The 144,179-nt window shown below is 42.6% G+C and overlaps 5 protein-coding genes, 3 long non-coding RNA genes, 2 other non-coding genes and 3 pseudogenes across 17 annotated transcripts in view; 4 read left to right on the forward strand and 9 right to left on the reverse strand.

Annotated features, from left to right (window-relative positions):
- LOC115181661 (coiled-coil domain-containing protein R3HCC1L-like) overlaps nucleotides 1-4,139 on the reverse strand; it is an 11,726-nt gene extending 7,587 nt beyond the window's left edge. For 2 of the 3 annotated variants that reach the window (XM_029743490.1, XM_029743488.1), the window contains exons 1-5: nucleotides 4,059-4,139; nucleotides 3,088-3,612; nucleotides 2,340-2,530; nucleotides 2,084-2,154; nucleotides 1,609-1,704 (exon numbers count right to left, since the gene is read on the reverse strand). In XM_029743490.1, the coding sequence (XP_029599350.1) occupies nucleotides 1,609-1,704; nucleotides 2,084-2,154; nucleotides 2,340-2,530; nucleotides 3,088-3,603 (874 nt within the window). In that variant the 5' untranslated portion in view covers nucleotides 3,604-3,612; nucleotides 4,059-4,139. The remainder of the gene's footprint in view (nucleotides 1-1,608; nucleotides 1,705-2,083; nucleotides 2,155-2,339; nucleotides 2,531-3,087; nucleotides 3,613-4,058) is intronic. The other variant, XM_029743489.1, reaches the window with a different exon arrangement.
- A 131-nt stretch (nucleotides 4,140-4,270) lies between these two features.
- Nucleotides 4,271-11,613, forward strand: LOC115181679 (cartilage acidic protein 1-like). Its single transcript, XM_029743510.1, has 14 exons — nucleotides 4,271-4,381; nucleotides 4,982-5,238; nucleotides 5,604-5,800; nucleotides 5,892-6,028; nucleotides 6,143-6,299; nucleotides 6,398-6,532; nucleotides 6,695-6,831; nucleotides 7,308-7,444; nucleotides 7,533-7,615; nucleotides 8,013-8,113; nucleotides 9,485-9,653; nucleotides 10,107-10,252; nucleotides 11,132-11,171; nucleotides 11,318-11,613. The coding sequence occupies exons 2-14, from the start codon at nucleotides 5,027-5,029 to the stop codon at nucleotides 11,323-11,325; spliced, it is 1,659 nt and encodes a 552-aa protein (XP_029599370.1). The 5' UTR covers nucleotides 4,271-4,381; nucleotides 4,982-5,026; the 3' UTR covers nucleotides 11,326-11,613.
- Nucleotides 11,614-11,999: 386 nt separating this feature from the next.
- On the reverse strand, nucleotides 12,000-19,421 carry LOC115181680 (golgin subfamily A member 7B-like). The gene is made up of 5 exons (XM_029743511.1): nucleotides 19,295-19,421; nucleotides 17,206-17,331; nucleotides 16,829-16,981; nucleotides 13,708-13,809; nucleotides 12,000-13,283 (listed from the first exon to the last, which is right to left on the reverse strand). The coding sequence occupies exons 1-5, from the start codon at nucleotides 19,304-19,306 to the stop codon at nucleotides 13,200-13,202; spliced, it is 477 nt and encodes a 158-aa protein (XP_029599371.1). The 5' UTR covers nucleotides 19,307-19,421; the 3' UTR covers nucleotides 12,000-13,199.
- Nucleotides 19,422-23,608: 4,187 nt separating this feature from the next.
- Nucleotides 23,609-38,546, reverse strand: LOC115181667 (protrudin-like). Of its 6 annotated transcripts, none has more exons than XM_029743496.1 (14): nucleotides 38,275-38,546; nucleotides 37,235-37,499; nucleotides 35,467-35,537; nucleotides 35,145-35,331; nucleotides 34,925-35,020; nucleotides 34,365-34,477; nucleotides 33,779-33,900; nucleotides 33,537-33,608; nucleotides 33,108-33,137; nucleotides 32,348-32,365; nucleotides 25,001-25,142; nucleotides 24,834-24,880; nucleotides 24,431-24,512; nucleotides 23,609-24,234 (listed from the first exon to the last, which is right to left on the reverse strand). In XM_029743496.1, exons 2-14 carry the CDS (start codon nucleotides 37,492-37,494, stop codon nucleotides 24,170-24,172), a joined length of 1,305 nt encoding a protein of 434 aa, XP_029599356.1. In that variant the 5' UTR covers nucleotides 37,495-37,499; nucleotides 38,275-38,546; the 3' UTR covers nucleotides 23,609-24,169. The 6 variants fall into 6 exon arrangements, with proteins under 6 accessions (XP_029599356.1, XP_029599354.1, XP_029599358.1 ...); XM_029743494.1 differs by having other exon boundaries at nucleotides 32,348-32,368; XM_029743498.1 differs by lacking the exon at nucleotides 33,108-33,137 and having other exon boundaries at nucleotides 32,348-32,368.
- On the forward strand, nucleotides 37,576-37,650 carry trnaa-ugc (transfer RNA alanine (anticodon UGC)). The gene has a single exon. It is a non-coding gene; the product is annotated as a tRNA-Ala (tRNA).
- Nucleotides 38,547-52,371: 13,825 nt separating the features above from the next.
- On the forward strand, nucleotides 52,372-52,478 carry LOC115181693 (U6 spliceosomal RNA). The gene has a single exon (XR_003873491.1). It is a non-coding gene; the product is annotated as a U6 spliceosomal RNA (small nuclear RNA).
- A 7,302-nt stretch (nucleotides 52,479-59,780) lies between these two features.
- Nucleotides 59,781-60,167, reverse strand: LOC115181685 (uncharacterized). The gene is made up of 2 exons (XR_003873489.1): nucleotides 60,127-60,167; nucleotides 59,781-59,992 (listed from the first exon to the last, which is right to left on the reverse strand). It is a non-coding gene; the product is annotated as an uncharacterized LOC115181685 (long non-coding RNA).
- A 9,555-nt stretch (nucleotides 60,168-69,722) lies between these two features.
- LOC115181677 (gastrula zinc finger protein XlCGF7.1-like) lies at nucleotides 69,723-74,259 on the reverse strand (annotated as a pseudogene).
- A 6,569-nt stretch (nucleotides 74,260-80,828) lies between these two features.
- On the reverse strand, nucleotides 80,829-84,235 carry LOC115181659 (uncharacterized). The gene is made up of 3 exons (XR_003873483.1): nucleotides 83,528-84,235; nucleotides 83,176-83,227; nucleotides 80,829-82,822 (listed from the first exon to the last, which is right to left on the reverse strand). It is a non-coding gene; the product is annotated as an uncharacterized LOC115181659 (long non-coding RNA).
- Nucleotides 84,236-92,145: 7,910 nt separating this feature from the next.
- LOC115181658 (gastrula zinc finger protein XlCGF57.1-like) lies at nucleotides 92,146-99,615 on the reverse strand (annotated as a pseudogene).
- Nucleotides 99,616-103,991: 4,376 nt separating this feature from the next.
- LOC115181660 (uncharacterized) lies at nucleotides 103,992-110,744 on the forward strand. Its single transcript, XR_003873484.1, has 3 exons — nucleotides 103,992-104,064; nucleotides 108,766-108,767; nucleotides 110,714-110,744. It is a non-coding gene; the product is annotated as an uncharacterized LOC115181660 (long non-coding RNA).
- A 16,435-nt stretch (nucleotides 110,745-127,179) lies between these two features.
- Nucleotides 127,180-131,471, reverse strand: LOC115181678 (zinc finger protein 239-like; annotated as a pseudogene).
- Nucleotides 131,472-136,322: 4,851 nt separating this feature from the next.
- Nucleotides 136,323-142,699, reverse strand: LOC115181668 (oocyte zinc finger protein XlCOF6.1-like). The gene is made up of 2 exons (XM_029743501.1): nucleotides 142,393-142,699; nucleotides 136,323-137,447 (listed from the first exon to the last, which is right to left on the reverse strand). Exons 1-2 carry the CDS (start codon nucleotides 142,679-142,681, stop codon nucleotides 136,501-136,503), a joined length of 1,236 nt encoding a protein of 411 aa, XP_029599361.1. The 5' UTR covers nucleotides 142,682-142,699; the 3' UTR covers nucleotides 136,323-136,500.
- Between the last annotated feature and the right edge of the window lie 1,480 nt (nucleotides 142,700-144,179).

Here is a 144,179-nt window from a genome sequence, read left to right on the forward strand (position 1 = left end):
TCTTGAAGTTGGCCACCAGGTTTGCACACATCTCAGGATGGATTTTGTCCCACTCCTCTTTGCAGATCTTCTCCCAAGTCATTAAGGTTTCGAGGCTGACGTTTGGCAACTCAAACCTTCAGCTCCCTCCACAGATTTTCTATGGGATTAAGGTCTGGAGACTGGCTAGGCCACTCCAGGACCTTAATGTGCTTCTTCTTGAGCCACTCCTTTGTTGCCTTGGCCGTGTGTTTTGGGTCATTGTCATGCTGGAATACCCATCCACGACCCATTTTCAATGCCCTGGCTGAGGGAAGGAGGTTCTCACCCAAGATTTGACGGTGCATGGCCCCGTCCATCGGCCCTTTGATGCGGTGAAGTTGTCCTGTCCCCTTAGCAGAAAAACACCCCCAAAGCATAATGTTTCCACCTGCATGTTTGACGGTGGGGATGGTGTTCTTGGGGTCATAGGCAGGATTCCTCCTCCTCCAAACACGGCGAGTTGAGTTGATGCCAAAGAGCTCCATTTTGGTCTCATCTGACCACAACACTTTCACCCAGTTGTCCTCTGAATCATTCAGATGTTCATTGGCAAACTTCAGACGGGCATGTATATGTGCTTTCTTGAGCAGGGGGACCTTGCGGGCGCTGCAGGATTTCAGTCCTTCACGGCGTAGTGTGTTACCAATTGTTTTCTTGGTGACTATGGTCCCAGCTGCCTTGAGATCATTGACAAGATCCTCCCGTGTAGTTCTGGTCTGATTCCTCACCTTTCTCATGATCATTGCAACTCCACGAGGTGAGATCTTGCATGAAGCCCCAGGCCGAGGGAGATTGACAGTTCTTTTGTGTTTCTTCCATTTGCGAATAATCGCCCCAACTGTTGTCACCTTCTCCCCAAGCTGCTTGGCGATGGTCTTGTAGCCCATTCCAGCCTTGTGTAGGTCTACAATCTTGTCCCTGACATCCTTGGAGAGCTCTTTGGTCTTGGCCATGGTGGAGAGTTTGGAATCTGATTGATTGATTGATTGCTTCTGTGGACAGGTGTATTTTATACAGGTAACAAACTGAGATTAGGAGCACTCCCTTTAAGAGTGTGCTCCTAATCTCAGCTCATTACCTGTATAAAAGACACCTGGGAGCCAGAAATCTTTCTGATTGAGAGGGGGTCAAATACTTATTTCCCTCATTAAAAAGCAAATCAATTTATAACATTTTTGACATGCGTTTTTCTGGATTTTTTTGTTTTTATTCTGTCTCTCACTGTTCAAACAAACCTACCATTAAAATTATAGACTGATCATTTTTTGTCAGTGGGCAAACGTACAAAATCAGCAGGGGATCAAATACTTTTTTCCTTCACTGAGAGAATACAGGAGATATGAGAGAGAGAATACAGGAGATATGAGACAGAGAGAACACAGGAGATATGAGACAGAGAGAACACAGGAGATATGAGAGAGAACACAGGAGATATGAGAGAGAATACAGGAGATATGAGACAGAGAGACAGACAGACAGAGGAAGAGAAAACGGGTCAAATATGAAGGAGTTCCAGAAATACTCAGTTAGATAATGGAGGATACAGGAAAGGATGGACAGATGAATGAAAGAGAGGATAGTCAGTACCTGAGCAGCTGCGAGCCTTGGCCCTGGTGGTGACGGAGGCTTTAGCCAGAGACCTGACCTTCAACAGCGGGTGTTTGGTCCTCAGAGCCTCTCGAGCTGACACACACACACACACACATACACACACGCACGCACGCAGGCAGACACACGTGAGCAATAACCCACGTGCACAGACAGAAAGAGAGAGAGAGTTCAGTTGCTAAATGTTTACCTCAAATGCTGACTTGAGTGTTGACTGAGAAGACAGCTAAGTCAGCTCTACTATTAAAACACGTTGACCACTGCTTCATTTGACCATCCAAACATCTTCAGTAGAGTTTAACAGAAGAGAGACACGCAGTGCTTTAGATAAGGTATGAAACATGTTCAGCTGTATCCCTCACCTGTGATGAGGTGTGTGAATAAATGATTGTGTCGGACAGAGCTACCAGAGTCTATGGCCTTTCCTTTCCTTTCTAAAAGCTGTGTGACTCACCTGCTATGGGGCTGTTGAAGAGAGCCAGGGCGTGAGTATCGTCCACAAACTGGATGTCAAAGCCTCTCTGCCTACACACACACACACACAAAAACACCTTCAGCATCTCATCACTAGCACACACTGTAGGCGGAGCATCGGCTGCCCCTCGACGAGACGGAGCACCTGCTTCACTGTGTATTGATAGGGACTAGGGTGGAATGAGATTTGACGGAACCTCAGGACTCCTAAAAGGACAGTAAAGGCTGCTACGTACTGGTAGGCCTGGAAGGATTTGACCAGGTCTTCAGTCTTAAACTCTGTGGGGAAGTCGTAGATTTCTATGATGTTAGACAGCTCATCCTCCCTGAGCTCAGCGTCACCGTCCCCCTCTCTGTCCTGATCCAAGCTGTAGTCAAACCTGGCCTCCTGCACCGGCCGCTTCTTCCTGCCCTGCTGTATGGCCAGCTGAGAGGTGAGAGAGAGGCAGAGAGAGAGAGAGGCAGAGAGAGAGAGAGAGAGGCAGAGAGAGAGAGAGAGGCAGAGAGAGAGAGAGAGAGAGGAGAGAGAGAGGCAGAGAGAGAGAGAGAGGCAGAGAGAGAGAGAGGCAGAGAGAGAGAGAGAGAGAGGCAGAGAGAGAGAGAGAGGCAGAGAGAGAGAGAGAGAGGCAGAGAGAGAGAGAGGCAGAGAGAGAGAGGGGGGGTGAGCGAGAGAGAGAGGGTGAGCGAGAGGGTGAGAGAGAGTGAGAAAGTGTGAAAGTGTGAGAGAGAGGGTGAGAGATAATAATTTGGTTTACTAGTCTCCTAACGATTTCCAACTATAGACAGAACAGTAGATGTGTAAATAACAGCATTGCAGAAATAGTACCACTAATAAGTAGCAAACGTGTAGCAGACATACACTGAGTGTTATAGCAGTATTCTGGGGATGCAGACAGAGAGACAGACTCACCTCCTGACAGACAGGGACAGACACAGGTAGACAGACTCACCTCCTCAAACAGACATACAGACAGGCAGCCTCACCTCCTCTAGCACATGGGGGTCCAAACACTCTCCTTCGTCATCAAAGAGAGCGTCCCAGCTCTCCTCCTCCTCTTCCTGAGGGCCTGCCTCTATCCCCTCCCGGGATCCCCCTTCTCTCTCAGACGGAGAACTCTTGCTCCCCGTCTCCAGTCGCGAACCCACATCTCCATCTCCTCCCTGGTTGGCTGTAGCAGCCTGTCCGTCATTCTGTGGCCCCGCGTCGCCTCCTCCTCCTTCTACCGTCTCCTTCAGTTTGGCCTCACCGTTTAGGACTCCATTCCCCTCTCCTCCCGTCTTCCCTCCTTTGTCCTTCTTGTTCTTGGCATTCTTTCGGGCTTTGTCCGTGTAGCGAGGCCTGGGCTTTGGTTTGCCGTCTCCCTGGGTTTGGGCCTTATCTTTGGGGCCGTCCTGCTTCTTCTTGGGCTGGTAGAGGGGCTTGTCTGGCATCTTGGAGCAGGACGCGGAGGGCTGGGGTTGGGCGCAGTCCTCTTGAGGTTGTTCCCCCTCCATCACCATACAACTGTCCTACATGGAAGAGAAAGGAAGAGGAACAAATCATTAAGGATGAATCCCAAATGGCACCCGTTATACCTATGATAGGTTAATTGAGTAACTAGGCCCCTCTCTCCAATTCTCTTTAGTTAATTCGCATAAGCCCCCTCAGTCATTTAATAGCTATCACGCATGCGCCATGGTACTTCGAACCATTCAAACTGCATGTACAAATCTTACACAACTATACTGTACTAAATTAAAAACAAGTCCAAACTGGTTAACTACATTCTCTGCTAATTCGTTGTCAGTAACGGGTGTTTGAGTGATAAATTAGACTTGGCTGCGTTATGCAGCAGTATGCATCCAGTTTAACTAGCAATAACCCGAATACACCTAACACATAATGCACTGTAGAGCAAGGCATTCTATACAATTATTTCCTTAAAATCATAAACGTATAAGCATTAGCAAAATACCTTAATCTGTAGCTTATCACTTGGCTAGATATCAACCGAACAACAAACCGCCGGATGTTTAGAATTAGAAGGGGGGAAAACATACTGTCGCATGTATATGACGTAATACTAAAATCGCTGCTGGTAGTTGTAGTTCTGTTGAAAAAAGACAAGTCATTGGTCGAACCGCCGAATATTAAAAGTATTCGTTTCACCCTGATTGGATAACTACTTACACAAGGGCTTGCATAAAGCAACAACATTGAAATTGTATAAGGCAATTTACACAACGCATTAGAATACAGTAACCTTTTCACTGGAGTCCTGCTGAAAACTGATATAAGGTAAGATTTATGTGCAGAGTTTGAATGTAATTATCTGTTCTTCTCCCAAACGAATAAACAGCAGCACACCCTCACACAGTAGGTCCATGTTCTGAAATAAGTGTTCATCTCAGTATTACAGTTGTGATTACAGTATTGCATAACTAACGACATAATAATAGTATAGAATAAAAAAATTTGCAGGTGCATGCAAAACTCATGACGTAATCTTATGCAAGAGATATTCACTGCACGTATGGTTTTTCTCTATGATTGTTCATTGCATATTTATGGTAAGTCTTCACTTTTGTACACTGGTACGCACAATTTTCTAGAGTTAATTGTCATATTAGGCTCTTTTGGAATTTAGCAGTTTGAGGCTATTGCTGTTGAGTCTATGATGTAATGATATAAATTATGTACTGTAGACTCGTTTTCTTTATTGTTCAGTGTGCTGCCTGCTATACCTGCTCTCACCAACCGATATTCTGCAGTAGCCTATACTATGCTATGCATGCCCTATGATTCTAATGTTGATATCAAAATATGGTGTTTAAAACCATGTATTAACATGTAACTTTTTGATTATTTAACTAAAAGCCCGTTTGGTGTCTGTTGCAGAGTTGGGGAATTTGGATCAATTCCATTTCTATTCAGATTGTTGTGATGATGCTGCGTTGGTGGGCGGGTCTTCCCCTGCTCCTCCCCCTCCTGGTGCTGTGTGGGCGTGGTTTGGCCCAGAGTTCCGAGCCCATGTTTCGGTCGGTGACTGAGACAGTCCTACCGCCTGACAACCAGCACAACCCCACCCAGCTGAACTATGGGATGGCTGTTACTGATGTGGACGGAGATGGAGACCTGGAGGTGGTGGTGGCGGGGTGAGAGGGGAGGGGGGGGTTAGATAAAGAAAGAGAGAGCCAGAGAGTTGGAAGAGGGCATTCAAATGCCATCATTGAGTACAGTTTACTGGACCATAGGACTTTACAGGCTATGCATAAATTACCCAATATTCTCAACCTACACCCATTCTTGGGTACAACAGCCCTAACCTGGTCCTGAAGTTGGGGCTCTGGTCAAAGTAGTGCACTATCCAGGGAACAGGGCTCTGGTCAAAGTAGTGCACTATCCAGGGAATAGGGCTCTGGTCAAAGTAGTGCACTATCCAGGGATAGGGTGCCATTTAGGACTACACCTACTAATGTTCTCCACTACACCTACTAATGTTCTCCACTTCCATTCTCAGGTACAACGGTCCTAACCTGGTCCTGAAGTATGACCGTGGTCAGCAGAGGCTGGTGAACATAGCGGTGGATGACCGCAGCTCTCCATTCTACGCCCTGAGAGACCCCCTGGGGAACGCCATCGGGGTGACTGCCTGCGATGTAGACGGGGACGGGCGGGAGGAGATCTACTTCCTCAATACAAACAACGCTTACTCTGGTAAATAATAACAGCACGTAAACACAAACACCATCAACACTAACAACAACAACAGTTACTCTGGTAGTCAGTAGTAATCTTCTTTTGGAAGGTCGGGCCACATACTCTGACAAGCTCTTTAAGTTCCGTAACGGACACTTCGAGGACCTGCTGGGTGATGACATCAACGTGCGCCGAGGAGTAGCCAATCGGATGGCAGGACGCTCCGTGGCGTGTGTGGACAGAAAAGTATGTAAACAGTCTATCCATCCTTTCACTATTTTCTCTGTCCGTCTGTCTGTCGTCTATATGTCTACGCCCCCACAACCCTCTCTCTAACCCCCCTCTTTCTCTCTCCTGTAGGGTACAGGGCGTTATGCTGTGTATGTAGCTAACTATGCCAGTGGAAATGTTGGTCCCCATGCCCTGATAGAGATGGACGAGGCAGCCAGTGACCTGGCCAAGGGCATCATCGCCCTGTCTGACGTAGCAGCACAGGCCGGGGTCAACAAGTACACAGGTACTGGACAAGAGTGAATGGAAGAAATGTGTGCGTGCGCTTACCCATCTCAAACTAATACCTTCTATATTATGTATCTGTTTGTCTCCTCCCACCAGGTGGGCGTGGTGTAGTGGTTGGACCAATCCTGAGCCAGAGCAGCTCTGACGTGTTCTGTGACAACGAGAACGGACCTAACTTCCTGTTCCGGAACAATGGAGACGGAACCTTCACTGACATGGCTGAACAGGCAGGTGTGTCTAGGGTGGGTGTGTCTAGGGTGGGTGTGTCTAGGGTGGGTGTGTCTAGGGTGGGTGTGTCTAGGGTGGGTGTGTGGGAGGAAGGAGAGATAATTGGACCATAGCCATGATCTCTCCATAGTAGTTGTGATAACAGTGATGTGGCTCCCCCTGTAGGTGTGGAGGACCGCTACCAGCACGGCCGAGGTGTGGCGCTGGCAGACTTTAACGCTGACGGGAAGACTGACATCGTCTACGGAAACTGGAATGGCCAGCACAGACTGTACCTACAGGACAACAACCAGAGATTCAGGGTGAGAGAGGGGATGGAGGGAGAGAGAGGGAGGTTGGAGAGGAGTGGGGGTTGAAGCAGGATGGGAGAGGGAGGTTGGAGAGGAGTGGGGGTTGAAGCAGGATGGGAGAGGGAGGTTGGAGAGGAGTGGGGGTTGAAGCAGGATGGGAGAGGGAGGTTGGAGAGGAGTGGGGGTTGAAGCAGGATGGGAGAGGGAGGTTGGAGAGGAGTGGGGGTTGAAGCAGGATGGGAGAGGGAGGTTGGAGAGGAGTGGGGGTTGAAGCAGGATGGGAGAGGGAGGTTGGAGAGGAGTGGGGGTTGAAGCAGGATGGGAGAGGGAGGTTGGAGAGGAGTGGGGGTTGGAGAGGAGTGGGGGTTGAAGCAGGATGGGAGAGGGAGGTTAGTGTAACAGATGAAAGGGAAGTGAATGGAATGGGAGGGCGACTGGGGAGGGATGGAAACAAAGACATTAAACCTCTCTGTTCGCTCCCTCCTCAGGACATAGCCAGTGGGTCGTTCTCCTCTCCCTCTCCCGTGCGGACGGTCATTGCTGCTGACTTTGACAATGACCAGGAGCTGGACATCTTCTTCAACAACATCGCCTACAGAGGACACGCCCCCAACAGGCTCTTTAGGTACCTCTGACACCAACTTTGACTTGAACTGTGTGTGTGAGAGAGATAGAAAGAGTTTCTGATGTGTGTTGTCTGCCTGCTCCTCCAGGGTGGCCAGGAGGGCTGGTGCTGACCCCCAGATAGAGGAGCTAAACGTGGGGGAGGCAGCAGAGCCACAGGGCCGGGGTACAGGTAACCACACCATGCAGACTCATTCTTTTGGTCCCTATACAACAGCGGAGTCAAACTCAATTCCCGGAGGACCGTGTAGCAGCTGGTTTTGTTTCCGTGTCTAATTAAGACCTTGACAACCAGGTGAGAGGAGATCCTAACTCGTCAATGACCTTCCTTTATCAAGAAAACTAGGAGCGAAAGTCTGCAGACACTCTGCACTCAAGAAATGGAGTTTGACTCCCCTTTTATACAAGATATTAATAAAGTCTTCTTAAACTAATGTATTCTGTTTTTGCTAAGTATTAGTTAACATAAATTACAACACACCTGGTTCAGGTGGTTCACCTGGTTTACTAGGGCTAAAGAGACCCTGTTTTTGATTGGCCGTTTGATGTGTTCACTCTGTGATTGACAGGTGCCACGGTAACAGACTTTGACGGGGACGGTCAGTTGGACCTGCTGGTGGCTCATGGGGAGAGTGCCTCTCAGCCCATCTCTGTTTTCAAGGTCACTCAGGTCAGTCACTACCATAGAGGTAGATAGAGGGCATATCTTTGTATCTTTGCCATGTTTTTTTATTTAATCTTTATGTAACTAGGGCAAGTCAGTTAAGAACAAATTCTTATTTACAATGATGGCCTACCAAAAGGCAGAAGACCTCCTGCGGGGAGGGGGGCTGGGATTAAAAAATAAATAAATAACATAAAAATATAGGACAAAACACACATCACGACAAGAGAGACAACACTACATAAAGAGAGACCTAAGACAACAACATAGCAAGGCAGCAACCCATGACAACACAGCATGGTAGCAACTCAACATGACAACAACATGGTAGCAGCACAAAACATGGTACCAACATTATTGGACACAGGCAAGAAGGTAGAGACAGCAATACATCACGCAAAGGAGCAACAAATGTCAGTAAGAGTGTCCATGATTGAGTATTTGAATGAAGAGATTGAGATAAAACTGTCCAGTTTGAGTGTTTGTTGCAGCTCATTCCAGTCGCTAGCTGCAGCGAACTGAAAAGACGAGCGGCCTAGGGATGTGTGTGCTTTGGGGACCTTTAACAGAATGCGACTGACAGAACGGATGTTGTATGGGGAGGATGAGGGCTGCAGTAGATATCTCAGGAGGGTGGGGGGGACCTAAGAGGGTTTTATAAACAACCATCAACCAGTGGATCTTGCGACGGGTATACAGAGATGACGAGTATAGAGTGCAGTGATGTGTCCTATAAGGAGCGTTGGAGGCAAATCTGATGGCCGAATGGTAAAGAACATCTAGCCGCTCGAGAGCGGCATGGGTAGGATGGTCATCTGATTCAGGGTTAGTTTGGCAGCTGGGGTGAAAGAGGAGCGTCTACGATAGAGGAAACCAAGTCTAGATTTAACTTTAGCCTGTAGCTTTGATATGTGCTGAAAGAAGGACAGTGTACTGTCTAGCCATACTGTATAGCCATAATGGCTCCTGTGACAGCAGTGATGGCTTTCTCCATTTTAAAGTAGTCAATTTTCTTCTTATTTTGGATTTAAAAAAAATAACAACCTCTAAGCTAATATTGGTGATTGAACAGCAGTGCTGGAGTACTGATCCTGCTACAGCGGGTTCTATCCATCCAGACCCCTTTTTCTCTCTATGGTCACGACCTCATTACTGTCCCCTGGTGGAGGGTTACTGTAAGCGCATGAGATTTCATTTAGATATTTTGATGCAAGACGATGATTACAAATCAATGTGTTATCTCCTTGTTTATTATCATATTTATATGTAAGGAAGGAAGGAGGAGAGGATGACCTCAAGTGTTTGAACAGGGCCCATGATATCACCCGACATATTCCTGACCCATCAGCTTTACCCTCTGACCTTTGACCCTGACAGGGCTCGTCCAATCACTGGCTGCGTGTAATCCCTCGCACGCGGTTCGGCTCCTTCGCCCGCGGGGCCCGGGTCACGGCCTACACCAATCAGAGCGGGGCTCTCATGCGCATCATCGACGGCGGCTCGGGGTACCTCTGTGAGATGGAGCCTGTCGCCCACTTTGGACTGGGTAACTTCCTGTTTAATTCCCATTTACGGTCTAATCCCAAATGGACCCCTAGACCCTATGCACTTGTAGAGATCTGAGCGGATTTAATAGGTGCAGTCAATATGATAATTGCTCCAATTTCCTCTCTGGCTTGGAGGTGAAAGTTTTTCCATACTGCTTCTACCAATCAAATCCTCTCAGATCTCCACAAGTGCATAGGGCACAGTGGAGGCTGCTGAGGGGAGGATGGCTCATAATAATGTCTGGAACGGAGCAAATGGAATGGCAGCAAACACCTTGAAATAATTAGTTTGATGTATTTGATACCATTCCGCTCCAGTCATTACCACACGCCCATTCTCCCCAATTTAAGGTGCCACCAACCTCCTGTGCAGTAGACATCTTGTAGACATATTAGCTAGTAGTTCTGGATAGCTTGTGTATTTATCTTCCTTTCTTCACATTGGCTCACAGGCAAGGACGAGGTCACCGTGGTGGAGGTCTATTGGCCGGATGGCCGTTCCGTGGCCCGCCCACTGCAGCCTGGTGACATGAACTCTGTGATGGAGATTGGCTACCCTAAAGAGGGGGAGGAGTCTATGCTGACCCCTGATACCCAGGTACCCACCGTGGATTTACACCATGACATATGAACTATGACCCTGGGTAAAAGTTTCAGCCAATCCATCACCAGCTACTACATTCTTACCCTATGACAACAGTAGTTTTTCTGTTTAATTACATTGTGTGGCGTTTTCTAACCGTTACATGATGACCTCACCGCTCTCGTTACGTGCGCTCACGTTCCAAAATAAATGAACACGTACATGTTATTCAATCATTGCATCCACAGTGCTCGCGCGTGTCAATGAGTGTCTGCGTAAAAAGGCACTAAAATAGAACTTGATTCTATTTGCTGCAAGTCCCGCCTCTCCCATCTCCTCATTGGTTTTTAGTAGCATATACCCAGGTGGGTGATTGAAAGATGAACTGAGTTCCACACTCCAGTCCAGTTGGTGGTGGTAATGCATCTTAAAGTTGGTTGCAAACCGCCATATAAAGTCCAAAGAAGAAGCCTGAAGGAGGAGAGATTACTAGAAACTAACTCGGTTTAGCCTTTTATCTGTGGATTAATTGTCAGAGTAGATGACCTTGTGTATTTAAGGTAAAATAACAACCCAATGTTTATATCCCAGGACAAATTATCTAGCAACAGCAAGCTAGCTAAATTACCGTAAATGTTTAATGCTTTTCCACCGGTCTCCAAATGAATATAGTTGGTTCAGAGTTCGTTTTGATATTTCAACTTGCGTGTTCTGATCGCGTCTGGTGTGGGTGGACAAAATCAACATGCGGACGCCCGGTGTAGTCAGCATGTTGGACTTTCTCCCAAGAGCATCAGATTAAATACAAGTGTAGTTGATGATTCAGTCATTCTGTTAGCATTCAAAATGGTGGAGCTGGAAATGTCTTTGAACTGACGTTCTGGTCTTTTTCAGTGTGGGGAAGGATTCTTTGTCAAGAATGGCCGCTGTGCAGGTATGTAGATCTGTCTTGTCTGGCAGAGAATAGATGGAATATAACAACATTTACAATATAGTAAAACATACAGATTAATTAATTAAGTTCTGCTCATTCTCTCTCCTCTCTGGCCCTCTCTCATTCTCTCTCCTCTCTCTCTGCAGGTATATGAGGGCAGTGAATGAGATACCGTGAAGCAACATAAATATGCCTTGTCATCAAGATAATGTATACTGTCGAAGACCAATGACACTCCATATTGTTTTAGTCATTTGAACCAGTAGATTATCTCTGTTTTGCGTTGATCTTTCATGTGTCATCTTCTCTGTGTTACCTTTTTGTTGTTCTACTTTTCTTTGTTATTCTTGACAAGTCAAACTGTTCCCCTTTGCTATTTTATTTGTTTTAGAATAATTAACCATCCCTAATAAATCAATAAAACAACATTGATGGAATCCAACAATCTTTTCAAAGCACAAGATCTTATCCGTAATCAATTATTCCCATACCTTTTCCATCCCTCCATGCTCAGTTGGACCAAATAAGACGTTTGACAATCATTATCTGTGATGTTCTGGAGAATCAGAAAATGAATGGGAATGGAACGTTCAGGCATGTTGTCTGTAACAGTTTGAAAACTGTGTGATACTGAATGTAATCTCGGAAACCCAGAACTAAAATCTCACATAATTGCATCAGATGCTTGATTAGGTTCTGGGGAGAGATACGATACTAGAGAAGTCAATTCAAGGTCTATTCCACTGAAATGACATGGAACTCAAAGCCAGTGTTGCCCAGTGCGTATTTTCCTTGACAGTGAAAAAGAATGACATTCATGTTAAAATGGAGCGATGGAAGAGCAGTAGTTATTTATTAAAGTTCTTCTGATCGTGAGTATCAAACAACAAGCATTATGAAGGTTCCAGTTCTCTACTTTTGCATAAACATGTCCCAGATTAAAATAAAAAGGTAGACACTTCACATCAGGAAATAATTACATTTTGGCAGTTTATGGTTCTTTGGAGGAGGGTTTGTGTAGCAAAAAAGGAAGGAGTGTTTGTGCGCGTGCAGGAAGAATTGTTCATTACTTTATTTTACAGGGTCCTGGTGCAAGCTTTTGTTCCAGACCAGCACTAAAAGACCAGGATTGAAGAACACTATGTTAAAGGATGCTACATAGTCTATACAGGTAGCTGTGTATTTGCATAATCATGATGTAGGAGAGCTGGTGGTTCAGCACTGAAGACAAGAGGTTAGCTGGGTTGTGGAGTGTTTGATGCCAAGCTGCATTATGACACTGACCAGTGGAAGGTACCAGAGCCATTTATAGAGGCTAAAATATATGTCTCTGGATGGAACTAGCTACATTCATCTGTTTGCTAGCAGGCCTATTCACAAGACACCAAACGGCAGAAAACAAACAAACAGTAGAGGGACTACCTGAAGCTTGTCCAATAAGAACTGTTTTCCCTGGTTAAAACGTTTTACTATGATGTGCACTAATGAATACAGGCAGGCAGGTAGGTGTGTAGTAGTCCATCACGGTTCCATGTCAACTGACACCCTATTCCCTATCTTGTACACTACTATCCTCCATACAGTGCACTACTTTTAACCAGCGGCCAAACTAGTGCACTATAGGAGGACTTGTGTCCCAAATGGCTCCCTATTCCCAATATAGTGTCTTTTTTTTTACTAGGGCCCAAAAAAGCTGCCATTTGGGATGTAATCAAAATGCTATTTTAAATCATCAGTATTTCCAACGTTGATAGATTCGGCTTGATCTGCTCCGGTCCATGTGGTTCAGTTGCGATCGAATGTTCGGTCGGTTAGCTCAAGTTTGTTACGGTCAGGGCCATTGTGGTTGCGGTAGGTGAGGCATACCCAATCCACCAAGCACTGCTGTTGGAGTGGTTCTCTAAGGGACCAGGGTTGTAGAGCTCCAGGGATCAGGGGGGTAGATGTGCCGTGGAGCCAGTCACCGAACACCGCGGTTGGGTGTAGTGTTCCAGGGACCGGGGGGGTGAGGAGGTGACATGTACCCGGTCACCGAGCACTGCTGCCGGACGTAGAGCTGGAGCCTGAGCAGGAGCCACTGGAGCCTCGGTCCTCATAGATAGAGATCTCTATCTGGACAGGATGGGGTTAAAGGAAGGAACACACTCCGATAGGGAGGGTCTATAGCCAGGGGCTGGGTCTATAGCCAGGGGCTGGGTCTATAGCCATGGGCTGGGTCTATAGCCAGGGGCTGGGTCTATAGCCAGGGGCTGGGTCTATAGCCAGGGGCTGGGTCTATAGCCAGGGGCTGGGTCTATAGCCAGGGGCTGGGTCTATCCAATACACACACTGTACAAGATCCTTATTCTTGGGAGCCCACATGTGTACTGTTGACTCATCTCTCTCGCTCCATCTCTTTCTCCCTCTCTTTAAATCTCCATACATGTGTACTGTTCACTCTCTCTCTGTCTATATTGTTTTTCTTCATCTCTGTCTTTATGTTTTTCTTGATCTCTCTCTCTCACACACAGAGCATCAGTAGTATCTGTAAGGATACGACCCTCATGCCCCTCTCGATGGGGTCAGTGATGAGTAGACCTCGGGGGGCGTAGATCTTCTCATTCTGCTCCTGGATGTACCTGCCTATCTTCTTCAACACCTGGGGGGATTGAGAAAGAGGGGGGAGGAAAGGGGGAGAGAACAGAAAGAGGCAGGGAGAGAAATAAATAACAAAAGAGGGGGATAGTATGACAGAAAGTAAGGAACATACACTACCATTCAAAAGTTTGGGGTCACTTAGAAATGTCCTTGTTTTTGAAAGAAAAACATTTTTTTTTTGTCCATTAAAATAACATCAAATTGATCAGAAATACAGTGTAGATATTGTTAATGTTGTAAATGACTATTGTAGCTGGAAACGGCTGATTTTTAATGGAATATCTACAGAGGCGTACAGAGGCCCATTATCAGCAACCATCACTCCTGTGTTCCAATGGCACGTTGTGTTAGCTAATCGAAGTTTATCATTTTAAAAGGCTAATTGATCATTAGAAAACCTTTTTGCAATTATGTTAGCACAGCTGAAAACGGTTCTGATTAAAGAAGCAATAAAACTGGCCTTTAGACAAGTTGAGTATCTGGAGCATCAGCATTTGTGGGTTCAATTACAGGCTCAAAATGGGCAGAAACAAAGAACTTCCTTCTGAAACTTGTCAGTCTATTCTTGTTCTGAGAAATGACGGCTATTCCATGCAAGAAATTGCCAAGAAACTGAAGATCTCGTACAGCGCCGTGTACTACTCCCTTCACAGAACAGTGCAAACTGGCTCTAACCAGAATAGAAAGAGGAGTGGGAGGCCCCGGTGCACAGCTGAGCAAGAGGAGGGTACAGTCGTGGCCAAAAGTTTTGAGAATGGCACAAATATACATTTTCACAAAGTCTGCCGCCTCAGTTTGTATGATGGCAATTTGCATATACTCCAGAATATTATGAAGAGTGATCAGATGAATTGCAATTAATTGCAAAGTCACTCTTTGCCATGCAAATGAACTGAATGCCCCCCCCCAAAACATTTCCACTGCATTTCAGCCCTGCCACAAAAGGACCAGCTGACATTATGTCAGCGATTCTCTCGTTAACACAGGTGTGAGTGTTGACGAGGACAAGGCTGGAGACCACTCTGTCATGCTGATTGAGTTCGAATAACAGACTGGGAGCTTCAAAAGGAGGGTGGTTCTTGGAATCATTGTTTTTCCTCTGTCAACCATGGTTACCTGCAAGGAAACACGTGCCATCATCATTGCTTTGCACAAAAAGGGCTTCACAGGCAAGGATATTGCTGCCAGTAAGATTGCATCTAAATCAACCATTTATCGGATCATCAAGAACTTCAAGGAGAGCGGTTCAATTGTTGTGAAGAAGGCTTCAGGGCGCCCAAGAAAGTCCAGCAAGCGCCAGGACCATCTCCTAAAGCTGATTCAGCTGCGGGATCGGGGCACCACCAGTACAGAGCTTGCTCAGGAAGGGCAGCAGGCAGGTGTGAGTGCATCTGCACGCACAGTGAGGCAAAGACTTTTGGAGGATGGCCTGGTGTCAAGAAGGGTAGCAAAGAAGCCACTTCTCTCCAGGAAAAACATCAGGGACAGACTGATATTCTGCAAAAGGTATAGGGATTGGACTGCTGAGGACTGGGGTAAAGTCATTTTCTCTGATGAATCCCCTTTCCGATTGTTTGGGGCATCCGGAAAAAAGCTTGTCCGGAGAAGACAAGGTGAGCGCTACCGTGTCATGCCAACAGTAAAGCATCCTGAGACCATTCATGTGTGGGGTTGCTTCTCAGCCAAGGGAGTGGGCTCACTCACAATTTTGCCTAAGAACACAGCTATGAATAAAGAATGGTACCAACACATCCTCCGAGAGCAACTTCTCCCAACCATTCAGGAACAGTTTGGTGACGAACAATGCCTTTTCCAGCATGATGGAGCACCTTGCCATAAGGCAAAAGTGATAACTAAGTGGCTCAGGGAACAAAACATCGATATTTTGGGTCCAGGGCCAGGAAACTCCCCAGACCTTAATCCCATTGAGAACTTGTGGTCAATCCTCAAGAGACGGGTGGACAAACAAAAACCCACAAATTCTGACAAACTCCAAGCATTGATTATGCAAGAATGGGCTGCCATCAGTCAGGATGTGGCCCAGAAGTTAATTAACAGCATGCCAGGGCGGATTGCAGAGGTCTTGAAAAAGAAGGGTCAACACTGCAAATATTGACTCTTTACATCAACTTCATGTAATTGTCAATAAAAGCCTTTGACACGTATGAAATGCTTGTAATTATACTTCAGTATTCCATAGTAACATTCCAAAAATATCTAAAGACACTGAGGCAGCAGACTTTGTGAAAATTTATATTTGTGTCATTCTCAAAACTTTTGGCCACGACTGTACATTAGAGTGTCTAGTTTGAGAAACAGACACCTCACAAGTCCTCTTCTGGCAGCTTCATTAAATATTACCCGCAAAACACCAGTCTCAACGTCAACAGTGAAGAGGCGACTCCGGGATGCTGGCCTTCTAGGCAGAGTTCCTCTGTCCAGTGTCTGTGTTCTTTTGCCCATCTTAATCTTTTCTTTTTATTGGCCAATCTGAGATATGGCTTTTTCTTTGCAACTCTGCCTAGAAGGCCAGACCCCTGGAGTCGCCCCTTCACTGTTGACGTTGAGACTGGGGTTTTGGGCCTCAGGTTCTACTATGTGGTTCTACTGTGGTCGTAATGTTTCTACTGTGTGGTTCTTCTGTGTTCATAATGTGTTTCTATTGTGTGGTTTTACTGTGGTGTTCTACTGTAGTGTCCTAGTGTGGTTTTCTACTATGTGGTTCTAGTGTGGTGGTTCTACTGTGTGGTTCTGGTGTGTGGTTCTAGTGTGTGGTTCTACTGTGTTCGTAATGTGTTTCTATTGTGTGGTTCTACTGTGGTGTTCTACTGTAGTGTTCTAGTGTGGTTTTCTACTATGTGGTTCTAGTGTGGTGTTCTACTATGTGGTTCTAGTGTGTGGTTCTAGTGTGTGGTTCTACTGTGTTTATATTGTGGTCTTACTGAAGTTCTACTGTGTTTATATTGTGGTCTTACTGAAGTTCTACTGTGTTTATATTGTGGTGGTTTAGCCCGTCTCACCTTCTCATAGCGTGTCTCCATACAGAGGAAGATGAGGTAGGCTGTAGCGCAGGCCAGACATCCCTCCAGGTAGGACTGGCCTCCCATCTTCTCTGCCTCCGCATAGTAGATATTCAACCTCTTCACTGTGTCCTCAAACAACGGCCGCTCAATCTGACAGAGACACACTCAATTAGCTGTCTTTTCAGCCATTAGTGTGTGTGTGTGTGTGTGTGTGTGTGTGTGTGTGTGTGTGTGTGGTGTGTGTGTGTGTGGTGTGTGTGTGTGTGTGGTGTGTGTGTGTGTGTGTGTGTGTGTGTGTGTGTGTGTGTGTGTGTGTGTGTGTGTGTGTGTGTGTGTGTGTGTGTGTGTGTGTGTGTGTGTGTTAGACTACCCACCCTGCTCTCCAGCTCAGAAGGGAACTTGGTCTGGAAGCGGCAGGTGGTCCCTTCACTGTAATCTCTCTGCAGGAACACCTTGTTGGCCAGAGATGCACTGTGCCTCAACTCTTGGAGGTTGTGGAACTACAGGACACAAACACACATGCGAGCGAGCGTGCGCACACACACCCACCCACCCATATTTGGGGAGAGAGAGAGGAGAGAGAAAGGGGTGTGAGGAAGAGAGGGGGGGCGAGAGAGAGATTGTGGATAGAATTCTAATATGGATGAACTTTCTGGTTCTGAGGAAGCAGTGTGTATGACTCACCATGAGAATAAAACTAAACTGCTCATTCGCTCTCTCTCTCACACACACATCCTCTCTGTTCAAGAGGTAATGTATACAAACAGTGGCTGATGTAGTCTTGAGAGGTATACGATGATAGAGGAGAGGTGTTCAATCAAAGTCTGTCTGGCGGTCCGTTGGATCACGGCCCAGACACAGACACACTATCTCTCCTCTCTCACTAACTGGTCTTCTCTCTCTGTAGCTCTCTCCTTTCTTCTCTCCCTTCCCCCTCTCTCTTCTCTCTCTGTAGCTCTCTCCTTTCTTTTCTCCCTTCCCCCTCTCTTCTCTCTCTCTCCTTTCTTTTCTCCCTTCCCCCTCTCTCTTCTCTCTCTGTAGCTCTCTCCTTTCTTCTCTCCCTTCCCCTCTCTCTTCTCTCTCTGTAGCTCTCTCCTTTCTTCTCTCCCTTCCCCCTCTCTCTTCTCTCTCTGTAGCTCTCTCCTTTCTTCTCTCCCTTCCCCCTCTCTCTTCTCTCTCTGTAGCTCTCCCCTGCTCTCCCTTCCCCTCTTCTCTCTCTCTCCTTTCTTCTCTCCCTTCCCCTCTCTCTTCTCTCTCTCCTTTCTTCTCTCTCCCTCCTCTCACTCCTCTCTCTGTAGCTTTTTGTCTACCTCTCTCTCTCTCTCTCTCTCTCTCTCTCTCTCCGGACCATGCACACTCTTACAGCAGCCGGATCATGGAATTGAGCCAAGAGAAGAAGGCCCAACATCACAGAACAGCTCACAACAAATCAATCTCTGTTAGAACAGGGTTAGAAGGCTCAATAGGCCAACGATGGCACCAAATGGTCGTTTCCCCCCCATAAAGAAGCTCGATGTCCATAGTTGTGGACTTAGGCGTGGGGGAGGTGTGTAGACCAGTCTAGTTTCTTGCTTTGGGAAACTAGTTTAGGCTGTTATGGTTCGTCAAGCTTGTTTCCCCAATGTGTCGCTGAATGAAAGGCAATAAAAAAGGCAGTTGGACCGAATAACGGAAATGAAAAGATCCGTCTAAATGCGGAGATTTTCTCTCCTTGACCTCAATGGGTTGCTGTCCACGGTGCTGATATCTCTTTAAAAGGTTTCAGCACTAGCACGGGCCAGCCTGCCTATACCGGATTAACGGCGGAACACTAGAGACAAAAAAATAAGAGCTCTGCTTTCACCAAAACAGCTTAACGGAGCGAGGATTGCTTGTTTATCCCGGTTCTCGTGCACAAGTTGTAGCATAGCCTGCCCTGGAAATGCTGTTTGTGCTACAAAGATAATTCCTCTAACTAACCTCTATTCAGGCACGTAGCCTTCCTACACCTTTAATATGGCAATATAATGATATAGGGATTATATGATATTCACATACCATGTCGGTCAGGGTGACCGAAGAACTGTTAAAATGACAAGGCTTCCATTTCTAATCAAAGCAGACGATTTATTTGCCCAAATGAACCTGCCTGCCTGACCCGTTTGAGCAAATGTTATATTCGAAATTAACTTTTTATACGTAAATAAACAACTGTTGTGTTGATTTCTATCGTTGCTGGGTAACAGAGATTGAAATGATTGTATGCTACACAATCCTTAAATGATTGTATGCTACACAATCCGTTCTACCATAGGGCTAACCTTGCTGTTACTGACAAAGCCATTCAAACGGTTCAGAATATAGGTTACAACTCTCTCCACAAGGCTACCTGCTCATATGAAAGACAATATAACCATATGCCCATAGAGGTAAAGGGAAAGACATAGGCTAAATAAGAGGATAGATTATTCTATTCATTCTCACCTCTGTCGCCATGTTTCCATCTGACGGCGTAAGGCTACTAGGACGAGTCCCGGAGCTCCAAGCGCTTTACTGGGACACGGGGACGGGTTGGAGGGCGGGAGGAAGAGACTGAGGGGGAGGAGAGGAGGATGAGAGGACTGGTAGGGTGGGGCAGACAGCGGCGGGGGTTGGGATGACCTCACACGAGGGGGTAGGGCGCGGGGCGTGGTCTATATATCATTGCGTAGCACTAGTGTACAGTCGTGGCCAAAGGTTTTGAGAATGACACAAATATTAATTTCCACAACGTTTGCTGCTTCAGTGTCTTTAGATATTTTTGTCAGATGTTACTATGGAATACTGAAGTATAATTACAAGCATTTCATAAGTGTTAAAGGCTTTTATTGACAATTACATGAAGTTGATGCAAAGAGTCAATATTTGCAGTGTTGACCCTTCTTTTTCAAGACCTCTGCAATCCGCCCTGGCATGCTGCCAATTAACTTCTGGGCCACATCCTGACTGATGGCAGCCCATTCTTGCATAATCAATGCTTGGAGATTGTCAGAATTTGTGGGGTTTTGTTTGTCCACCCGTCTCTTGAGGATTGACCACAAGTTCTCAATGGGATTAAGGTCTGGGGAGTTTCCTGGCCATGGACCCAAAATATCGATGTTTTGTTCCCCGAGCCACTTAGTTATCACTTTTGCCTTATGGCAAGGTGCTCCATCATGCTGGAAAAGGCATTGTTCGTCACCAAACTGTTCCTGGATGGTTGGGAGAAGTTGCTCTCGGAGGATGTGTTGGTACCATTCTTTATTCATGGCTGTGTTCTTAGGCAAAATTGTGAGTGAGCCCACTCCCTTGGCTGAGAAGCAACCCCACACATGAATAGTCTCAGGATGCTTTACTGTTGGCATGACACAGGACTGATGGTAGCGCTCACTTTGTCTTCTCCGGACAAGCTTTTTTCCGGATGCCCCAAACAATCGGAAAGGGGATTCATCAGAGAAAATGACTTTACCCCAGTCCTCAGCAGTCCAATCCCTATACCTTTTGCAGAATATCAGTCTGTCCCTGATGTTTTTCCTGGAGAGAAGTGGCTTCTTTGCTGCCCTTCTTGACACCAGGCCATCCTCCAAAAGTCTTTGCCTCACTGTGCGTGCAGATGCACTCACACCTGCCTGCTGCCATTCCTGAGCAAGCTCTGTACTGGTGGTGCCCCGATCCCGCAGCTGAATCAACTTTAGGAGATGGTCCTGGCACTTGCTGGACTTTCTTGGGCGCCTTGAAGCCTTCTTCACAACAATTGAACCGCTCTCCTTGAAGTTCTTGATGATCCAATAAATGGTTGATTTAGGTGCAATCTTACTGGCAGCAATATCCTTGCCTGTGAAGCCCTTTTTGTGCAAAGCAATGATGACGGCACGTGTTTCCTTGCAGGTACCCATGGTTGACAGAGGAAGAATAATGATTCCAAGAACCACCCTCCTTTTGAAGCTTCCAGTCTGTCATTCGAACTCAATCAGCATGACAGAGTGATCTCCAGCCTTGTCCTCGTCAACACTCACACCTGTGTTAACGAGAGAATCACTGACATGTCAGCTGGTCCTTTTGTGGCAGGGCTGAAATGCAGTGGAAATGTTTTGGGGGGATTCAGTTCATTTGCATGGCAAAGAGGGACTTTGCAATTAATTGCAATTCATCTGATCACTCTTCATAACATTCTGGAGTATATGCCAATTGCCATCATACAAACTGAGGCAGCAGACTTTGTGAAAATTAATATTTGTGTCATTCAAAACTTTTGGCTACAACTGTACATTCCTCTCCTTGTTTCTTTTCCTTCTGGTGATACAAACTGACTTCAGGAGATAGGAAAGGTGGAAAAAATATGGAGGAAGACAGGTTAAAGTAAGGAAGACAAAGTAAGGAAAGGAGACAAGGAATGTAAGGAAGCTACTTCAGACTATTGAGATTCACCCTGGGTTGTGAGGAGAGGATTGGAGAGGAACCTGGAGCCTTCTGGCATGTGGTGGATCTGGGTTGTGAGGAGAGGATTGGAGAGGAACCTGGAGCCTTCTGGCATGTGGTGGATTTGGGTTGTGAGGAGAGGATTGGAGAGGAACCTGGAGCCTTCTGGCATGTGGTGGATTTGGGTTGTGAGGAGAGGAACCTGGAGCCTTCTGGCATGTGGTGGATTTGGGTTGTGAGGAGAGGAGAGGAACCTGGAGCCTTCTAGCATGTGGTGGATTTGGGTTGAGTAGTGACCATAGAGTTAGATAGAGGACTCTAGTGCCCAAAAGCCTGCTTTACCATGGGCAGCGCCATTGAGGACCATTCTGAAGTAGTCAACTGGGTGTGACTTCCTATGGGTTAAGGAAGGATCACGAGTCCATCCAGGTCACCACAAGGGATCAGCCAATGAATTATACTCCTGAGCAAGCACTCCATAACGGCAGGTGGCAGTAAATCACCAACCTTGGCTTTATATCTGTTCAAACAACACAATGCAAGTGGCAGTGTGCACCCTTTCAGTTTGTTTACCAACTCATAGAAGTAGTAGATGAAGAATGGACTACTTCAAAATGGAGATGACCTCGATGGCGCTGCTTAGCTCTCACAGACGCCATAATGGGACAGATACAATGTCTACCTAAGTCTACGGTGCCCTGCACCAAACCTGCAGGGCACACTCTCTTTTTAAATGTTTTATTTTTTTTAACAGAGCTCTCTACAACTAGGCTGAAAAAAGGCAGGAAAAATACGCCATAAGTTAATTTCAAACATTCAAAATCACAGTTTATTGAAGCAATGAAGAGTAAACAAACTCCTCCATTCTGTCAAGATAATCAATCAAATGAATGAATTAATAAATTGGATAAATATAAACTTTCAGTGGATTGAATATAGGTGATTACAATGTTAAAAGTGTAACATGTACATTCTTATGTGTCAATCTAAAACCTGTGCTGTGTTCAAATACCCATACCAACATCCTGTATACCTCATACTTAATGAGTATATACTACATACTATTAGTTCATTTTAGAATACTGTAACTACATACTTAATGAGTATATACTACATACTATTAGTTCATTTTAGAATACTGTAACTACATACTTAATGAGTATATACTACATACTATTAGTTCATTTTAGAATACTGTAAACGAAGGGTATCCCTTCAGTTGAGTGTACTTGCACTTTGCCTGTCTAGCAGAAGTTTATGCTGTTGCTATGCAACCTCTTGCTAGCTTGTTAGCATAACAAATTACTAGCTAGACATTTTACGATTTCGGCTGTGTCCGTAAATTCACCCATGGAGTGCAAGAGAGCGCTCAAAATGCGCTCTGGGCATTCGTAAATCCAGAGCGTTTCGGTCTCGGAGCCCACACTAGACACTCTGGCCAAGGAGTAGGGTTGATCCGAGCGTTCTGTCCTCACAATGGCAGTCAAGCACCCAAGCTAACTGGCTAGCTACCTCCAGGCACAAATGAGAGAACCTCACTCTGACCATTTTACTCACCCTAGCAGAGCTGGTTAGGCAGTTTTCATTTTATGCAGAGTGTTGGTGACTAACTGTGCTGCAGGCAACAATTTAATTAAGCATTTTTTTTTGCCAACGCTTACTGACACCGGCCATATTCACCGCGTTTTATTCAGCTATTCTGTGCACTGGCACACAGATGAGAGATGCTCTGAAATCAGAGTAGATAGCCAGAATTAACAATGTCCATTGAGAACACACGACGACTCTACCACTTAGCTAAGAATGATGTAAATAATCAAGTCAATAAACATTGGGTAGTTAGCTAGATAGTTAATATATATAATATTATAATATAATGTATTAGTAGCCAACTAACGTTAGGTAGCTAGCTAACAGACCGGTACATACTGCTGAATGACCTGCTGCGGTTCGACAGCGTAGCTAATAAATTGTCAGCCAACATAACGTTTAACTTATTTGAAAAGTCATTACTTTATTAAATTGCTCAACATTTTCTGAATAATTGAATTATGGGCCCTAAAAGCACAGAAAGTGTCCACTGCTTGTATACTTCGTATTTTGGTGAATTTAGTACGACATCCAGGAACTTTTGGCATACTATATCCATACTATGACCAATAAGTATACTACATACTCAATTTACATCACAAATAGTACAGTTAGTATGAGTATTTGAACACAGCTCTGGGATCAGCTCTGGAAATCACTCCATGGGGTTAGGTTATGCTCCATAGAGATTAGGGTATGCCATTTAGGACAAAGGTATAGTCTTTAGCATCCTGTCTTTACATCCATTAAATTAACATTAGGACCAACATATAAAACCATTACAGAATGGATAATTTATAACAGGGTCAATCTATAGCATATCATATACAATCCCACACACACACACACACACACAGACACACACACACACACACACACACACACACACACACACACACACACACACACACACACACACACACACACACACACACACACACACAGCATTCTCAGGACCTCCATGACAGTACAGGATAAATCTCAATGCAACACAAGCTGATGGGAGTCTGGGGTAGCGTCCAAAATGACACCCTATTCCCTATATAGTCCACTACTGTAGACCAGGGCCCATAGGGAATCCAATAGGGCTCTGGGCAAAAGCAGTGTAATTTATAGGGAATAGGTTGCCATTTGGGACTGATTCATCTTAATAACCCTCGTCACCTGGGCTGGAGCCAGAGAACCAGACAACCTGGGGTTTTGAACCACCCCCAGGGGGGGTAGAGGCTGATCTGCCGTGGGCTCTACCCAGCCAAGGAGCTTCGAATCCTGGGTAGGAGGGGCAGTACCCTCCCTGGGTCTCCATGAGTGGGTAGGAGGGGTAGTCCTTTCTCACTTGCTGAGGGTGGAATTGCAGACAGCACAAACAAACACTGTCTCCCTCTGGGCATCTGGAGCTGGGAGGGAGGTAAAGAGACATTACATGAGAAAAGGGGGAGGCAGAGAGATGGGGAATGAGAGAAGGTGTAAAATAGAAGAGTTAGAAATTTGTTTTTAAATCAACTGATGTCTTCGGAGACCTTATTTATCATTTCATCATTTCAGTATAGAAATGCCATAATAGCATGTTGTGTGTGTGTGTTTCTCTCTCACCTGTGACACCCATGCAGGCCTTGAGGACCTTGTATGAGCAGCATCTGGAACAGAAGCTGTTGCCACAGTTACTACAGCTCCGCTGAAACAGCAGAGGTCACAGAGGTCACGATGACATCATCATCATTGTTATGTCCCAAACTGAACCCTATTCCAGGGTTGGGGCCAATTTGAAATGAAGTGGGTGAATTCAGGAAGTAAAGTGAAACTCTAACCCCAACCCTGTCCTATTCCCTACATAGTTCACTACTTGTGACCAGGGCCCATAGGACTTTGTTCTAAAGTGGTAGATTATATAGGGAATAGGATGCCATTTGGGACACACACCAGGTTCCACACAGAGTTATTAAAGAACCTACAGTATTACTTATGATTGTATTTATTGGTGGTTTAAAGCTCTTACCCTTCTCTTCACCACTGAGAAGACTGCACTGCAGCTAGAACAGTTACCTTTGGGATGAGAGGGGGAGGATATTTAATTTCTATCTTAAGACTAGATACTAAACCCACCTCTTAAGTAGGACTGAGGTGAGGAAGAAGAAGATGAAGAGGGATGAAGGGTTGACTGACCTGTGTTGTTGGTGGGGTAGCGTTTGCGTAGCTTCTCCGTCAGTTTGGACACCTTACTGCGGATTGGCTCGTTGCGGCTCAGCAGACCGTTGTCTGAGGTGATGGAGATGGTGTCCACATCTGAAGTAACGTCATCATCCTCCTGTGAGGGGGGGGGGACAGAATGGGGGGAGGAGGAGAAGATTTAAGTTACTAAAGAGCAGTTAAAGGCAGCAGCTTTGTGGGAACTACAAACCATAGCCCCTAAACCCCAAACCCTGCTCCTCCAACACCAACCCCTCTCTTCCATGGTTTAGGTGGATGTGTTTCTCAACATCAACAGCAGAGGGAGTCGAGAGCACACAGGCAGCAAAACCCCACTAACTCAAAACCATACACGTCATCCTCCAAGGCAGGGGTGGCCAACTCCTTCCATGGAGGGCCCAGAGTCTGATGGTTTTGGGGGTTTTCCTGTCCATTTAAGACCTACACAACCAGGTGAGGCCAGTTCCTAACTAACCAATGAGCTCAATTCATCAATCAAGTCAAAGGAAGGAGTGAAAGCCTGCAGACTGGGACCTCTGTAGAATGAGTTTGAAACGTGCTACCAGACATGCTCCAGATCAGTTGTACAGTTCACACCCTTATGGTTAAGGTTAGTGTTAGATGAGGCTAAGCTGATCCTAGATCTGTGCCTATATATTGCCCTGAAAGACGAGGGCTAGTAACCCTTTTGGTACACCTCAGGAGAGAAACGTATTGGGAAGGGGCGTGGCACCGTAAGCTCCGCCCTCAGACGGCATTGCACCTGTCTCCGTAGATGGGCTGGCAGCCAATCAGCAAAAGACCTCAACTGTATTCAAAAACAGTCGCAATCACACCCTATTTCCAAATAATATAGCGCACTACTTTATACCCTAGTCCCTATAATATAGTGCACTACTTTATACCGTAGTCTCTAAAATATAGTGCACTACTTTATACCCTAGTCCCTATAATGCACTACTTTAGACCCTAGTCCTTATAATATAGTGCACTACTTTATACCCTAGTCCATAAAATATAGTGCACTATTTCATACCCTAGTCCATAAAATAGCAAAATTGCAAGATTGTTAAAATACCGTAATTGCATTAAATAGTTGTTTTATTCAACAGAATAGAGAGTTCTTATAATATTGTGTTTGTGTGAACTGAAAGTGGGCCTCTGGGAGATTTACGATGTCTTTTGAGTGATAAAACCTAAAGAGACCGCATTCCAGAGGATGAGTTAATGTTTCTGTTCTATAGGGTACCAGGGAGAGATGACCCCAGGGCCAGACCCTGGTCTCTACACAATGTGAACTGTTTTTATAGCAGATATGCTGTGAATTATAAGTATCTTTCATACAAATCCTAACCTTGTGACCCATTCTATACATCTGTTGTTCGTCATGTAGGTTGAAAGGGGTGTATCTTGGCTAAACAATACCTTTGTACTTTTGTCTCGGGGCTCTCAACGAATCATCTGAGGGTGATTGGTCGACCAGCCATCATTATTGTAAAGCACTCAATCGATTCACTTTATGTGTGTGCGTTGTATTGACCTGCTCCCTTATTAATAAGTGAATAAAGATTTAGTTCAAGTATAACTCTTTGTGTGATAAGTTTGTCTCTCCGCATTTGATATTAAAGAAATTAACCACCACGCTTTATACCCTAGTTCCTAAATATAGTGCCCTACTTTATACCCTAGTCCCAATAAAATATAGTGCCCTACTTTAGACCCTAGTCCCTATAATAGTGTACTACTTTAGACCCTAGTCCCTAAAATATAGTTCACTACGGTCTAAGGCATTGCATCTCAGTGCAAGAGGCATGCGTCACTACAGTCCCTCGTTCGAATCCAGGCTGTGTCACATCCGGCCGTGATTGGGAATCCCATAGGGCGGCGCACAATTGGCCCAGCGTCGACCGGGCAGTCATTGTAAATAAATATGTGTTCTTAACTGACTTGCCTAGTTAAATAAATACATGTAAATATAATATAGTGCACTACTTTCACACTCTAGCCCCTATAACCTAGTCTTAGTGCACTATTTTTGACCAGAGCCCTATGTAGCATGAGATGGATGTGTCCTATTTGCATCCTTACAGTGAAGTGCACAACCATGCTAGGAACACGTCACACAATACAATACACACACATTACAACACCACCCTTGTGTGTGTACTTAGGTGCAGTGACCAACTCAGAGCATGCTCATCCAATGGTTTGCTGGAATAATGCAGAGACGCCCAGACTACATTGAGAATGAGGCCTATTGTATGAATGATGATTAGTGCTTTAAAAAGGTTTGCAAAATTCCAGTAACTTTCCCAAAAATCCTGGTTAAAAGATTTGCAGAATCAGGGGGTAAGAAGCAGGAAATCCAGGACTCTTTCAACCAAGAATTCTGGAAAACCTGGCTATATGTGCTATGATATTAGTGCTATATATCATGACATTAGTGGTATATGTAATGACAGTGCTATATGTAATGACAGTGGTATATGTAATGACAGTGGTATATATATATATATATATATAATGACAGTGCTATATGTAATGACAGTGGTATATATATATATATATAATGACAGTGCTATATGTAATGACAGTGGTATATGTAATGACAGCGGTATATGTAATGACAGTGCTATATGTAATGACAGTGGTATATGTAATGACAGTGGTATATATATATATATATAATGACAGTGCTATATGTAATGACAGTGGTATATATATATATATATATATATATAATGACAGTGCTATATGTAATGACAGTGGTATATATAATGACATTAGTGGTATATGTAATGACAGTGGTATATGTAATGACAGCGGTATATGTAATGACATTAGTGGTATATGTCATGACAGCGGTATATATAATGACATTAGCGGTATATGTATTGACATTAGTGCTATATATAATGACATTAGCGGTATATGTATTGACATTAGTGTTATATATATATAATGACATTAGCAAAGAGGCACTGAGTTTGAAGGTAGGTCTTGAAATATATCCACAGATACACCTCCAATTGACTCAAATGATGTCAATTAGCCTATCAGAAGCTTCTAAAGCCATGACATAATTTTCTGGAATTTTCCAAGCTGTTTAAAGGCACAGTCAACTTAGTGTATGTGAACTTCTGACCCACTGGAATTGTGATACAGTGAATTATAAGTGAAATAATCTGTCTGTAAACAATTGTTGGAAAAATAACTTGTGTCATGCACAAAGTAGATGTCCTAACCGACTTGCCAAAAGTATAGTTTGTTAACAAGAAATTTGTGGAGTGGTTGAAAAACGAGTTTTAATAACGCCAACCTAAGTGTATGTAAACTTCCGACATAAACTGTATATAATGATTTATATATAATGACAGTGCTATATATATATCATTATATATGACATTAGTGCTATATATATATATATATATATATATATATATATATATATATATATATATATATATATATATATACATACATATAATATGACAGTGCTATACATAATGACAGTGCTATACATAATGATATTAGTGCTATACATAATATTAGTAGTATATATAATGACATTAGTGGTATATGTAATGATATTAGTAGTATATATAATGACAGTGGTATATATATATATGTATATATATAATGATAGTGGTATATATATAATGACATTAGTGGTATATATAATGACATTAGTGGTATATATAATGATATTAGTGGTATATATAATGATATTAGTGGTATATATAATGATATTAGTGGTATATATAATGATATTAGTGGTATATATAATGGCATTAGTGGTATATATAATGATATTAGTGGTATATATAATGACATTAGTGGTATATATAATGATATTAGTGGTATATATAATGGCATTAGTGGTATATATAATGATATTAGTGGTATATATAATGACATTAGTGGTATATATATATATAATGGCATTAGTGGTATATATAATGGCATTAGTGGTATATATAATGGCATTAGTGGTATATATATATATATAATGGCATTAGTGGTATATATAATGGCATTAGTGGTATATATATATATAATGGCATTAGTGGTGTATATAATGACAGTGGTATATGTAATGATATTAGTGGTATATATATATATATAAATATAATGGCATTAGTGGTATATATAATGATATTAGTGGTATATGTAATGATATTAGTGGTATATATAATGATATTAGTGGTATATATAATGGCATTAGTGGTATATATAATGATATTAGTGGTATATGTAATGATATTAGTAGTATATATAATGACAGTGGTATATATAATGACATTAGTGGTATATATAATGGCATTAGTGGTATATATAATGATATTAGTGGTATATATAATGGCATTAGTGGTATATATAATGATATTAGTGGTATATGTAATGATATTAGTAGTATATATAATGACAGTGGTATATATAATGACATTAGTGGTATATATAATGGCATTAGTGGTATATATAATGATATTAGTGGTATATATAATGGCATTAGTGGTATATATAATGATATTAGTGGTATATGTAATGATATTAGTGGTATATATAATGACAGTGGTATATGTAATGATATTAGTGGTATATGTAATGGCATTAGTGGTATATATCATGACATTAGTGGTATATGTAATGACATTAGTGCTATATGTAATGACTTTAGTGGTATATGTAATGATATTAGTGGTATATGTAATGACAGTAGTATATAATGATATTAGTGGTATATACACTGCTCAAAAAAATAAAGGGAACACTAAAATAACACATCCTAGATCTGAATGAATGAAATAATCTTATTAAATACTTTTATCTTTACATAGTAGAATGTGCTGGCAACAAAATCACACAAAAATAATTAATGGAAATCCAATTTATCAACCCATGGAGGTCTGGATTTGGAGTCACACTCAAAATTAAAGTGGAAAACCACACTACAGGCTGATCCAACTTTGATGTAATGTCCTTAAAACAAGTCAAATGAGGTTCAGTAGTGTGTGTGGCCTCCACGTGCCTGTATGACCTCCCTACAACACCTGGGCATGCTCCTGATGAGGTGGCGGATGGTCTCCTGAGGGATCTCCTCCCAGACCTGGACTAAAGCATCCACCAACTCCTGGACAGTCTGTGGTGCAACATGGCGTTGGTGGATGGAGCGAGACATGATGTCCCAGATGTGCTCAATTGGATTCAGGTCTGGGGAACGGGCGGGCCAGTCCATAGCATCAATGCCTTCCTCTTGCAGGAACTGCTGACACACTCCAGCCACATGAGGTCTAGCATTGTCTTGCATTAGGAGGAACCCAGGGCCAACCGCACCAGCATATGGTCTCACAAGGGTTCTGAGGATCTCATCTCGGTACCTAATGGCAGTCAGGCTACCTCTGGCAAGCACATGGAGGGCTGTGCGGCCCCCCCAAAGAAATGCCACCCCACACCATGACTGACCCACCGCCAAACCGATCATGCTGGAGGATGTTGCAGGCAGCAGAACGTTCTCCACGGCGCCTCCAGACTCTGTGACGTCTGTCACATGTGCTCAGTGTGAACCTGCTTTCATCTGTGAAGAGCACAGGGCGCCAGTGGCCAATTTGCCAATCTTGGTGTTCTCTGGCAAATGCCAAACGTCCTGCACGGTGTTGGGCTGTAAGCACAACCCCCACCTGTGGACGTCGGGCCCTCATACCACCCTCATGGAGTTTGTTTCTGACCGTTTGAGCAGACACATGCACATTTGTGGTCTGCTGGAGGTCATTTTGCAGGGCTCTGGCAGTGCTCCTCCTGCTCCTCCTTGCATAAAGGCGGAGGTAGCAGTCCTGCTGCTGGGTTGTTGCCCTCCTACGGCCTCCTCCACGTCTCCTGATGTACTGGCCTGTCTCCTGGTAGCGCCTCCATGCTCTGGACACTACGCTGACAGACACAGCAAACCTTCTTGCCACAGCTCGCATTGATGTGCCATCCTGGATGAGCTGCACTACCTGAGCCACTTGTGTGGGTTGTAGACTCCGTCTCATGCTACCGCTAGAGTGAAAGCACCGCCAGCATTCAAAAGTGACCAAAACATCAGCCAGGAAGCATAGGAACTGAGAAGTGGTCTGTGGTCACCACCTGCAGAACCACTCCTTTATTGGGGGTGTCTTGCTAATTGCCTATAATTTCCACATGTTGTCTATTCCATTTGCACAACAGCATGTGAAATGTATTGTCAATCAGTGTTGCTTCCTAAGTGGACAGTTTGATTTCACAGAAGTGTGATTGACTTGGAGTTACATTGTGTTTTTTAAGTGTTCCCTTTATTTTTTTGAGCAGTGTATATACTGACATTAGTGGTATATATATCATGGCATTAGTGGTATATATATAATGACATCAGTGGTATATATAATGACATTAGTGGTATTTGTAATGACAGTGGTATATATCATGACATTAGTGGTATTTGTAATGACAGTGGTATATATCATGACATTAGTGGTATTTGTAATGACAGTGGTATATATCATGACATTAGTGGTATTTGTAATGACAGTGGTATATATCATGACATTAGTGGTATTTGTAATGACAGTGGTATATATCATGACATTAGTGGTATTTGTAATGACAGTGGTATATATCATGACATTAGTGGTATTTGTAATGACAGTGGTATATATCATGACATTAGTGGTATTTGTAATGACAGTGGTATATATCATGACATTAGTGGTATTTGTAATGACAGTGGTATATATCATGACATTAGTGGTATTTGTAATGACAGTGGTATATATAATGACATGAGTGGTATATGTAATGATATTAGTGGTATATATAATGACATGAGTGGTATATGTAATGATATTAGTGGTATATATATAATGACATGAGTGGTATATATAATGACATTAGTGGTATATATCATGACATTAGTGGTATTTGTAATGACAGTGGTATATATCATGACATTAGTGCTATATGTAATGACATTAGTGCTATATGTAATGACATTAGTGCTATATGTAATGACATTAGTGCTATATGTAATGATATTAGTGCTATATGTAATGACATTAGTGCTATATGTAATGACATTAGTGCTATATGTAATGACATTAGTGCTATATGTAATGACATTAGTGCTATATGTAATGACATTAGTGGTATAGATGTCAAGTTACAGTCCTGATGTCATAATGGTAACATAACCAGTGATGGTAACAACAGCACTAAGGTGTATAGACATTCCACTACCCATGCAGACAGGACCCAACCGAGGTGTGTACCCTATACACCCCCCCCCCCAAACAGGGTAAGGGTGAGACTTACCACTAAAGCCAAGGGAGTCTCCTTGTAAGGATGGAGAGGAACACACACACACACACAGGAGCAGATTACACACACATCTAACACAAACACACCAATTTTTAACACAAACACACCGTATCTATCTAACACAAACACCCCAGAAACACACACACTGTGCTGTCTGAGATAGTAATATTGAACTGGCCAGCTACACTAGATGCATAATGTTTGCAGAGCACGAGACGCTCCTATTCACTTCAATGAAACCTGGTGGTCTATTTCTATTGTCTAGATTTGAACGTGCAGCTCACACCACTGAACAATATGATGAAGTGGTTTGAGCTCTGCTCATGCCAGCAAAACATTACACTTCCAGTGTTGCAGGTAATAAAATCTAGGGTTCTCTCCACGTCCTCGTGTAGCTCCTGTGCAACACACACCACTGCAATACACACACACACACACACACACACACACACTTACAGGTCTTTGACCTCGGTCATGATGTCGTGTAACACTGAACTGTCTGAGATAGTCCTAAATATTCAATTCAAATCACAATTTATTGGTCACATACACATATTTAGCAGATGTTAATGCAAGTGTAGCGAAATGCTTGTAACAAACACACACACAACTTAGTAACTGGGCTGAGTAGTTGAACTGTCACAGAACTTTATCATTAATAATTTATCAAAAACAAACATTTGTCGCAATTGTTAATGTGTCCTGTTTCTAATGCTGTAATACCACAGCCCGACAGACAGGGGGAGCCACTCACCTGCAGGGAGATAAGGGGCTCCTGAGTCAACTGAGAGGGGAGGGAGGTAGAAACAGAAAAGGAAATGAATCATCAGGACAGGAAGTTGTCAGCCAGCGACAGAAGGAAGAAGGATAAGAAGCTGTGTTCCAACACAATCTTTTTCCTTCTGATTTGACAATGACATGGATAGGTCAAAGGAAGGTAGGCCTAGTGGATTCCTTGGTTTCTTCCATCCTACCATGTTAGATCTGTGAAGACTTAGTGGAAGGAATGGAAGCAGTGTTCAAACAGGGCCGGAGTGAGAGTGGTGCAATTGCCAATAAAGTTATATCAAATCAAAAATACATGGCCTAAGACCTGGCCAAAGAGAGAGGTCAGGATGAAAAACCAGTCAGATAACAAGACATGAAGGAATAAAGCCAAGATAACGGTTGATTTAGTTGTTACCTCGATGGCATCTTTGAACTCATCATCAGGCTCTGCCTCCTCAGCCTCCTCTACGCTGCCCGGGGACAGGTCCTACACACAATAATGATATACATGTAAGTTACATAAGAGGATTATTGCATAACACTGATCTGTAATGCTTTAATGTACACCATTAATTCAAATATACACACTCTACATATACATCCACCCCTTCCTCTCTCTCTCCCTCCTTACCCCTGTTTCTCTCTCTCTCTCCATACCTCCAAGCTGGTAGCAGTGGGAGTCCTGTCCAGGCTGCCATGGTTCGGTTCTGTGTGGTCCATCTCTCCTTCTGAGGATGGGTTCTGGCCAGACTGGACCACCTCCCTTAGGTCCAACACAACTACACACACAGAGGGAGAGTGGAACCAGGCTGTTAGAACACAGAACCAACACTTGAGTGTGTGTGTGTGTGTGTCTGCATGTATAGTACCAGTCAAAAGTTTGGACACACCTACTCATTCCAGGGTTTTTCTTTATTTTTCCTATTTTCTACATGGTAGAATAATAGTGAAGACATCAAAACTATGAAATACCACATGTGGAATCATGTAGTAACCAAAAAAGTGATAAACAAATCTAAATATATTTTAGATTTTAGATTCTTCAAAAATGCCAAGAGTGTGCAAAGCTGTCATCAAGGCAAAGGGTGGCTACTTTGAATAATGATTCCATATGTGTTATTTCATAGTTTTGATGTCTTCACTATTATTCTACAATGTAGAAAATAGTAAAAAAGATAAAGAAAAACCGTTGAATGAGTAGGTGTGTCCAAACTTTTGACTGTTACTGTATGTGTACACTGACCCCTGCAGAAGTCTCTGTTCCACAGGAAGAGGGCAGTAGTGAGACAGGCCAGCACCCAGCCCACAGGAACAGAATACAGCAGCATCAACACAGCTAACAGGCCACCATAGAACCTGAGAGACAGAGAAGAGAGACGGAGAGAGAGAGGAGAGAGAGAAAGACACACTCAGGCACACTCAGGCACACACAAACAACCCTAACCAGTCTGTCGGGCGCTTTGTAAGTACAGATAAGGTGTGTGATGATATCTATGGTGAATGTAGAGTGGCTGAGTTACTGTCCTGGAGAACAAGTACACACACACACAGTGTTACTGACCTAGAGGACTCAGAGTGGCTCCAAGTACACACACACAGTGTTACTGACCTAGAGGACTCAGAGTGGCTCCAAGTACACACACACACAGTGTTACTGACCTAGAGGACTCAGAGTGGCTCCAAGTACACACACACAGTGTTACTGACCTAGAGGACTCAGAGTGGCTCCAAGTACACACACACAGTGTTACTGACCTAGAGGACTCAGAGTGGCTCCAAGTACACACACACAGTGTTACTGACCTAGAGGACTCAGAGTGGCTCTCCCAGTACAGGAGCTTGTAGACAGACTCAGCAGACAGGCAGGCATGAGACAACAGGTCCTCTAGCTGCTTTAACCTGTGGACAGACACACGGACACACACACACACGCGTGCACAGAAACAGGCACACACAGGGATAGTAAATAAATTAACTTGGTTTTATAAAGTGGAGGGCCAAACTCACACACACACTCACTCACAGGTCCTTGACTTCCAGCATGGCGTCCTGTCTGGTGAGCTGAACGTTCTGCAGGTCCTTACGATGCACCGCGTGGCACCGCCTCTTCTGTTGCTCCGCCTCCGACGCCCCGCCCCCACACCTGTCCTGCAGGTAACCCAGGGCAGCCGGGGCAGACACCCCCAGAACACACACAGAGAACCACCCCACTGGAGGGCAGGAGAGAAACTGACTGTCACATTTAGATATATCACATTATTATACACACTCAGTTGTATGTGGTAGTAGTTCGTGGTAGTAGTTCATATATCAGTGTGTGTGTGTATTACCCAGCATTAGCTCACCTTCACTCAGAGTGAGGAAGAGGATGTTGAGCAGTAGACAGACCAGTAGTGAGCACAGAGGCATCCTCCACCTGTAATACACCACACAGTCATACTGACCTAGGATCAGTTTAGCGTCCTCAAGTCCTATCCTCAACCATTAGGGTGGAGGAACTAAAAACTGACCTCCGATCAGTGTCTAGGGTAAACACTGACTCACCCCAGTAAGGAGCAGGCTGTACAAATCACACACTGACTCATGACTATACAGTAAACTAAATAAGATGGCATGCATCTACAACTACGCTCATCTGAGCAGGGCTGGAGCAAAAGCCTCACCAGAAGACCAGCTCCACAGCCCAGATCTAGGATCAGTCTACTCTCCCTTCATTAGCCCAGTAGGTAGAGTGCCAGCTCCACAGCTCAGATCTAGGATCAGTCTACCCTCCCTTCATTAGCCCAGTAGGTAGCGTGCCAGCTCCACAGCTCAGATCTAGGATCAGTCTACCCTCCCTTCATTAGCCCAGTAGGTAGTGTGCCAGCTCCACAGCTCAGATCTAGGATAGGTCTACCCTCCCTTCACTAGCCCAGTAGGTAGAGTGCCAGCTCCACAGCTCAGATCTAGGATAGGTCTACCCTCCCTTCATTAGCCCAGTAGGTAGTGTGCCAGCTCCACAGCTCAGATCTAGGATCAGTCTACCCTCCCTTCATTAGCCCAGTAGGTAGAGTGCCATCTCCACAGCCCAGATCTAGGATCAGTCTACCCTCCCTTCATTAGCCCAGTAGGTAGAGTGCCAGCTCCACAGCTCAGATCTAGGATCAGTCTACCCTCCCTTCATTAGCCCAGTAGGTAGCGTGCCAGCTCCACAGCTCAGATCTAGGATCAGTCTACTCTCCCTTCATTAGCCCAGTATGTAGAGTGCCAGCTCCACAGCCCAGATCTAGGATCAGTCTACCCTCCCTTCATTAGCCCAGTAGGTAGCGTGCCAGCTCCACAGCCCAGATCTAGGATAGGTCTACCCTCCCTTCATTAGCCCAGTAGGTAGCGTGCCAGCTCCACAGCCCAGATCTAGGATCAGTCTACCCTCCCTTCATTAGCCCAGTAGGTAACGTGCCAGCTCCACAGCCCAGATCTAGGATCAGTCTACCCTCCCTACATTAGCCCAGTAGGTAGCGTGCCAGCTCCACAGCCCAGATCTAGGATCAGTCTACCCTCCCTTCATTAGCCCAGTAGGTAGTGTGCCAGCTCCACAGCCCAGATCTAGGATCAGTCTACCCTCCCTTCATTAGCCCAGTAGGTAGAGTGCCAGCTCCACAGCCCAGATCTAGGATCAGTCTACCCTCCCTTCATTAGCCCAGTAGGTAGAGTGCCAGCTCCACAGCTCAGATCTAGGATCAGTCTACCCTCCCTTCATTAGCCCAGTAGGTAGCGTGCCAGCTCCACAGCTCAGATCTAGGATCAGTCTACTCTCCCTTCATTAGCCCAGTAGGTAACGTGCCAGCTCCACAGCTCAGATCTAGGATCAGTCTACCCTCCCTGGTAATTAGGGTGAAGAAACTCAAATCTGACAGGTCAGTGTCTAGGCCCATAGGAAACCTCATCCTACTCCCTTCATTAGCCCAGTAGGTAGAGTGCCAGCTCCACAGCTCAGATCTAGGATCAGTCTACCCTCCCTTCACTAGCCCAGTAGGTAGCGTGAATCAGTCTACTCGCCCATGTCTTATCCGTTATCATCATTGGAGAAACTAAAAACTGATCTTGGATCAGTGTGTAAATGTATCCTCTCACCCCAGTAGGTAGCGGGCCAGTTCCAATGTGTCAGTGAGCGGCTCCAGAAACAGGGCCATCCTCTTGTAAGACACTACCATCTTGAGCAGGTCAAAGGTCGCGACCTGGCGGGGGCCGGGGCTTCCCAACTCTGAGGGTGACCCCGTGGGGGAGCCGGGGGTGTCTTTAGGGGGCAGAGGCACCAGGGTGTCATCCCCCCTGTCACCCACCCCCGGACCACCCTGACAGGGGTCCTGACATGCCCCTACTCCAGGCTTCATCCTGACTAGAGGGGAGAAGGGGAGGGTGGGAGAAAGGGGGACAGAAACAGAGGGGGTAGATAAAGGGAGTGAGACACACATGGTCCCGTGTGGCTCAGTTGGTAGAGCATGGTGTTTGCAACGCCAGGGTTGTGGGTTCGATTCCCACGGGGACCAGTACGGAAGAAAAAAAAATGTATGCACTAAGTCGCTCTGGATAAGAGCGTCTGCTAAATGACTAAAACGTGAAATGTAAACACAGAGAGAGACACACACAGAGACACTGACAGAGAGAGAGACACTGACACAAGGACCTGCCAGATAAGATTTTATTTTCAAGTCCATCTGTTGCTCTAGGTAGCATTTCCTGAATATGTTACGCTGTGCAAACACTCACTAGCTAGCTATCAGTGGAAAGGAAGGGGGCAACAGTAATCACGAGCCTGGACGATCAAAGTAAATCTACCATACCTGATCTAATGACGATTTAATAATTTATCTTCTAATGCTACTAAGAAACGTGACTGCTGACATGAAATGGGTGGGTCATGAAACAATATGACTGCAACAGGCCACACTACGTTGTTAAATATGGGTTCTATATCACATATTGATGAAAATACATTGCTGTCACACATAGCTAGTGTTTTCTAACGTTAGTGTCTAACGTTACACAACAACAGCTGTCATCCAAATTGTAACTCCAATTAAACTAACCAGCTAGTGATTGACATAACATTAACATGTAATATTTGCAACAATCAATATATATGAATAATAAGGCAACAAATGCAACATTACCTGACTAGCGGGGAAACTGTCAAAAACCGTAGTTAGCGAATATGAAAGCAATTCTTGGTCGTCAACACGACAGGATCTGAATGTAGGAAGAGACGAGTCACGCGCCTGTTTAGACAGTTTTCACAGCCTTCTTGATATGAAGTCAATCAACTGTATTCGCTTCTCAAGTCGAGGTTATTGAGTTGACGATGTTTTGTGCTGCATAAATGTTTGGGAAAGTATTTGTTTTAAGCAAATAATGCCTGCCTGCCTGCCTGCCAGCTGCGAGAGAAAAGTAATCACTTCCGCAATAATATCCGACTGGCTAATAGAACGCAGAGCGAACCGATGAGGGAGAGAGTAGATTAAAGAAAATATCGTAATGTCAAATCACGTCAATCTGAGGTCCATTTGTGGGGGAAATTATGAGCTACATCACTCATTTCTCTCTGACTGAAATATTTTACTAAAATACTCACCCAAAACGGTGTAATGAAAAATATAATAGTATTAACAAAAAGAGTGACTAGTGTTGTGGAAATTCTAATCAATATTGAGGAGAGAGAAGGTCAATCACCAATCACGATATGCCTTTATTCACAATGTATTAGTAAGGGAGCATGTCACACCAAACACACATGAATGGAGTGAGCCTCTGGGTTATATACTATCTCAGGATAGGTCAGGATAGGTGCAACCTCAGAGATGACATACAATGGTTCCAGACACTAAACCCACACATCCTGTGCCAGACTTTAGGCCCCAAATACAAGGAACTTGTTGTTTTGTTCAGTACTAACAACTTAAAAGGACATTTGTTGATACTTAGTTCCACCTTGCTAGGAGGGGGTGACTGACGCACAGACATTGTGGAGACAAGTGATTGGTTGCCATTACTCACGCCATCCCTTCACATGGGTTGCAATAGGTAAAGACACATTCACATATGGAAACAATGCTTCCTTCTGACCTCCTTTGCCATATTCCCTTTCTGATATTCTGCATAGCATCAGGAACATGTGACAGACAAGCCTGACTTCTCCCCTCTCTGGACCCCAGATGACTTGAGGCCCATATGAGGGAGGAAGTGCAGCTGCCAACGCCAGACTCCGAAAGGAGACATTCTAATAACAAGATTTTCAACAGTTCAATCATATAAGCATATTCTGCAGATAAGACATCTTAATTATCTATGTTACCTAGCTAATGTCTCCATTCGGAAGTCTGGTGTTGGCAGCTGCACTTCCTCCCACTAGGATACCTGGGGCGGCAGGCAGCCTAGTGTTTGAGCGTTGGACTAGTAACTGAAAAGTTGCAAGATTGAATCCCTGAGGTGACAAGGTAAAAATATGTCGTTCTGCCCCTGAACAAGGCAGTTGACCCATTGTTCCTAGGCCATCATTGAAAATAAGAATTTATTCTTAACTGCCTTGCCTAGCTAAATAAAATTAAAAAAAAATATGGGCCTGTCACCTGGAGCCCAGAGAGGGGAGAAGTCAGGCTTGTTCCTTGGCGTACACATCACTGACAAACTGAAATGTACCACCCACACAGACAGTGTGGTGAAGAAGGCATAACAGAGCCTCTTCAACCTCAGGAGGCTAAATACATTTGGCTTGTCACCTAAAACCCTCAGAAACTTTTACAAATGCACAATTGAAAGCATCCTGTCGGGATGTATCACCGCCTGATACGGCAACTGCGCTGCCCGCAACCGCAAGGCTCTCCAAGAGGGTGGTGCGGTCTGCCCAACGCATTACCGGGGGCAAATTACCTGCTCTCCAGGTCACCTACAGCACCCGATGTCACAGAAAGGCCAAAAAGTTCATCAAGGACAACAACCACTCGAGCCACTGCCTGTTCACCCCGCTATCATCCAGAAGGCGAGGTCAGTACAGGTGCATCAAAGCAGGGACCGAGAGACTGAAAAACTGCTTCTATCTCAAGGCCATCAGACTGTTAAACAGACATCACTAGCCCATTAGAGGCTGCTGCCTATAGGCATAGACTAGAAATCACTGGACACTTTAAGGAAGGGAACACTAGTCACTTAATGTTTACATATCTGGTATTACTCATCTCATATGTATACACTGTATTCTATACTATTCTATTGTATCTTAGTCCATTCCTCTCTGACATCGCTCGTCCATATGTATATAGTCTTAATTCATTCCTACTTAGATTTGTGTGTATTGGGTATATGTAGTGTAATTTGTTAGATATTACTGCACTATCAGAGCTAGAAGCACAAGCATTTCGCAACACCTGTTGTAACATCTGCTAATCACGTGTATGTGACCAATAAAATTTGATTTGATTTTAATTCTGATTTCTCCACCACACTAGCCTGCATTATTCAAATTATAATATGTAGGCTATGACAATTGCATGTATTCTCAAAGATTTTAGAAATTGATGGTCTTCAGAAATTCCTAATGGATTAACTTCTGTCGATACAGCACAATCAGTCAACAACATTGGGCCTATACGTTAAATACATTGTCCATCCAAGTCGTGCCTGTGATAGGTCCTATGTGCCTCGTGCACGTTGGTTTGTCTTTCAGAACCATGGTCAGCTACAGCCCACCCAAGACCCTAGCAGAATACATCTGTACACACACACACACACACACACACACACACACACACACACACACACACACACACACACACACACACACACACACACACACACACCGAGAAAGAGACAGGCATAAAGAGGAGAGGATACATAACAACAACTTTTTTATTCCCTTCAACCAGTCACCTCTACTCCTTCCCTCTAGTCTGAGTTGTATCCCCTCTTCCCTCTAGTCTGAGTTGTATCCCCTCTTCCCTCTAGTCTGAGTTGTATCCCCTCTTCCCTCTAGTCTGAGTTGTATCCCCTCTTCCCTCTAGTCTGAGTTGTATCCCCTCTTCCCTCTAGTCTGAGATGTATCCCCTCTTCCCTCTAGTCTGAGTTGTATCCCCTCTTCCCTCTAGTCTGAGTTGTATCCCCTCTTCCCTCTAGTCTGAGATGTATCCCCTCTTCCCTCTAGTCTGAGTTGTATCCCCTCTTCCCTCTAGTCTGACGGTAAATTGAGCCTTTACCACCCCAGTGATACCATAGTAACGGTCAACCAACTGTTTCTAGGATATTGATTTAAAGATCAAAATATGTCTCCCTCCTCCGTCCCCCTTCATCTCCATCTACTCCACTCTTGATGGCAGAGGAGAGAGAGAGAGAAACATAAAGAGAGAGACCTAGAGAAAGAGACCTAGAGAGAGAGATCTAGAAAGAGAGAGACATGGAGAGAGAGAGAAACATAGAGAGAGAGACCTAGAGTAAAGATATCTAGAGAGAGAGAGAGAGAAAAGAGAGAGAGAGAGAAAGACCTAGAGAGAGACACCTAGAAAGAGAGACCTAGAGAGAGAGACCTAGAGAGACCTAGAGAGAGACATAGAGAGCGAGAGAGACCTAGAGAGAGAGAAACATGGAGAGAGAGAGAGAGACAGAGACAGAGACCTAGAGAGAGAGAGAGAGTGAGAGAGAGAGAAAAATATAGCAAGTGCAGAAGAGAGAGAGCCAGAAACACTGGTTGCATTTCTACATCTAAGTACTGCATATACCACATGATACCACATTGATACACTCAAGTTAACCTTAAATGAGTCCCCCTCTCCCTCATTTTCTTATGATGTACTCACCTTCCGTTCTCTCCAGTCCAATCACCCAATATCGGGGGAAGTTTTAGACAAGATATAACTAACAAATATAAAAGTTTAGAGCCCAAAGCTCTGACGATAGCTTCTGGTGTTGTTGTATGTAAAATCAACTGCATTTGGTTGTTGAATTAACAGCATCTGCTCGCTCGCCTCTCGGTGTGAATGTATACTCCCTTATTGATGTCACTTGTTAAATCCACTTCAGTGCAGATGAAGGGGAGGAGACAGGTTAAAGAAGGATTTTTAAGCCTTGAGACAATTGAAACATGGATTGTGTATGTGTGTCATTTAGAGGGTGAATCGGCAACACAAAAGATTTAAGTGCCTTTGAACGGGGGTATGGTAGTAGGTGACAGGCGCACCAGTTTGATTGTCAAGAACTGCAACGCTGCTGGATTTGTCACGCTCAACAGTTTCCTGTGTGTTTATCGTGCATGGCCCGACACCCAAAGGACATCCAGCCAATTTGACACAACTGTAAAGTTTGTGTATATGCCATATGTTAACCAATATTGCGGCAGGCTGCATTCAGCTATCTAGGTAGTTCATTTACTTTCTCTCTTTTCCAAATCGAACATGCTGCTACATGCTGCCATATGCTCCCAGCACACCCACAAGTGAGTCACAATGGGCGGCATAAGAGACACGCGGCAATTTACCGCTATTTAGTGTACATGCATTATGTAGCATTCGATGCATGTCAGATCCACATGGGCAAATTGGAAGACTAAAATAATGTATAATTGCCATTATTGTAAAGTAGTCTTGCATAATTTAAAAAGGGAATTGAATACCTAGATAACAATGCAATACATTACAGACCCATATGCATGTGTGGATTGAAATGCAAGGGAAATATCAGGATTTTCACATCATTGTCACGTCCTGACCAGCAGAGGGAGTAATTGTATTAGATTTTGGTCAGGACGTGGCAGTAGGGTTGTGTTGTATGGTTTTTCTAGTATGTCTGTTTCTTTGTTAGTCTGTGTGGCTCCCGATCAGGAACAGCTGGTTATCGTTGTTCCTGATTGGGAGTCATATATTAGGAGTGTGTTTTTCTCCAGGGGTTGTGGGTTGTTGTATTTTGCAGTGTCAGTGTCAGTGTCAGTGTCAGTGTCAGTGTCAGTGTCAGTGTCAGTGTCAGTGTCAGTGTCAGTGTCAGTGTCAGTGTCAGTGTCAGTGTCAGTGTCAGTGTCAGTGTCAGTATAGCCTGTGAAACTGTCACCTTGGATTTATTCGTTTTCTTGTTTTCAGTGTTCTCTTTATTCAAATAAATAATAAGATGAGCATTCATATCCCGGCTGCGTTTTGGTCATCCATTCCCAACGACAACCGTGACATTCATTAAACTAACACATGATATATCTGTTATATGACCGACACTGTTTCATAGCAGCCTGGATGCAAGTCTTTGCAATGTTACAAGGAGTGGAATGTTAGCTAAACAGACTACAGCCCAGACTAGTTCCATACATGACATGCGCATGATTTTCATAGCTTTGGGTGTCCAAAAGATAATTTTGTTCACAACTTTCTCCAAATGCAGATAAATGCTGGCTGCACAGTAAATTTGAGTACATTTTACTCAATTGAATACAATTATACTCTACAAAAGATAACATTTGGTCCCAGTCTAAATAGAGTAAAAATTACTCGTTGCAGAGTTCAATTTTCAGAGTTATTTCTAATCTATTCAGTGTTTATGTTTAACTCTACAAACTGTAATTTACTCTATTTAGCTTAACATGGAAGCAACTACTGCCAATTCACTCAATATTGATTATTATCAGTCAAGAGTAGCATTTGTACAACTAAACTTTAATAAATCAGAAGTCAGTTTTTATAAAAGCACTTTATTCTTAAATGTAAGACATTTGCAATACATACAAAATACTGATGATAATAAAATTGTGGACTGAAATTAAATGTTGGCCTCTGTTCACTTGAATACATGTACATAAAAAAGCTCAATATTGCAATTCAATACATCTTTCTCAAAAACACTGAGAAAATAAAATTGTGGCCTCTGTAAAATTACATTTTGGCATCTGTCCCAACTTTATTAAAAGCCAACAAAAAGCCAGTATTGCAATACAATGCATCTTAGTTTTAAAGAACTTATTCTGCAGTTTTTAGAGTCACAGGAAACAGTATGAGACAATAAACAAACTTGAATCATCACAACTGTAAGACATCTGTATATCAAATGCTTGTGACAAAGCTCTTTACCATCAACTACATAAGGTCCCTCTGTTGTACACCCAACTCTATCTGCATTAAAATGCTCATCAAGTCATACTGTTTGTAGGGCAAAAGTAACCAACAGTAACCTCTCATCTCTAACGACAACATGGTGGATTTTCTGAAAAACTGGCATCTCACAATGGACTTTAAGACAAACAACTAAACGATACATATTTCCATGGTGTTTGGCCCATTTAACATTTAAAATCGTGGTGTCAATTGGTACCTGAAGAGTCTCAGCCATCTTACAGCCCCAGTCCACCACATTTAAAGATAACATTTTACCTGGATTTTGCCATCTTCAAATAATATTTTTGCAGGAATCTCCTTGCGAATGATTTTGCCGAAGATTGTATCTCCGCAGGCCTGGGCAACCTGAGCTTTTGCTCAACTACTACCAATTGGATAACCACGAAATTGGGGAGAACAAAGGGGTAAAAAAAAAAAAGTTTACTGAAAATCATGACTCTGTTGGAGACAAATGCCTGCCAACTGTATGCTATTTGACTTGTGTTTTTTTGCCAATGTTTAAGTTACATTTGAATCTTTTTAAATCGTTTTTTAAAGAATTTATGCTTTGCTTCATAGCGGATGTACCAGCTATGCAAAACTGTTCCAATTTTAAGCATACATGTGGGGTAATGCACCATAAAATGATGCTTCGGTAGCAGCCTCCTTTTTGGAAACAATTGCTTGAATAACCTGTGGTGTTCTCCGATTAAGAGTTAAAAAAAAAATGTAATACCCTTTGATATCATTGGAGAAAATACTATGTTTACTATCTGAAGCAACAGCAACAGTACATACCAGTGTAGATCATTTGGACAAACTAAGTCTCCAAAGAGAAGTGGTAGATTGTGAAGTTAACACCAGGACTGGATAGCATTTAACCCCAAGTCAGTCCTCTAATTTCACTGCAGGAGGTTTGTTGTTTTGCTCCATGTAACCATAGTTACAGCTCTTTATTCTCCTGTCTATTTCATTTAATGTTGTGTACTTGCCTATCAAGTGCAGTTTTAGCAGTTTCATTTCATATTGTGCCACTCCCGCAAAGATATCATGCATAATATCGACAGAGAAGCTTTCACATGTATTGAAGTACTGCAAAGAGTTTAGAATGCAATAACGTTTAACACCCATCACATCGGGAAGACTGGGATTTGTCTCCTTTTATTGGCAGTGTTCTGCATGAAGTGCTGGAGTTTAGCATAACTATCTTGGGTGAATCTTCATCAAATTCAGTCTGAAAGTCCTCTTTCTCAGCAAGACAAAACCAGCAATAATATCTGCCACAGAACGATTCAACAAAACCAAATAAACAGTGGGGACCAAGGTTGTCACCTGTAACGGACAATAGTTCCATAAACTGGTTGATCATACAAGGGGACCATAATTCCATCCCTCTCAAGTACTTTAATATCCTGCACAATTGGATCACGTATTTTAGAAAAGCCGTATGTTTTAACGTCTTGGGCATGAAATAAAGCAACCAAATGACTATTAAGCAGAAATGAGTTGAACTTAGCGGATGTACGTCTTGATTAGTGAGTGTTATGTTAGCTAGCTACATAGTTGCTTTTGTATCATGATAAAGGTGTAGTACTGAAACTATTTACCTAGCCAGCTACACTTTCAAACAAAGTCAACAACGCAGCCACTGCTAGCTAGCCTACTTCACCAGCCAGCAGTACTGTATCAGTTTAGTCATTTTAGTCAATACGATTTTTGCAACGTAAGCTTAACTTTCTGGACATTCGAGACGTGTAGTCCACTTGTAATTCCAATCTCCTTTGCATTAGCGTAGCCTCTTCTGTAGCCTGTCAACTATGTGTCTGTCGATCCCTGTTCTCTCCTCTCTGCACAGGCCATACAAACGCTTCACACCGCATGGCCGCTGCCACTCTAACCTGGTGGCCCCCGCGCGCACAACCCACGTGGAGTTCCAGGTCTCCGGCAGCCTCTGGAACTGCCGGTCTGCGGCCAACAAGGCAGAGTTCATCTCAGCCTATGCTACCCTCCAGTCCCTCGACTTCTTGGCGCTGACGGAAACATGGATTACCACAGATAACACTGCTACTCCTACTGCTCTCTCCTCGTCTGACCACGTGTTCTCGCATACCCCGAGAGCATCTGGCCAGCGGGGTGGTGGCACTGGAATCCTCATCTCTCCCAAGTGGACATTCTCTCTTTCTCCCCTGACCCATCTGTCTAGCTCCTCCTTTGAATTCCATGCTGTCACAGTTACCAGCCCTTTCAAGCTTAACATCCTTATCATTTATCGCCCTCCAGGTTCCCTTGGAGAGTTCATCAATGAGCTTGACGCCTTGATAAGTTCCTTTCCTGAGGATGGCTCACCTCTCACAGTTCTGGGTGACTTTAACCGCCCCACGTCTACCTTTGACTCATTCCTCTCTGCCTCCTTTCCACTCCTCTCCTCTTTTGACCTCACCCTCTCACCTTCCCCCCCTACTCACAAGGCAGGCAATACGCTTGACCTCATCTTTACTAGATGCTGTTCTTCCACTAATCTCATTGCAACTCCCCTCCAAGTCTCCGACCACTACCTTGTATCCTTTTCCCTCTCGCTCTCTTCCAACACTTCTCACTCTGCCCCTACTCAGATGGTATTGCGCCGTCGCAACCTTCGCTCTCTCTCTCCCGCTACTCTCTCCTCTTCCATCCTATCATCTCTTCCCTCTGCTCAAACCTTCTCCAACCTATCTCCTGATTCTGCCTCCTAAACCCTCCTCTCCTCCCTTTCTGCATCCTTTGACTCTCTATGTCCCCTATCCTCCAGGCCGGCTCGGTCCTCCCCTCCTGCTCCGTGGCTCGACGACTCATTGCGAGCTCACAGAACAGGGCTTCGGGCAGCCGAGTGGAAATAGGGAAAACTCGCCTCCCTGCGGACCTGGCATCCTTTCTCTCCCTCCTCTCTACATTTTCCTCTTCTGTTTCTGCTGCTAAAGCCACTTTCTACCACTCTAAATTCCAAGCATCTGCCTCTAACCCTAGGAAGCTCTTTGCCACCTTCTCCTCCCTCCTGAATCCCCCCCCCTTCCTCTCTGCGGATGACTTCGTCAACCATTTTGAAAAGAAGGTTGACGACATCCGCTCCTCGTTTGTTAAGTCAAACGACACCGCTGGTCCACTTTCTACCACTGGTCCTGCTCACATTGCCCTACCCTATGCTTTGACCTCTTTCTCCCCTCTCTCTCCAGATGAAATCTTGCGACTTGTGACGGCCGGCCGCCCAACAACCTGCCCGCTTGACCCTATCCCCTGCTCTCTCCTCCAGACCATTTCCGGAGACCTTCTCCCTTATCTCACCTCGTTCATCAACTCATCCTTGACCACTTGATACGTCCCTTCCGTCCTCAAGACAGCGAGAGTTGCACCCCTTCTCAAAAAACCTACACTTGATCCCTCCAATGTCAACAACTACAGACCAGTATCCCTTCTTTCTTTTCTCTCCAAAACTCTTGAACGTGCCGTCCTTGGCCAGCTCTCTTGCTATCTCTCTCAGAATGACCTTCTTGATCCAAATCAGTCAGGTTTCAAGACTGGTCATTCAACTGAGACTGCTCTTCTCTGTGTCACGGAGGCTCTCCGCACTGCTAAAGCTAACTCTCTCTCCTCTGCTCTCATCCTTTTAGACCTATCTGCTGCCTTTGATACTGTGAACCACCAGATCCTCCTCTCCACCCTCTCCGAGTTGGGCATCTCCGGCGCTGCCCACGCTTGGATTACGTCCTACCTGACAGGTCGCTCCTACCAGGTGGCGTGGCGAGAATCTGTCTCCGCACCACGTGCTCTCACCACTGGTGTCCCCCAGGGCTCAGTTCTAGGTCCTCTCCTATTCTCGCTATACACCAAGTCACTTGGCTCTGTCATATCCTCACATGGTCTCTCCTATCATTGCTACACAGACGACACACAATTCATCTTCTCCTTTCCCCCTTCTGATAACCAGGTGGCGAATCGCATCTCTGCATGTCTGGCAGACATATCAGTGTGGATGACGGATCACCACCTCAAGCTGAACCCCGGCAAGACGGAGCTGCTCTTCCTCCCGGGGAAGGACTGCCCGTTCCATGATCTCGCCATCACGGTTGACAACTCCATTGTGTCCTCCTCCCAGAGTGCTAAGAGCCTTGACGTGACCCTGGACAGCACCCTGTCGTTCTCCGCTAACATCAAGGCGGTGACCCGATCCTGTAGGTTCATGCTCTACAACATTCGCAGAGTACAACCCTGCCTTACACAGGAAGCGACGCAGGTCCTAATCCAGGCACTTGTCATCTCCCGTCTGGATTACTGCAACTCGCTGTTGGCTGGGCTCCCTGCCTCCCTACTTTATGTATTTCACCGAAAATCCCTCATATTTATTCAAATTAATTGTTTTAAGGTTATTTTGAGATGTGTTACACTACTTTTAAGAGTGAACTATTGTATTGTATTTATTTTCTAAATTGTGTTAATGCTGTGAGGTCATCAACGGGAGCCATGCTTTTACTCCTCGGTTTGCTCAGCGCGTGATGAGGAGAGGTATGTGTTATGTACGCTCCGGTCTTTTGAATGCACATGTTCGCAAATGTCTACAAATGTGTAATATACTTGTGTGTGGGAGTCCAGACAGTAGCATCAACCTTTTGTTTTTTATTTGTATCCATTCCATGTAGTCACTAAAAGAGTGCAGAGACTTGTCTTCCACCTACACCTCACCAGAACACAAAGCAGAAAGGTACAGTACAGGTACAGTGCCTTTAACAAGTGCATGATAGGGAGATGATGCCAGAGATTGCATTGTAAAATGTGTTTAACAATTCGCTTTTGCATTCTTACAGCTTCTCTCTTTTCTCTCTCCATCTCATACTCCCTCTTTTTCTTTCTTCTCTTGCCTCTTTTCTTTCTCTCCTTTTTTCCCCTCTTCATCCCTCTTTTTTCTCTTTTCTCCTCTCCTCTCTCTCTTCTTTCTTTCTCTCCTATCTTCCTATTTTTCTCTCCTTCTCCTTCTTTTTCGCTTTCCTCTCTTCTCTTTTCTCTCTCATCCCTCCATTATTTTTCTCTTTACTCTCACTTTCCTCTCCTTTCACCATTCTCCTTTCTGTCTTTTCTCAAATACATTTTTTTTTCAAATTCAAGCTGCTTTATTGGCATGAAAAATATTGTGTCAATATTGCCAAAGCAATATGTATACAATCTAAATGTATGTGTTCTGCAAAGTATTTTTATTCTCAGTCCGCAGAATGGACCACATATCATTGAACCATGATAACGTGAATTACCAATGATATACACTATTAGTTTCTGGGAAATACATCCTTGTTTCTATCGCTTCTAGCATATTTATTGTGACCCCATTCCTGAAAGCTCACCCTTCCAGGAACACACGTTTGTTCCCCCTCAACGTAGACCCTTTATGACAATCACATATGTACGGACTTTGTCTGGATTTAGGACTAGCAGAAGATACCTATAAACCATAAAAGCAAGGGGATCACAGTTGAGAAAATTGGCTAAATAATGAGAAAGAATCTAATCAACAATTACATATGCAATTAACTATTGACTTTTTCATTTGTAAATCATTATTATAACGCAAATGAAACCTACAGTTGGGTTTATATAGCCATGGGGGGAATGAAAAAAGTTGTATATGTATGTTGTGAAGATCTTAGATTACATGTAAAAAAAATAATACTCTTGCTGAACTAAATCAAAATATGTCTACAACTCACAAGTATTATTAAAAATGTGTAAGAAATTGAAATGCATAATATATGTACCCAATCTCAATATTCCCAAGAGACATATTCTGAACTTTTAAACAAAATTGTAAGCTCTTTACACATACTTATGCTACTTTCACATAATACAATGTCAGTGTCAGTGTATGCATCCTTAGATGCTGTGGGAATGTGTTATATCTTGTATATGTTCCCCCCTGTAGATATTTCTTAACATACTAGAACATTAGTAGTACATAAGTGTAATAGCGTAGTACTACAGTACGGACCTGTCTTGACATCCTCGTTTGAAACATTAAAACTTCTTGTTTATTGTCAGAACGAGCCTTCTGGATATGTGTGGTACTGTATATAAAACATCAGTGACTCTTTGATTCACCAAAGGTTCTTGTTCTCTACAGTTTAACAAATATTTCCCTCCACTCTAAAAATATATACTTAGGAATTATAAACGTGTAATTAAAAAAGTAATACTAAAATAGCCAACGTATCGTCATGTCATATACATTATAACCCGAGGGAGTCGAAATTGTTGTTCAAATGTTGCATGTACATTTTTTAGTATCTAGATAGTGTTATGTTAGAATGTCTAATAAACAACTGTTGTATACATGAATAATATTGTTTTGTTAGAAATATATAAATATAATAATAAAGCTTTACCTGCAGCTGTGTGCAGACGATACCGTTGTGTACTCTATCGCCCTGCTGATCAGGCTCTCTGAACTACATTATGCTTTCATTATTTTGCAGAAAACCTTAAATTATTATTGAATACATGGAAAACTAAGTATGTTGTTTTCTAGAGTACACAAAAATGATTCTAATGATTTAAGTGTACGTACCTAGTACGGTGGTGTATCAGTAAATATGTTAAGTTGTCTTTTTAAAGTTAATTAAGATGCTGAATATAAAAATGGGCTTCTATAGAAATAGGTCAGGCCTCTTGCTTAATAGTACAAAGCAGATAATAAAATGTATGTTCTTACTGGTCCTAGACTATTGTGAAATCATCTATATGAATGCAGATGCCACTTCATTGATGCATTTGACCATAGAGCACTTTGTTTTATTATGGGTACAGGTTCAGTACACATCCCTGCATTCTGTATCATAAAGTAGACTGTTCCTCTTGGAGGTCATGGCGCTGGGATGGATTTGGCAGAGCTGACTGCAAATTGCCTCCACCAAACGGCTGGTGCCCGGCCAATTGGCAGGCCCCGAGTTGAGTCCAAGAAGGCAACTAAAACAGAGAAGATAAATAATTAGAGAACATTGAAAAATAATGATAGCCATCGCCTGACCTTCATATGCATTTAATGTAAAGGCAGGCAATATAATAGTAAGGTGGAGGACATGAACACTAACAACATACCGTTGGGGAGAGTCTTTTCCTAGGATAATGGACGACTTCCCCTTCGTTGCCTTGAACCGCTCCTGAATGATCCTCTCCTGGTGTCGGGCAGGGTAGATCAAGCGCCAGCCAGAGCGCCACCAGACCATCTACCCTGCGGTCCGACAGCCCCTGACGGTTCCTCATCCCCACCAAGGCCCTGGCAAGCCTGCGGACATGCTGGTAGCCCGGCATTGCATCAGGGCCTTGCGTCGCCCCCTGAAGATAAAGAGACATGGAAGAATCGATGAGGACGATGTCAAACATTTAGGGGTAACACATAAGATTCTTCTACAAAGGAAATAGAAAATGTTTTATATTGTGTAACTAAAAATAAACAGATGGAATCTGGTCAAATGTAACATGTTTCAAGTTAAACTGTAGTTTTTTTTTATCCTGTTTAGTGAATGATTACTGGTGAGTATTAATTGAGTTGACATGAAACTTTGTGTATGCTAATTTAGAAACCATAACCTAATCAGATAAGAGGAAATTGCCTAGGATCAGAGATCAGGGTCAGGCCCAGAAGATGGATAGCTAAACAAAGAGGACCATGGATATTCCACAGGGGAAAGAAGGGGAAAGTCATTGGGGTCATAAAATGTATAGCTGGGGAGTTGACGCCTACAAGGGAAGAGTATAAGATGTGTTGTGAGCTTTCTAAATGTATGCACTCAGCTGATGGCATCCTTGGTATTAAACACCCGAAAATTGTCTTGAGTTTGTCTCAATTCCTTATTTCAAAGAGGTTGCAATAGCATTTTTCTTTTTAACAACACAAAAGGTCAATTATAATTACCTCTGAATCAGAGGAGTGGTCAGGTTGAGGAGAACCGTGTCGATCAGGGGCCTCAGGAGAGCTTCTGTCTTCAAGTTCTACAAATAAAGTTGAAACATCACAGCAATATTCTAGGGGTGGTTTTTGAGAGTCTGAAGGTCAGTTTGAACCCTGTTTGACCCCAACCATGACCAGAACCATCAGAGGGGTTGTGTTCTATATATGAGGGCCTCTCTTAGGTTTGTATTGTGCTTGCTTTGGCAGCACATATACTAAAATTGGATCGATACAGAGAAGATTAGCATGGCCCCTGCGAAAGGATGACACGCAAATCCGTGAAGCGCTCCTTATTTTCCTCACACTTCGAGACACAGAGCAATTGGAACCAAACACAGAAGATTGGCCGGTAGTGATGGGGGAAATCAATTGCCAATTCTTCTCAGTCTAAGGAGGAGGGGAAATGCTGGGTGAGAGATGGAAATCCGTGAAGCGTTCCTTATTGTGAATTGGGGAGTGAGACAAGGTTGCAGTCTTAGGACAACTTTATTCAACATTTTGAAATTAATTGGGGAGCGAGACAAGGTTGCACTCTGAGTCCAACTTTACACTATATATACAAATGAATTGGAGACTCTCTCTCTCTCTCTATCTATCTATCTACTAATTGGGGAGTCAGTTTTAAGTATCTTTGGCCAGGCCATGTTGCAGAAAATGGGGGAAGGGTGGGAAGTGGTCGGGGCAGAGGAACAAAGACTTGGAGAGGAGCAACTAAAAGCAGCAGGTGAGGGGTTAGAGACCAAGAGCCCTGATCATAAAAGGCTTCTTCTCTGTTCCAAATGTTCCAAATTGTTCCAAATGTCTCCTCCAATCAGAGCTTCAGCTTGTTCCAAATTGGAGAAGGTGTGCTAGAACCCACCAATGAAGAGCCTAGCTTGTTCCAAAATATTTTAACCAATCATCGTCCTCCGAAGTTCTAGTAACGTCACTTCATCACAAAAATCTTCTTCTGGCAGCCATTGATTGATCATACCCGGTGAGTATCTGAGGTCATTTTACTTAATTTGTAACCAAGTTAACATCAATGACTATAAATGTGATGAAATATGACTATAACATGTCTAGCCAACTGAATTGTTTGACTACAGGGGCTAACCGAACTGTGTAATTTAACAACGTCTGTAAATCGCTAGCTACTGTAGCTATAGTATGCCGCATGTTGTGTGCAGGCAAGTTAGCGTTGGCTATAAAATATTTTTCTGACAGAAATTGATGATCTGAAATATTTTTCTGACAGACATTGATGATACCCGGTGAATATATGAGGGAATTGTGCTTAGTTGGCAAAGAAATAAAAATAATGTGTTTGTTTTCTCTCCGTTTCAGCTACTCCTGGCGTCAGAAGGAGAGGGCAAGGATGGTGCTGCAGCAGGGATTGGGGCTCGCTCCTGCCCCCAGTGTCACCGCCCAGCCCCTCCACTACTAGCGGGAGGGAATCCAGGCACTCTTCCCTTTCCCTACGCCGCCCCCCCGGTCCCACGCCAGACCACCCAGCAAGGATGGCCTGCCCATTCTGCCAGCCCACCTGGAGCAACAACCCCCGCACTTCCTGGCCCCTCCCAACCCTGCAAGCCCAAGGACAACAGACGGGCTCCTCTTTACCTCCTCCAGTGCCAAGGACAACTGCTTGGCGGAGGACAAAGAGGAGGGGACAGCCGGGAAGAAACGGCAATACGAGCAGTACGTCTGCTCCAAATGCGGGTTGCCAAAGCAGCGGGAGACGGGGCTCTGTTGCTGGGGGGGTAAGACCGTGGCCCAGTGGCTGGTGGAAATGAAGGACACTAAGGGGCGAGGTGAAGGACACTGAGCCACTGGCTAGATGGTCGGACGTTTTTTTTTGTAAATTATTCCCTGTTCCCCTCTACCTGGACCGAGACCTTGAGTGTGTTGAGGACCCTCAGAGCTATATTGTCTGTAGTCTATAAGACTACTGGTAGGTTAACCCATGGTAAGCAGTCCTGAGGCAGGACACCAGGCTAACGTCGGTCCGTTCCCAAGCAAAATGCATGTTTTATGAGCACATGAACATTTTATTTACATAGTTCAATAAAATGACTGTGTAGCAAAGACAGACAGGATCGTGATGAACCTGTAAAAAATATTTTATAGACATTAAAATATACATATACAAATCAAACATGACTTATCAATACATCCAGTGAAAACTCAAATTCTTTGTAGAGCTAATGTTTTTTTCAACAGCAGTAGCTATAACACATAGGTAAAACAATATAAGGCATGAATAGCTTACCTTTTGCAAGAATAGACATTTCTGTCCACAGGTCAGTGGCCCAGATGCACTTTCTTCAAACTGCTCTTGATGGTGTAACACCAATCAATCAATGCTCCAGGCGCCCTATCACCGCATATGCATATTAACTTCAGGATTGGTGGGTACCCTGCGGGACGGTTGATTTAACGTAGGCTAATGCGATTAGCATGAGGTTGTAAGTAACAAGAACATTTCCCAGGACATAGACATATCTGATAGTGTCAGAAAGCTTTCTTGTTAATCTAACGGCACTGTCCAATTTACAGTAGCTATTACAGTGAAATAATATCATGCTATTGTTTGAGGAGAGTGCACAGTTTTGAACATGAAAAGTTATTAATAAACAAACTAAGCACATTTTGGCAGTCTTGATACAACATTTTTAACAGAAATGCAATGGTTCATTGGATCAGACTAAAACTTTGCACATATGCTGCTGCCATCTAGTGGCCAATATCTAAATTGCACCTGGGCTGGAACGGCCTTTCTCTTGCATTTCAAAGATGGTATTTGTATTATCTTTTACCAGATCAAATGTGTTATATTCTCCTACATTCCTGTTACATTTCCACAAACTTCAAAGTGTTTCAAATGGTACCAAAAAAATGCATATCCTTACTTCAGGGCCTGAGCTACAGGCAGTTAGATTTGGGTATGTCATTTTAGGTGATAATTTTAAAAAAGGGGGCCCATCCTTAAGAGGTTTTTAAGTAGCCATGTGCTTTGAGAGGCTTTGAGCACCCGGTCAAAGAGTGATAACAGGCACAGAAGCTGAGTCTACAGTAGGAGTTTTAATGATGAACCAGAGTATACAAGTGGTCTGTGTACAGAGGGAAACAGGATGAAAGAGAGCATTATTGCAATGTAAATCCAATAAACAATATACATTAAATAATACATGTCAGCTCAATCTCTATACACAATTTACAATGATAGAAAAATAACACCATAATTCCTCTCATGGGAGTTAACATTACAACACCAACTAGGCTAATCACATAATAGTAATACATGGTCGGAGAACTGGTGAAGTAATGCCCTCCATGGATCTCTTGCGCCAAAATAAATAAAACATAAGTGTATTTTGTGTGTGCTTGATCTTGTGAATTCTGAACTATGTAACTCCTATCTATCTTCTGATAATTTCCGCATAATCTCCCAGATGTCTTCTTTCCAAATATACAAAGTTTTTGGATGTCAGATTCATGTAATTCCACATGAATAGCAGTTACTTTTCTCTGTCTATTTAGGCGGAAATCTACATTTCGCCATTTTGTGTGTCATCTCATGCGTTTCTAAATTCCCTTACCGGGTATAACTGATCCCACACTGCAAGCATTGGAATGGCTTCTCTCGTGTGTATTCTCTTGTGCGCTTTCAGATGCCATGACTGGATAAATCCCATTCCACACTGAGAGCATTGGAAAGGCCTCTCTACAGAGTGTTTTCTCTCATGCTTTTTCATGTTCCCTAATGATAAATACTTATTTTCACACTGGGAGTAGTGATAGGGCTTGTCTTCTGTGTGTGTGTATATATCTTATGTGATTTAAGGGACCCCAACCTTGTAAAACTCTTTCCACACTGGGAGCAGTGGTAAGGCTTCACTCCTGTGTGTGTTCTCTCATGCTCATTCAGTTGCCCTGACCAGCTAAAACGACTTTTACAATGGGAACAGTGATAAGGCTTTTCCCCTGTGTGTATTCTTTCATGGGATTTCAGGTCCCCTGATCGGGAAAATGTCCTTCCACACTGAGAGCATTGGAATGGTTTTTCCCCTGTGTGTATTCTCTTATGCTCGTTCAAATGTGTTGACTGGATAAATCTCTTTCCACACTGGAAGCATTGGTAAGGCTTGTCTCCTGTGTGTATTCTTTTATGTATTTCAAGGCTCCCTAACCGTGTAAAACTCTTTCCACACTGAGAGCAATGATAAGGCTTCTTCCCTGCATGTGTTCTGTTATGGTTTTTCAGGCTCCATAAACGGGTATAACTCTTTCCACACTGTGAACAGTGGTGTCGTCTCGCTGGTTCAGACATGTCTGGTTCCTCTGAGTCGGGTCTCTCTTCTGCCAAAGACAAACAAAGTGGTTAAACAGGGAAACCTGAATGAAATCTCCACTTACATTTGTAATTTTAATCATTTAGCAGACCCTCTTTTCCAGAGAGACTTACAGTCAAGTGCTCTTTGCATGTGATGCATGTGCTCTATTGTTTACATGACCCATGTATTTTACACTGTGTGGCTTTAAGGGAATAGTATGGTCACTATTCAGAGCAACTTGTTAATGCATCCATGTTAAGGTAGCTAGGTGAGACAACCACAACAGTGATAGTAACCACATGTTCCCTCAGTTAAATGTGATCATTTATAATGACCTGGCCTGTGTCCCATAATATAACCAGGCTAATAATGACTAGCCATCTGTTAAATTATTATTCCCTTGTGTTCTTACATTGATTTAGATTGATTTACTGTAACAGCAAAGAAAAGAGATACCACAACAACAAAACAAAAACGTGGGGTCTGATTTCCCCATTTTTTTCAGGTTCTCTCACTCAAAATCACACTTTTCAATAGAAAAACATAATTGAATGTTCTAATTCCACAACAATGTTGAAACCACATCAGGGGAAATCTGGGGAAATCTGAATGTTTGTGTGTAGTTACCCTTTAATTCTAGTGCCACCAGCCAGACAGCCTTGTTTGTCTAGCAGTGTTTCTGTAGTGCAGTTGTGATGGGGAGTTTTCAAAACAAAATGGCCAATGCATTGATGCAAATAATCACGATTCTGCCAGGTAGGCATAGGATATTTTTTAATTGTCTTTCCGTCTACCTGAATACATTAGCATCGCTAACGGCTACACAAAGTGGTAGACATATAGGACCAACGTGCACCGCACACACAGGGTTCAACATTCAAGTATAATTTACCAGTGGCAGACTGGGCCAGCTCCAACTGAAATTTACTGTCCAGGGGATAAGATCTGACGATATGACAGGAAACTGAATGATGCGTGCATAATTTAAATAGCAGATTATTTTATCTTTCATTTGCTGGCTGAGCAAGTCACAGGGTTCATATAGACATTGGCAAGTCAAAATCAAGGACTTAAGGACTTTTCAAGCACTTGATTGTAATTTTCAAGGACCGACATTTTAAGGTTAATTGTTGTAATAGCCTATAGGATAAAAACTCCCCCCAAAATGTATGCTAAAAACATATGCATTAGCCTACCACTAACAATAACGTGTATTTTATTTAACTACCCAATGGCATTATGCATTGATGTTCACATAATTAACATTCTAAAATATGTCAGAATAATGTGGGCAATGCCTGACTAAATAAACAGCATGCTCCCCACAAACACACTAATGAGGTCTGTCCATGTGATAGTAGTCAGTCTGTCCATGTGGTACTAGTCAGTCTGTCCATGTGGTACTAGTCAGTCTGTCCATGTGGTACTAGTTAGTCTGTCCATGTGGTAGTAGTCAGTCTGTCCATGTGGTAGTAGTCAGTCTGTCCATGTGGTAGTAGTCAGTCTGTCCATGTGGTGGTAGTCAGTCTGTCCATGTGGTGGTAGTCAGTCTGTCCATGTGGTACTAGTCAGTCTGTCCATGTGGTACTAGTCAGTCTGTCCATGTGGTAGTAGTCAGTCTGTCCATGTGGTACTAGTCAGTCTGTCCATGTGGTACTAGTCAGTCTGTCCATGTGGTACTAGTCAGTCTGTCCATGTGGTACTAGTCAGTCTGTCCATGTGATAGTAGTCAGTCTGTCCATGTGGTACTAGTCAGTCTGTCCATGTGATAGTAGTCAGTCTGTCCATGTGGTGGTAGTCAGTCTGTCCATGTGGTACTAGTCAGTCTGTCCATGTGGTACTAGTCAGTCTGTCCATGTGGTACTAGTCAGTCTGTCCATGTGGTGGTAGTCAGTCTGTCCATGTGGTACTAGTCAGTCTGTCCATGTGGTAGTAGTCAGTCTGTCCATGTGGTAGTAGTCAGTCTGTCCATGTGGTAGTAGTCAGTCTGTCCATGTGGTAGTAGTCAGTCTGTCCATGTGGTACTAGTCAGTCTGTCCATGTGATAGTAGTCAGTCTGTCCATGTGGTAGTAGTCAGTCTGTCCATGTGATAGTAGTCAGTCTCTCCATGTGATAGTAGTCAGTCTCTCCATGTGATAGTAGTCAGTCTGTCCATGTGGTAGTAGTCAGTCTGTCCATGTGGAACTAGTCAGTCTGTCCATGTGGTAGTAGTCAGTCTGTCCATGTGGTAGTAGTCAGTCTGTCCATGTGGTAGTAGTCAGTCTGTCCATGTGGTACTAGTCAGTCTGTCCATGTGGTAGTAGTCAGTCTGTCCATGTGGTAGTAGTCAGTCTGTCCATGTGGTACTAGTCAGTCTGTCCATGTGGTACTAGTCAGTCTGTCCATGTGGTAGTAGTCAGTCTGTCCATGTGATAGTAGTCAGTCTGTCCATGTGGTAGTAGTCAGTCTGTCCATGTGGTAGTAGTCAGTCTGTCCATGTGATAGTAGTCAGTCTCTCCATGTGATAGTAGTCAGTCTGTCCATGTGGTAGTAGTCAGTCTGTCCATGTGGTAGTAGTCAGTCTGTCCATGTGGTAGTAGTCAGTCTGTCCATGAGGTAGTAGTCAGTCTGTCCATGTGGTAGTAGTCAGTCTGTCCATGTGGTGGTAGTCAGTCTGTCCATGTGGTACTAGTCAGTCTGTCCATGTGGTACTAGTCAGTCTGTCCATGTGGTACTAGTCAGTCTGTCCATGTGGTACTAGTCAGTCTGTCCATGTGGTAGTAGTCAGTCTGTCCATGTGGTAGTAGTCAGTCTGTCCATGTGGTAGTAGTCAGTCTGTCCATGTGGTACTAGTCAGTCTGTCCATGTGGTAGTAGTCAGTCTGTCCATGTGATAGTAGTCAGTCTGTCCATGTGGTAGTGAAATGGTAGAAATGTTGAAGACTTATTTAGTGAGTCGGACATGTGTCAGGGGCTTCTAACGGTCACAGAATACAAAAAAAAACTAGTCACGTCGCAGAAACCAACGCCACCCTACCGGATGAGCTAAAATACATTTTCTCCCACTTCGAGCATAATGACTCAGATGCCGTGGAGAATCCCTGAGGACAACAAGCGTGGTGCCAGGTAAACAACCTGTCCCTCAACGTCAGCCAAACAAAGGAGCCGGCACCCGAGCGGCACAGAGGTCTAAGGCACTGCATTGCAGTGTTTGAGGTGTCACTACAGACCCAGGTTCGATCCCAGAATTAACAGAACTCTGCTGGTTGTCCTGGTAACAGATACCAGTTTACAGATCTGTTGTATTTGTTCAAACTAAACTACAGCACTTACTTTGATGAGTCAAATCTGATCCTTTCTTCTCTTCTCCTCCTCTCACAGTTCCACTCAGCCCCGTTGTTTTCCTGCAGTCCACCAGCAGCACAGACAACCTCTTCATATCCAGCAGTAAGGTGCTACTGGGAGAGGCATGACACAGGGACTCCGGGAGGGTGGAAGGGGGCGGGCTAGCGTTGTCCTGGTAACCATAAAGAGGAGACAGAGACATGTCATTTATAGATGCTGATGTCACTGTTGACATAAAGTGCTTTACAGAAACCCAGCCCAGACCCAGACAGAGCAAGCTGTAGGCTAGACCAGACCAAGCTGTACCATCTGGTGTTCTGATCTGGAGAGACTCTTCTCTTCCTCGTCAGCATCAGGATGTTGTTGAGGCTCCCCAGAGGATCCATAATAGTCATGTCTCTCTCCTGTGTGAATGAGAACATCTAACAGATGGTAAACTTATTACTGTCTATTACAGTCATAGGGTCTTCCAAGAGGCATGAATATGTCTAAAAATGGCCTAAAATTGCCACTTTCATCATGATTTTAAAAAATATTGTTTGTGTTGTAAATGTAAAAGGGTAGTTCCACGAATTGGGTGATGTTTGCGTTCCCTTTATCTTTGATATTTTAAGTAGAAATTATGCACCAATATTGCATTTTAAAATCCGGGTATATTAGATGAGGTGCACTTTAATATAGACCACATGGAGAATTCAATAAACCTAATTTAAAAGACCCCACAATATATGTACCAATGGCAGATTACCCCTTTAACAATTCCTACAGTGCTGAACAACATATTCAAATGTAGAACTTCAGTAGAATGCCCCTGTTAAACCCCACATTAGTTCGACAACTGCATAGTTTGTGCCCCTGTTTTTAAGACAGTACTCACTGGTGTTAATCTGATCTTCTGTCTCCTCCTCTTTCACTCCCAAAACGTCTTCCTCCTTCACCTTTATTGAGATAGCATCGTCTTCCTCTCTAAAAGGTCCTTCCTCTTTTTCCCCAAAAACATCCTCCTCTTCCACTCTGGCATCCTCTATCCCCTCTCCTTCTTTCACTACAGAAGGTTCTTTCACTGTAACATCCTCCTCCTCTTCTTTCAATGTGACAGCCTCCTCTTCCTCCTTTTTCATTCTGAAAGCTTCTACCTCCTCCTCTTTCACTGTTACAGCCTCTATCCCCTCTTCCACTCCAAAATGTTCTTCCTCTTCTTTCAGTATAACAGCCCCCTCTTCCTCCTTTTTAATTATGAAAGCTTCTCTCTCTCCTTTCACTGTAATATCCTCCTCTTCTTCTTTCACGACAATGTTCAACGCCAGAGCTTTTTTCTCCGTCCAGCAGACATCCTCTTCTTTAGCAAGGGGCGAGTAGTTTAGTGAGCTCATGGTCAGGGATGTCTAGCTAGCTAATTGGCATTAGCGACTAGCCTTGTGCTTGGCTCAGTATCAATCTTTAACAAGTTTGCAAATTGAACAAGCAAATTAGGTTAAAGTTAACCAGTTGATACGTCAACAGAACTGTGTTTAAAACACTGAGATTAGCTAATGTACATAACCGTGGTCTAAAGCGCCAATCTTTCAGTTTTATGTCGGCTAGCAAGCTACCGAGGTGGTTGAAAGAGTAGCCGTGTTGTTGTTCCTGAAGAAGCGTCCCGTCCAGTAAATTGTACGTCACGCAAGAAGCATCACCTGAAAGACGCACATCGCCATCTGTTGACTGGAGTGGGTAACGCAGTTTGGAAACAATAGTTACTACACTTTTTGTATTGGAAAGAAAGTCAAAATAATTTAACAATAACTGATATATTTTCTCTTACGTCTTACAAATAATACGTTCCTGTACACAGACGTAGAAGCTTAATATGAATATGTAGATGCTGAATAAATACTTCTATGAATAGGTAGTGTGTTAATACACATTTTCTCTGTTAATTTTTCACATAAGTTTTAATCACATATGACCATACTATTCCCTTAAAGCCACGCTCTATAAGATACAAACCATCCTGTAAACAACAGAGCAAATGAATCACATGCAAATAGCACTTGATTATCTGTAGTGCTATACACTGGGTAGACAAAACTTTAAGAACACCTGCTCCTTCCATGACATAGACTGACCAGGTGAATCCAGGTGAAAGTTATTGTTATGGGTGTAAGATGGCACAGTGATGCCATCTGTTGGTAAATGTTAATTACTGCAACTCCAGTGTTTTTACCGGTGTGCTTGAAATACCCAGATGTATTGTAATGTACTGAACAAGACCTGTTACTCGCATCAATACCTCTGTCTCGTCATTTAACATTCAAACAGTTATGATCCCTTACTGATGTCACTAGTTAAATCCACTTCAATCAGTGTAGATGAAGGGGGGGAGACAGGTTAAATATGGATTTTTAAGCCTTGAGACAAATGAGACATGGATTGTGTATGTTTGCCATTCAGAGGATGAATGGGGAAGTCAAGATATTTAAGTATTTTTGAACGGGGTATTGTAGTAGGTGCCAGGCGCACCGGTTTGTGTCAAGAACTACAACTACAGTTTCCCATGTGTACCAAGAGTGGTCCACCACCCAAACAGTGGAGGCCAATGTCGTTCAAGATGAGGGAGGACAATTTTTTTCATGAGCATGGCCTTATTCCTATTACAGCATATTGGATGACTGTCATTCATATTCCATTCACCCAGTTCAATGTAACATTGATAGGTTTAGGCTACTACATGATACTCTAATTGTCCCTATACCCATCATGAGGTTGCTACAACCTAGCCTATGACTGAAAATTTACAACGTAGGTGCACACAGGTCAAGAGAAACATTTGAGGTGACAGACAGTGACACATGGACAAACAGTGACACATTCAATACCGCCTTGCACACTCTTGCCTGCATCTAGCTGAAATAGAGATTCTATTGGACAAATTCAGGTATGTTGATCCTGGTTTTGTTCCATTTATGAAACGTTTGTCAACACAATCGGTGGAACGAATTCACCCCTGATGACGCGTAAACACAGTTCACTTTCACAACTGCCACGTTGTATTTCTTTTCACATCTATGCGCTCACCTTTTCCCTTCGCTTCTGGACTTCAATGCACAACCCGTCAGCTGTATGTGATCTGGCGAAAAAAAACTTTCCAAGCCAAACCATATCATAACTGCTACACACAGCCTACATCGTTGTCACCATATTCTTCTCCTTCATTTTGTTCAAAACTGTTCAACTATTGTCTTTCTCTTTGAGTCAACTACTCACCACATGTTATGCACTGCAGTGCTATCTAGCTGTAGCTTATGCTTTCAGAACTAGATTAAATATCTGATACTTTGATTGGATGGACAACATGTCAGTTCATGCTGCAAGAGCTCTGATAGGTTGGAGGACGTCCTCCGGAAGTTGTCATAATTACTGTGTAAGTCTATGGAAGGGCTTGAGAACCATGAGCCTCCTGGTTTTTGTATTGAAGTCAATGTACCCAGAGGATGCAAAATAGTATGTTTTAATCAATTATTTGGTGATGTGATTGTATTTAGTATAGTTTTATCTAAAAATGATAACTTTTTAAATGTTTTACCATTTTTATTTTTCTGAAAATAACTGAGGATGATGGTTCTCCCCTTCCTCTGCTGAGGAGCCTCCACTGCACCCAAAGGACATCCAGCCAACTTGACACAATTGTTGGTAGCATCGGAGTCAACATGGGCCAGCCTCCCTCTGGAACGCTTTTCGACACCTTGTAGAGTCCATGCCCTGACGAATTGAGGCTGTTCTGAGAGGGAAGGGGGGGAGGGTCCAACTCCATATTAGGAAGGTGTTCCAAATGTTTGGCATAACCAGTTGATATATATATATATATATATATATATATATATATATATATATATATATATGCCATTTAGCAGACACGTTTATCAAAAGCCATTTGCAGTCATGTGTGCAAACACTTTACATATGGGTGGTCCTAGGAATCAAACCCACTACCCTGGTTTAACAAGCACCATACACTACCAACGGAGCTACAGGAACACAAGGAATAATCAAGGAATGATGCCAATAAATACACACAGCCTGAGTTTGAAAAATACAATTTAATCAAAAACCGTAACATTGAAACTGACATACTCCATATTTAGGTCAAATCAAATGTTATTTGTCACATGAAATAGACCTTACTGTGAAATGCTGAATACAACAGGTGTAGACCTTACAGTGAAATGCTGAATACAACAGGTGTAGACCTTACAGTGAAATGCTGAATACAACAGGTGTAGACCTTACAGTGAAATGCTGAATACAACAGGTGTAGATCTTACAGTGAAATGCTAAATACAACAGGTGTAGACCTTACAGTGAAATGCTGAATACAACAGGTGTAGACCTTACAGTGAAATGCTGAATACAACAGGTGTAGACCTTACAGTGAAATGCTGAATACAACAGGTGTAGACCTTACTGTGAAATGCTGAATACAACAGGTGTAGACCTTACTGTGAAATGCTGAATACAACAGGTGTAGACCTTACTGTGAAATGCTGAATACAACAGGTGTAGACCTTACTGTGAAATGCTTACTTACAAACCCTTAACCAACAATGCAGTTACGAAAAATAAGAGTTACGAATATATTTCCTAAATAAACTAAAGGGGGAAAAAAAGTACCAATAAACAAACAATACCGAGGCTGTATACAGGGGGTACCGGTACAGAGTCAATGTGGAGGCTATATACAGGAGGTACTAGTACAGAGTCAATGTGGAGGCTATATACAGGAGGTACCGGTACAGAGTCAATGTGGAGGCTATATACAGGAGGTACCGGTACAGAGTCAATGTGGAGGCTATATACAGGAGGTACCGGTACAGTGTCAATGTGGAGGCTATATACAGGAGGTACCGGTACAGAGTCAATGTGGAGGCTATATACAGGAGGTACCGGTACAGAGTCAATGTGGAGGCTATATACAGGAGGTACCAGTACAGAGTCAATGTGGAGGCTATATACAGGAGGTACGTGTATCGAGTCAATGTACTGAGGTACAGCTTAGGGGCAGTTATTGAAATAAAAAAGCATACAGCTTTATACAGTTTGATTTAATGTGGCTTAATGACCTAAAGCACAATTATATTTCTGTAAAAAAACATGAGACAAGTGTACGAGCAGTGTATGTGTTCTCTCGTGAACTTTAAGTAGCCTATATTTGATGTGATATATTCCTTTACATGCTGGGAGCAGTATGTGTGTTCCTCTCATGAACTTTAAGTAGCCTATATTTGATGTGAAATATTCCTTTCAAGACAGGATTGTGCCACGGCACAGATCTGCAGAATTGTACCAAAACATTTCTGCAACATTGAACGTCCCAAAGAACACAGTGGCCTCCATCATTCTTAAATGGAAGAAGTTTGGAACCACCAAGACTCTTCCTAGTGCTGGCCGCCCGGCCAAACTGAACAATCAGGGGAGAAGGGCCTTGGTCAGGGAGGTGACCAAGAATCCGATGGTCACTCTGACAGAGCTCAAGAGTTCCTCTGTGGAGATAGGAGAACCTTCCAGAAGGACGACCATCTCTGCAGCACTCCACCAATCAGGCCTTTATGGTAGAGTGGCCAGACGGAAGCCACTCCTTAGTAAAAGGCACATGACAGCCTGCTTTGAGTTTGCCAAAAGGCACCTAAAGACTCTCAGGCCATGAGAAACAAGATTCTCTGGTCCGGTGACACCAAGATTGAACTCTTTGGCCTGAATGCCAAGTGTCATGTAAGGGCTATTTGACCAAGAAGGAGAGCTATGGAGTGCTGCATCAGATGACCTGGCCTCCACAATCACCCGACCTCAACCCATTTGAGATGGTTTGGGATGAGGCGGTCCGCAGAGCGAAGGAAAAGCAGCCAACAAGTGCTCAGCATATGGGAACTCCTGGTTGAGAGAATGCCAAGAGTGTGCAAAGCTATCATCAAGGCAAAGGGTGGCTACTTTGAAGAATCTGAAATATAAAATACATTTTGATTTGTTGAACACTTTTTTGGTTACTACATGATTCCATATGTGTTATTTCATAGTTTTGATGTCTTCACAATTATTCTACAATATAGAAAATAGTAAAAATGAGTGCCTTGAATGAGTGCTTTGTCATTATGGGGTATTGTGTGTAGATTGATCAGATTGAATTGTTTTCCAATTTTAGAATAAGGTTGTCACGTAACAAACTGTGGAAATGTCTAGGGGTCTGAATGCTTTCTGAATGCATTGTATATACACTAAAACAAAATATAAATCCAACATGTAAAGGGCTGGTCCCATGTTTCACGAGCTGAAATAAAAGATCCCAGAAATGTTCCATATGCAATAAAGGCTTATTTATCTCAAATTTTGCGCACAAATTTGTTTACATCCCTGTCAGTGAGCATTTCTCTTTTGCCAAGATAATCCATACACCTGACAGATGTGGCATGTCAAGCTGATTAAACAGCATGATCATTACACAGGTGCACCTTGTGCTGGGGACAATAAAAGGCCACTCTAAAATGTGCAGTTTTATCACACAATGATACAGATGTCTCAAGTTGAGGGAGCGTGCAATTGGCATGCTGACTATATGAATGTCCACCAGAGCTGTTGCCAGATAATTTAATGTTAATTTCTCTACCATAAGCTACGTTGTTTTAGAACATTTGGCAGTACGTCCAACTGGCCTCACATGTATGGTGTTGTGTGAGCGAGCGGTTTGCTTATGTCAACGTTGTGACCAGAGTGCCCCATGGTGGAGGTGTGGTTATGGTATAAGCTACGGACAACGAACACAATTGGATTTTATCGTTGGCAATTTGAACGCACAGAGATACCGTGACGAGATCCTGAGGCCCACTTCCATCACCTCATGTTTCAGCATGATAATGCACGGCCCCATGTCACAACGATCTGTACACAATTCCTGGAAGCTGAAAAATGTCTCAGTTCTTCCATGGCCTGCAAACTCACCAGACATGTCACCCATTGAGCATGTTTGGGATGCTCTACATTGATGTGTATGACAGCGTGTTCCAGTTCCCACTAATATGCAGCAGCTTTGCACAGCCATTGAAGAGGAGTGGGACAACATCGACATCGTGGGTGAACAGGGAGTACAGGAGAGGGCTGAGAACGCACCCTTGTGGGGACCCAGTGTTGAGGATCAGCGGGGTGGAGATGTTGTTACCTACCCTCACCACCTGGGGGCGGCCCGTCAGGAAGTCCAGGACCCAGTTGCACAGGGCGGGGTCGAGACCCAGGGTCTCGAGCTTAATGACGAGTTTGGAGGGTACTATGGTGTTAAATGCTGAGGTGTAATCGATGAACAGCATTCATACATAGGTATTCCTCTTGTCCAGATGAGTTAGGGCAGTGTGTAGTATGATGGTGATTGCGTCGTCTGTGGACCTATTGGGCCGGTAAGCAAATTGGAGTGGGTCTAGGGTGTCAAGTAGGGTGGAGGTGATATGGTCCTTGACTAGTCTCTCATTCCACAGGCCACAATCAAAAGCCTGATCAACTCTAGGCAAATGGTGGTCACATCAAATACTGACTGGTTTTCTGATCCATACCCCTACCTTTTTTAAGGTATCGTTGACCAACAGATGCGTAGCTGTATTCCCAGTCATGTGAAAACCAGATTAGGGCCTAAAGAATTTATTTCCATTGACTTTTTTCTGTAAATCAGTCAAATCTTAGAAATGAATGCATTTTGTGTTTATATTTTTGTTCATTTACAAAATTGGAAATGATGCAGACAATTGGAAATGATGCAGACAATTACATTGATGGAATCTACAATCTATGTTCAATATTAAAGCTGATCTTCCCCAAGGACTGGGTTACAATCTATGTTCAATATTAAAGCTGATCTGAGCTACTGAGTTGGAAAACCCTGCTCGAATTGGATTTTATTTCTCTCAAAATGAGAGCAAAGTACGATATACAAAATACAATATACTTAGCCCATTTAAATGGAAATTCATTTTGTGAAGTCAGCAAACAAATCCACAAACACAATCCACTATAATACATGCAGTACGGAAAACACACTGTTCAGAGGCCTATATCTGTCCTATATCCTACTGTTCAGCAGCCTGCATCTGTCCTATGTCCTACTGTTCAGCCAGCATCTGTCCTATATCCATCCAATGTTCTACAGTTCAACATCCTACATTCTTATCTCCTGTGTGTTTCCTCTCATGTCGTTTCAGTACCCCTAACTGGTTAAAACCCTTTCCACACTGGGAGCAGTGGTAAGGCTTCTCCCCTGTGTGTATTCTCTCGTGTGTTTTCAGGTTACATAAGTGGGTAAAACTCTTTCCACACTGGAAGCAGCAATAAGGCTTCTCCCCTGTGTGTGTTCTTTTATGTTCTTTCATGTGCCCTGAACGGGTAAAACACTTTCCACACTGGGAGCAGCGGTAAGGCTTCTCCCCTGTGTGTATTCTCTCATGCGTTAAAACCTCTCTGGGGTATGTGGGACGATTTCGTCCCACCTACGTAACAGCTACTGAAATTCCAGTGGCGCGATTTTTGAATCGTTAGAAATACTATTACTTCAATTTCTCAAACATATGACTATTTTACAGCTATTTAAAGACAAGAATCTCGTTAATCTAACCCCACTGTCCGATTTCAAAAAGGCTTTACAACGAAAGCAAAACATTAGATTATGTCAGCAGAGTGCCCAGCCAGAAAAAATCAGACAGCCATTTTTCAAGCTAGCATATCATGTCACATAAACCCAAACCACAGCTAAATGCAGCACTAACCTTTGATGATCTTCATCAGATGACACACCTAGGACATTGTGTTATACAATACATACATGTCTGTTCAATCAAGTTCATATTTATATCAAAAAACAGCTTTTTGCATTAGCATGTGACGTTCAGAAAACGCATAACCCCCGCAAACTTCCGGTGAATTTACTAACAGTTTGCTAAATTACTCACGATAAACGTTCACAAAAAGCATAACAATTATTTTAAGAATTATAGATACATTACTCCTCTATGCACTCGATATGTCCGATTTTAAAATAGCTTTTCGGATGAAGCACATTTTGCAATAATCTAAGTACATAGCCCGGCATTACAGGGCTAGCTATTTAGATACCCACCCAGGTCAGCCTCCACCAAAATCACATTTCCTATAAGAAAAATGTTCTTACCTTGCTTGTTCTTCATCAGAATACACTGCCAGGACTTCTACTTCAATAACAAATGTTGGTTTGGTCCCAAATAATCCATCGTTATATCCAAACAGCGACGTTTTGTTCGTGAGTTCTAGAATGCTTCTTCACGGTCCCGCGCATGGCGCATTGGCGTGTCAAAAATGTCTAAATATTCCATTACCGTACTTCGAAGCATGTCAACCGCTGTTTAAAACCAATTTTTATGCCATTTAACTCGTAGATTAGTGATAATATTCCGACCGGGAGTATGCATTGAGCCTAAACAGCCGAATAAAATTTCTCCTCAGAAGCGACTCGTGCACGCGCCTCATTCAAAGGTCCTCGGAGCAGCCACTTACAAAAGGTGATAATGTGTTTCAGCCTGAGGCTCCCTCGTAAACCTTCAGGTTTTTCGCGGGTTCTGAGAGCCTATTGGAGCCCTGGGAATTGTCACGTTACAGCTAAGATCCTTACTTTTCAATAAAAAGATGCAAGACGCACGACTCCTTGTCAGACAGGGTACTTCCTGCTTGAAACCGTGTCAGGTTTTTGCCTGCCATAGGAGTTCTGTTATACTCACAGACACCATTCAAACAGTTTTAGAAAATTCAGAGTGTTTTCTATCCAAACCTGAACAATAATATGCATATTCTAGCTTCTGAGTTGGTGTAGGAGGCAGTTAAAAATGGGAACATATTTTTTCCAAAATTCTCAATACTGCCCCCTAGCCCAGACAGGTTAACAGGCCCCCTAACTGGGTAAAAGTCTTCCCACAGTGAGTGCAGTGATGAGGCTTTTCCCCTGTGTGTATTCTCTCATGTCTTTTCAGGCTCCCTAACTGGGTAAAAGTCTTTCCACAATGAGAGCAACAATGAGGCTTCTCAATTGTGTGTGTCCTGTCATGCCTTTTCAGGCTCCCTAAATGGGTGAAAATCTCTCTGGACTATGAGCAGTGGAAAGACTTCTCTCTTGTGTGTGTTCGCTCATGTGATTTCAGGTACCCTAACGTGGTAAAACTCAATCCACACGGAGAGCATTCATAAGGCTTCTCCCCGGTGTGTAACCTCTCATGTGTTTTCAGGTTACATAAGTGGGTAAAACTCTTTCCACATTGGGAACAGAGGTAAGGCTTCTCCAATGTGTGCGTTCTCTTATGTTCTTTCATGTGCCCTGACCGGGTAAAATTCTTTCCACACTGGGAGCAGTGGTAAGGCTTCTCCCCTAAGTGTAATCTCTCGTGTGTTTTCAGGTTACATAAGTGGGTAAAACTCTTTCCACACTGGGAACAGAGGTAAGGCTTCTCCCCTGTGTGTGTTCTCTTATGGTCTTTCATGTGCCCTGACCGAGTAAAACTCTTTCCACACTGGGAGCAGTAGTACAGCTTCTCCCCTGTGTGTATTCTCTCATGTGTTTTCAGGCTCCATAACTCGGTAAAAGTCTTTCCACAGTGAGAGCATTGATGAGGCTTCTCACCTGTGTGTCCTTTCATGCCTTTTCATAGTTGCCTAACTCTGTAAAACTCTTTCCACAGCGGGAGCGGTCGTGTTGTTTTGCCGGTTTGGACGGATTGGACGTTTCTGGTTCCTCTGAGTCTGGTCTTTCTCCTGCCAAAGACAGTGTTTATTTAAATACAGACCTGAATGAAACCTCCACAACTCTTGCTAGGAGGTTAAATCAGGTCCCTCAATAACCTGTTCAAAGTTTTAACAATCTTGGTGCGATTTTAAAACAAATTATGTTGTAGAGCTTACTGGTAATTACTGATAGGTAATGTAAACATATTTTATTCATTATGTTCAATAATCTGAGGCCAGAGCTTTAACAATCGTAATTCTGTTTTATAAGTCAGAACACAAAACACCAGACAGTTCTATGACACTCAAGACACAGACATCGCTGGATTCCTATCAAGCAGGTGGTTGTAAATACACTGCTCAAAAAAATAAAGGGAACACTTAAACAACACAATGTAACTCCAAGTCAATCACACTTCTGTGAAATCAAACTGTCCACTTAGGAAGCAACACTGATTGACAAATTTCACATGCTGTTGTGCAAATGGAATAGACAACAGGTGGAAATTATAGGCAATTAGCAAGACACCCCCAATAAAGGAGTGGTTCTGCAGGGGGTGACCACAGACCACTTCTCAGTTCCTATGCTTCCTGGCTGATGTTTTGGTCACTTTTGAATGCTGGCGGTGCTTTCACTCTAGTAATAGCATGAGACGGAGTCTACAACACACACAAGTGGCTCAGGTAGTGCAGCTCATCCAGGATGGCATATCAATGCGAGCTGTGGCAAGAAGGTTTGCTGTGTCTGTCAGCGTAGTGTCCAGAGCATGGAGGCGCTACCAGGAGACAGGCCAGTACATCAAGAGACGTGGAGGAGGCCGTAGGAGGGCAACAACCCAGCAGCAGGACCGCTACCTCCGCCTTTGTGCAAGGAGGAGCAGGAGGAGCACTGCCAGAGCCCTGCAAAATGACCTCCAGCAGGCCACAAATGTGCATGTGTCTGCTCAAACGGTCAGAAACAGACTCCATGAGGGTGGTATGAGGGCCCGCCGTCCACAGGTGGGGGTTGGGCTTACAGCCCAACACCGTGCAGGATGTTTGGCATTTGCCAGAGAACACCAAGATTGGCAAATTTGCCACTGGCGCCCTGTGCGCTTCACAGATGAAAGCAGGTTCACACTGAGCACGTGACAGATGTGACAGAGTCTGGAGACGCCGTGGAGAACGTTCTGCTGCCTGCAACATCCTCCAGCATGACCGGTTTGGCGGTGGTCAGTCATGGTATGGGGTGACATTTCTTTGGGGGGCCGCACAGCCCTCCATGTGCTCGCCAGAGGTAGCCTGACTGCCATTAGGTACCGAGATGAGATCCTCAGACCCCTTGTGAGACCATATGCTGGTGCGGTTGGCCCTGGGTTCCTCCTAATGCAAGACAATGCTAGATCTCATGTGGCTGGAGTGTGTCAGCAGTTCCTGCAAGAGGAAGGCATTGATGCTATGGACTGGCCCGCCCGTTCCCCGACCTGAATCCAATTGAGCACATCTGGGACATCATGTCTCGCTCCATCCACCAACGCCACGTTGCACCACAGACTGTCCAGGAGTTGGCGGATGCTTTAGTCCAGGTCTGGGAGGAGATCCCTCAGGAGACCATCCGCCACCTCATCAGGAGCATGCCCAGGCATTGTAGGGAGGTCATACAGGCACGTGGAGGCCACACACACTACTGAGCCTCATTTGGACTTGTTTTAAGGACATTACATCAAAGTTGGATCAGCCTGTAGTGTGGTTTTCCACTTTAATTTTGAGTGTGACTCCAAATCCAGACCTCCATGGGTTGATAAATTGGATTTCCATTGATTATTTTTGTGTGATTTTGTTGTCAGCACATTCAACTATGTAAAGAAAAAAGTATTTAATACGATTATTTCATTCATTCAGATCTAGGATGTGTTATTTTAGTGTTCACTTTATTTTTTTGAGCAGTGTATATTAAGTGTATATATATATATATATATTATAAAAGTCTGAAAAGGCTTGTTCATTCTCATGAACTCACTATGACAACACATGTTCCTAAAACTGATAGCAATTATACAGAACAAAAATATAAACGCAGCATGTAAAGTGTTGGTCCCATGTTTCATGAGCTGAAATAAAAGATTGCAGTATTTTTCCATACGTACAAAAATATTTATCTCAAAATTGTGCACAAATTTTACATCCCTGTTAGTGAACATTCTTTGCCAAGATAATCCATTCACCTTACAGGTGTGGCATATCAAGAAGTTGATTAAATGGCATTATCATTGCACAGGTGCACCTTGTGCTGGGGACAATAAAAGGCCACTAAAATATGCAGTTGTCATACAACACAATGCCACAGACGTCTCAGAGGGGGCGTGCAACTGGCATGCTGACTGCAGGAATGTCCACCGGAGCTGGTGCCAGGGAATTTAATGTACAGTACCAGTCAAAAGCCGCCTCCAACGTTGTTTTAGAGAATTTGGCAGTACATCCAACTGGCCTCACAACCGCAGACCACGTATAACAACGCCAGCCCAGGACCTCCACATTGTCTGAGACCAGCCACCCGGACAGATGATGAAACTGAGGAGTATTTCTCTCTGTAATAAAGCTCTTTTGTGGGGAAAAACAAATTCTCCCCAGTGGGTGGGCCTATGCCTACGCCCCTGCCCAGGCATGTGAAGTCCATAGATCAGGGCCTAATTAATTTATTTACATTGAGCGATTGTGTTATATGAACTGTAAATCGTTTAAATTGTTGCAGTGAGCATTTATATTTTTGTTCAGTACATATATAAAGCCATATTATAAGGTATGAAAAGGCTTGATGTTAATTTTTTTTATATTTTATACATTGTAATTGTGTGGTGGTGGGGACGCAGGGCAGCGTTCATATATGGTTGATTCCGTGGGAAAGTCAACCTGAACATGTGTAACGGAGGTAAGAACGTGCTGTAAGATCACTCCACAGCTAGCTTGAAACGTCACAGATGGAGCTATCCAACTGGTGCCTTTTGTATCGCTCAAATGGTTGAAGTGTCTTGAGTTTAGTTTGTGTGTCCTAGAGTCTTGTAAAGATAGGGGGGGTTGACTGAGACAGACAATGTAACATCCATAATGTTTTAAGGAAATGTTTTTGTAAAAACATGCACCTTACATCAGATCATCTTGAAACTTTCTCTCTAAAGCTAACTTTCATCAAGGTTTTCTATGGTCTCTTTCATTGGCAGAATCCTTTTCAGTGTTATGATATTCATAACATCCATATCCACCAGTCTATCTTCATGTCAACTAACAGAACTCTGCTGGTTGTCCTGGTAACAGATACCAGTGGGCAGATCTGTTGTATTTGTTCAAACTAAACTACAGCACTTACTTTGATGAGTCAAATCTGATCCTTTCTTCTCTTCTCCTCCTCTCACAGTTCCACTCAGCCCCGTTGTTTTCCTGCAGTCCACCAGCAGCAGACAACCTCTTCATACCCAGCAGTAAGGCGCTACTGGGAGAGGCACGACACAGGGACTCCGGGAGGGAGGAAGGGCTAGCGTTGTCCTGGTAACCATAAAGAGGGGACAACGACATATCATTATGGATGCTGATGTCACTGTTGTCATAAAGTGCTTTACAGAAACCCAGACCCAGATAGAGCAAGCTGTATGCTAGACCAGACCAAGCTGTACCATCTGGTGTTCTGATCTGGAGAGACTCTTCTCTGACTCGTCAGCATCAGGATGTTGTTGAGGCTCCCCAGAGGATCCACAATAGTCATGTCTCTCTCCTGTGTGAACGAGAACATCAAACAGATGGTAAACGTATTACTGTTTATTGCAATCAGAGTCTAACAAGAGGCATGAATGTCTAAAAAGGGCCTAAAATGGCCACTTTCATCATGATTTTGTAAAATATTGTTTGTGTTGTAAATGTAACGGGTCATTTCCACAAAATGGGTGCCTTTTACGTCCCTTTGATATTTTAAGTACAAATGATGCACCAATATTGAATTTTAAAAGCCTGTTATATTAGATTTAGTGCACTTTAATGTAGACCACATGGAGAATTCAATAAATCTAATTGAAAAGTCCCAAAAATATGTACCAATGGCAGATTGACCCTTTAACAATTCCTACAGTTCTGAACAACATATTCAAGTGTAGAACTTCAGTAGAATGCCCCTTTAAAACCACACATTAGTTCAACAACTGCAGAGATTGTGCCCCTGTTTTTAAGACAATACTCACTGATGGTAATCGGATCTTCAGTCTCCTCCTCTTTCACTCCCAAAACGTCTTCCTCCTCCTCTTTCTCCTTTATTGAGATAGCCTCCTCTTCCTCTTCTTTCAATCCATTCTCTTCTTTCAATGTGATAGCCTCATCTTCATCCTTTTTCATCCTGATAGCTTCTTCCTCTCCTTTCACCAGAGCTTATTTCTCCATCATACTCAGTGAGCTCATGTTCCGGGCGATTAGCCTTGTGCTGTATCAATTTAACTCATTTGCTAATTTAACAAGCAAGTTACGTTTAAATGAACTAGTAGATACGTAAACAGAATTCTGTTCAAAACACTAAGAGTAATATACCCAAGATTAGTCTAAAGATCTTCAACGTTTCAGCTTTATGTTTGCTAGCACACCACCGCGTTGGTTGAATCAGAAGCCTTTTGTCGCTGTTGAAGAAGCCTCCAGTTCCGTCCACTAGATTATACGTCACGCAAGAAGCATCACATGAAAGATTCACATCGCCATCAGCTGACTGGAGTGGTTAACGTGTGGTTGTTATATTTGTATTATCAAATGAGGAGAGACAAACTTATCACACAAGTCAGAGTTATACTTAAACTAAATATTTATTCACTTATTAATTAGGGGAGCAAAGGGCCACTACATGCGCACAGAGTGAATGGAGCATGAGCTAAAATAATACGGAGACACAAAGGGGTCTAGAAACAGAATTGCGAAGTCATTTTTGCTTCCACCCCCCCCTGGCAGGTCAGGGCAATTATAAGCTACCTCGTTGGACCTTGGAAGATAGTAAAAGAACAGGATGGGCTGAAGAACTGTGGTCACTTCTCAGAGGCTCTTTTGTCTTATGCCGTATGACCAGGTTACTCAGGTGAAAGATATGAAACAATACAGGTCTATCTGTTTTTCAAGCTGATCTCTATCCCATGTCCTTGACTACACGACCAGCTGATCTCTATCCCATGTCCTTGACTACACATCCAGCTGATCTCTATCCCATGTCCTTGACTACACATCCAGCTGATCTCTATCCCATGTCAATGACTACACGACCAGCTGATCTCTATCCCATGTCCTTGACTACACGACCAGCTGATCTCTATCCCATGTCCTTGACTACACGACCAGCTGATCTCTATCCCATGTCCTTGACTACACGACCAGCTGATCTCTATCCCATGTCCTTGACTACACGACCAGCTGATCTCTATCCCATGTCCTTGACTACACGACCAGCTGATCTCTATCCCATGTCCTTGACTACACGACCAGCTGATCTCTATCCCATGTCCTTGACTACACGACCAGCTGATCTCTATCCCATGTCCTTGACTACACATCCAGACCAGCTGATCTCTATCCCATGTCCTTGACTACACATCCAGACCAGCTGATCTCTATCCCATGTCCTTGACTACACGTCCAGACCGGCTGATCTCTATCCCATGTCCTTGACTACACGTCCAGACCAGCTGATCTCTATCCCATGTCCTTGACTACACGTCCAGACCGGCTGATCTCTATCCCATGTCCTTGACTACACGTCCAGACCAGCTGATCTCTATCCCATGTCCTTGACTACACATCCAGACCAGCTGATCTCTATCCCATGTCCTTGACTACACGTCCAGACCAGCTGATCTCTATCCCATGTCCTTGACTACACGTCCAGAATGGTTGATCTCTATCCCATGTCCTTGACTACACGTCCAGACCAGCTGATCTCTATCCCATGTCCTTGACTACACGTCCAGAATGGTTGATCTCTATCCCATGTCCTTGACTACACGTCCAGAATGGTTGATCTCTATCCCATGTCCTTGACTACACGTCCAGACCAGCTGATCTCTATCCCATGTCCTTGACTACACGTCCAGAATGGTTGATCTCTATCCCATGTCCTTGACTACACGACCAGCTGATCTCTATCCCATGTCCTTGACTACACGACCGGCTGATCTCTATCCCATGTTCTTGACTACACGACCAGCTGATCTCTATCCCATGTCCTTGACTACACATCCAGACCGGCTGATCTCTATCCCATGTCCTTGACTACACATCCAGACCGGCTGATTTCTATCCCATGTCCTTGACTACACGTCCAGACCGGCTGATCTCTATCCCATGTCCTTGACTACACGTCCAGACCAGCTGATCTCTATCCCATGTCCTTGACTACACGTCCAGACCAGCTGATCTCTATCCCTTGTCCTTGACTACACGTCCAGACCGGCTGATCTCTATCCCATGTCCTTGACTACACGTCCAGACCAGCTGATCTCTATCCCATGTCCTTGACTACACGTCCAGAATGGTTGATCTCTATCCCATGTCCTTGACTACACGTCCAGACCAGCTGATCTCTATCCCATGTCCTTGACTACACGTCCAGAATGGTTGATCTCTATCCCATGTCCTTGACTACACGTCCAGACCAGCTGCGGGGAGTGAATGTGGAAGAGATGAACCATCCTTTCTCAGAAGCACAGCATTGGCAGTAAAAAAAAAAAAAGTATTTACTATTTGTCAGCATATTATTGTTAACTATTAATATTAAACAAAAGGTAAATACGTGATTTCTATCACATTCCCCTCTTAGAAGATACAATCTTCTATAAAATAATATGACAAATTCACACCATATGTAAAAGGTCACAATGACGTCTTCCATAGTAAATAACCTTCCTTTGGGTTATTCAATTGTTTATCTCCACATAATGAACAATGTAGTCACTAAAGAAGAAGCTTAAAGGAAATAATTCAATGGATTGGTTCCTGCATTGTGACTGGTCGTTATCGCGTGTGCTTTGCCTCCAAAAGAAACTGAGCACTGTCTCCTCTAAAATATATTCTGGGCATTCTGCCAATTGGTCTGAGAAGATGGTGGTCATGATACCCAGTCCCCTGCACAACCCAAGGATACATACAGTTTATACCATTCAATGCTGTCTCTTCATAGACATCAACAAGCAAACATTTAACACATAAAACAGTGCATGTAAATTCATAATGTAAGCCAATTATGTCATAATCTAAGCAGATCTTCAAACATGCAAAATATGAAAAGTTTTAGGAGAGGGCGTTCTCACACTAGTACGTTGTCTTTGTAAAATGGCTTCTCTTGTTCCACTGAGTTTAAAACCTTTGACCTTCTACACATACCATACACAGTTCTAGCTTGACAGTGTCTGCTGATGACAGCCCAGTGGATCCTTTCAGCAATCACAGAGTCTGGGCCTTCAGACAATGTCCCACTGACCCGACCTCGTGAGAACAAACCTGTCTGCAACAGACACATTTCTAAGTATGCAACAGGTCAAACATCACGGTCTTCAGCAGTAAAAAGGTAGCTCTTCCTTCACATCTTGCATTCTGGCCCTTGTCATGGCAACAGTTAGCATTACATGTGACCTTGAATTTGTGAACCAGTTTCAAACACATATTGCAGAAAAACTTCAACATGAGGATGAGCAGCAAAATCAATACAATGACTAAAACAACAGTCAGACACAGTTGCATGATCCACCCTCCAAACTATTTCAAATGTGAATTTCTTACTTTCCAAATTCACTTTCCCAATTCACTTCCCAATTCACTTCACCTTCATATGGTGCAAAACATTCTTAAGGCAATAATATAAACGATTAAACATTATACAAAAGTACACTCTTCATCTGTACAAAGAGGACAATGATCACGTCTCCGTGTTCTTTAACAACAGGGGGCGGTTATTATTATTGGGGCAGTTATTGTTTGCTGGACTCCTGTCCTGAGCTTCCCGTTGGCTGGAGCTGGAGCGGCTGTTATTTAAGTCCCGCCATGGACTGAACGGTCATCTACCATTTTGTCCTTCTTCCAGGAGGTTGTCCTTGAGTCACTGTCCATATGGCAACTGTAATGAGAAGGCTCAAGACAAAAAAAAGCACCAAAAAAAACAATGCATAGAGTCTGGGCCTGATTCTCCCATAGCGACCTAGTCGGTGATTTCCGGCGTCTCGGGTCCTCCATCCTCAGGGTCTGGTGGGCAGTATGGCACCTTCCTGCAGTGGCTGGCGTGGATCCAAGTAGACCTCTCAGCTACGCAAACAGCAGTGGGGGTGTAATCATGCAATACCTGGTATGGTCCAGTCCACATCTGCTGGTTAAAATGCCTTCGTCTCAGGTCTTTCACCACCACCCAGTAGGCTGGTTGCAGTTTGTGCAGGATCCCCACCAGAGGCTGGAGCAGAGCAGCTTTCACCCTGGGGAAAATAGACTTCAGAACATTGTTCAGAGCAGTACAGCAGCTTACCATTCGGTCTTCACAGCCCATCAGGGTCAATCTGTTCTGTAGGGTTTACACACTTTTTTGCACAAAATTGCTCCGCAAAATACAGTAAAACCTGGAACCTTTCTTTCATCATTCTCACTTCCCCAGGTCCTGCACGTGATTGTAGATCAGAAACATCCTGTAGGGAAAACATTTTTTAACAGAGACAGGAAATGCAACAAAAATAGCCTCCCAGTTTTCAACCAATTTAGAATGTGAAATTGTCTTAACAGATACGCCGGCTGAGAGCTACAAAGGTGTTCTGATGTCCTGGTTGTTCTTGTTGTTTGACTAAGAGTCCCGTCCACTAGTATGAGGCGTTATACGTGCCGATATACCGATAGTAACATCTCAAACCAAACTCTATAAGACGTGACCATACCATTCCCTTAAAGCCACTCTGTTAGATGTGACCAGACTATTAAAGACACTCTGTTACATGTGACCAGACTATTAAAGACACTCTGTTAGATGTGACCAGACTATTAAAGACACTCTGTTAGATGTGACCAGACTATTAAAGACACTCTGTTAGATGTGACCAGACTATTAAAGACACTCTGTTAGATGTGACCAGACTATTAAAGACACTCTGTTAGATGTGACCAGACTATTAAAGACACTCTGTTAGATGTGACCAGACTATTAAAGACACTCTGTTAGATGTGACCAGACTATTAAAGACACTCTGTTAGATGTGACCAGACTATTAAAGACACTCTGTTAGATGTGACCAGACTATTAAAGACACTCTGTTAGATGTGACCAGACTATTAAAGACACTCTGTTAGATGTGACCAGACTATTAAAGACACTCTGTTAGATGTGACCAGACTATTAAAGACACTCTGTTAGATGTGACCAGACTATTAAAGACACTCTGTTAGATGTGACCAGACTATTAAAGACACTCTGTTAGATGTGACCAGACTATTAAAGACACTCTGTTAGATGTGACCAGACTATTAAAGACACTCTGTTAGATGTGACCAGACTATTAAAGACACTCTGTTAGATGTGACCAGACTATTAAAGACACTCTGTTAGATGTGACCAGACTATTAAAGACACTCTGTTAGATGTGACCAGACTATTAAAGACACTCTGTTAGATGTGACCAGACACTCTGTTAGATGTGACCAGACTATTAAAGACACTCTGTTAGATGTGACCAGACTATTAAAGACACTCTGTTAGATGTGACCAGACTATTAAAGACACTCTGTTAGATGTGACCAGACTATTAAAGACACTCTGTTAGATGTGACCAGACTATTAAAGCCACTCTGTTAGATGTGACCAGACTATTAAAGACACTCTGTTAGATGTGACCAGACTATTAAAGACACTCTGTTAGATGTGACCAGACTATTAAAGACACTCTGTTAGATGTGACCAGACTATTAAAGCCAATCTGTTAGATGTGACCAGACTATTAAAGACACTCTGTTAGATGTGACCAGACTATTAAAGACACTCTGTTAGATGTGACCAGACTATTAAAGACACTCTGTTAGATGTGACCAGACTATTAAAGACACTCTGTTAGATGTGACCAGACTATTAAAGACACTCTGTTAGATGTGACCAGACTATTAAAGACACTCTGTTAGATGTGACCAGACTATTCCCTTAAAGCCAACAATTTAAATGTAAACAATAGAGAGAATGAATCATCCAAATATCACTTGAGTATCTATAGCGCTGGAGGAATGACACACTCAGATAAACACACACACAGTGTCAGAGGTCACAGGACCATTTAAACACATGGAATCTGATCTACACAGTCAGAGGTTACAAAAGGACCATTTAAACCCATGGAATCTGATCTACACAGTCAGAGGTTACAAAAGGACCATTTAAACCCATGGAATCTGATCTACACAGTCAGAGGTTACAAAAGGACCATTTAAACACATGAAATCTGATCTACACAGTCAGAGGTTACAAAAGGGCCATTTAAACACATGGGATCTGATCTACACAGTCAGAGGTTACAACAGGACCATTTAATCATATACAATAATTGTTGTATGTTTGTTTTGTAATAATAAACATACAAATATATTTTGGGGTATATTTTGTACAATACAATTTCATATGGTGTAAACAAGTAAACACATTCTCAGTCAACAATATAAGACAACAGGAGCACTGTTTATGTTCTCTGATTAACTTTAAGTCAATGTGATGTGAAATATCAATTTACACACTAGTAAGACTTCTTCCCTCCTATCTGGATTCTCACATTAAGTGGCTGTGATGAGGAATATGTCTTCCCACAGTCTGAGCATTGTTAAGGCTTCTCCCCTGTGTGTATTCTCTCATGCACTTTCTGGTGTCCTAACTGGGTAAAACTATTTCCACACAGAGAGCAGTGGTAAAGCGTCTCTTCTGTGTGCGTCCTCATATCTTTTCATGTTCCCTAACTGTGCGAAACCTTTTCCACACAGAGAGCAATGGTAAGGCTTCTCTCCTGTGTGTGTTATGTCTTTTCAGGTTAGATACGGGTATTTCTATAAATAAAGGGCCAGTATGACATCAGGGTCAACATTTAAAAAAAAAATGGTTTAACATACATTTAAATATGATTTTCTTGCAGTTTCACATGTGTAGTTACAGGAATAAAAGGCACACCATCAATACTCCTCTAGCACCCAGTGTGTGTGACTGTCGATGGAGGTAATAATCTATGTAGACCTCATGGCCTTTTTTTTGTTCTTGCTTTGCCTTAAGAGTTTTCTACTGACCCCAACATCTTTTTGCAAACTGTCTCTGTAGTTTGTAGTTCTTAATCATATTCAGTGAACAAGCCAAAGCCTTCCTAGTTGCAGATTGTCTGGACTTTTGATAGGCCTTAGGCTACTGCTTCAACAACTGCCACTTCCAACATCCCCTTCTGTTGTGGTTCCGATGTTCCTTTGCGGGAAAATGACTGCCTTCCTCTGTGAGGCCTTGTCAATGAGCTCCATGATAGCAGTGACGTACTGTGCTGCCTGTTTTGACATACAGGCTTCAGCCACTTGAGGCTCTTCCTTCTGGACTCCATACATCTTGCCCTGCTATCTGCAAGGCTCTTTTACAATGTTCAAGTTAGATTCTAGGTTCTTTATCCTCTTGTTTCTTGAGACTAATTCTTTCTGCTCCCATATTATCTTGTTATGCTGCGTTGCCTGTTCATTCTGCGTTGCATTTTCTTTGTTCTGACTATATTTTTGCCATCTTTTTGCTTTTTCTCCTTCATGCTCCTCTTTTGACCTAGCTGCTCTCTGTTGATGTTTTCTTTAAGCTTTGCATTCTTCTCTCTGTTGTTCTTCTGTAATTCAGTTCTTCTTGTGTTTTCTTAACACGTTTCTGGTCGCTCCGGTCTTCCTCTCTTCGCTTTGCTCTCATCTTCCTCATTCTCCAGGAAGCACTGGCATTATATATTTTTCATGCTGCTGCAGCTTTTCTGCCTTCTCCCTCTCTTTGCTTGAAATGTTCCTATTTTTTAGGATACTATCAGTAAGGGACATCTCATGTCTACATGTTTTGTTGTAGTTTCGTCCTTTGTTTAATATTTCCTCATATTTTTGGGGGTCTTTATTCTTTATGCTGGTTCTTCAACTTGGATTTACGGTTCCACTGTTTATTCTTGGAGAGGATGGGACTCGTTCATCCTTATTGCATCTTATACGTAGCTTGTATGGCAGCTTTTTCTTGGCCATTATGCAACTTTGAGTTTTGAACCTGTAAAATTCCAAATAACATTTTATTGTAAATACAACACACAAAGCATTAAAAGTGTATTTTAAAACTGTCTAACAATGTATTCTGGCAGGCTAGGTAATAATAATAATATTATCTTATAGATTAATCATAAATAAAGGACGACAAGTAGGCCTTTGGAAAACAGCAGATTTTGAAAATGTTCTTATGTCAGGTTTTCACTCTCAAAATAACATTTTCTCATAGAAAAATGACCAAATTAAATGATCTACACTATACTATAAAATTACACATATGGAATCATGTAGTAACCAACATAAAAGTGTTAAACAAATCAAAATATTTTTTATATTTGAGATTCTTCAAATACCCACCTTTTGCCTTGACAGCTTTGCACACTCTTGGCTTTCTCTCAACCAGCATCACCTGGAAAACAATAATTTGTTAATTTGACAACAACAAAAATAATATATATATATATATATATATTAATCGCACTGTGAATGGATTAGACTTCAGAATTTCATTGGGGGCATTCTTATATTTCACAGCCTTGACTGTGGATTGTGGATCAATGAAATGGAGTATCAGCCTACTCAGTAACAACCACAGAAAACCACTGTTAAATATTGTTTTCCAACATATTTTTCAAGAAGTGACAGTTAATGGGAAACACATATTGGTTCAGTGTAGAGTTTGTGCCTCTGTTTTTAAGACAGTACTCACTGGTGTTAATCAGATCTTCATCGTTGTTCTCTTCTTCCTTCTCCTGCAATGTCTTTCTCTTATTTCACCGTGACAGTCCTCTCCTTCTTCGACTCCAAAAACGGCAGCCTCATCTTTCTCCTCCTCCTCTTATTTCACTCTGAACGCGTCTTCCTTTTCTTTCACTGAAACGTCTTTCTCGTTCACTCTAACAGCCTCACCCGCTACTTATTGTTTTTAACTGTGACAGCCTCGTCTTCCTCTTTCACAAGAGCTTCTTCCTCTGTCCAACAGACCTCCTCTTCTTTAGCAGGGGAGAAGTAGCTGAGACGTTAGCTCGTCTCAGTATGAATTATTTTTGGGTGCAACTTTAGCAAGCAAATTACCTTTTAATCAACTAGTAGCTAGAAACGTTAACGTAATCATGTTTAAAACACTGCAATTCGTGTAGCTACACAACATTTGTCAAAATGTTTGATTTTATACTGGCTAGGAAGCTAACGTTACCGAGGTGGTAGTCTCAGTAACCTGTTGTTATTGAAAATGCGTCCCGTTCCGTCCACTAGATTATACGTCACGCAAGAAGCATCACCTGAAATACTCACATCGCCATCTGCTGCCTGGAGTGGGTAATGCAGTTTAGAAAAATATTCACTACATTATTTATTTTGCAAACAATGTCGTCATTTTGTTTTGTCTTTATTTCTTACAGCCAATACTGTCTTCTACGCAGACGCAGACCTGAGTATGTACATTATAAATAAATACTGTTAGAATAGGAATTATTCATTATTGTTTTTGTCTTTTTTTCCTTCACATCTAGACGTGACGTGACCGTTGGTGATGCGCGGGTGGCGATTTTAGCATGTAAATCTGGGTGGGGCAAAATAAAATAATAGTTTTTTTAGATACATGCCAGCAAAGCCACTACACAACACAGCACTAAACAATACATGAATTGCACTATAACAGTGACAAACTGTTAGGGCCTACATAAAGCTGTCCCAACAGCAAAGATTTATTTTTGAATTTTTATTAAAAAGCTAGAAATACATACATATTTCTTAATTTCATGTTTAAAATTAAATTGAAACCGAAATCAAAAACTGTGATAAGGCATACTTTCAAGATATTTCTGTATTTAATTTTCAATAAATCGTTAAAAAAAATGTGTGTAGATGGGTGAGAATTCTTTTTTAAAAATTCATTTTGAATTCCGGCTGTAACATAACAAAATGTGGAATAAGTCAAGGGGTATGAATACTTTCTAAAGGCTCTGCATAGGCCTACAAATTACCTAAACCTTCCACTTCCATCATGATTCTCACCCCAAATAATCGGGATATAAATGTAAAAAGCTTGTCAAACATCCTTCCTCCCAATTAAGTTTCTATGTGAGAATTGCCAGAACAATCTGAGCTACCAAAAATATTTTCCATCCTTGCTCCACCCACATGATAAAACTGTCTTCCTATGAGGTTTAATCACAGAGTGGCTATAGTGCTTCACAGGATATACTTTAATTGTGCATTATTGTTATTTGGTAGGCTACTACACTTAAAAGAGCAACCTGCGGTTCAAACAACAACAAAACAGGCACCCTGCCACTGTTTCGGTATTAAAAGATCCAATGCAGCCATTTTCTCTCAATATCAAATTCTTTCTGAGTAACAATTAAGTACCTTACTGGGATTGTTTTCAATTAAAATGGTCAAAAATAAATAAAAATAGCTTCTTAGCAAAGAACAATTTCTCAAGCAAGAATTTTGCTATGTCTAGGAGTGGTCTGAGCGGGGAGGGGAAAACAGAAAAATAGCTGTTATTGGCAAAGAGATTTGGAACTCTTTCTTATTGGTCTATTAACTCATTTACACCTTGGTGATGTCACCACTCAGGCCAAAACTCCTTTCCACCAAAACAAGTTGAAATTTCAGGCCATCTTTTCACAAAGTTTTTACACTAAAAGGGCATTATCAAATTTTTTCACAATTTCACAGTATTATTCCAACCTCAGTGTGGAAATATAAATAAAACACAGGAAAATCACATTTGGAATTGAATGTCCATTGTTTGTCTCACAGATTCCTGTATGGTAAGTGGTAAAAGAAAGAACTGTAATCCAGGTGAGGAACAGATTCCAACTGATATGAATGGCAAAATGGTCACCTTTAAAAAGGTACACAAATTATAAAGTAGCAGGTAATTTAAATCCAAATGAAAACGGTACTAAACTGTAGCTCTACTTGGCGTCTTCCAGTTCCTATCAGGCTTCAATCACCTGTCCTAAGTAGTACTACTGATGACATCTTACCCATAACTCTCTATGCTATTCTAAAGGTAAACGACAAGTTTCCACCAGGTGTCACAATAACCATAAAAGCCTTCCCATTCATTATTAATTATGTATAATTCCATACATTTACAATATATTTTCTATATGTAGCACACGGGGATGTGTGAAACTCACTCCTCAGCCTGAACTGTCTCCACTTGCTCCGAGGAATTTCTAGCTTTCCGGCAGCATCGACTGGTAAGACGATTCAGGAGGAGGGTCATGTGTGCTATCAAGACAGAGAAGTCCTGGGTTTTTTTTAAAACATTTTTTATTTATTTCACCTTTATTTAACCAGGTGTGCTAGTTGAGAACAAGTTCTCATTTACAACTGCGACCTGGCCAAGATAAAGCAAAGCAGTTTGACAAAAACAACACATGAGTTACACATGGGATTAACAATCGTACAGTCAATAACACAATAGAAAATATATATATACAGTGTCAGAGGAAAAATTGCAAGATTATGTTATAATACATTTATTACATCAAATGGTTGTTTTATTCAACATAATAGAGGATTCTGTTAACTATTGTGTCTGTGTTCTACTGACGATGGGCCTCTGGGAGACAACACTGACAGGAGATTTACAATGTCTTTTGGGTGATAAAACCTAAAGAGCATTCCAGGGAACATGAGTTAATGTTTCTGTTCTATACCGTACCAGGGAGAGATGGTTCCAGTTTGGAGTAGGAGGACCAGACACTGGTCTATACAATGAAAACTGTTGACACAGCAGATACTGTCTGCTATGTATTATAGGTATCCTTCATGCAAATCTTAACCTTGTGACCCATTCTATATATCTGTTGTTCGTCATGTAGGTTGAGAGGGGTGTATCTTGGCTATAAAAGACCTTTGTACTTTTGTCTCGCCGCTCTCAACGGATCATCAGAGACGGTGATTCGTTGACCAGCCATTGCTATTGCAAAGCTCTCACTATTAAAGATTTAGTTTAAGTAAACTCTGACTTGTGTGATAAGTTTGTCTCTCCTCATTTAATAATACAGAAATCAACCACCACAAGTGTGTGCAAATGTATTAAGATTAGGGAGGTAATGCAATAAATTGGCCATAGTGGCGAAATAATTACAATTTAGCATTAACACTGGAGTGATAGATGTGCAGATGATGATGTGCAAGTAGAGATACTGGGGTGGAAAATAGCAAAACTAAATAACAATATGGGGATGAGGTAGTTGGGTGGGCTATTTACAGATGGGCTGTGTACAGGTACAGTGATCGGTAAGCTGCTCTGACAGCTGAAACTTAAAGTTATTGAGGCAGATATAGGTCTCCAGCTTCAGCGATTTTTGCAATTTGTTCCAGTCATTGACAGCAAATAACTGTAAGGAAAGGTGGCCAAAGGGGGTGTTGGCTTGGGGATGACCAGTGAAATATACCTGCTGGAGCGTGTGCTACGGGTGGGTGTTGCTATGGTGACCAGTGAGCTGAGATAAGGCTGGGCTTTACCAAATAAAGACTTATAGATGACCTGGAGCCAGTGGGTTTGGCGACGAATATGAAGCGAGCCAACGAGAGCATACAGGTCGTAGTGGTGGGTAGTATATGGGGCATTGGTGACAAAACGGATGGCACTGTGATAGACTACATCCAATTTTCTGAGTAGAGTGTTGGAGGCTATTTTGTAAATGACATCATTGAAGTCAAGGATCGGTAGGATAGTCAGTTTTACGAGGGTATGTTTAGCAGCATGAGTGAAGGAGGCTTTGTTGCGAAATTGGAAGCTTTTTACATTTTAGTCATTTAGCAGACGCTCTTATCCAGAGCGACTTACAGTAGTGAATGCATACATTTTTTTTTTTGCATACATTTTTTTTTCCTGTGCTGGCCCCCCGTGGGAATCGAACCCACAACCCTGGCATTGCAAACACCATGCTCTACCAACTGAGCTACAGGGAAGGAGATGCTTAATGTGAGCCTGGAAGGAGAGTTTACAGTCTAACCAGACACCTAGGTATTTGTAGTTGTCCACATATTCTAATTCAGAACCGTCCAAAGTAGTGATGCTAGTCGGGGGGGGCGGATGCAGGCAGCGATCGATTGAAGAGCATGCATTTAGTTTTACTAGCATTTAAGATCAGTTGGAGGCCACGGAAGGAGTGTTGTATGGCATTGAAGCTCGTTTGGAGGTTTGTTAACACAGTGTCCAAAGAAGGGCCAGAAGTATACAGAATGGTGTCGTCTGCGTAGAGGTGGATCAAAGAATCACCAGCAGCAAGAACGACATCATTGATATATATACAGAGAAAAGAGTCGGCCTGAGAATTGAACCCTGTGGCACCCCCATAGACTGCCAGAGGTCCGGACAACAGGCCCTCCGATTTGACACACTGAACTCTATCTGAGAAGTAGTTGGTGAACCAGGCGAGGCAGTCATTTGAGAAACCAAGGCTATTGAGTCAGCCGATAACAATGCGGTGATTGACAGAGTCGAAAGCCTTGGCCAGGTCAATGAAGACGGCTGCACAGTACTGTCTTTTATCGATGGCGGTTATGATATCTTTTAGGACCTTGAGCGTGGCTGAGGTGCACCCATGACCAGCTCGGAAACCAGACTGCATAGCGGAGAAGGTACGGTGAGATTTGAAATGGTCGGTGATCTGTTTGTTAATTTGGCTTTCGAAGACTTTAGAAAGGCAGGGCAGGATAGATATGGGTCTGTAACAGTTTGGGTCTAGAGTCTCTCCCCCTTTGAAGAGGGGGATGACCGCAGCAGCTTTCCAATCTTTAGGGATCTCAGGCGATCCGAAATAGAGGTTGAACAAGGCTAGTAAATTTGATCCTCGGTGTGAGCAAAATCTGGAGGAAGTGGTGCGGTACTCGCTAAGCAAGTGGTGCGCTACTCGCTAAGCAGGTGGTGCGGTACTCGCTAAGCAGGTGGTGCGGTACTCGCTAAGCAAGTCGTGCGGTACTCGCTAAGCAAGTGGTGCGGTACTCGCTAAGCAAGTGGTGCGGTACTCGCTAACACGTCGACAAATTTACTGAATGAAAGAAAGCGACTACATTCAATGTTAGAATCAAGAAATGCAAATTATATGAATCTATTGAATACTATACAAATCATATAACGAGCAATATCTGAGGGTTTATACATGTTTCAGATCAAAGGTAATAATTAACCTCTTAATATCTGAGGGTTTATACATATTTCAGATCAAAGGTAATAATTAACCTCTTAATATCTGAGGGTTTATACATGTATCAGATCAAAGGTAATAATTCACCTCCTAAGGATCCGCCCCTTTTTTTTTTTGCCCGAAAATGTCATTCCCAAATCTAACTGCCTGTAACTCAGGCCCTGAAGCAAGGATATGCATATTCTTGGTACCATTTGAAAGGAAACACTTTGAAGTTTGTGGAAATGTGGAATGTAGGAGAATATAACACAAAAGATCTGGTAAGAGATAATACAAAGGGAAAAAAAACTTTATTTTGTATTTTTTTGTACCATCATCTTTGAAATGCAAGAGAAAGGCCATAATGTATTATTCCAGCCCAGGTGCAATTTAGGTTTTGTCCACTAGATGGCAGCAGTGTATGTGCAAAGTTTTAGACTAATCCAATGAACCATTGCATTTCTGTCAAAATTTTGTATCAAGACTGCCCAAATGTGCCTAATTTGTTTATTAATAACTTGTCATGTTCAAAATTGTGCACTCTCCTCAAACAATAGCATGGTATTATTTCACTGTAATAGCTAATGTAAATTGGACAGTGCCGTTAGATTAACAAGAATTTAAGCTTTCTGCCAATATCAGATATGTCTATGTCCTGGGAAATATTCTTGTTACTTACAACCTCATGCTAATCGCATTAGCCTACGTTAGTTCAATCCGACACTGATCCCGAAGAAGTTAAAACAAAACACATTTTTGTCTGATTTGAGTTGAAAACAAAAACACAAGCCTATTTTTGAGCAAGCTTTCATACAATAACATTTCATGTGGCGTTGACATTGACAGCCTCCTCTTCCTCCTCTTTCACAAGAGTTTCTTCCTCCGTCCAGCAGACCTCCTCTTATGTTTTGTAATTTCAGCATCTTCTTCACGGCATTAATATTATTCTGCACATAAACCCAAGGAAGGGTTAGCTAACATGCTAAGTAGTCGCAAAGTAGCTAATTAGCTAAAATTGTCACTTTAAAACGCCCACCCATCCACCCCGACTAACCAACCTCCTTTAGTTTTTTCTGAAATTAAATGGGTTAACTAGCAGATACGACGGAAGTGTGTTTAAAACACAGTGGTTAATATACACCTGAAAGCGTCTAAAGAGCTCCAGTGTTTTTGGCTAATTAATCAAATCCCTTTTTACAAATCAGCAACTGTGTTTTCTCTGACATGGTGGAATATAATACAGATGGGAACATTCATGAGGTAGTGAATGTTTTTAATAATACTGATGGGAACATTCATGAGGTAGGGAATGTTTTTAATAATACTGATGGGAACATTCATGAGGTAGTGAATGTTTTTAATAATACTGATGGGAACATTCATGAGGTAGTGAGTGTTTTAATAATACTGATGGGAACATTCATGATGTAGTGAATGTTTTTAATAATACTGATGGGAACATTCATGAGGTAGTGAGTGTTTTAATAATACTGATGGGAACATTCATGAGGTAGTGAATGTTTTTAATAATACTGATGGGAACATTCATGATGTAGTGAATGTTATAATAATACTGATGGGAACATTCATGAGGTAGTGAATGTTTTTAATAATACTGATGGGAACATTCATGAGGTAGGGAATGTTTTTAATAATACAGATGGGAACATTCATGAGGTAGGGAATGTTTTTAATAATACAGATGGGAACATTCATGAGGTAGTGATCAAACTTTAATAGTCACATGCGCCGAATACAACAAGTGTAGTAGACTTTACCGTGAAATGCTTACTTACAAGTCCATTAACCAACAGTGCAGTTTTAAGAAAGAGTTAAGAAAATATTTACCAGATAAACTAAAGTTAAAAAAAATAAATAAAAATAACACAATAAAGTAACAATAGCAAGGCTATATACAGGGGGTACCGGTACAGAGTCAATGTGCGGGGGTACAGGTTAGTAGAGGTAATTTGTACATGTAGGTGAAACTCTCGACCCGCTCCACTACAGCCCCGTTGATGTTAATGGGGGCCGGTTTTCAGCCCACCTTTTCCTGTAGTCTACGTTCTGCTCCGGTCTTGCTCACATTGAGGGAGAGGTTGTTGTCCTGGCCAGGTCATGACTTCCTCCCTATAGGCTGTCTCATCGTTGCCGGTGATCAGGCCTACCACTGTTGTGTCATCAGCAAACTTAATGATGGTGTTGGAGTCCTGTTTGGCCACGCAGTTGTGGGTGAACAGGGAGTACAGGAGGGGAGTAAGTACACACCCCTGAGGGCCTCGGTGTTGAGGATCAGCGTGGCAGATGTGTTGCTACCTACCCTCACCACCTGGGGGCGGCCCGTCAGGACGTCCAGGATCCAGTTGCAGAGGGAGGATTTTAATCCCAGGGTCCTTAGCTTAGTGATGAGCTTTGTGGGCACTATGGTGTTGAATGCTGAGCTATAGTCAATGAATAGCATTCTCACATAGGTGTTCCTTTTGTCCAGGTGGGAAAGGGCCGTGTGGAGGGCGATTGAGATTGCGTCATCTGTGGATCTGTTGGGGTGGTATGCGAATTGGAGTGGATCTAGGGTATCCGGGAGGAGGCTGTTGATGTGAGTCATGACCAGCCTTTCAAAGCACTTCATGGCTACAGACGTGAGTGCTACGGGCGGTAATCATTTAGGAAGGTTACCTTCGCTTCCTTGGGCACAGGGACTATGGTGGTCTGCTTGAAACATGTAGGTATTACAGACTCGGTCAGGGAGAGGTTGAAAATGTCAGTGAAGACACTAGCTAGTTGGTCCGCATATGCTTTGAGTACACGTCCTGGTAATCCGTCTGGCCCCGTGGCTTTGTGAATGTTGACCTGTTTACAGGTCTTGCTCTCATCGGGTACCGAGAGCGTTATCACTCAGTCATCCAGAATAGCTGGTGCTGACGTGCATGCTTCAGTGTTGCTTGCCTTGAAGCGAGCATAAAAAGGCATTTAGCACGTCTGGTAGGCTCTCGTCACTGGGCAGCTCGGTTCTGGGTTTCCCAGTCAACAACTGTTATCATAACAATGTCATCACATTTTCATACACGTTTAGCTTGATAACTTCTACACAAATTAACTAAATAAAACACAATGACTAAAGGAATCAAAGTAAAATACATTTAAAATATGTTCAGTTTTTTTTTTGTTTTGCACTGAGACCGGTCCGGCTAACAAAGTAGGCCTGTTTTTTGAGTAAGGCTTCATACAATTTAATTTCATGTGGCCATAAACCAAATAAACCCAATTCTAAATCAAGCCTGTGTTTTATGAACTGATTCTGGAGTTTCAAAGATCAGAGACTATTTAAGGTGTGATAATAGTACATCTTAAATACAAGCAAGCAAGATCTGTCTCGCTGATCACAGTCAGGGAAGAACTAAAAAAAAATGCAGATAGTTGCATGTCCCCTCATATAGAGGAAGGTGATAATAGTACTTTTTAATGCAACAGTTACAGACAACAATGGCAACAATGTGCTAGGGTGCAGACAGGTAATAGGCGTAGTAGTCTATGAAATGCAGTTCATCACAGAACAGAGCATCAACCTGGAGAAGTTACAACAGCTCACCCCAAATTCTGCCACCCACAACAGTGTCTCTCTTCTCGCATGTGATTTTCAGGTTTTTCTGACCAGGAAAATGTCTTTCCACACTGAGAACATTGGAAAGGATTCTATCCTGTGTGTGTTCCTTCATGCCTTTTCAGGCTCGCTAACTGGGTAAAACTCTTTCCACATTGGGAGCATTGGAAAGGCTTCTCTCCTGTGTGTGACATTTCATGCGTTTTCAGGTTTCCCGAGGTTCTAAAACCCTTTTCACACTTGGAGCAGTGGAAAGGCTTCTCTCCTGTGTGTGTCATCTCATGCGTTTTCAAGTTCCCTAACTGGGTAAAACTTTTTACACACTGGGAGCAGTGAAAAGGCTTCTCTCCTGTGTGTGTCATCTCATGCATTTTCAGGTTCCCTAAATGGGTAAAACTCTTTCCACACAGAGAGCATTGGAATGGTTGTTCTCCTGTGTGTATTTTCTCATGATCTTTAAGATGCCCTGAGTGTCTAAAATCCTTTCCACACTGGGAGCATTGATATGGCTTCTCTCCAGTGTGTGTTCTTTCATGCACTTTTAGATGCCCCGAGTATCTGAAACCCTTTCCACACTGAGAACAGTGATAAGGCTTCTCCCCTGTATGTTTTCTTTCATGATATTTCAGCTGCCCTATCTGGCTAAAAGTCTTTCCACACTGAGAGCATTGGAATGGCTTCTCTCCAGTGTGTATCCGCTTATGCTCTTTCAGATGCGATGACTGGATAAAACTCTTTCCACACTGAGAGCATTGGAAAGGCTTCTCTCCTGTGTGTTTTCTCTTATGCTCTTTCAGGTGCAATGACTGGATAAATCTCTTTCCACAGTGAGAGCATTGATACGGCTTCTCTCCAGTGTGTGTTCTTTCATGCACTTTTAGATGCCCTGAGTGTCCAAAACCCTTTCCACACTGGGAGCATTGATACGGCTTCTCTCCAGTGTGTGTTCTTTCATGCACTTTAAGATGCCATGAGTGTCCAAAACCCTTTCCACACTGGGAGCATTGATATGGCTTCTCTCCAGTGTGTGTTCTTTCATGCACTTTTAGATGCCCTGAGTGTCTAAAACACTTACCACAATGGGAGCAGTGATAAGGCTTCTCGCCTGTGTGTGTCATCTCATGTGTTTTCAAGTTCCCTAATTGGGTAAACCTTTTTCCACACTGGGAGCAGTGGAAAGGCTTCTCGCCTGTGTGTGTCATCTCATGCGTTTTCAGGTTCCCTACATTTGTAAAACTCTTTCTACACTGGGAACATTGGAATGGTTGTTCTCCTGTGTGTATTCTCTCATGTTCTTTCAAATGTGATGACTGGATAAATCTCTTTCCACACTGAGAGCATTGGAAAGGCCTCTCTAAAGAGTGTGTTCTCTCATGTGATTTCAGGTCCCCTGGTGAGAAACATGTATTTTTACACTGGGAGCATTGATAAAGCTTCTCTCCAGTGTGTGTTCTTTCATGCACTTTCAGATAACCTGAGTGTCCAAAACGCTTTCCACACTGGGAACAGTGGTATGGTCTTGCTGGTTTGGTCGTCTCTGGGTCTGGGCTCTTCCCACGGTCAGGGTGAGAGTCTGGTCTCTCTCCTGCTAAAAAGACAAACAGAGTATTTGCTTAAACAGAGAGACCTGAATGAAAACTCTATGATACAACTGTCTTTCTACAAGGTTTAATCTAGAATAGATCCCTCAATAAAAAAATGCACCCTTCCCTGGGTTAAAACACTAAATCAAGGCTGACTTGGGGGTTGAATCGACTTTACATTTGAATCACTTCAGGACACCCATGGTTTGATTTACCAATCATTAAGACCTGCTTTATGGTGACCTCTGACCTTATAGAGGATACCTAGAGGCCAAATTCCAATAGGGGATTATCATCAGAATAGTGTTCTTAACAACCCAACCAGAGCACTCCGTTCTGATTCTACCATCTCTGGTCTCTTGTCCCTCCAACCCCTACTGGAGGGCAGCTCCCACTCAGCCCAGTCAAAGCTCTTCTCTGTCCTGGCACCCTATTGGTGGAACCAGCTTCCCCCTGATGTCAGAACGGAGTCCCTCCCCATCTTCTGAAAACATCTGAAACCCTACCTCTTTAAAGACTATCTTAAATAAACCCCATGTCCCCTCCTCCCCCTACTTACACTGACTTTGCTGATAACTACGTTGTTGAGGGAAAATGTACTTGCTATGATTGTGATATCTTGTTGTCTCACCCAGCTATCTTAATAATATGAATGTAGTACTGTAAGTCTCTCTGGATAAGAGTGTCTGCTAAATGACTCAGTACTGTAAGTCTCTCTGGATAAGAGCGTCTGCTAAATGACTGAAATGTAAAGGTAGAACAGCAGAGTGCGTCATCACAGTGTGGCTGTAGTGTTAAAGTGATAATGCCTGAGAAGACAGTGTTTGAAAGTTATATTGACGCAGTTGCTCTGTCTATATCGTGCCAATATATCCTCCAAACGCCGTCTTCGAGGGCATCATCACGCTTATACAACGGGTTACCAACATATTGAAATAATGATTGACATATTTTCATAAAAATAATTATTTTAAATGAATTTATTCACTCTGTTTAATCCTTCCATGAGATATAATCCCGACACAAATCCATGGCTGCTAGACAAGCCGACTGGTCATTCATTCTATCGGTTCAGTTGCCGGAGACGCCACCCACTTCTGAAGTCTTTGAGTTGGATATCTATGGATGCAACCCAGTCGGTCAATTGAAATGTTCCGTTGCCCTGCTGGCTGGCAACGTTCTTATCCCTTGCTTGTGAGCTAGCCAACTATGGCTAACACCGTCACGTCAAACAGAATGACAGCAAAGTAGCTGCGTTTGCGTTTGCTTAAGATGTTTTCTAGTGACATTTATTTGGATACATCCATAACAATGAGCTAATGATGCGTGATTTTGCCTGACATAGAAAATGTGCTCTCTCATCAGGACACTGTTCAGAGGAGCCAGCCAACACAGATAACACAGATAACACAGATAACACAGTCCCTTCAAACTGAAGCTGAAAAGACAGTCTAAGATCCTTTCCAATCACATAAAACATTTTAGAAAAAGTCTCAGTGCTGTTTCCCTCATAAGGTGAGCTATTGAAAGGTACTGAAAACATGGGATTCAATAATTTATCAAATTATCTTTCTCCGAACAATTGTATTAGTATAAAATAATATAATTTCCCAATTTTTTGCATACAATATAGCTCAATATCTGTATTATTTATTTTACAATCTTTTTTACTCATCTTTATCAAGAGTCAATCATTTCGGACCCAACTGTATATCTAAACATATAAACAGGTGCATCAATTCCGAGGCAAGAGAGAGCACCTACATACATTTTCTGCTACAAAAACTGATTTGGGAAAATCAAGTTTCATTGGATTGAAAAACATTTGCGATATAAACTCTTCTCTGACCTCAATCTTATTTGGTAGTCAGGAGGACCATATTAACAAATATGTACAATGAGGTTTGATGGAATGGCCCACCTGGGAGGATTTTAGGAGTCAGAATATATGCCAAATTTGCATGTGAATTCATCAGCGAACTTGAGGGATTCCTGGGCTTTATGGTGAGTGGCTGAATCCGAATAGTCAAAAAGATGCAGCATTTTTCCTTACCTTGTAACTTTACCTGTAGATTATGGTTCTAATAATCTAGCCACTAAGGAACCTTCCTTTGGGTATTCTGATCCAGCCAAAGTGTCTGACTGTCACACAGAGTGTGTTTGTTAATGCTTAAATAAACTTTTTTTGCTTCGTGACCCACCAACTGAGGTATCTTTTATGTCCCACCATTCCGATGTGTAAAACCATACACAGACCAACAACAACAAAAAGATACACAACATGGCCAAAAGTATGTGGACACCTGCTCATCCAACATCATTCCAAAATCATGGGCATTAATATGGAGTTGGTCCCCCTTTTGCTGCTATAACAGCCTCTTGGAAAGCCTTCCATCTAGTGGAAGACTTTCCCATGAGATGTTGGAACACTGCTACAGGGACTTGCTTCCATTCGGCGACAAGAGCATTAGTGAGGTCAGGCACCGATGTTGGGCGATTAGGCCTGACTCGCAGTCGTTGTTCCAATTCATCCCAAAGGTGTTCGATGGGGTTGAGGTCAGGACTCTGTGCAGGCCAGTCAAGATCTTCCACACCAATCTCAACAAACCATTTCTGTATGGACTTCGCACGGGTGCATTGTCATGCTGAAAACAGGAAAGGGTCTTCCCAAACTGTTGCCACAAAGTTGGAAGCACAGAATAATCTAGAATGTCATTGTACACTGTAGCGTTAAGATTTCCCTTCACTGGAACAAAGGGGCCCAGCCCAAACCATGAAAAACAGCCCCAGACCATTATTCCTCCTCCACCAAAATGTACAGATGGCACTATGCATTCAGACAGGTAGCGTTCTCCTGGCATCTGCCAAACCCATGATTTGTCCGTCGGACTGCCAGATGGTGAAGTGTGAGTCATCCCTGCAGAGAACACATTTCCACTGTTCCAGAGTCCAATGGCGGTGAGCTTTACACCACTCCAGCCGATGCTTGATATTGCGCATGGTGATCTTAGGCTTGTGTGCGGCTGGTCAGCCATGGAAACCCATTTCATGAAGCTCCCAAAAAACATTTATTGTGCTGATGTTGCTTCCAGAGGCAGTTTGGAACTGTATTGAGTGTTGGAACCGAGGACAGTCAATTTTTACGCGCTACAACACTCGTGATCCCGTTCTGTGAGTTTGTGTGGCCTGCTACTTCACGGCTGAGCCGTTGTTGATCCTAGACGTTTTCACTTCACATTAACAGCCCTTACAGTTGACCGGGGCAGCTATAACAAGACAGAAATTTGATTAACTGACTTGTTAGAAAGGTGGCATCCTATGATGGTGCCACGTTGAAAGTCACTAAGCTCTTCAGTAAGGCCATTCTACTGCCAATGTTTGTCTATGGAGATTGCATGGCTGTGTGCTCGCTCGATTTTATACACCTGTCAGCAAAAGGTGGCTGAAATATCCGAATCCACTAATTTGACTGGGTGTCCACATACTTTTGCATTTATAGTGTACTTTGTATCTCTCATTTACTTAATTTAATTTGGCAGTTACCTGTAGAATGGACGGAGAGGTATCGCTCGAGTCACAACAAAATGGAATATAAAGTTACAGATAAAGTTCATGTGTACAACATCTAAAGACCTTTCCGTTTCTAAAAAGACACATTTGGGTGTTTTTGTAGCCGTTGATGATGTTTGTTCAGAGACCTCATACTGCACAACAAGGAGGAGGAAATGAACTGATGGTAGAGGAGGGCATTTCAAATGATTTCACTATTGGACTAATATCTAATATCAGGATAGTGGAAATACATACGTTTTAAAGAGCAACTTATTTATATTTTACTTCAATGTGGTTGCACTCTGCTTGTTGTTTCAGCACAGAAGGATTGGGGAGGAGCAGAGGACCGGTCTGTCTGATACGGAGACAGAGAGTAGCCAAACCGACTTGAGCAAACGTGTTTCTCCATATAACCTTTATTTAACTAGGCAAGTCAGTTAAGAACAAATTCTTATGTACGATTGACGGCCTACCGGGGAACAGTGGGTTAACTGCCTTGTTCAGGGGCAGAATGACAGATTTTCACCTTGTCAGCTTAGGGATTCGACCTTTCGGTTACTGGCCCAACGCTCTAACCACTAGGTTACCTGCTGCAATAGGTTATCTATCATCTCATCTGGTAGTGTCTGTCTTGACTGCATCAAATCGGTGTAAAGAAGCTAGCTAGCTAGCAAGGCTAATTGAGGCTATTTTCCTGCATTACCTGTCCATGTCTACAACAGCAGCCTACCTGTTGGTTGATAATTGGAGCCGACTCCTTGTCATTTAGCCAACTTAACTGTAAAACACATTTCACTATAGGACTAATATCCAGATTTTTACACATGGAGTCTCTGACTGTAGAGCTGCTCTGATTGGCTGACGACAAGAAGCTACACGCATGAAAAGTGTGTTGGCTACCGGTATGTATTTTTTACAGGGTGCACTCAGAAACTGTCGTGGTCTATCCTTGTATGGAGAAATGTTACAGAGAATGTAAGGTTATTTGATGTAAAGAATATTCAAATAACTGTGTCCATCCCTAATCAATGGTTGGGGTAAGTTTCTCAAGAACAAGTTTCTGGACCTTCTATAACATGGCATTTACAGCAAAAATATACATTTGGTTGTAAAAAAAAAAAGCACAATTCTCCTTTAATATGGATGTGACCAATTGAAAGCACAATCTCTGGGACACCAATCACACTGTTTAACTAAACGCTGAACACTGTTCTCTCGTACTGAACGCACCCCTGAATAACATATTCAAGTGTAAAACGTCAGTAGAAAGCCTCTTAAAAATCATACATTAGTTGAACAATGGCAAAGTTGGTGCTTCTGTTTTCAATATAGTACTCACTAGTGTTAATCAGATCTCCAGTCTCCTCTTCGTCTTTCACTCCAAAAGGTCCTTTCTCTTCTTTCACTGTAAAATCCTCATCTTCTTCTTTCAATGTGATTTCCTCCTTTATCATTCTGAAAGCTTCTTCCTCCTCTTGCACTGTGACAGCCTCTATCTCTTCTTCGTGTTTCACTCCCAAAGGCTCTTTCTCGGCTTTCACTTCCTCGTCTTCTTTCACGACAATGTTCAGAGATTCTGTCTCCGTCCAGCAGACCTCTTCTTCTTTAGCAGGGAGGGAGTAGTTTAGTGAGCTCATGGTCGAGCGAGGATAGCGGACTAAACTTCACTCCTAGGTCGGGGATGATAGCTAGTTAGAATTAGCGACTAGCCTAGTACTAGGCTCAGCGTCAATCTTAACGAATTAGTAAATCTAACAAGCTATTTTACAATTTAACTAGGAGATATGCAAACAAAATTGCGTTAAAAACACAGATTAATATACACAAATACGGACAAAGGAGCTTGAATTTGTCGGTATAATGTTGACTAGCAAGATAAGGAACTGGCTGCATCAGTCGCCGAGTTGTTGTTGAAGAAGCGTCCCGTCCACTAGATTAGACGTCACACAAGGAGCATCAACTGAAATTCTCACATCGCCATCTGCTGACTGGAGTTGGTAACGCCGTTATTCACTACAGTGTTTATTCTGGAGAAAAGAAAACCATAACATATCATTTGAAAAATGAACAAATGCGTTTTCTCTTACCTCTTACAGCCAAGACTTTCCTCTACACAAGATAAGATCATGACTTTATCATGCCCACTGGGAAATTCTGTACGCGGATCTATGTACATAAAACACATAACAAGCATATAAATGCCATCAATACAACTGCAGACAATAAATATGAGAATATTTACACATCAGTACGTTGTCAACCACAATGTCCAGTGTAGACAGGCCTGCTGGACTCCCGCAGCCTTATTCAGCAGCCTTATTGTGCTGCTGGACCCACTAGTGATTATCATTCAGCCTTATTGTGCTGCTGGACCCACTAGTGATTATCATTCAGCCTTATTGTGCTGCTGGACCCACTAGTGATTATCATTCAGCCTTATTGTGCCGCTGGACCCACTAGTGATTATCATTCAGCCTTATTGTGCTGCTGGACCCACTAGTGATTATCATTCAGCCTTATTGTGGTGCTGGACCCACTAGTGATTATCATTCAGCCTTATTGTGCCGCTGGACCCACTAGTGATTATCATTCAGCCTTATTGTGCTGCTGGACCCACTAGTGATTATTATTCAGCCTTACTGTGCCGCTGGACCCACTAGTGATTATCATTCAGCCTTATTGTGCCGCTGGACCCACTAGAGATTATCGTTCAGCCTTATTGTGCCGCTGGACCCACTAGTGATTATCATTCAGCCTTATTGTGCTGCTGGACCCACTAGTGATTATCGTTCAGCCTTATTGTGCCGCTGGACCCACTAGTGATTATCATTCAGCCTTATTGTGCTGCTGGACCCACTAGTGATTATTATTCAGCCTTATTGTGCCGCTGGACCCACTAGTGATTATCATTCAGCCTTATTGACACTGGGATAAAGGATTGTTTGGTTGTGTTCCTGTTATATTCTTGCCCAATTTTTCTAAAGTTATCTGCTAGGATTTCCCCTATCAGATAGGATTAAATGTTATCGAAACTGAAACATGAGATATTGATCCTCTGGATAGGGATAAGGATTTGGTAATCTCACCTTTAATCAGGATAAAATGTGTTTTTTTGCATTTTACAAAACTCAAAAACACTTTATTAGGATAATCTTGATCCCACTGCAAGACTGGTAGGTCCAGCCGGCCGGTCAGATGGGACCAGTCGGACGGTCAGATGGGACCAGTCGGACGGTCAGATGGGACCAGTCGGACGGTCAGATGGGACCAGTCGGACGGTCAGATGGGTCCAGTCGGCCAGCCAACCTGATGGGACCAGTCGGACGGTCAGATGGGACCGGTCGGACGGTCAGATGGGACCAGTCGGACGGTCAGATGGGTCTAGTCGGCCAGCCAACCCGATGGGTCCAGTCGGACGGTCAGATGGGACCAGTCGGACGGTCAGATGGGACCAGTCGGACGGTCAGATGGGTCCAGTCGGACGGTCAGATGGGACCAGTCGGACGGTCAGATGGGTCTAGTCGGACGGTCAGATGGGACCAGTCGGACGGTCAGATGGGTCCAGTCGGCCAGCCAACCCGATGGGACCAGTTGGACGGTCAGATGGGTCCAGTCGGACGGTCAGATGGGTCTAGTCGGACGGTCAGATGGGTCCAGTCGGCCAGCCAACCGGATGGGACCAGTCGGACGGTCAGATGGGTCCAGTCGGCCAGCCAACCGATGGGACCAGTCGGACGGTCAGATGGGTCCAGTCGGCCAGCCAACCGGATGGGACCAGTCGGACGGTCAGATGGGTCCAGTCAGACGGTCAGATGGGTCCAGTTGGCCAGCCAACCGGATGGGACCAGTCAGACGGTCAGATACCAATACATTTCTATGTAACTAAGGTGAGGAGGTTTAGAAAATGTTCTTACATCTGAAAACCAAAGGTTCATTGTGTTAAATTGACTCCAGTGAAGGTATGTGGTCAGGCATGTATAGGTATTTGTTACATTGAGAAGTGTCAGATAAATGCATCTACTTACTTATAAATCATATGTAGGCTCTATTATTTAGAATCAATCTTTATTCATGCACACCGAGTGAACAAAACATTAAGAACACCGTCCTAATATTGAGATGCATCCCACTTTGCCCTCAGAACAGACTCAATTCATGTTGACTACAATCCTTCCCACAGTTGTGTCCAGTTGGCTGGATGTCCTTTGGGTGGTGGACCATTCTTGATACACACAGGAAACTGTTGAGCGTGAAAAACACAGCAGCATTGCAGTTCTTGACACACTCAAACCAGTGCGCCTGGCACCTACTACCATACCCTGTTCATAGGCACTTAAATATTTTGTCCTGACCATTCACCCTCTGAATGGCACACATACACAATCCATGTCTCATTTGTCTCAAGGCATAAAAATCTTTATTTTACCAGTTTCCTTGACCTACACTGATTGAAGTGGATTTGGTGATATCACCCGGATAGTCTATGTTATGGAAAGACCATGTTTTGTACACTCAAGAGTAGTTTACTCATCTGTTTCCAGTGTAGAAGCAGTAACACAACCTGTCCAGTAGATGGAGAAGTGGAGGCCAAAGCTCTGAAAATACAGATTCTGTGATCTTGATATTGTGGCATCTGGATCAGAATGATCCTATCAGATTATTTTCTGTAGAAAACAGTAAAGCCACTGCTGTTCTTTTCTTATAGATGTGCTCTGTGCATTTCTCCCCACTGTAGCTTGTGGTCAAGTACAACACCCAGGTATTAATACTCCTCCACAACCTCTATGTCCCTGAACAACACCCAGGTATTAATACTCCTCCACAACCTCTATGTCCCTGAACAACACCCAGGTATTAATACTCCTCCACTACCTCTATGTCCCTGAACAACACCCAGGTATTAATACTCCTCCACTACCTCTATGTCCCTGAACAACACCCAGGTATAAATACTCCTCCACTACCTCTATGTCCCTGAACAACACCCAGGTATTAATACTCCTCCACTACCTCTATGTCCATGAACAACACCCAGGTATTAATACTCCTCCACTACCTCTATGTACCTGAACAACACCCAGGTATTAATACTCCTCCACTACCTCTATGTCCCTGAACAACACCCAGGTATTAATACTCCTACACTACCTCTATGTCCCTGAACAACACCCAGGTATTAATACTCCTCCACTACCTCTATGTCCCTGAACAATACCCAGGTATTAATACTCCTCCACTACCTGTATGTCCCTGAACAACACCCAGGTATTAATACTCCTCCACTACCTCTACGTCCCTGAACAATACCCAGGTATAAATACTCCTCCACTACCTCTATGTACCTGAACAACACCCAGGTATTAATACTCCTCCACTACCTCTATGTCCCTGAACAACACCCAGGTATTAATACTCCTACACTACCTCTATGTCCCTGAACAACACCCAGGTATTAATACTCCTCCACTACCTCTATGTCCCTGAACAACACCCAGGTATAAATACTCCTACACTACCTCTATGTCCCTGAACAACACCCAGGTATTAATACTCCTCCACTACCTGTATGTCCCTGAACAATACCCAGGTATTAATACTCCTCCACTACCTGTATGTCCCTGAACAACACCCAGGTATTAATACTCCTCCACTACCTCTACGTCCCTGAACAACACCCAGGTATTAATACTCCTCCACTACCTCTATGTCCCTGAACAACACCCAGGTATTAATACTCCTCCACTACCTCTATGTCCCTGAACAACACCCAGGTATTAATACTCCTACACTACCTGTATGTCCCTGAACAACACCCAGGTATTAATACTCCTCCACTACCTCTATGTCCCTGAACAACACCCAGGTATTAATACTCCTCCACTACCTGTATGTCCCTGAACAACACCCAGGTATTAATACTCCTCCACTACCTCTATGTCCCTGAACAACACCCAGGTATTAATACTCCTACACTACCTCTATGTCCCTGAACAACACCCAGGTATTAATACTCCTCCACTACCTGTATGTCCCTGAACAATACCCAGGTATTAATACTCCTCCACTACCTGTATGTCCCTGAACAACACCCAGGTATTAATACTCCTCCACTACCTGTATGTCCCTGAACAACACCCAGGTATTAATACTCCTCCACTACCTCTATGTCCCTGAACAACACCCAGGTATTAATACTGCTCCACTACCTCTATGTCCCTGAACAACACCCAGGTATTAATACTCCTCCACTACCCACTACCTGTATGTCCTTGAACAACACCCAGGTATTAATACTCCTCCACTACCTCTATGTCCCTGAACAACACCCAGGTATTAATACTCCTCCACTGTCCTGTCTAGATGTGAACAGACTATTCCCTTAAAGCCACTCTGTAGGATACAGATGTAAACGATAGAGCAAATGCATCACATCCAAATATCACTTGATTATCTGTAGTGCTGGAGGAATGACACTCAGACGAAACACACACAGAGACAGAGTTTGAGAGTGTCTTCATTCAGACTGACATACTCTACATTTAAACAGACATACTATATATTACATTCATGGTAATTTAATAATTTAGTTCATGTGGCATAAAAAAAACACATTTAAAAAATAGAAGTCAAATGTCGGAGCAGTGTGTGTGCTCTCATGAACTTTAGGTCAATGTGATTTGAAATCTCTTTCCACCCTGGGAGCAGTGGTAAGGCTTCTTGTCTGTGTGTTCCCTCATGGTCTTTCCCTAACTGGGTAAATATCTTTCCACACTGGGAGTATTGAGAACATTTTATCAGGTCTGGATTCTTTCATGTTCTTTCAGTCGCCTTAACCAGGTAAATCTCTTTCCACACAGAGAGCATTGATGAGGCTTCTCTCCAGAATTAATTTTCTTATGTATTTTCATGCTCCCAACCAGGGTAAATCTCTTTCCGCATTGAAAGCATTGCTAAGGCTTTTCTCCTGTGTGTGTCCTCTCATGTCTTTTCAGATTCCCTAACTCTGAAAAACTATTTCTGCACAGAGAGCAGTGGAAGGCCTCTCTCCTGTGTGTGTCCTCTCGTGTCTTTTCAGATGTCTTACCTGGGTAAAAGCATTTTCACATTGGGAGCAGTGGTATGGCTTCTCTCCGGTGTGCAGTCCCCTGTGTTTTTTCAGGCTACCTAACTCTGTAAAACTCTTTCCACAATGGAAGCATTGATGAGGCTTATCTCCTGTGTGTGTCCTCTCATGTCTTTTCAGGTCACTTAACCAGGTAAAACTCTTTCCACATTGAGAACATTGGTAAATCTTCTCTCCCGTGTGTATTCTTTCATGCTCCTTTAGGTTCCATAACCACCTAAAACTATTTCCACACTGGGCGCAGTTGTAAGCCTTCTCCCCTGTGTGCATTCTCTTATGCGTTTTCAGGTTCCATAACCGGGTAAAATTCTTTCCACACTGGGAGCAGTGGAAAGGTTTCTCTCCGGTGTGAATTTTCTTATGCTCAATCAGGCTCCCTAACGGGTAAAATTCTTCCCACACTGTGAGCAGTGGAAAGGTTTCTCTCCTGTGTGTGTTCTCTCATGTTCTTTCTTGTGTTCTAAACGGGTGGAATTCTTTCCACATTGGGAGCATTGAAAAGGTTTCTCTTCTGTGTGTGTTCTCTCATGTTCTTTCTGGTGTTCTAATCGGGTAAAACTCTTTCCACACTGGGAGCAGCGATGAGGCTTATCTCCTATGTGTGTTCTCTCATGTCTTTTCAGGTGCCCTAACCGTTTAAAACTCTGTTCACACATGGAGCAATGGTAAGGCTTCTCCCCTGTGTGCAATTTATTGTGCTCTTTCAGGTTCACTAACTGGCTAAATCGCTTTCCACAGTGGGAGCAGTGATGAGGCTTCTCTCCTGTGTGTGTTCTTTCATGTCGTTTCAGGCTGTCTAACCGGGTGAAACTATTTCCGCACAGAGAGCAGTGGAGTCGTCTTGCTGGTTTGGACATCTCTGGCTCTGGTTCCTCTGAGTCTGGTCTCTCTCCTGCCAAAGACAGATTATTTAGTTTAACAGAGAGATCAGGGTCTATTCAATAGAAATGAAACAGAAGCAAATGGTCTGAAATGGGAAGGGACGAAACAGGGAGGGTTTTTGTCTTCTGTTTGCAACACCTTTTGCTACAGTGTAGACTAATGAATATGACCCTGAATGAAACCTCCACACGATAAAAGGCAGATTCCACCCCCGGAGAATATTTTTGTTATCTCAGATTCTCTTTCTGAGAAAATCAGGATGAAAGTGGCCATTTTTGGCCCATTTTAGACCTCTACATGCCTCCTGTCAGACTCCATGACCTCTGAACCCTACATGATACAGACAACATCTAGTCATTATACTGTCAGACCCCATGACCTCTGACCCCTACATGATACAGACAACATCTAGTCATTATACTGTCAGACCCCATGACCTTTGACCCCTACATGATACAGACATCATCTAGTCATTATACTGTCAGACCCCATGACCTCTGACCCCTACATGATACAGACATCATCTTGTCATTATACTGTCAGACCCCATGACCTCTGAACCATACATGATACAGACATCATCTTGTCATTATACTCCTCATATGGACACAATTTTGCACGTACCTTTATTAAACAAAAAAATATGAATATCTCAAAAGTAACCCTTTTTGATTTTGCTCATTTTTAGACAGGGTCACCTCCAAAATGATTGGCACCGTCGATAAAGATGAGTAGAAAAATACTATGAAATAAATTATGCAAATACTGAGCTATACTACAAAGAAAATTATATTATTTTATACAAATACAATTTTTCAGAGAAAGAGATTTTGTTTAACATGTAATATGTTTTCTTCTCAAAAAGACGGGTCCAAATTATTGGCACCCCTGTTGTCTAAAGTATATGTTTAGTACATGGTCCCATATTCCTAGCACGTAATGATTACATTAAGCTTGTCACTCTACAAACTTGTTGTACGCATTTCCGGTTTGTTTTGGTTGTGTTTCAGATTATTTATCATTTGTGTCATTTTAGTCTAACTTTTATTTTAAATAAGAATATAATATGTTTCTAAAACACTTCTACAACCTCTCTTTCAGCTGATCATGGACTACAGGAAACGGGAATGGAGGGCCGAGCACTCCCCCATTCACATGAAGGACCTCTATAGCAGGCGGTGTCAGAGGAAGGCCCTCAAAATTATCAGACTCCAGTCACCAGAATCATAGACTGTTCTCTCTGCTACCAGGCAGTGTCAGAGGAAGGCCTTCACAATTATCAGACTCCAGCCACCAGAATCATAGACTGTTCTCTCTGCTACCAGGCGGTGTCAGAGGAAGGCCTTCACAATTATCAGACTCCAGCCACCAGAATCATAGACTGTTCTCTCTGCTACCAGGCGGTGTCAGAGGAAGGCCCTCAAAATTGACGAAGACTCCAGTCACCCAAATCATAGAAAGTTCTCTCTCCTACCAGACGGCAAGTGGTACCGATGCACAAAGTCTGGAACCAACAGGACCCTGAAGAGCTTTTGTCGAGGATGATGGGAGGTCCTCCATCTTACATTTACATTTTAGTCATTTAGCAGACGCTCTTATCCAGACTTACAGTAGTGAATGCATACATTTCATACATTTTTTCCCGTACTGGTCCCCCGTGGGATCTTCACCCTGGTGTGTTATTCCTCTTCCCATGTGCATCCTTCATGTGTTTCATTTATCTGTGGTCTGTTACTTGGACAGGTTCCGTTGTATTCTGGTTAATATATGATGTCCATTTTGTAAAGTTATTAACAAAAGGGGTCCAGTTTCAAGCAAATTGTTGCTGTCATTTTTTCCATGTCATGGATGTTGTTGGTGATGCTGATCCAGTCCAGGAGGTATTGGATGTTGTTGGTGATGTTGATCCAGTCCAGGAGGTATTGGATGTTGTTGGTGTTGTTGGTTCAGTCCAGGAGGTATTGGAGGTGATGGATGTTGTTGGTCCAGTCCAGGAGGTATTGGAGGTGATGGATGATGTTGGTTCAGTCCAGGAGGTATTGGAGGTGATGGATGATGTTGGTTCAGTCCAGGAGGTATTTGAGGTGATGGATGTTGTTGGTTCAGTCCAGGAGGTATTTGAGGTGATGGATGTTGTTGGTCCAGTCCAGGAGGTATTGGAGGTGATGGATGTTGTTGGTTCAGTCCAGGAGGTATTGGAGGTGATGGATGATGTTGGTTCAGTCCAGGAGGTATTGGAGGTGATGGATGATGTTGGTCCAGTCCAGGAGCTATTGGAGATGATGGATGTTGTTGGTGTTGTTGGTCCAGTCCAGGAGGTATTGGAGGTGATGGATGTTGTTGGTCCAGTACAGGAGGTATTGGAGGTGATGGATGTTGTTGGTCCAGTCCAGGAGGTATTGGAGGTGATGGATGATGTTGGTTCAGTCCAGGAGGTATTTGAGGTGATGGATGTTGTTGGTATTGTTGGTCCAGTCCAGGAGGTATTGGAGGTGATGGATGATGTTGATCCAGTCCAGGAGGTATTGGAGGTGATGGATGATGTTGGCCCAGTCCAGGAGGTATTGGAGGTGATGGATGATGTTGGTCCAGTCCAGGAGGTATTGGAGGTGATGGATGTTGTTGGTCCAGTCCAGGAGGTATTGATGGTGATGGATGTTGTTGGTCCAGTCCAAGAGGTATTGGTGGTGATGGATGATGTTGGCCCAGTCCAGGAGGTATTGGAGGTGATGGATGATGTTGGTCCAGTCCAGGAGGTATTGGAGGTGATGGATGTTGTTGGTCCAGTCCAGGAGGTATTGGTGGTGATGGATGTTGTTGGTTCAGTCCAGGAGGTATTGGAGGTGATGGATGTTGTTGGTCCAGTCCAGGAGGTATTGGTGGTGATGGATGTTGTTGGTCCAGTCCAGGAGGTATTGGAGGTGATGGATGTTGTTGGTCCAGTCCAGGAGGTATTGGTGGTGTCTTGGCGTTCAGCACTCGGCAGTCCCTTTCTGTGAGTTTGTGTGGCCTGCTACTTTGCAGCTGAACCATTGTTGCTCTGAGACGTTTGAACTTCACAATAACAGCACTTACAGTTGACCGGGGCAAATCCAGCAGGACAAAAATGTTACAAACTGACTTATTGGAAAGGTGGCATCCTATGATGGTGCCACGTTGAAAGTCATTGAGCTCTTCAGTATGGGCCATTCTACTGCCAATGTTTGTCTATGGAAAATGCATGGCTGTGTGCTCAATTTTATACACCTGTCAGTGTGGCTGAAATAGCCATGCCACAATTTGAAGGGGTGTCCACATACTTTTGTATATATAGTGTATCTCTCATTTACTCAAGTGTTTCCTTACTTTGGCAGTTACTTGTAGAATGGACGGAGAGGTATCGCTCGAGTCGCAACAAAATGGAATATAAAGTTACAGATAAAGTTCATGTGTACAACATCTAAAGACCTTTCCGTTTCTAAAAATACGTATTTGGGTGTTTTTGTAGCCGTTGATGATGTTTGTTCAGAGACCTCATACTGCACAACAAGGAGGAGGAAATGAGCTGATGGTAGAGGAGGGCATTTCAAATGATTTCACTATTGGACTAATATCTAATATCAGGATAGTGGAAATACATACGTTTTAAAGAGCAACTTATTTATATTTTACTTCAATGTGGTTGCACTCTGCTTGTTGTTTCAGCACAGAAGGATTGGGGAGGAGCAGAGGACCGGTCTGTCTGATACGGAGACAGAGAGTAGCCAAACCGACTTGAGCAAACGTGTTTCTCCATATAACCTTTATTTAACTAGGCAAGTCAGTTAAGAACAAATTCTTATGTACGATTGACGGCCTACCGGGGAACAGTGGGTTAACTGCCTTGTTCAGGGGCAGAATGACAGATTTTCACCTTGTCAGCTTAGGGATTCGACCTTTCGGTTACTGGCCCAACGCTCTAACCACTAGGTTACCTGCTGCAATAGGTTATCTATCATCTCATCTGGTAGTGTCTGTCTTGACTGCATCAAATCGGTGTAAAGAAGCTAGCTAGCTAGCAAGGCTAATTGAGGCTATTTTCCTGCATTACCTGTCCATGTCTACAACAGCAGCCTACCTGTTGGTTGATAATTGGAGCCGACTCCTTGTCATTTAGCCAACTTAACTGTAAAACACATTTCACTATAGGACTAATATCCAGATTTTTACACATGGAGTCTCTGACTGTAGAGCTGCTCTGATTGGCTGACGACAAGAAGCTACACGCATGAAAAGTGTGTTGGCTACCGGTATGTATTTTTTACAGGGTGCACTCAGAAACTGTCGTGGTCTATCCTTGTATGGAGAAATGTTACAGAGAATGTAAGGTTATTTGATGTAAAGAATATTCAAATAACTGTGTCCATCCCTAATCAATGGTTGGGGTAAGTTTCTCAAGAACAAGTGTCTGGACCTTCTATAACATGGCATTTACAGCAAAAATATACATTTGGTTGTAAAAAAAAAAAAAACACAATTCTCCTTTAATATGGATGTGACCAATTGAAAGCACAATCTCTGGGACACCAATCACTGTTTAACTAAACGCTGAACACTGTTCTCTCGTACTGAACGCACCCCTGAATAACATATTCAAGTGTAAAACGTCAGTAGAAAGCCTCTTAAAAATCATACATTAGTTGAACAATGGCAAAGTTGGTGCTCCTGTTTTTAATATAGTACTCACTAGTGTTAATCAGATCTCCAGTCTCCTCTTCGTCTTTCACTCCAAAAGGTCCTTTCTCTTCTTTCACTTTAACAGCCTCCTCTTCCTCCTTTTTCATTCTGAAAGCTTCTACCTCCTCTTCCACTGTGACAGCCTCTGGGATTCTGTGATATTGTGGCATCTAGATCAGAATGATCCTATCAGATTATTTTCTGGAAAAAACTGTAGAGCCTGTGCTGCCTTTATCTGTGCATTTCTCCCCACTGTAGCCTTGTCAAGTACACCCAGGTATTAATACTCCTCCCCTAGCTCTATGTCCCTGAACAACACCCAGGTATTAATACTCCTCCACTAGCTCTATGTCTTGTCCCTGAACAACACCCAGGTATTAATACTCCTCCACTACATGCAGAGAAAACACACAGAGACAGAGTTTGAGAGTCTTCATTCAAACTAACGTATTGTACATTTAAAACAGACATACAATATATGTTTTATTACATTCTGTATAATTGAGTTAATGTGGCATAAAAAAAACCAATTTAAAATATAGAAGACAAATGTCAGAGCAGAGTGTGTGCTCTTGTGAACTTTAGGTCCCTGTGATTTGATATCGCTCTCCACCCTGGGAGCAGTGGTTAGGCTTTTTGTCTGTGTTTCTTCATGGTCTTTCCCTAACTGGGTAAATCTCTCTCCACCTGGGGTGCAGTGGTAAGGCTTTTTGTCTGCATGTTTCTTCATGGTCTTTCCCTAACTGGGTAAATATATCTTTCCACACTGGGGGCATTGAGAACATTTTATCAGGTCTGGATTCGTTCATGTTCTTTCAGTCGCCTTAACCAGGTAAATCTCTTCCCACATTGAGAGCATTGATGAGGTTTCGCTCCCTAATGTATTTTCATGCTCCCAACCCGGGTGAATCTCTTTCCACAGTGTGAGCATTGCTAAGGCTTCTCTCCTGTGTGTGTCCTCTTATGTCTTTTCAGATCACCTAACCAGGTAAAACTCTTTCCACATTGAGAACATTTGTATATCTTCTCTCCGGTGTGTATTCTTTCATGCTCCTTTAGGTTCCATAACCGGGCAAAATTCTTTCCACACTGGGAGCAGTGGAAAGGTTTCTCTCCTGTGTGAATTTTCTTATGTTCATTCAGGCTCGCTAACCAGGTAAAATTCTTTCCACACAGGGAACAGTGGAAAGGTTTCTCTCCTGTGTGAATTCTCTTATGCTCATTCAGGCTCCCTAACCGGGTAAAATTATTTCCACACTGGGAGCAGTGGAAAGGTTTCTCTCCTGTGTGTGTTCTCTCGTGTTTTTTCTGGTGTTCTAATCGGGTAAAACTCTTTCCACAATGGGAGCAGTGATGAGGCTTATCTCCTATGTGTGTTCTCTCATGTCTTTTCAGATTCATTAACTGGCTAAAACTCTTTTCACAGAGGGAGCAGTGGTGTGGTCTTGCTGGTTTGGACGTCTCTGGCTCTGGTTCCTCTGTGTCTGGTCTCTCTCCTGTCAAAAACAGATTATTTAGTATAACAGAGAGATCAGGTCTGCTAAATGACTTAAATGTAAATGTTCAATAGAAATTAAACTGAAGCAAACGGGTCGAAACTGGGAGGGACAAAATGGGGAGGGTTTTTGTCTTCTGTTGCAAAACCTTTTGCTACTGTGTGGACAAACGAACATGACCCTGAATGCAACCTCACCACCTGCTAAATACATTGTTTACCATTCATTTCTATTGGGCATAAAATAACCCCCATTTTTAAAAAATGTTTTCTAAGCAATTAGAATAAAATATAATTTTCCCTATATTACTTAATAAAATACAAATAGGATTTGTCGAGGATGATGGGAGGTCCTCCATCTTCACCCTGGTATGTTATCCCTCTTCCCATGTACATCCTTTATGTGTGTTTCATTGATCTGTAATCTGGTCTGTTGCTTGGACAGGTTCCGTTGTTTTTTGGTTAATATATGATGTCCATTTTGTCAAGCTATTTACAAACGGGTCCAGTTTCAAGCAAATTGTCACTTATTTTTTTCCATGTCGTGGATGTTGTTGGTGTTGTTGGTCCAGTCCAGGAGGTATTGGATGATGTTGGTCCAGTCCAGGAGGTATTAGAGGTGATGGATGTTGTTGGTCCAGTCCAGGAGGTATTGGAGGTGATGGATGATGTTGGTTCAGTCCAGGAGGTATTTGAGGTGATGGATGATGTTGGTCCAGTCAAGGAGGAATTTGAGGTGATGGATGATGTTGGTTCAGTCCAGGAGGTATTTGAGGTGATGGATGATGTTGGTCCAGTCAAGGAGGAATTTGAGGTGATGGATGTTGTTGGTACAGTCCAGGAGGTATTAGAGGTGATGGATGATGTTGGTTCAGTCCAGGAGGTATTAGAGGTGATGGATGTTGTTGGTTCAGTCCAGGAGGTATTGGAGGTGATGGATGTTGTTGGTCCAGTCCAGGAGGTATTTGAGGTGATGGATGATGTTGGTCCAGTCAAGGAGGAATTTGAGGTGATGGATGTTGTTGGTCCAGTCCAGGAGGTATGTGAGGTGATGGATGATGTTGGTCCAGTCAAGGAGGAATTTGAGGTGATGGATGTTGTTGGTACAGTCCAGGAGGTATTAGAGGTGATGGATGTTGTTGGTTCAGTCCAGGAGGTATTTGAGGTGATCGTCAGTGTCTTATTATTGTTTTCATTCTTGCGGTTAGAAAGATATTACACAGCAGTTTGTCTGTGTTGTTGAGTGTTTCTGGAGTAATTCCAGGATATATTATGTTATTTGTTGTCCACTTTTACAAAAAATCTGTTTGAGTTCCGAGATGACGGCTGCCCCAGAAGGTTGTATATTGGCGGCATGTCCAGATACAGTCTGTGAATGGTTGGCTTCTGATTGGCCACAGTTTCTCCAGCATGTTTTCTTGTGGAATATTTTGACTTTAGTTGTTGGTTATAAAAAAAAGGGTACAGTGTTTCCAGCCGTATTATTATCCAGGATGTTGAGTTTGTGGTGGTGTGGGTACTACATATTATTATTATTATCCAGTCTTCTGTGATAATGTAATGGGTACTATATATTATTATTATTATTATTATCCAGTCTTCTGTGATAATGTAATGGGTACTACATATTATTATTATTATCCAGTCCTCTGTGATAATGTAATGGGTACTACATATTATTATTATTATTATCCAGTCTTCTGTGATAATGTAATGGGTACTACATATTATTATTATTACCCAGTTCTCTTCTGTGAAAATGTAATGGGTACTATATATTACTATTACCCAGTCCTCAGTGATAATGTAATGGGTACTGTCATCACTGGAGGATGATAGTCTGTTGTAGATTCTAGAATTGAATTTAGACTTTGTTTTCCTTTTGATTATTTGAGTTTATTGTTGGAGGAATTGAATCTGAAGGCCTCTTTTTTGTCTAGCTGGTAGGTAATTTAAGGTTGTTGTAGTTGGAGATCTTTGTGGGCTATACTCAGCCTTGTCTCAGGGTAGAAAGTTGTTGGTCTGTTAATATCCTTCTTGTGGTGTGGGGGCTGTGCTTTGGCAAAGTGGGTGGGGTTATATCCTGCCTGGTTGGCCCTGTCTGGGGGTATCTTCAGACGGAGCCACAGCTGCCTATGTGCCAGGGGGCTATGGGTCAGTCTGTTATATCTGGTGCAATTCTCCTGTCTTATCCAGTGTCCTGTGTGAATTTAAGTATGCTCCCTCTAATTCTCTCTCTCTCCCTCCCCTCACGGAGGACCTGAGCCCTGGGACCATGCCTCAGGACTACCTGGCCTGATGACTCCTGACTGTCCCCAGTCCACCTGGCCGTGCTGCTGCTCCAGTTTCAACTATTCTGCCTGTGGCTAGGGAACCCTGACCTGTTCACTGGACGTGCTACCTGTCCTGGACCAGCTGTTTGACTCTCTCTCTCTACTGCACCTGCTGTCTCGACCTCTGAATGCTCAGCTATGAAAAGCCAACTGACATTTACTCCTGAGGTACTGACCTGTTGTACCCTCTACAACCACTGATTATTATTACACCCTGCTGGTCATCTATGAACATCTTGAAGAACAACCTGGCCTTAAATGACCGTGTACTCTTATAATCGCCACCCGGCACAGTCAGAAGAGAACTGGCCACCCCCTAGAGCCTGGTTCCTCTCTAGATTTCTTTCTAGGTTCCTGCCTTTCTAGGGAGTTTTTCCTAGCCTCCGTGCTTCTACATTTCCATTGCTTGCTGTTTGTGGTTTTAGGCTGGGTTTCTGTATAGCACTTTGTATTTATTATGGATCCCCATTAGCTACTCTTCCTGGGGTCCAGCAAAATTAAGTCAGTTATTTTACATCTGCTGATGTAAAAAGGGCTTCATAAATACATTTGATTGATTGATCTTCCTAGAGCTGGCTGCCTGGGCAAACTGAGCAATCGGGGGAGAAGGGGCTTAGTCAGGGACATGACCAAGAACCCAATGGTCACTGACAGAGTTCCTCTGTGGAGATGGGAAAACCTTCCAGAAAGACAACCATCACTGCAGCACTCCACCAATCAGGCCTTTATGGTAAAGTGGCCAGACGGAAGCCAGTCCTCAGTAAAAGGCACATGACAGTCCGCTTCGAGTTGGCCAAAAGGCACCTAAATGACTCTCAGACCATGAGAAACAAGATTCTCTGGTCTGATGAAACCAAGATTGAACTCTTTGGCCTGAATGCCAAGCATCATGTCTGGAGTAAACCTGGTACGATCCCTACGGTGAAGCATGGTGGTGGCAGGATCATGCTGTGGGGATGTTTTTCAGTTGCAGGGACTGAGAGACTTGTCAGGATTGAGGGAAAGATGAACGGAGCAAAGTACAGAGAGATTATTGATGAAAACCTGCTCCAGAGCGCTCAGGACCTCAGACTGGGGCGAAGGTTCACCTTCCAACAGAACAACAACCCTAAGCATACAGCCAAGACAACGCAAGAGTGGCTTCAGGATAAGTCTCAATGTCCTTGAGTGGCCCAGCCAGAGCCCGGATCTCTGGAGAGACCTGAAAATAGCTGTGCAGCGACGCTCCCCATCCAACCTGACAGAGCTTGAGAGGATCTGCAGAGAAGAATGTGAGAAACTCCCCAAATACAGGTATTGTAGTAGGGCTGGGCGATAAATCAATATCAGGTAATCACTTCCCTCAATAACGATATAAAAAACATTTGGATAATTATTCTATATCGACATTATGAAAAATGTAGGTACAGCAGTCAATTTCACCTCTGTGACACAGCAGAAACGTGCGGAGAAGTGACAATATGCACGTGGAGACACGCCCACTAAAAACCACTTAGCACCGAGTGGAGTCGCCACTATTAACCACGGAAAATGTGTGATGTAGGCGAAAACGGTGGCAGTGATAGCCATGGAGAAGGAGCAGCTTCCAACCAATAAATGATTGATAAAAAAGGGTTAAACTGTTTCAGTTATTTGGAAGTGGTTTGGCTTTTTGAAGTCTGACAAAGAGCAGAGCAATGTTCGGTGCAAATTGTGCCGTAGACAGATGGCTACCAAGTCTGGTAATACGACAAACCTTTTTCACCATCAGACGCAAAATCACTCTTAGGAACATGCAGAAAGTTTGAATTTGCGCCACGGTATTGATAAACGGCCCTCAAACACCAGCCAATCTAGGGATGTTCGCCCGAAGCAGTCAACACTGACAGCGTTTATGCCCTACGAGCAAACATCGAAAAGACACAAAAGACATCACACATGCCGCTATGCATTGCATTGCTAAGGACATACTACCAATTAGCACAGTCGAAAAGGAAGGTTTCAAGAGGCTTATGAATTTAATTGACCCTAGGTACGTGCTCCCTGGCCGCAAACAATTCTCTCACACCGCACTCTACACCGAGTGTAGGGAAAAAGTTGAGGAACAGCTCAAGACAGATTTGACGTATGTTGCTACTAATACTGATCGGTGGTCTAGTCGCACTTCAGTCTTATATTAGCCTCACTACCCACTATACTGACAAAGACTGGAATCTACCCACTATACTGACAAAGACTGGAATCTACCCACTATACTGACAAAGACTGGAATCTACCCACTATACTGACAAAGACTGGAATCTACCCACTATACTGACAAAGACTGGAATCTACCCACTATACTGACAAAGACTGGAATCTACCCACTCTACTGACAAAGACTGGAATCTACCCACTCTACTGACAAAGACTGGAATCTACCCACTCTACTGACAAAGACTGGAATCTACCCACTATACTGACAAAGACTGGAATCTACCCACTCTACTGGCAAAGACTGGAATCTTCTAAATAAATGCCTTCAAACATCATACTTTCCTGACGACCACACGGGTGAAGCTATAGCAGAGGGGCTCACAGATGACCTCCTGGACATAGCCTCGTTGGTCAACCTTCCGTTTAAAACACATTACATCAAAGAGGAGAAGGTGGGCCACATAAGAGCTGTCTCAGAGATGGTCAACGAGGGACATGAAAACCCAAGCCCAGCACAGGGAGACGTTGCTGCTGCTTCACCACAACTGACAGCTAAAAAGAGAAAAGTCACTGGGCAGTTTTTTCAAGAAGCTGTACTCCACCACCACAGGTCTTACTGAAATCCAGTTGGTAGACAAGGAACTCAGCTGCTACCTTCAGTCTCCTGATGCTGACAGTGAAACCAAATCCACTGGACTGGTGGAAGATCCGCAAAAAAAGAATCCCCAAGTCAGCCACCTGGCAAAGCGCTACCTGTGCATTCCTGTGACCAGCTCCCCCTCAGAGTGTGTTTTTAGCACAGGTTGCAGCGTAGTGACCTGCCATAGGGCAGCTTTAAAGCCAGAGTCCGTAGACAGACTTGTCTTTCTTGCTTGTAACTTGTAAGACAACACCTACGCCAACTTCAACTGTGACGTGCCATTAGGCTAACAGTTATAATGCATATTGACTTGCACTATTTTATTTTTTGCGATCATTTATTTGCCATATCACCCAGCCCTAGCTTGTAGCGTCATAACCAAGAAGACTTGAAGCATCCCCCGTTGTGCACCCCCCCCCCCCCACCACCACCACCCAGGTAGTGGCAGTGCTGGGGTGGGGGTCACACTAGGACAATCAGAGAGGGGGGGGCATATTATTGTGGCCCAGGCGGCACAGAATAATCAAAACGGTCTGACTGCACAGAGGTGCTTGGGAAGATGTGTCACAACGGGTGATAACTAAAGAAAGATAACCAAAGTAAAATATACTGTCAGTAAAATGTATATTGTAGAAGCTGTGAGTAGAAGCCTAATTATTGTTGTCCATTAGTTTACTTCAATTAATGGAGGAGTGGTAGGGTTAGGGGACAATAATAATGAAGGAACATTTTTTTTTTTTAAATATACAGGACCAGTCAAAAGTTGACACACCTACTCATTCCAGGGTTTTTCTTTATTTTTTACTATTTTCTACATTGTAGAATAATAGTGAAGACATCAAAACTATGAAATAACACATATGGAATTATGTAGCAACCAAAAAAGTGTTAAACAAATCAAAATATATTTTAGATTCTTCAAAGTAGCCACCCTTTGCCTAGATGACAGCGTTGCACATTCTTGGCATTCTCTCAACCAGCTTCATGAGGAGTTCACCTGGAATGCATTTCAATTAACAGGTGTGCCTTGATAAAAGTTCATTTGTGGAATTTCTTTCCTTCTTAATGCATTTGAGCCAATCAGTTGTGTTGTGACAAGGTAGGGGTGATATACAGAAGATGCCCTATTTGGTAAATGACCAAGTCCATATTATGGCAAGAACAGCTCAAGTAAGCAAAGAGAAATGACAGTTCATCATTACTTTAAGACATGAAGGTCAGTCAATCCGGAAAATGTCAAGAACTTTCAAAGTTTCTTCAAGTGCAGTGTGTGGCTACACAGTCGCAAAAAACATCAAGCGCTATGATGAAACCGGCTCTCATGAGGACCGCCTGAATCACGGTCGAATTGCTGCAAAAAAAACACTACTAAAGGACACCAATGAGAAGAATAGACTTGCTTGGGCCAAGAAACATCAGCAATGGACATTAGACTGGTGGAAATCTGTCCTTTGGTCTGATTTGACATTTTTGGTTCCAACCGCCGTGTCTTTGTGAGATGCAGAGTAGGTAAACAGATGATCTCCGCATGTGTGGTTCCCACCATGAAGAATGGAGGAGGAGGTGTGATGGTGCTTTGCTGGTGACACTGTGATTTATTTAGAATTCAAGGCACACTTAACCAGCATGGCTACCACAGCATTCTGCAGCAATATGCCATCCCATCTGGATTGGGCTTAGTGGGACTATCGTTTGTTTTTCAACAGGACAATGACCGAATACACACCTCCAGGCTGTGTAAGGGCTATTTGACCAAGAAGGAGAGTGATGGAGTGCTGCATCAGATGACCTGGCCTCCACAATCACCCGACCTCAACCCAATTGAGATGGTTTGGGATGAGTTGGACCGCAGAGTGAAGGAAAAGCAGTCAACAAGTGCTCAGCATATGTGGAAACTCCTTCAAGACTGTTGGAAAAGCATTCCAGGTGAAGCTAGTTGAGAGAATACCAAGAGTGTGCAAAGCTGTCATTAAGGCAAAGGGTGGCTAAAATATATTTTTGATTTGTTTAACACTTTTTTGGTTACTACATGATTCCATGTGTGTTATTTGATAGTGTTGATGTCGTCACTATTATTCTACAATGTAGAAAATAGTACCAAAAACAAAACTGGAATGACTAGGTGTGCCCAAACCTTTGACAGGGTACTGTGTGTGTGTGGGTATATATTATATACATTTACAGGAACATATATGGGGGATTGGAAATGATGCAGACGATTACATTGATAGAAGCCACAATCTAGAATATTGGAGCAGATCTACACCCTCCACCCCAAAACAATTTTAAAAAATTAAATAAACAGCAATCCATGGGCGAGTCAGTGCCACATCAATAAGATATCTTGCTAATCTAGCGTCTAACAATAGGATTTCATTATTTCCTGGGCAGCGCTCAGTGATGTAAGGAACGACCTTTTAAGTAGAACAGAACTGACAATGGATATTAATTCTAAAGTGGAACAAGTGTGGCTACACAGATACAGATTTAGACGTGAGTTACCTCGAATGCGAATTGTTATTGAACATCATTAGACCCATCTTATTAACAAATGAAGTAATTAAAGAAAAGAGGTCTAAGGTTAGGTTAAACTCTTGAGAACACTTCTTTTGTTTTTTGAAAAGTCATTCTTGATGGTGTAAAAGATATGCTGCTTATGTTTCCAGGACCGTACAGCCCGAGCATAGTTGCTCTTAACAAAACTCCCTCCGTAAACAAGATACTGTTTTCCCGAGGGCACCAAATGTAGGCTAGTTAGCGTCTATGAACGGGCTAAGCCAGGCCTATATATCATTCATTTAAAAAGTTGAAAAATGTATATACGGGTGGGTATAATTTGTGGAACGTTCCCAACGGGAATCTGTAACAAAAACAGGAATCTGTAATAAAAACAGGAATCTGTAACAAAAACAGGAAATCTGTAACAAAAACAGGAAATCTGTAATAAAAACAGGAATCTGTAACAAAAACAGGAATCTGTAACAAAAACAGGAATCTGTAACAAAAACAGGAATCTGTAACAAAAACAGGAAATCTGTAACAAAAACACATACACAGTTGTATAGATGCAGAATAAGATACCGGGTAGGGAGGGAGGGGGCTATTTCATTAGGTTTTTCACTCACCAAGTTTATTCTGAAAAATATCTGTCCTCACTCTGGTAGCCTGCGGACAAACATTAAGAATAAGCTATGTGGTGAGTTGATACCTATTCGGCAGCTAGTTAGCTAGGTGAATTGATCAGGCTACTTTGTATGCGGCGTTTGTTGGCAACCTTGTACTTTACGAAGTTTTTGGAACAGATTCTTGTTGGAACGTTCCACAAATTATACCAACCCTGCATATACCAACCACAGATTGCTTATTCAACAATTCCTACAGTACTGAACATATTCCTGTGTAGAACTACAGTAGAACGCCCCTTAAAAAACACATTAGTTAAACAAGTCCAGAGTTTATGCCCCTGTTTTTATAGATAATACTCACTGGTGTTATTCAGGTCTTCAGTCTCCTCATCTTCAGTCTCCTCATCCTCAGTCTCCTCATCTTTCACTCCCAAAACGTCTTCCTCTTTTATTGCGATAGCCTCCTCTTCCTCTTTCACTCCAAAAGGTTCTTCCTCTTCTTCTTCTTTCACTATATCATCCTCCTTTTCTCTCAATGCTATAGCCTCATCTTCCTCCTTCATAATTCTAAACGGTTCTACCTCCTCTTCCACTTTCACTCCAAAATGTTCTTCCTCTCCATCCACTGGAATATCCTCCTCTTCTTCTTTTACGATGATGTTCAGCCCCAGAGCTTCTTTCTCCGTCCAGCAGACCTCTTCTTTAGCAGGGGGCGAGTAATTTTGTGAACTCATGGTCGGGGATGTTAGCTAGCTAGCGACTAGAATAGTGATAGTATCAATTTAACAAATGAACAAATGTCATATAACAAGCAAATTAGGTTTGTTAACTAGTAAATACGTAAACAGAATGTTAAAAACACAGATTAATATACACAAGATTGGTCTAAATCACTTCAACGTTTCGGGTTTTATGTTTGCTACCGAGGTGGTTGAATCCAATCCTGTTGTCGCAGTTGAAGAAGCCTCCAGTCCCGTCCACTAGATTATACGTCATTCAAGAAGCATAACCTGAAAGACTCATATCGCCATCTGCTGACTGGAGTGGGCAACACAGATTGGAACAAAAATTAGCTGGTGCAGTAGGAATAATTGTCTAGGACCCTTAGTTCCATTGAAGGGAAATCTTAATGCATACAATGACACTAGACGATTCTGTGCTTCAAACTTTTTGGCAACAGTTTGGGGAAAGCTCTTTCCTGTTTCAGCATGACACTGCCCCCGTGCACAAAGCAGGTCAGAAATGGTTTGTCGAGATCTACTCAATACTATTTATTCATTTACTACATACAGGAGTGGTAAGTCAGGACTGGTGATTTACTACATACAGGAGTGGTAAGTCAGGACTGGTGATTTACTACATACAGGAGTGGTAAGTCAGGACTGGTGATTTACTACATACAGGAGTGGTAAGTCAGGACTGGTGATTTACTACATACAGGAGTGGTAAGTCAGGACTGGTGATTTACTACATACAGGAGTGGTAAGTCAGGACTGGTGATTTACTACATACAGGAGTGGTAAGTCAGGACTGGTGATTTACTACATACAGGAGTGGTAAGTCAGGACTGGTGATGTTGACTGATTTCCTCATATGAACTGTAACTCAGTCAAAGTTTTGAAGTTGTATTTTAGTTCAGTGTTCATGATAATAATATGAACTTGTCTTTCTATTTCATTAAATGTTAGGTCCCACAGGCAGTGGCGGTTCTAGACCATTTCAACTGGGGGGGCCAAGCTGGGGCCAGTTGTACTGTTAGAGGGGCCAGTTACATTAGGCGTTATTGTTGTCATATCGTTTTCTTCACTGCATTGCAGGCATTAGCAGGCAAAAGACCATGTTCCGCATTGTCACTGTCTAATAACGGATGTAAAAAAAAGAACGATAGCAAAAATTAGTTATATAAAAATTATTTCATACTCCACATTTAGGGGGGCCACAAGGGGGTCCAAAATTGTTATCACAGGGGCACTGCCCCCCCCCCCCAGAACCACTAGTGCCCACAGGCTGTCCCAACACATAATGACATGAAAGTGAATTCTGACAGTGTAAAATGTTGTATTCTATACCCATTTCAAGAGAAACAAGTTATTCATGTGTTTGATAAGATTAAAGATTATCTCAGGGGAACCTATTTCAATTTTAGGGGACCACACATCTGTATTTACAATGGATCCCCATTAGCTGTTGCCAAGGTAGCAGCTACTCTTCAAGGGGTCCAGCAAAATTAAGGCAGTTATACATTTTAAAAACATTACAAAACATTCATAACAGATTTCACAACATATTAAGTGTGTGCCCTCAGGCCTCTACTCTACTACCACATATCTACAACACAACATCCATGTGTACATGTGTGTGTGTGTATAGTGCGTATGTTATTGTGTGTGTATGCATGTGTCTATGTTTGTTTTGCTTCACTGTCCCCGCTGTTCCATAAGGTGTATTTTTATGTTTTTTAAATCAAATTTTACTGCTGGCATGAGCTACTTGATGTGGAATAGAAAGAGGAAGCATTGAATCAAGCAGGGATTTGCCTGAACGAGAGCCAGTCAGCCTGAGTATGCGTGTCGAGCCTTTCGTCAAATGCAATTTGTGAGGTGGAGTAACTCTGCACGATCACAGTCGAACCAGGGGCTGAACCTGTTAATTCTCATTTTCTTTATGGGGCGTGTTAACAATATCACAGAAAATGTAAAACAAATAAGGTCCAAGCAACTTCAACAGAGGGGATCAAGCTGATTCTGTACCAATTTACAGAGGCCAGGTCATGAAGGAAAGCTTGCTCCTTCAAATTCTTTAGCAAGTGTCTATGACAAATCCGGACAGGTCGTTTCACTGAGCAGCCATTACAAACACAGGCTGTAAAACAGTGATCACTAAGGTCATTACAGAAAACACCAGACTGATACCTATCAGGATTATTTGTGAGGATAACATCGAGGAGAGTAGCCTTTTCTGGGTGTTTGCAGTCATATCTTGTGGGATTGGTGATAATCTGAGAAAGATTTAGGGAGTCCCATTGCTTTAGGACTTGGTCAGGTGGTTTAAGCATGTCCCAGTTTAGGTCACCTAGCAGGACAAATTCAGACTTAGTGTAAGGGGCCAGGAGAGACCTTAAGGCAGGTAGGGTACAGGCTGATGGAGGACGATAGCACCCAGCAACAGTCAACAAAGAGCTACTTGAAAGTTTAATGCTTAAAACCAGCAAATCAAATTGTTTGGGGACAGACTTGGTGGAGGCAACCGAGCACTGAAGGTGATCCTTGGTAAAGATCGCCACTCCAACACCTTTGGAAGATCTGTCTTGCTGGAAAAGGTTATAACCAGAAAGGTTAACATCAGTATTCAAAACAGTCTTTCTTAAACACGTCTCAGTAATGACCAACACATTTTTATACCTTTATTTAACTAGGCAAGTCAGTTAAGAACAAATTATTATTTTCAATGACGGCCTAGGAACAGTGGGTTAACTACCTTGTTCAGGGGCAGAACGACAGATTACCTTGTCAGCTCGGGGATTCGCTCGTGCAACCTTTCGGTTACTAGTCCAACGCACTAACCACTAGGCTACCTGCTGCCCCAATCACACATCTGGATTGGAGCTGTGACCCACTCTTTCAATTGATCCATTTTAGGTAATAAGACTCTAGTGTTAAGCTTCAAGTTCTTCCACACCGATCTCGAAAAAAAACATTTCTGTATGGACCTCACTTTGTGCACGGGGGCATTGTCATGCTGAAACAGGAAAGGGCCTTCTCCAAACTGTTGCCACAAAGATAGAAGCATTGAATCATTTAGAATGTCATTGTATGCTATGGTTTTAAGATTTCCCTTCACTGGAACTAAGAGACCTAGCCTGAACCATGAAAAACAGCCCCACACCATCATTCCTCCTCCACCAAAATGTACAGTTGGCTCTATGCATTGGGACAGGTAGCGTTCTCCTGGTTCCCGCCAAACCCAGATTCATCCGTCGGACTGCCAGATGGTGAAGCGTGATTCATCACTCCAGAGAAAGTGTTCCCACTGCTCCAGAGTCCAACGGTGGCAAGCTTTACAGCACTCCAGCCTATGCTTGGCATTGCGCATGGTGATCTTAGGCTTGTGAGCGGCTGTTCGGCCATGGAAACCCATTTCATGAAGCTCCCAACAAACATGTATTGTGCTAACATTGCTTCCAGAGGCAGTTTGGAAATCAGTAGTGAGTGTTGCAACCGAGGACAGACGATTTTTACGAGTTACGTACTTCAGCACTCGGCAGCCCTGTTCTGTGAGCTTGTGTGTCCTACCACTTCGAGGCTGAGCCGTTGTTGCTCCTAGATGTTTCCACAACCCCATAACAGCACTTATAGTTGACCGGGGCAGCTCTTGCAGGGTCGAAATTTTGATCAACTGACTTGTTGGAAAAGGTGGCATCCTATGACGGTGCCACATTGAAAGTCACTGAGCTCTTCAATAGGGGCCATTCTACTGTCAATGCTGTCGCGCCTTCTTCGTGACTGTGTGTGGACCATTTTAAGATCTTAGTGAGTTGGAAACTGAGGAATTTTAATTGGAGAAAATCAGTTCCCTTGGCAGCTTCTTCCCATGAATCTCAGCGTGTTACCTAGCAACAGTGAGGAACTTGAAGCTCTCGACCTGCTCCACTGCACATGCCTTAAAACAAATCAATCCAATTGAAAGCTGAGTGATGACAGACAGGCATTCATACACTGGACCAAACATGTATGAAAGCTGAGTGATGACAGACAGGCATTCATACACTGGACCAAACATGTATGAAAGCTGAGTGATGACAGACAGGCAGGCATTGATAAACTGGACCAAATATTTATGAATGTGAACATTCTGCATGTCATATAATATTACATAGGTATACCTTTATAAATAAATAAATCATTAAAGATGCACTCCAGCTATATTTGATCAAAATAGTGTTTTTTTTAGACACAAACTGCAAACTTCAATGAGTTGGTGTGATGGTGCCCTCTGATGTCATTGGCCTAGAGAACAAAATATACCCCCCCCCACATAGCTTATAGTACATCCTCTGATAGCCTCCACTGTGATGTTGACCTCCCACTTGAGCTTGTGGAGATGATGGTCCCCCGGAAATTGTGGGGGACGTTTTCTTTTGTCAACCACCATCTTCACGGTTGTTGCGACTGCGTTGAGTTCCAGGTTGTTGCGACTGCGTTGAGTTCCAGGTTGTTGCGACTGCGTTGAGTTCCAGGTTGTTTTGACTGCGCTGAGTTCCAGGTTGTTGCGACTGCGTTGAGTTCCAGGTTGTTTTGACTGCGTTGAGTTCCAGGTTGTTTTGACTGCGTTGAGTTCCAGGTTGTTGCGACTGCGTTGAGTTCCAGGTTGTTTTGACTGCGTTGAGTTCCAGGTTGTTGCGACTGCGTTGAGTTCCAGGTTGTTTTGACTGCGTTGAGTTCCAGGTTGTTGCGACTGTGTTGAGTTCCAGGTTGTTGCGACTGCGTTGAGTTCCAGGTTGTTGCGACTGCGTTGAGTTCCAGGTTGTTTTGACTGAGTTGAGTTCCAGGTTGTTGCGACCGCGTTGAGTTCCAGGTTGTTGCGACTGTGTTGAGTTCCAGGTTGTTGCGACTGCGTTGAGTTCCAGGTTGTTGCGACTGTGTTGAGTTCCAGGTTGTTGTGACTGCACCAGGCCACCTGGCCGTCAACCTCTCCTCTGTACTTGGACTCATCACCTTGGGGGATTAGTCTGCAAGTTGTTTTCCCAGTGAAGTGACCTGTCTGTCAGGAAGTCAGTGATCCACCAACAGATGGAGTAGGGTACGTTCAGCTGGATGAGTTTGTCCTGCAACAGTTCTGGGATGATGTTGGTGAATGCTTAGCTAAAGTCCACAAACAGTATCCTGACAAGTCCCATCACAACACATGAATATTGCACTTGACTAACACACACATACAGAAAATGCACAAAGCCAGAGTTTGAAAATGATAATTTAATCACAGAGCAGATCTATATTCAAGGTTGCTGGGTTGAATCCCCGAGCTGACAAGGTAAAAATCTGTCGTTCTGCCCCTGAACAAGGCAGTTAACCCACTGTTCCCCGGTAGGCCGTCAATGTAAATAAGAATTTGTTAACTGACTTGCCTAGTTAAATAAAGGTTAAATAAAAAAATAAGATATAAAAATAAAAAAATAAGATATAAAAATAAAAAAATCTAACTGACACTCTATATTCAAACAGACTCACTCACTCCATGTTCAATTAATGTTTTTAAAATAAAAAAACAAATACATTTGTATGAGTACACTTTTTAAAACTTATGTGTCAAACAAAAACACATTCTAAATTCTGGGAGCACAGTGTGAATGGGAGCACAGTGTGAATGGGAGCACAGTGTGAATGGGAGCACAGTGTGAATGGGAGCACAGTGTGAATGGGAGCACAGTGTGAATGGGAGCACAGTGTGAATGGGAGCACAGTGTGAATTTTAAAACCCTGTGATGTACTTCCGTAAAACTTCCATTTTACGGTAGTACATCAGGTCTTTATTAGCTTAAATTACTAAACACAACAGGCTCTTATTAGAGACAGGTGTCTATTTCCTTATATACATACATACATACATACATACATACATACATACATACATACATACATACATACCATCTAATTCTGATAAAGGAAAATGTGTTTTTCCCCCAAAAAATGCATATACAGTGCAAAAAAACACATTTTCCTTTAGCAGAATAATTATTCTCCTCTTTGACTGTGCATTTTTTGGCAGTTCTTACTTTCGCCACTAGATGGCGATCAGCCAATTTGTAGGGGTCTGTACTCCCGATGTTGTTGACTGTTTTTGTGCTTGCCAGTAAGCGAGCAGTTTTCAGCTGTTAGCAGCCAATGGCTAGCAGTTTCTTACTGGTGATAAAAAATTATGGCAATCATTTGTTTTTATCTAATGTAACAAATCAAACATTAAAACCTAGTAAACAATTCATGGTAACCTCATTAACAATTCCTTTAGACCCAGCGTTTATTTGAAACAAGTGTTTATTTGCTGAAATGTGTGCCGTTGCCCGGCTATTAAAAGGGACAGACAGCTATTTGAGACTCTGCATTTACATGTTCATGGTATATCTCTTTTCACATTAGGAGCACTGGTAAGGCTTCTATCCAGTGTGGATTCTTTCGTGATTTTTCATTTGCTGAAACCAAGTACATTTTTCTCCCCAGAGGGAACAGTGGAAGGGCCCAAAGAGCATGTGTGTCTTTGCTCATGCACTTTCAGGTTCCTTAAATTCTTAAAACTCTTTTCACAATGCGAACAGTGGAAAGGCTTCTCTACAGAGTGTGTTAGCTCGTGTTTTTTCAGGTATGTTGACATGGTAAAACTCTTTACACACTGGGAGCAATGATAAGATTTTTCTTCTGTGTGTGTCCTCATGATATTTCAGGTGCCATGATTGGGTAAAACTTTTTTTACACTGATAACAGTGGTAGGGTTTCACTCCTGAGTGTATTCTTTTATGTTTTTTCAGGGAATTCGATGAAGTAAAACTCTTTACACACTTAGAGCAATGATAGGGTTTCTCCCCTGAGTGTGTTCTCTCATGTTGTTTCAGGGGCCCTAATGAGAAAAATGTCTTTCCACACTGTGAGCAGTGGAAAGGCTTCTCTACAGAGTGCATTAGCTCATGTTTTTTCAGGGAATCTGATGAGAAAAATGTTTTTCCACACTGGGAGCAGAGGCAAGGCTTATATACAGAGTGTATTAGCTCATGATTTTTCAGGTTTCTCAGCAGGGTAAATCTCTTCCCACACTGGGAGCAGAGGTAAGGCTTCTCTGCAGTGTGTGTTCTCTTATGTTTTTTCAGTTGCTCTAACTGGGAAAATCTATTTCCACACTGAGAGCAGTGGTAAGGCTTCTCCCCTGTGTGTGTTTTCTCATGTACTTTCAGGCTCCCTAACCAGCTAAAACTCTTTTCACACTGTGAGCAGTGGTAAGGCTTTTCTGTGTGTGCCCTCTCATGCACTGTCAGGTTCCATAGCTGGGTAAAACTATTTCCACACTGGGAGCATTGGTGAGGCTTCGCTCCTGTGTGTATTATTTGATATCGTTTCAGCTTATTTAACTGGGTAAAACTCTTTTCACACTGGGAACAGTGGTAAGGCTTTTCTCCTGTATGTATTCTCTCATGCTCTTTCAGATAACTGGATACATTTCTTTCCACACTGGGAGCAGTTGTGTTGTCTCGCTTGTTTGGGAGTCTCTGGATCTGGTTCCCCTGAAGGATTCTTCCCGCTGTCAGAGTGAGAGTCTGATCTTTCTCCTGCCAAAGACAGACCAACTATTTGATTAAACAGAGACCTGAATGAAACCGGCAAAGGATAAAAAAACGATTTTCTATGACTAGATCCCTCAATCTCAACCCAGAGATGCTTGGAGGGGCGTGAAAGCAGCCTTTACAACTGTTCCCTGCTCCAAAGCTAAAGACTATTGACAGAGAATCTTAACAGTTTTTATTGTATGACTTTGCAACTGAAAAGGGAGGAGCTGTGATCTCTGACCTATCTAATATGTTGGGCCCTGAATCCCATAATCCAGACATTAAAACGTAATTCAACAATATTCAAAATCAACTGAATGTATTGAAGTTAGTAGAACCTGAATGAATTGGCCCAAGTTAATCAACTGAATGTATTGAAGTTAGTAGTTAATCATAAGACAGGAACAAAATGCATCAGTGAATAGGTTGTCTGAACAGGGCAGTTAACCCACTGTTCCTAGGCCTCATTGTAAATAAGAATTTGTTCTTAACTGACTTGCCTGGTTAAATAAAGGTTAAATAAAAAAATCGAAAGTACCTGCCGCTTTCTGTGTAGCCGTCAGCGATGATGTTAATATAACCTAAGATAACCTTCTGGTAGAGATGGGAAGGCTTTCCCAAAAAACTCTCAATTAAAAAGTTAACTGCAATATAGACAATTACATGACCGCTACAGAAATGTCGCTAGCCAAACAATAACAGAGCGGGAAACGCTAAACTAAAACGCCACCGACCATACCGATCACAGGCCTGTTGCTGATATCGTTCATTATGATAAGTTGCCTACACTAGGAGAAATGTGAAGTTTGGAAACTAAATAAGTTTGGGTGATTGTTAATGGGATAATAGATGGTTACAACCATCAATCCAGTAGTAGTAGTAGTTTAAAGGGTAATAAACCACAGTGGTTCATGTTCTAATTTTGTTCTAAATGTTGGTTCATGTTCTAAATGTGTTCTAAACGTTGGTTCATGTTCTAAATGTGTTCTAAACGTTGGTTCATGTTCTAAATGTGTTCTAAACGTTGGTTCATGTTCTAAACGTGTTCTAAACGTTGGTTCATGTTCTAAACGTGTTCTAAACGTTGGTTCATGTTCTAAATGTGTTCTAAACGTTGGTTCATGTTCTAAACGTTGGTTAATGTTCTAAACGTTAGGTTAATGTTCTAAACGTGTTCTAAACATTCTAAACGTTGGTTAATGTTCTAAACGTGTTCTAAACATTCTAAACGTTGGTTAATGTTCTAAACGTGTTCTAAACGTTGGTTAAGGTTCTAAATGTGTTCTAAACGTTGGTTCATGTTCTAAATGTGTTCTAAACGTTGGTTAATGTTCTAAACGTGTTCTAAACGTTGGTTAAGGTTCTAAATGTGTTCTAAACGTTGGTTCATGTTCTAAATGTGTTCTAAACGTTGGTTAAGGTTCTAAATGTGTTCTAAACGTTGGTTCAGGTCCTAAATGTGTTCTAAACGTTGGTTCATGTTCTAAATGTGTTCTAAACGTTGGTTAAGGTTCTAAACGTGTTGTAAACATTCTAAACATTGGTTAATGTTCTAAACGTGTTCTAAACATTCTAAACGTTGGTTAATGTTCTAAATGTGTTCTAAACATTCGAAACGTTGGTTAATGTTCTAAACGTGTTCTAAACATTCTAAATGTTGGTTAATGTTCTAAACATTCTAAACGTTGGTTAACGGTTAATGTTCTAAATGTGTTCTAAACGTTGGTTAATGTTCTAAACGTTGGTTAATGTTCTAAATGTGTTCTAAACATTCTAAACGTTGGTTAATGTTCTAAACGTGTTCTAAACGTTGGTTAATGTTCTAAACGTTGGTTAATGTTCTAAACGTGTTCTAAACGTTGGTTAATGTTCTAAACATTCTAAACGTTGGTTAATGTTCTAAATATGTTCTAAATGTTCTAAACATTCTAAACGTTGGTTAATGTTCTAAACGTGTTCTAAACGTTTAATTCTAAACGCCTTTTCGTCCTCATACTAGCCAGCCAGAGCCACAGCTGCCATCTCATCCCTGCATTGAGGTACGTTTTTTCCGACTCCATCTCACGCCAGTTCCGTGGTGCCTTAACGTAGTCATGATTGCGTTCCCAACCCTGGTGCAGCTCAGTGTAAAGAAGCTTAACGGTAGGGTCGGAATCTTCCGGCAAGGTCGGGCCTTGGATCCATGTCTCTGTCTATGAATTTGACAGGTCAGGCCTTGGATCCATGTCTCTGTCTATGAATTTGACAGGTCAGGCCTTGTATCCATGTCTCTGTCTATGAATTTGACAGGTCGGGCCTTGGATCCATGTCTCTGTCTATGAATTTGACAGGTCAGGCCCTGTATCCATGTCTCTGTCTATGAATTTGTCGAAAAATCTATATCTCTGGTTACATTTCTCCATCCCCATCCCTTAGCTTCATACCAGTTTTGGCAATCTTTTTAGTCTAAAAAAGTCTTTACAATTTGGTTTTTCCTTTTTTTTGCAGTAAAACTTATATTTTGGGTTCTGATAGGGTACGACAGTTATTTTCTCCAAGAAATTAAAATGGCCAGACCTCTAACATTCCTTTACAATCCCCAAAATGCATGTACCAATGGCAGATTGCACCTTTAACAATTTATACAGTTCTGGGGTGAGTTCAGTTCGCTTCAACGTTTGCTACATGGTGTTACGGTTTTGTGGTGAGGTGTGGCCTGATTAGATGAATATGAGTGTGACCATTTGAAATGGCAAAATGTATATATTTATTTAACCTTTATTCAACTAGGCAAGTCAGTTAATAATAAATTCTGATTTACAACAACGGCCTACATTTGCCATTCAGTACTGTGCCATTTCCGTTGAATTAAGCGTTTAACACTGTTCTCTTGTACTGAACCCCGTGAAAACATATTTAAGTGTAGAACGTTAGTAGAAGGCCTGTTTTTAAAACAGTACTCACTGGTGTCCAGATCTTCAGTCTCCTCCTCTCCCTCCTCCTCTTTCACTCCCAAAACATCTTCCTCCTCTTTTATTGAGATAACCTCCTCTTCCTCTTTTACTCCAAAAGGTTTATCCTCTTCTTTCACGATAACATCCTCCTCTTCTTCTTTCACGACAATGTTCAGCCCCAGAGCTTCTTCCTCCGTCCAACAGACCTCCTCTTTAGCAAGGACCCGGGGGGAGTAGCTTAGCGAGCTCATGGTCGGGGATGTTAGCTAACTGGCTAGTTAGCATTAGTGAGAAGCCTGTTGTTATGCCCACTATCAATCTTAACAAATCAGAAAATGTAGCAAGAAAACAACGTTTAAATCAACAAGTAGATACGTTAACAGAATTTGGTTTAAAACACTGAGATTCGTGTAGATACACAAAATCTTAAGACCTTGAATATTTCTGTTTTATGTTGGCTAGCAAGTTACTGAGACGGTTGAATCAGTAGCCATGTTGTTGTTGTTGAAGAAGCGTCCTGTCCTGTCCACAAGATTATACGTCAAGCAGGAATCATCACCTAAAATACTCACATCGCCACCTACTGACTGGAGTGGGTAACGCAGTTAAACAATTTCATAACAAATAATTCCAAGTTAGCAAATCTGTTTTCTCTTTTCTTACAGCCTATACTTTACTCTACACAAACTACACCTGAATATGAATGTAGAGGTAAGTGCCAAAATATAGGAAACACTTCCGTTCTTAATGGTTCTGGCAGGTCTGTTATGGTGTGGGATGCATTTTTTAAACATAGGTCCAATCAACTCCTTAGAAGGTAAACACCAATAAATACACTCAGCCCCTTAGAGGACAAGGTACACACCAATAAATACACCCAACCCCTTAGAGGACAAGGTACACACCAATAAATACACTCAGCCCCTTAGAGGACAAGGTACACACCAATAAATACACCCAACCCCTTAGAGGACAAGGTACACACCAATAAATACACCCAACCCCTTAGAGGACAAGGTACACACCAATAAATACACTCAGCCCCTTAGAGGACAAGGTAAACGGCAACAAATACACCCAACCCCTTAGAGGACAAGGTAAACACCAATAAATACACCCAACCCCTTAGAGGACAAGGTTAACGGCAACAAATACACCCAACCCCTTAAAGGACAAGGTAAACACCAACAAATACACCCAACCCCTTAGAGGACAAGGTACACACCAACAAATACACCCAACCCCTTAGAGGACAAGGTACACACCAATAAATACACCCAACCCCTTAGAGGACAAGGTACACACCAACAAATACACCCAACCCCTTAGAGGACAAGGTACACACCAATAAATACACCCAACCCCTTAGAGGCCAAGGTAAACACCAATAAATACACTCAACCCCTTAGAGGACAAGGTACACACCAATAAATACACCACCATTCTAAGTGATCACCTTCAACCTATATGGTGAATCATTTCTTTCGAGATATTTATTTTATTTAACCTTTATTTAACTAGGCAAGTCCGTTAAGAACAAATTCTTATTTACAATGACGACCTACCAAAAGGCAAAAGACCTCCTGCGGGGACAGGGCTGGGATAAAAAATATATATATATATATATGACAAAAAGCACATCACAAGAGAGACAACACAACACTACATAAAGAGAGACCTAAGACAACAACAGCATGGTAGCAACACAACATAACAACATGGTAGCAACACAACATGGTAGAAGCACAACATAACAACATGGTAGCAACACAACATGGTAGCAGCACAACATAACAACATGGTAGCAACACAACATAACATGGTAGAACCACAACATGGTAGCAGCACAACATAACAACATGGTAGCAACACAACATGGTAGAAACACAACATAACAACATGGTAGCAGCACAACATAACAACATGGTAGCAACACAACATGGTAGCAACACAACATAACAACATGGTAGCAACACAACATGGTAGCAGCATAAAACATGGTACAAACATTATTTGGCACAGACAATAGCACAAAGGCAAGAAGGAAGAGACAACAATACATCACACAAAGCAGCCACAAATGTCAGTAAGAGTGTCCATGATTGAGTCCTTGAATGAAGAGATGGAGATAAAACTGTCCACCTTGAGTGTTTTTTGCAGCTTGGTCCAGATGGGAGTGGTCTCTTCCAGGATGACAACGCCCCCCATCCACAGGGCACGAGTGTTCTCTGAATGGTTTGATGAGCATGAAAACGATGTAAACCACATGCCATGGCCGTCTCAGTCACCAGATGTCAACCCAATTGAGCAGTTATGGGAGATTCAGTGTAATGAAACAGGGCAGAGAGTGCAGCATGAACCCCCAACCTTCGAGTAGACCTACACATTCTGCTGTTCTCTCTGCAGTAGGCCTACACATTCTGCTGTTCTCTCTGCAGTAGACCTCCATATTCTGCTGTTCTCTCTGCAGTAGGCCTACACATTCTGCTGTTCTCTCTGCAGTAGGCCTACACATTCTGCTGTTCTCTCTGCAGTGGAACCTGCACATTCTGCTGTTCTCTCTGCAGTAAGTCTACACATTCTGCTGTTCTCTCTGCAGTAAGCCTACACATTCTGCTGTTCTCTCTGCAGTAAGTCTACACATTCTGCTGTTCTCTCTGCAGTAGGCATACACATTCTGCTGTTCTCTCTGCAGTAAGACTACACATTTTGCTCGCTTCTCATCCCTCCCCCAATCCTCCTCTCTCTTTCAATAGTAAGCCACTTTGGAAACAAGCGTTTCAGTTAACCAATTTAAGTGCCACCCTCTGGGAATACACATTGTACATCTTGTGGTATAATGTTTCTACCCAATTCAACGCTGAGTAATAGAGAGGCATTGATCCATTCATAAACGTTTGGTCCAGTGTATCTGCAACACACTGTAATATAATATTACCTAGGCCTACCTTCATGAAGAAATAATTAAAGGCTTCAGCTATATTTCAACACTTCAGGATAAAAATATATATTTTGATCAACATGTTCAATTCATGTTGTAAAATGAAAAAAGCGTACAAATTGTGTTTTTGAGTACACTTTCTACAATTTGATTTAATGTGGCATAAACACAAACCTGTTCTCAGTCAAAGATATCAGCCAATGGGAGCACTGTGTGTGTTCCCTGATAAACGTTAAGTCCATGTGATGTGGCTTCAAACAATGTCCCAACATTCTAAAAATGACCACTTCTTTTAAAGAACGTCCAGGTAATGGTTTCCAGTATGCAGACAGGTTCCAATTGATTCGGATGGTAAAAGGTACAACATTTCTTAACTCGGCATCTATCTAGCAGGCTACATACAGTGCATTCGGAAAGAATTCAGACCCCTTGACTTTTCCACATTTTGTTACGTTACAGCCTTATTCTAAAATGGATTACATGTTTTTTTCCCTCATCAAGCTAGACACAATACCACATTATATGACATAGCAAAAACAGGTTTTGGAGATTTTTTCTTTTTAAATGTATAAAAATTAAAAATAAAACGGAAATATCACATTTACATAAGCATTCAGACACTTTACTCAGTACTTTGTTGAAGCGCTTCTGGCAGCGATAACAGCCTCTAGTCTCCTTGGCACATCCTCTCAAGCGTTGTCAGGTGTACCGCTCCAGAGGTGTTTGATTGGGCTCAAGTCCGGGCTCTGGCTGGGCCACTCAAAGACATTCAGAGACTTGTCCCGAAGCCACTCCTGCGTTTTCTTGGCCGTGTGCCTAGGGTCGTTGTCCTGTTGGAAGGTGAACCTTCGCCCCAGTCTGAGGTCCTGAGCGCTTTGGAGCAGGTTTTCATCAATGATCTTTCTGTACTTCCCTCGATCCTGACAAGTCTCCCAGTCCCTGCCGCTGAAAAACATACCCACAGCATGATGCTGTCACCACCTTGCTTCACCGTAGGGACGGTGCCAGGTTTCCTCTAGACATGACACTTCGCATTCAGGCCAAAGAGTTCATTCTTGGTTTCATCAGACCAGAGAATCTTGTTTCTCATGGTCAGAGTCATTTAGGTGCCTTTGGCAAATGCACTGTACACCTGTTCAAATCAAAGTTCCCTCACACCATCTTCGATTTAACCCTATAAAGGACAACTACACTTCCAAATTAGTCAGAATTAATCAATTCATTAGTTAAATCAAGAAATCTGTAAATAATTTAGACGTTTTTGCAGAGATCTTAGTTGCGCAATTTTACATCTAGCTAATGTCTTCAATGCCATATTTCAACAACAACAACAACGTGCATGACAAACGAGTATCGAGTCAGGACAGTCTCTGCATGCAGTCTATCTAGTCACAAACGTCAAAAACAAAAACATGTTCTCAGTCAAAAATATCAGACAATGGGAGCGCTGTGTGTGTTCTTGAACTGCATGAACTTTAAGTCCATGTGTACCCTAGTGGACATGTGTAATGGCCCAACATTGTCCTCAACAAAAGCATATTTATTGTAGGCTACTCACAAAAAGAAAGTTCAGGTTTGTCACAGTTTGTTGATGAACAGCGGTGGGAAAAGAACCCAATCATACATACTTGAGTAAAAGTAAAGATACTTTTACTTAAGTACTTTATACTTGAGTAAAAGTAAAGATACTTTTACTTAAGTACTTTACACCACTGTTGACGAGTGGTGACAGAAATTATGTTTTCCAGTATGTATAGACAGGCTCCAATTAATATGGATAGTAAAAAGTTAAAAAAAGATATAAAAAAAGGTAAAAATGATTGAATATAATGGTATAAATACTGGTAAAAGAATGGTACATACACCTGTTCAAATGAATGTTCACTCGTCATCTTAGATGTAACCCTTCCAATACAATTCTAGGAACACAGTAAAGGGATATTCCACGTTAATAATATTTTTCATAACATTTTTATACACAATAAATAAACCAAACTATCTTCAATAGATTTTCTTTCACAAATGGCTCTAATCCCATGTGTTGTACTATATCCCTTCCCACACTGGGACCACTGATAACTTCTCTCAGCTGTTGATTCTTTCATGCTCTTTCAATTGTTGAAACCATGTACATTTCATCCCACAGTGGGAGCAGTGGAAGGCTTCTCCTTTGTGTGTCTTTTTTGATGCACTTTCATGTTCCATAAACTCTTAAAACTCTTTTCACAATAAGAACAGTTGAAAGGCTTCTCCACAGAGTGTGTTAGCTCATGTCTTTTCAGGTGCCCTGAAAAGAAAAATCTCTTTCCACACTGGAAACAGTGGAACGGTTTCTCTTCAGCGTGTGTTAACTCATGTTGTTTCAGGGCATTTGATGAAAAAAATGTTTTTTCACACTGGGAGCAGTGATAAGGCTTATATACAGAGTGTGTTAGCTCATGATGCTTCAGGTTCCCTGACCGGGTGAATCTCTTCCCACACTGGGAGCAGTGGTAAGGCTTCTCTCCAGTGTGCGTTCTCTTATGTTCTTTTAGATCCCCTAACTGGGAAAATCTCTTTCCACATTGGGAGCAATGGAAAGGCCTCTCGCCTGTATGTGTTTTCTCATGTATTTTCAGGCTTGTTAACCAGCTGAAACTCTTTCCACGCTGAGAGCATTGGTGAGGCTTTTCTCCAGAGTGTATTCTCTCATGTCGTTTCAGGCTCCCTAACAGGGTAAAACTCTTTCCGCACTGGGAGCAGCAATGATCCTTATCTCCTGTGTGTGTCCTTTCATGTCTTTTCAGGGCCCTTAAGTGGGTAAAACTGTTTCCACACAGGGAGCAGTGGAAAGGCTTCTCTCCTGTGTGTATTCTATTATGCAATTTCAGGCTCCATAAGTGGCTAAAACTTTTTTCACACTGGGAGCATTGGTAAGGCTTCTCCCCTATGTGCATTCTCTTATGGTCTCTAAAGTGCCCTAACCACCAAAAACTCTTTCCACAGTGGCAGTAGTGGTGTTGTCTTGCTGGTTTGGATGTCTCTGGGTCTGGATCCTCTGAAAGACTCTTCCCACTGTCAGAGTGAGAGTCTGGTCTCTCTCCTGTCAAAGACAAACAAAAATAGTACTGGTTAAACAGAGAGACCTGAATGAAAAAACAGTTTATTTATTTTACCAGGTAAGTTGACTGAGAAAATATTCTCATTTACAGCAACAACATGGGGAATAATTAGAGGGGGAGGAGAGGGGATGAATGGACATTTTGCCAGGACACCAGCATTAACATCCCAACTCTTGCGATAAGTGCCATGGGACTGTCTTCCTAGGAGGTTTAATCCAGACTAGATCCCTCAATAAAAGACAGTATCTAGTTAAACAGAGCTGAATTAAAACTCCACATGATAAAACTGTTTTCCTATAAGGTTTAATCTAGACTAGTTCCCTCAATAAAATAGCATGCTATCAAAGTGGCTGTAGTGCTTTGTAGTCTAACAAAAACACTATTGAACTTGACAGTTCTGCATTTAATAAACCTAATAGTGAATACCGTAAAACTTAGATTAACAGCCCAGGCTTTTATTAGCTTAAATCACTGAACACAATAGGCTCTTATTAGAGACAAGCTTATATTTGAGCCAGGTTTTTTTTGCTAATTTGCATAGTTAATTGTTTAATTTCAGTATTTTAATACATTTCTTCATTTTGTCTTAGTATACGCTGACTGCATTTTCGGCAGTGCTTACTTTCCCCACAAGAAGGCGATCAGCCGATTTCTCCCGAAGTTGAATGTATTTAGCTTTCCAGTTAGCTAGCAGTTGTCAGCTGTTAGCAGTCAATGGCTAGCAGTTTCTTACTGGCAATAAAAATGGTGGTCACTAGTTACCACAGCCACAAAGTCAGAAGGCTGGCCTACTCAACCAATCAGATGAGGAATGTAATGGCTTGTTTCTGGTTCGTGAGAAACGCCTCATTTTCCAAATGGCATACCCCGAGTTCAAGTTTGAGGACCAAATAACTAAATACATTCAGGAACAAGAATTGGCAACATCACTAAAATCCACAACATTGAGAAAGGACAAACATTTTTGGCAAAAGGATAAGTTGTCTTCTCTCTTTTAGATGCCTAGTAGCTAACTGTTGCTACTCGTCTAAAATGAGCTAGCTGGCATCAGGGATTCCATTCCGAGAACAGAGGAGTTCATCTATTTGATAGAGAAACATTGTTAGTTTCCCTACAAGCATTTACACCTTACACTTTTACAACATTCATTTGAATAATGTGGAATTACTAATTAACAATGGAATGTTCCTCAACAAAATGGAAGAAGATGGGACTTTAAACGGGTGTCTCAACTCTGTGGTCTCTAAAGATCCCATTGTACTGATGAAGCTGGTCAGAACACACACTCCCTCATCTGATTGGTCAAGGAGGCAGGCCTTCTGACTCTGGTCTCTAAAGATCCCATGGGGGGGGGGGGGGGGTTATATTTGTCCTGTTTTCACTGCATGTGTATATCAAACTGTATTCCTATCATGTACAGTACCTTCAGAAAGTATTCATACCCCTTGACTTAATCCACATTAGCCTGAAATAAAAATGGATGAAATATATTTTTTTTCAGACTCATCTCTAATTTACATAAGTATTCACGCCCCTGAGTTAATATGTTAGAATCACCTGGCAGTGATTACAGCTTTGATTCTTTCTGCACACATTAAGAGCTTTGCACACCTGGATTGTACAATATTTGCAGATTATTATTTTTAAAATTCTTCAAGCTCTGTCAAGTTGGTTGCTCATTGCTAGACAGCCATTTTCAAGTCTAACCATAGATTTAAGCCAATTTAAATCAAACTGTAACTATGCTACTCAGAAAATTCAATGTCACCTCGCTAAGCAACACCAGTGTAGATTTGGCTTTGTGTTTTAGCTTATTGTCCTGCTGAAAGGTGAATTAATCTCACAGTGTCTGGTGGAAAGCAGACTGAATCAGGTTTTCCTCTAGGATTTTGCCTGTGCTTTGCTTCTTTCAGTTTATTTTTTATCCTGAAAAACTCCCCAGTCCTTAACGATTACAAGCATACTCATAACATGATGCAGCCACCACTATGCTTGAAAATATGGAGAGTGGTGCTAAGTAATATGTGGATTTGCCCCAAACATAACAATTTGTATTCAGGACAAAAAGTGAATTGCTTTGCCACATTTTTTGCAGTAATTCTTTAGTGCCTTGTTGCAAACCAGATGCATTTTTTGGAATATATATATATATATATATATATATATATATTCTGTACAGGCTTCCTTCTTTTCACTCTGTCAATTAGATTAGTATTGTGGAGTAACTACAATGTTGTTGATCCATCAGAGTGTTGGACTAGTAACCAAAAGGTTGCAAGTTCAAATCCCCGAGCTGACAAGGTACAAATCTGTTGTTCTGCCCCTGAACAGGCAGTTAAACCACTGTTCCTAGGCCGTCATTGAAAATAAGAATTTGTTCTTAACTGACTTGCCTAGTAAAATAAAGGTAAAATAAAAAATCCTCAGTTTTCTATCACAGCCATTAAATTCTGTTTTAAAGTCACCATTGGCCTCATTGTGACATCACTGGGCGGTTTCCTTCCTCTCCGGCAACTGAGTTAGGAAGGATGCCTGTATTTTTGGAGTGACTGGGTGTATTGATACACCATCCAAAGTGTAGGGGTTGAATACTTATTGACGGAAGACAGTTCAGCTTTTCATTCATTTGTTAACATGTTGAAAAACATAATTCCTCTGACATTATGGGGTATTGCTGGTAGGCCAGTTATTAAAAAAAGAAAAGAAAACTCATCAATTTTAAATTCAGGCTGTGACACATCAAAATGTGGAAAATGTCAAGGGGTGTGAATACTTTCTGAAGGCACTGTAATACTCTGTCTAAAAGTACCATGTATGAATAATGTATGGAACTAAATCTGTAACAAAACCCAAAAAACTTCCTTCTGTCCTCAGAAGAGGGGGGTGGAGCCAATGAAATGTATGCAAATAAAGAGTTAAGGTGCCGAGTTTCCCCTTACACTGTAAAGAGGTTTGGGGGTCTAGAAAAATGAAATAAATAAAGAGTTAAGGTGCCGAGTTTCCCCTTACACTGTAAAGAGGTTTGGGGGTCTAGAAAAATGCCATGCAAGTACAATCAATTATTATTAAATATTTTGTCATCTACCATAGCTTGAAGACGATGCCTTTGTACAGAGACAGAAACTTCTACAACATTTCTGTTTAGCTGTTTTATAATAAAAAATAAAAAAAATCAAGTTGTCAATTTGTTAGTCTACAGGCCATTTTCAAAACAATGCAGTAACTATGAGTAAGGGCAAACATAAGCTTGTAAACTGAGTTTGAATAAGACGGCTGGTTTAAAAACGGCTGGTTATACTATATTTAATAAACAACCAAATCATTAATGACTCAATAGACTAAATAAATGCATGTTCCTCATCTGCCCGTGCAGGCAGGTCGGCATACGACTCATCACACTCCATCTGCCCGTGCAGGCAGGTCGGCATTCGACTCATCACACTCCCTCATTTGATTGGTTGCTTCCCACGAACCGTAAACCGGCATATGCGTCAAACTCCCCTCATCTGATTGGTGGAGTAGGCGGGCCTTCTGAATGTGGTAACTGGGGCTGACTACCATCATGTTCCCCAGAGTTATTCATTCATTATTTCAATGTAACAAATCAAACCTCATAAATCATGGTAATTGATGGTAACCTCAATTCATTTACACCCGGCGTTTATTTGAAACAGGCGTTAAATTTGCTGAAGTGTGTGCAGTTGCCCGGCTATTAATAAAAAGGGACAGACGGCTCTTTGAGACTGCGTTTAATTGAAGTTTTATGGGTAGCCAAGTCAGTATAGGTGTAGCGTGGTTCGTTCTGCGTTGTGTACTTTTAATCAGGACACTGCCACAACTGGAATTATGATGGTTGAATCATGTTTATTGGTCCTGCACACGAAGAGACAACACACAATAGGTTAGCCCTCGGTGCAGTCACAGCTCTCGGGCACCTGCGTGACCACATAGCAACTCACTCAAACACGGTCCCAAATACTCCCGAGTAACAATAGGTACCCTAATTAGCGAGCTTGGTGAAAGTTAACATAAATCTTTATAATTGTTCACATTGTAACAAACCCTATAATTGCGTAACAGCACTTTATGTAACTTTACCACAGTTTTATATTGCCAAATTACGGCGCCAAGGACAACATACCTTGCTAGCTGAAGGTCCGGCAAAAGAGAACGATAAAAGGGTACGTAAGTACGGATAACCCGCGATGGACCAAACCAAAATATACAAACTTTTACAATTAGGTGTATTTACAATATAGATATCAAAAAATGTTTGTACACTGAAAAATAACATTAACTATGCTGCTGTAATTAAATAAAGAAAACACATTGAATTATTATTATTGTTATTAACTTATTAACATCCCCTCTTGCCCTGGCCTACTTGAACTGTCCTTGCGTGCAACTTGGTGCATAATCTAGGGGAACAACATCACTCTACTACATAGGCAACATTTTAAGTATACATCTTTGTTATTTGGTAGGCTACTAGATTAAACAATGGATTGTTCTATATGAATTCAATCCCTTCCTGACTGCACCCCCTTCGATTTGAACAAAACCTTCCAAACATGTTTGCCCATGGTAGAAGTGTTCAGAAAGTGAATTATTGGACCTAAATGCCAAAACATCCTCAGGAGATAGAGGTTCTCAAAGCTTACCCATTTTGCAAACCCCACCTTATTGTGAAACATCCATGTCTTCATCACTGAAAAATATAAAAAGGTTGAGTTTGATATCATGTGCAAACATGTAGGGTTTCGTTCAAATCAAAATGGGTGCAGTCAGAACGTGATTGAAATCATATGGAATTACCCAATTCCTACAGTACAGAACAAGTGTAGAATTTCAGTAGAACGCCCCTTAAAAACCACACGGTGGTTCAACAACTGCAGAGTTTGTGCCCGTTTTTAAAATAATACTCACTGGTGTTATTCAGATCTTCAGTTGCTGCCTCCTCTTTCACTCCCAAAACGTCTTCCTCTTTTGAGATAGCCTCCTCTTCCTCTTTCACTCTAAAAGGTTCTTCCACTATAACATCCTCTTCTTCTTTCAATGTGATAACCTCATCTTCCTCCTTTTCCATTCTGAAAGCTTCTTCCTTCTCATCTTTCACTGTGGCAGCCTCCTTCCCCACTGCAAAAACGGCATCCTCTTCTTCATCCTCCTCCTTCACTGTAATAACTTCCTCTTTCACGACAATGTTCACCCACATACCCTCTTTCTCCGTCCAGCAGACCTCCTCTTCTTTAGCAAGGGGGGGGGGTAACTTAGTGAGCTCATTGTTGGGAATGTTAGTTAACTAGCTAGGTCAATATACCAACAAAGATACATACCTACAGTAGCTAGCTGGTTTGACGAAAGAGCACAGCACTATGGGGACACCAACGGTTCTTTACTCACCGAATTAAAATGAGTCCTTTAACTTAATATATCAATTGTTACAAGCCGTTTGTTCATTTCTGGGAAAACGTGTTGGTGAAAAGTTAACGAGCTAGCTTCAGCCACTGGTGCTATCGAAACGGACGTAGCCAGCTATCTATAACGTTAGCAGCAGACAATCAACGTCGTACCTAAGTGGATGTGAAATAAAACCAATTAGTGGTACTACGGCGTAAACATAAGTGTATTTAAAACACATTGCCTAACGTCCACTGGACGTGTCTGGATACTTTAAACTTTTTATTTAGCAAGCTGCTACTGATGAGCCGCTTCTTCTTCTTTATGATTTGGTTGGCGGATCACATTCAACTTTTGCTGCATACACCGCCACCTACTGTACTGGAGTGGGAGGCCAGTCACAGCCTACCTATATTTACTTCCGGTAATACGGGAACAAGGAAAATTACCATGGCAACTATTAACCCTCTTTAAAAACCCACCTCCCCATTCTACTATTTAACCCTGTCTAAACCTACTGCAGACCAGTGGTCTGAGAGGACAGAACACTACCACCCCATTCCACTATTTAACCCTGTCTAATCCTAGTCCAGACCAGAACACTACCACCCCATTCCACTATTTAACCCTGTCTAATCCTAGTCCAGACCAGTGGTCTGAGAGGATATAACACTACCACCCCATTCCACTATTTAACCCTGTCTAATCCTAGTCCAGACCAGTGGTCTGAGAGGATATAACATTACCACCCCATTCCACTATTTAACCCTGTCTAATCCTAGTCCAGAACACTACCACCCCATTCCACTATTTAACCCTGTCTAATCCTACTGTTCTGCAGTAAATCCTCGCAATCCAAAGTATTTCTCAGCCGCTTCCACCACAACTTCTATTTTCAGTGACTTCCAATACATTTCTGCAGTACAACTGACAACCGTGGCTATGACTGCTAAACTCCCACCTTAATGAAGCACATATTCTTCCTATCATTCTGTGCTCTACTCACAGGAATCCACTCAGGATCCCTCACCCTGCTGTACCCATCTTTCTCTTCCCCCTTCTTCACTGCTTTGGCATACGACACTCAATACTCTATACTCTAACGCTGCCAACCTCAACCTGCCTTTCTCTCACCAGACTTCTCCGATCTCCAGCCCATGGGCACCCCCAACAACTAACACATACAACTTTTATCCACTGATAGTAAACATTCCTTCATCTCATGCTCTCCTGCACACTTCTCACATCTAGGAATCTCCATTTTGGAGGACATATATTTCCACTGTTAGGTCGGTCACTCGAATATCTTGTCA

The sequence above is a fragment of the Salmo trutta genome, unplaced genomic scaffold (genome assembly GCF_901001165.1).
Source record: "Salmo trutta unplaced genomic scaffold, fSalTru1.1, whole genome shotgun sequence".
Taxonomy (NCBI): Eukaryota; Metazoa; Chordata; class Actinopteri; order Salmoniformes; family Salmonidae; genus Salmo; species Salmo trutta.

Excerpts from the sequence above, each read along its gene's own strand:
- LOC115181679 (XM_029743510.1), top strand. The coding sequence starts at position 5,027 with ATGATGCTGCGTTGGTGGGCGGGTCTTCCCCTGCTCCTCCCCCTCCTG. Across the intron at positions 6,832-7,307 it reads ACAACAACCAGAGATTCAGG|GACATAGCCAGTGGGTCGTT; the intron begins GTGAGAGAGGGG and ends CTCCCTCCTCAG. Across the intron at positions 7,616-8,012 it reads GCCACAGGGCCGGGGTACAG|GTGCCACGGTAACAGACTTT; the intron begins GTAACCACACCA and ends TGTGATTGACAG.
- LOC115181680 (XM_029743511.1), bottom strand. Across the intron at positions 16,982-17,205 it reads CTTCTGAGCTGGAGAGCAGG|ATTGAGCGGCCGTTGTTTGA; the intron begins GTGGGTAGTCTA and ends TGTCTCTGTCAG. Across the intron at positions 13,810-16,828 it reads TGGAGACACGCTATGAGAAG|GTGTTGAAGAAGATAGGCAG; the intron begins GTGAGACGGGCT and ends CAATCCCCCCAG.
- LOC115181667 (XM_029743494.1), bottom strand. The coding sequence starts at position 37,494 with ATGAAGCCTGGAGTAGGGGCATGTCAGGACCCCTGTCAGGGTGGTCCG. Across the intron at positions 25,143-32,347 it reads AGACTCCCTTGGCTTTAGTG|GAGGATGATGACGTTACTTC; the intron begins GTAAGTCTCACC and ends CCCCCCTCACAG. Across the intron at positions 24,513-24,833 it reads TCTCAGTGGTGAAGAGAAGG|CGGAGCTGTAGTAACTGTGG; the intron begins GTAAGAGCTTTA and ends CTGCTGTTTCAG.
- LOC115181668 (XM_029743501.1), bottom strand. The coding sequence starts at position 142,681 with ATGTGGGTGAACATTGTCGTGAAAGAGGAAGTTATTACAGTGAAGGAG. Across the intron at positions 137,448-142,392 it reads TGAAGATCTGAATAACACCA|GAGAGAGACCAGACTCTCAC; the intron begins GTGAGTATTATT and ends TGTCTTTGACAG.